Raw genomic sequence first — 121,896 nt, forward strand, 5'->3', positions numbered from 1 at the left:
AACATAATGCAGTGCCTTCTAGGTTGCCCTTACAGTGAAGAGAAAATACGATAAAGTGTCCTCAGTGGTGCTAAAAAAAGGTTGAGAACTCTTTCACCTTCAACATATAAGGACTTTCTGCACATTAGCACCCCTCTTTCCTTCACTTTTTAAAAGGTTTTTTGACCCTGCAAATCCTTTTAAATGTTTTTCTCGGTTTAGTCAGTCTCCTCTTTTCAATGTAACCCTCTATCCTTCAGCCCGTGCTCACTTTGCCATTTTTCTGGTCGCTCTTGTGGTGCCGGCTCCCATCACCATAGGTGGTCCGGTCATGTCATTCATAATAAATGACCCCAGGTTTACTTCCCCCTTAACCTGCGTGACTCCCACTCTATTTATATCTGAACTGTCATTTCACAATCATTAACACACGCACAGACACACACTATATAACCCCCACATCAATACGTCTACAGCTGCACTGGCTTTGAGTCAGGATCAATGACACACTGTGGATCCAAGTGACATTGCATCTCAAAGACTAATATGAGGCAGGTCTGGATTGTTCTGCAACTGTGTTCCAATGCTTTTACAGTAAAATCAGCACACCACATGTACATTGGATGATTACTCCAATGTCACACTGTTGATAAACGTATATGGGCTTGATGAATACAACAGTTACCTCTGTACTCAGATTCTCCACAGTCATTGAATGAATTGGACTTGAGAGAGTCTGAGAAAAAAAAAAAAGACACCTACTTGAACTGAACACAGATGGGTATCACAAGCCCTCGAATAATCAAAAACATTGCTTGCCTTTATCTTATTAACATGCTTTGCGTGTCAGTAAAATAGCCCCCCACCGAACGCCCTTTGTGGGGGGATTTGAAAAATTGTCAAAGCAGCAGAAGATTGGAATAAGAATAAAAGATGAGGAAAATGCTCGATATTTCTTTCACTGGCTAAGAAACAGCAAAAGTAGACCAAACAACAAACAAAGACATAATTATGTCAAACACCAGAGCCCATAGAAAAGATAAACTGATTAGTTGTTGTGTGTAGATTGTTATCTTAGACTAAACTAATCTTCTATTTCCATCCATCCTCCACAAAGTCTACCCTTCATTAGTGCAGTGGATAAAAACAAAACAAACTGTTCAAAGTAACAAACAAAGAACTGTGTGAAATCTCTCACTTAGCTGTTCCTGCATCTGACTCTTACTAACTCCATTTAGAAAATGGAATAAAATAAAATGGGAAAACCAATCAGGCCCGGTGTCTCAGAGCACTTGACGCAGGCTAAGACTAGATGCAGAAATTGGTTAAACACGGAACAATGGAAAACAACCATTACATTTTTCAGTGTTTAACCAATTTCTGCATCTGGCATAAAGAATGTATTAATTTTTCCAATATTTAACATGACTCTGCATGGCACTCATGTAGGTACACGTGTTCCTCTGTTGTTTCTTGTGTCCACATGCGCTAATGTCTTGAAACATTTATTTCCTTCTTCCTTTTGTTTCTTTGGAAAACACACACACTCATGACCTCATCACATACATTACATACATACACTCATGCATAGGTCCAACGTACACAACACTTCCAAGTACAGCACATTGTGTTTACAGCTGTAAGGAATGGCCCTTTAAATTATTCATGATGACTACAGTTTGTTATTTTGAATCATGTGTTTGTGTTTAGCACAACTGCTTAGCCTTGAAGACTTAAAAGGGCATTTAGAGGACAAGATGCCTTAAAGGGTGACTTGCTAACTAGTTGCGTATGTGTTGCAATGTGTTGTTTAGTTATATTTATACCACAAATGTATGTGTTGTCATATATTTAAAAGGTAAAAGCAAGACATGGAGGTCTGGATGTAGCTCCCAGTGGGAGCCAGTGGTTCTCAGCCTGGGTCAAAGCAGAAATTACAAGGAGGAGACCAACTGCTGGTATATCAGATGTAGATTAGCTGTACTGCCTCATTGGCAGTGGAGGTCAAAGGGAATGAATCACACCATTGTTGATAATTGTACTTGAATGTTGGCGACTTTTCCGAGTTGGAACCTAAAATTGTTTACGTCCAGTAAGAAAAGTTTGAATATTAAAAAAAAAAGGTTGTTTCACCCACATTACAAAAAAACAAAAACTATTCACTCACCTGCGTGTTTATAAGGTGCACATTGCTAAAGCTATGCCAGTCTAATACATCAGTCATATAAATCCTGGTCACAATGTTCTGTTTTTGTTGAAACTGTCTTAGAGAGGTGCAGAATCAACTTTATGGTCATGCAGTTCATTGTCATGTTGAATTTTACTGCATTATACTAAGAGGTGCTTTCAATACACCTATATATTCTAACTGAATATATAACAATAATAATAATAATAATAACAATAATAATAATAATAATAATATACGAATGGGACTGATAAAATATTGGAAAACTTTAACTGAGTTAAACAATAAGCTACATGCAAACCAGATAGTGTTTTATGTTGTAGATCAAACATATCTTAAGTCTATGGTAACCACAGACCTTATTTCAGGCATTTAACCAACAACTCATTCAAAAAAAACCATTGACTTTGAGAAGAGGGAGCCAGAAGTGAGAAACTGATTTCCATGTTTTAGGACTCATTACTATACCACTCTATAAAGTCTACCTGATTTAGGTCCACTTCCCACTCATCTGACTGGGTAATTACAAGCAATCTAGTTGCCACAAAACTGCCAAGAACCTGACTCTCTTCTTCCTTTAGCTTTTTCTCCAAGGCTGTCGTTTTGTTATCTTTTAATTTTCACTTTACCTGTCACATACAGGTTTACATCATCATGCAAACCCTAAATCTCCATGAAGAGTCTGGTTGTCAAATGTGTAATCATAAATACAGCGAGCCTGTCGTGAGAACCCCTGTCAAGTAGACCTAGACCTGTCCTGTCCTGCTATACATAGAGATTGTCATATGTTCTGCACATGCTCACGCTAATGCATTAACCATGTTCTCCGTATTTGAAGGTAATTCCTGCATATTTAATCCTAAAATAGCAGACAGATAAAAGCGCTTTCACTGAAACTATCTTTGGTGGCAAGCTCCTGAGCACATTTGTATGTCGGGGAATAAGTGTGTCTGAGTGTTAAAGAATAAAGAAATAAGTGTGTTGGTGTCTCAAATGGCCATAAAAACACTGAAAGTGCCCACAGATGTGGATGAAAGCAGGGAGTTATCATCTTACACAATTTTCTATATTCTTTTAAACCTTTTATGTCCAGATATTAATGAAGTCTCAGGATTGTTGTCAGACTACACTTCTGGAAAATTACTGTTTTCTCTAAGCAAGTCCGCTGGGTGCCACCAAGGTTATATGTGTTTATTTTTAGTTGGAAATGCATTTAATGGAAACTTTTCTGTGTGTGAAGAGTTCACCCTAGTTGGATTGTTATTCCCTTGAGAGCACAGAAAAAAACAAGATTTATGAAATTACGTAAAAACGGAGTTACTTGTTTTTTCAAATGTAACCCTTAACTTGTAGTATGAAGCAGTGGTCATCAAAAGTGGGTCTTGGGACACCCAGGGGTCCATGAGGGGATTACAGGAGGTCCACTATGATTCACTATAATTTCATCCGCATGTATGAGTATACTGATCATGAGTTTCATACAATTTCTGATGTCTTTCAATCAAATGATCACAAGTCAGACACCTTGTATGTTTTTTCATGTAATAAATTATTATATATCATTTCAAAAAAATATTCAGTATTACACACTACATATGGATAATAACTGTATATTTTTTAAGAAATACAACCATGAATATCCCCAAACACATACGTGTACACATGTTTATACAGACGACCACAAATAGCCCTGTCTGTTTGGGCATGTAGTTGGAACCAGTGTAATGAGACCTTACAGGCTGTAATGTAGAATTATACTCAAGTCAGGCACCGCCATATCAGACGAAATTAGCCTTTCCTCTCATGCATGCAGCCCTACTTTATCCATCCTCTGTCAAAACAAGGCTCAAAGGGCTGCTCCATGCTCCTTCATTAGACAACTGTGTACACACACACACACACACACACACACAACTTTTTACTGCTGCAGGGAGCTTGATTATAGCCATTACCAGTGTGACAGCAGTGCCACAGTTAATGATATCTGTGTTATATACGGAGGAGAGCTTTGTGGTGAGTTATTAATACTACGATGCCCCGTCTTTTATGGCCTTATCAATAAAGGCTGTTCTGCCAGTCGATACAAATGCTTCACGCCAATGACTATTCATCCACAACGCAAATCGACCCAGCATGATATGTGTGTGTGTGTGTGCGGCAGACTGTAAAAGCATGTAAGTATATATTGTCCTTTGCAACCCCTCACAACATGCACATTCTTCTTTTAAAGCTGACGAGGAGGCTCAGCGACTCTGTACTGTTGAGTGTTTCCTACTGCATCCAATTAACGTGTGGATCAAAGACTCAAAATTGGCAGATGCAGATGACCATTGAGTGACCGAATCACATCATCACAAGACATAATTTGTCCAAGATGAAATTCGTGTGCTTCATATGTTTTACCCAATCTGTCCCTCATAAGCACTGGATTTGCAGACTTCCCGTCTAAAGTCAGACATACTGTGATAATTATGATTAGGATAATAATAATTAAGGCTGAGAAGCATTTAAGAAATCTAGCTGCAAACAGGGAAAATTGGTGGAAGCAAGTGTCTACAGCAGGTTGCCAGAGGGAAGGTAAAAAAGGGGTGGGGGGGGGGGCAGGCAATCACAACAAGCAATGCACTGTACAAATGTGAGAGCAGATGTATGAAAGTCAAATAGGTTACAGGTGAATGGTACAGAGATGAGTGAATATGTCAGCAGGTGAAGAGATCAGAAAGGGCCAAAGTGGATACATTCCAAATTTAATGTTTCACAGGTGAAGGAGCGGACATTGTAACCTTTAAATCTCCAGCGTGTAGGATTTAGGAGGAAATGTAATAAACATAATTATGTCTTTGTGCATAATCACCTGAAACTAAGAATTGCTGTGTTTCATTACCTTACAATGAGCCCTTTATATCTACAGAGGGAGCAGGACCTCCTCCACTGGGTCCGACATGTTTCTACAGTAGCCCAGGAAGGACAAAGCAGAGATGCATCCACCTTGGCCCATTTTCAGTTGAGTACTAAGGTTCACACTTATTTCCTACTTTAGCACATATTATTGCCTTTATCTATCATCTGGCCAAATACCACAATTGCACTAATTTAGCCAAAAAAATAAATAAATTAATGCTGGTTCCCTGCTCTTTGCGCTGGACCTCAGTTCACGGCCATAACTCAGTGCTTTCTCTGAGTCCTTTTCTGGCCGTGAAAGTTTCCAGTAGTGACGCAGTCCATCAGAACAATTCACTGAATGGTTTATTGCTCAATGAGCGGAGCTTAACACGGCCAATGATCCTCTATTGAGGTCCTTACATAACATCCGAGTGAAACCATCTTTTGCTACTTTTTAATCATGCTGCAGGAGTGGTTTCAATAGATGTTTTGATTTATGTTTTTTATCAAATCTCAAGGTCACTGTGAGGATTCATGGTAAATGGTGAATGGACTTGCTTTTAGCACTTTTCTCATCTACCAACTACTCAAAGCGCTGTCACATTCACCTGTACACACAATTGCAAACTGATGGCAGCTGCTGCCATGCAAGGTGCCGACCTGTTCATCAGGGGTGACAGTGCATCTGTCCAAAGCACCCCATGATAACTATGCTCAGCCATTTACACGGACGGAACAGCCATTGGGAGCAATTTGGGGTTCGGTATCTTGCCCCAGCATCAACAAGGATCAATTGAACAGCTCTACCTCTTGAGCCACAGACTCCCTGCGATTTATTGTAACTGAGTGCAAGCTGACTACAGGAAGCTATAAAAATTTCTATACCTTTGAAGCCGAAAGGGGGGAAGTGTTTGTAACTCAGTAGAGTGGAATATTTCTTTAAAGCCCAGATCTCCAAGGACAAGATTTCAAACCCAAGCCACATATGGCCCCTATTCTTCCGATTTCCCTGCCCCGCCTTCACCGCCCTCGCATCCCACTTAATTTCCTTGGTTCAGTAGGTCTTGACTATTGTATCGTATAAGATAAGATTGTTTCCCTCATTTCCCCCCAGTGTACAGCATGTGCATGTGTTTGTGTATGCATTTCTATCTACATGCAGGATTGCTCATGTTATCCCTCCCCACAGCTTATGTCGATATAAATATCTCAGCTAATTAATAACTGCGAAGACCTTAGAAGTCTCTAATGGGGGTTCTATTGGGCTCATTCACTCTCATTCAATTTTCACCTCCCACCGCAGAGGGAGCGACAGAGGAGAAGAGGCACGGGAGGGGGGAGTGAGAGGAAGAGAGAAACCAAGAGGACTTGGTAGAGGACAGCGAGGCGAGAGAGGACAGTGACATAAGAAGAGAGGGAAGAGGAGATTAGTGAGGAAACAACTGAGGGAGAACTAGAAGAGAGATGGAGGAAGGAGACTCAGGAAGCAAAAAGTGAAAGGAAAGAAGGGGAGGTCCTCTGGTCATGCTGAGAAGGAGAGTAAAATAGAGAGAAAAGATCAAGTCGACGCCTTTTCAGTGAGGTTAGTGATGCATCTGGGAAAGATTGTAAAGAAAGGCCGGAAAATATTGACTTCATGGAGATACACCGATCGGCCAGAACGTTAAAACCACCGACAAGTGAAGTGAATTACAATAATCATCAACAATGCATTGTTCCGCTGGAAGACCTTGGGTGCTAGTATTCATGTGGATGCCACTTAACACAAACCATTCACCCAGTACTCCAGCATGGCAATGGCATTCCCTTATGGCAGTGGGACAACAATGCAAAAGCTGCTCAGGAATGGACCGAGGTATGTGATAAAGAGCTCAAGACATTGGCGTGACCTCCAAATTGCGCAGCTTCCAATCCAGTCAAGCATCAATGGGACGTGCTGGAACAAGTCAATCCATGGAGGCCCCACCCCGCAGCCTACAGAACTCACAGGATCTGCCACCAACGTGCCAGACACCACCGGACAACCTCAGTAGTCGAAGTCGGATCCAAGATGGGGCCTCCATGGATAGATTGGGATCTGGGAGCTTGGAGGCCAGGTTGACAACCCGTCATTACCTGTCAGTGGTTTTATTGTTATGGCTGATTGGTGTATATCAAGTAGGAGGTTTAACTGAGTACTAAAATTGTTGTGCACATCATTTTGCATTGATTTTTAGAAATGTAGCGTCCTACAAATGTTTGTTATTTTGTCAAAACATGACTGTACACACTGTGGAGACAGGACTGGGTTTAACTTCAAATAGCTACATTATAGAGTACAACCACTACTTGTAAAGAGCATTGTTTATCTCCCCGGACCAATGTAAACAGTTTGGAAATGTGCCGTCCAAGTACTGCTAGCTAATCAGAGTGATCACTGACCTAAGATGGAGATGAAGATAGAAAGAAGATAGAATCTGTTAGGCTGACATCAGCCAGGGCTTCAAACAGACTGCAGAACTATTCAGCATGTGGATAAACCAAGTCCAGCACACTGAATAGAGGAAGATTTCAATTACCATGGCATCCGGGAGAGGATCAATGCATGAAGAGAGACAGGAGAGGGAGTGTGTGCCTGTTTGTATGCACTGTGCATTAGTGTCTTTTTACTCGTGTGTTTAGATGTTCAAGTGTTTAGGTGGTCGGTACAGCATCTTTAAGTGTCACATCTGTGTGTCTGCCTGCGTGTGCAGGTTTTTCCTGTGTGTGCATGTGTGTGCTCTGTTTGTGAGTGATACTACTGGCTCTGTATCTATACAGTGGTTAGCAGTTAACATGAGATCTTCCATGCACAGAACAGACAGCCCTGCACGCAGATTCTTCCCAAGCAGCTTGGCACTGCGCACACACACGGGTGTGCACAGACACGGGTGTGCGTGGCACACACACACACACACATAAATGCAAACTCACTTTTATTCTGAAACATTAGCAAATGCCTATGATGAAGTCACACATTTGTGTCGCTTTCATCTACCTGTGAGGCGTTTGAGCACAACTTAATGTAATGCAACACTTCAAATTAGTTATGCGCTGTTAATCCAAATGAGATCTGATTCCAGATGCTGTCGTTTTCATGGCTAGTTACAGTATAATGTATAGACTACCTTAACTCTGAATAATTAACCTTTAATGTAAATGTGAAACCTTGAGAATAAAACCCCGAAACAGAGACAATGATGGTCCAGCTTTGTCCAGACTATCATCTCTGCATAAGGATTATTTTATCCAGTCTGACTTCTTGTCGGACTTTATTACTTTCTCTGTTGGTCACCACACAGTAACTCAGATGTTGCAGATTTGCACAGTGCAGTGGAGTAATGAACAATAATCCCATTTTGTTGACTTCATGTAAAGTGGGCGATTAGAGAAATCTAGCGTGGACGTAAGAGAGCGGATATCTGATTGGGCCAATCAAGTGGGCACCTTTCCTCACAGATGTTTAACTGAGTTGAAAAAACAAATGAATAGATACATTAGTACAGCAGATGCTCGAGCAGACTCCTGAGGACCCATTATTACCGACTCTGACTCTTCAGCTACACCAATAGTTTGGATGTTTTTTAGCAAAATGGCCTGTTAGGATCAGATTAATCACGCTCGTCACACCGCGGGCATGAAATGAAATTGAAATTGTATTTTTTGTGGTACAGTGGCTACTGGCAGAAAAATACCTTGCTGTTATTGTACCCAGCAGCCTCAGCCTGAATTGTGCTTTGTGGAGGAGAATCAGGTAGTTTACTATGCTACACTACAGATTGTTCCACAACTGCTGCAGTCAAATGTGTTGTCAGCCTCAAGGCGCATACACCCCAGACATTTTAATGTGCTACAACTGTAGAATTTAGATTACATCGAAGTGCCTTTGTTTTTATACACACCGCTTCTGCTGATGAGCTTATTTTGAACAATGGCTACAGCAGTAAATACATCTGTTACATCTGGTCGGTCATCAGAGTAGCATTCTGCTCACAGAGAGAGAGAGAGAGAGAGAATAATATGGCATTGTGTTTCTATCAGTCGACTTAAAGGTTCTATTCATGAGATCCTGAACATTTAAAATTCAGTGTGTAGGATTTAAGGTGATCTTTTGGCATAAACAAAATATAATATTCATAATTATGTTTTTATAATCTGCTGAAACTAAGGAACATTGTGTTCTTGTTACCTTAGAATGAGCCTTTTATATCTGCAGAGAGAGCTGGCCTCTTCCATGGAGTCCACCATGCTGCACCACCATGTTCCTACAGTAGCCTAACGAAAACAGTGTCCACCATCCCTTGTCCTGCTGGAGTCTTGCGCTCTGTTGGCTCGTTACAGAACCCAATGAGTGCAGCAGTGAGATCTGGGATGTTGTGTTGGGGACAGGCCTCTGATGTGGGCACGGCAGTCTGATTTCTCGTTGCCTGGCCAGCCTATAAGCCATTTTGTCCCTTTCACTTCCCTGCAGCTGGACATTAGCCAGGAGCAGCCTTAAATCCAAGACGGATTAGCATGACTCTTATCCCAAATCTCTTCTGCCTCCATGGAGTGATCCGGTTGGTCAGGTTGGATGGTCAAAAGATGCAGAGATCATCTCAAAATTCACTGTTCTTTATCCAAAACCTGTGCTTCCTTTCCCAATGCTAATGAATGTCTTTAGATTGCAAGTCTATTGAGTCTGAGTGAAGTGTGTTTGAGAGTGATCTGTAAAGTGAAATGACTGTCCTTGTCGATGGAGCCTGGTGGCTTTGAGGAGAGAGATACAGCTGTTTCTGGGGAGGATGGATGCGTGGTTGACTCACCCATTTGTTTTGGTCTGAGATGCTGCTGCTCTAGGGCAACATCTAATGGCAGTGAATGTGGTGTATAGAACCTTTAACGTGTCTACTTTTCTTTCCATTTGTAAGGTAATTCTTTACCTAACCGTGAATCATCTCAAAGGTAAGTCATTCCCTGCAGACTCTAAAAATTTAACTTTTCAAAAGATATGATTCGTTCCGTTTTACACTCCCAGGATGAGACATCTACCTTTTACTTTATTCTCCCACCACCTTGAACCTCAGCATTCTCTATTAACCTCCTCTCCACGTTCCACGGCTCATCTTTCATTCATCTCTCCCTTTCTTTAGCTCCCCATTACCTCTTTCACACCCTCCCCCTAGTTTGTAACTTTTCCCTTTGATCCCAGGAGTGTCATTTCCTCTTCTTTTTGGCCACAACGGCACGACTGCATGAATCGTTTAGTCTTATCTGCAACTTGTGATTTGAGCGAGGATAGTCGTGAGCTTTCGCTTGATGTCACAGCTCCCTGCTGCAGCTGTTTTAGGCGGTCATGCCTGCCGTGTAAGCACAGATTTTAATTAAACTAACATTACTGCACAGTGGAAATTAGCATACAAGCATCAGTGACATTATTTGCAGAATAGATTGAATTCCTTTTCATCTCTTCTCCTCTGGCCTATAGTCTTTGTAGCCTGATCCTCTGTTTAACATGGCACTACTCTGTGTGTCACCCTGTCATCATTTAAGCTTTAATCCTCATGCCTGTGCCATTGCTTCTTTCATGTTGAACACTAGCTGGTGACTATATGAGTGAAACAGCGGAATTTAACTCATTTTGTTATGAAAGCAGTCGATAGTGAGGCCAGAGAGGATAAAAACCATTCTTATTCCTGGAATATTCATTGATGATAATGAAACAGGGAGCGAAACCGAGAGCACAAGACTAATTAATCTTTTGACTTCACCTGCTGTGACAGTAAACACGTTTTTGGTACGACTTCATTTGAAACCCAAAATCGCTCAGTGAAAAAATTCCCAAAGCACGACCATTTCTGTGCAACTGTCAGCTGTTTACACACTCTGCTTCACCGGCCTCATGTCTTTTTCATGCACCTCTGACACAGTCGAGGAGCTGGGTGTTGGCATCGACATCAGGAAGCACAACCGGCAGCCTTCTCTCATCTCTCACATTTCTTTCTCTCTTGTTATTGTTTTGATCTTCACATTCAGTGGTTTTGTCACCCACTCTTTTTTCGCCATGGCCCATTCCATCTCTCCTCACTAAAAACGAACATTTTCAGCTGTTTTCTTTTCTGCCCCTGGCATTGTTGTCTCAATAGTGCGTCTCCCCCCACTCTCTGTTGTCTCCTGTTCATTTTTCTAATGTCTTTGTGCAAATAACATTTGCAGATATCAGAAAAACCTCCTTTGTTTGTCCATTGTTTTCTGTCTTGCTTTGACAATATTAATTGGCTCTAATTGATTTTGTGTTAAAACAGCGAAAGCACATATTCACAGAAACAAACATTGATGCTTCATGATGTCTCTTTTTACGTTTTATTTATTTATATGTGTGCATACAGGCCATCTCCCTCACTCTTCCTCCTTAAATGTCAGTCACTCTCTCATCTTTAGAATACTCCATCTGTCCTGTCCCTTCCTTAGCTCTTTCAATGGCAGCATCTCTTTTTAAAACCTCCTTTTATGTCGCTCTATCATTCTCTCCCCCCGTCTCTCTCTAAGACGTTAACCCCGAGGGGCTGAAGGATTGCAGCACGATGGCCATATAGCAGTGTGGATACACATACACACATTAACTCACACACGCATGCATGTACCGCATGTATGCATATTCAATTCTCCAAGCACATCCATACACACGCGTACTAAACCACACAACGACGCGTACATAAAAGCGGAATAAATAGGCCAGCTTGAAATATGAAACACACACACACACACACACACACACGCAGTGAAACACATTTCCACACACAAGAGCACAGTGGACACCCTTAGAGTAAATTAAATGGACACATGCAGTGTAATACTTAGTAATACTAGAATGCACTTAGTGGAGCACAAACCTTCATCATCACTGAACAATTCTTCAGCTCACAGAGCTGCAGCATTTATAACAGTACATACTGTGTTACCAGCTTATTGGGGGCACTTATAGCTCAATCTAATGTGGTCCAAAAGAACAGCCCTGCAATAAATCCGATTTCAGGCCAGCTTAATGTGAAACTGTCCTCCCAAGAAGAATGACGGCATCGGTCATTTCAGCAAGCGCCCCAGAACAACATATGTTTACGTTCAAGTGACAGAAGCCCTCGAGCAGCTGTGGTAATTATGAAAGCAGCAAAGGAGGAAGGTGACAGTACACATTGGAAATCAGTGGGCTAAGAATGGACTCAGGAGTGGGCATGGGTAGAAAACCACCGAAGACAAGTGGCCCACATTTGGTCTTTTTAACCCAGTGATTTTTAATGTGTATTGTATGTGTAATGCAACGTTTGTGGGAGAAAGTCGAGGTGGTGTAAGGGTCAACAAAACGAAAGAAAACACTTAACGTTTCTGACTGACACATTTTTTTTTTTCTTTAAAGCAACATTATGTAAGTTTTTTACCTTGAAATAACAGCTTCTGAATCATGTTGATGGTTCAGTGTCTTGTATTGGTTGAATGGTGTCTCTGTCTCAGCCACTCCGCCCTCCATCACTTGTTTCTGCACTATGTAGCTTCAGTGAGAGGGTCGGATCCCAGTGTTACATACATGTTTACTTCAACATACAAGTTATCAACACATAACATTGTTATGATGTCATGAGCTTTGTTTGTAGTCAGCACCTACATTATGTCTGACACATGTTTTTACAGACCGAGGATTTGTATTTACACTGTGGGGGGAAATGTTACAATATTAGTAATTTGATACAGGTTATGTTAAAAAACATTTTCCAAATGCCAAATTATTATTTGGACATGTGTACAATACATGTGGAATACAGTATGTCTTCATTGGGGTTTTTGCTGCAGCTTACAGGAATCACAAAACCTCATAGCTTCTTACCAATATTTGTCGTCCACGACTGCTTGCAGAACATATGATGGCCCCTTTGTGCTTGAAGAAGTCTCTTATCTGTCACATAAAACAAGAATACGAGTCAACACATCCAATGATTTGAGGGATGAGTGTTTTAAATCAATGTGCGATAGATACCATTTGACATAATGTTAGTATAAATGCTCGTAATTGGTTTCAAGATTACCTGTCTAATAAGCAGCAGTCCATAAACTTCGCTCAGTTTTTAACCAATATCCAAGGGTACCACTAGGTTCCATTTTAGGTGTAGTTCTTTTTACAGTTTATCTTGTCACATTACCATATCATTCCTCTTTTAAATAACTGTCATACACCTGAATGATACAATATTGTATTGCATTTTGTGTTGCAAGTTTTTCCAAGATGCAGGTACTGAAACTTGTATTGAATGCTCATAAAACTTTTTTTGTTCATGTTGTTGGGATAATGGTGGCATAAACGACTATTTTCACCGTGGAAGGATTCAATATGGATAGACTTACAGAATACTAATGCCTTGGTATCTGGATAGATGAAAAACTAACATTCAAAACATTATTTAGACAATCTGGTCAACAAATTAGGCCGAAAAAATAGTTTTGTATATGAAAAGGAACTAACTTTCCTGTGTTTTGTAGGAAGAGGATTATTGAAGTGTTTTATCTCTCTCATGGATTATAGTGATGTGATTTATATGCATGCAACTGCCTCTCCTCTTAAGCCCTTGGATGCTGTCTATCACTCTGCGCTCAGGTTTATTACCGCTGATGTTTATAGCGCTCATCATTGCATCCTGTATAAAAAAAAGTTGGGTGGCCTTCTCTGTCTGAGAGACGTGATAGGTGTTTGTTTGTGTTTATCTGCAAAGCCGTCATTGGAAAGTTTCCAGCTTATATCACATCTTTCCAAGTTTGAACCTCTTGACCATGTAAACTTGGTCCAATGAGTGTCTTTCTGTAAAAGTTCCTAAAGTTTGTTCTAAGCTTGGTAGGACTGTTTTTAGTTTTTTATGCCATGACCACTTAGAAGTCTTTAAAAAGCGCCTTAAAAGTAATATTTTGGTACCCTTAGTGCATTCAAATCCTTGATCAAAAATCATACTGTCACTGTTTGTACATGATTTAATTGATTTGTTTTATATCTTGTATCTTGATTCTATGAACAGTATTTAAATACTTGTTCTTTTTTAAAGTTTAAATAAATGAAGAAAAAAATGAAAGAGAAATATCACATTCTTCCTTCAGCTTGGGCGCTCTAATGAGATAATGTGCGACGACTCAAATCACACCTTTGCAAACGTTAACAGACTCCTTCACCCCACATTTCTGCACCGCAAACTGGTTAGCGATGATGCAACACTTGCCACAGCTACCCAAGCTATAAAGCGCTTTTGCAACTGCTGTATAGCCTCGGAGTCTGTTCTTGTGCAAAGAATAGCTTTGAAGAACACAGTTCAACTCCTGCAGAACATTTGTGCATGTGAACACACTCAGTGTTGCTCTAATCTTATAAAAACAAGACTGTGATCTGTCTCTAAACCTAACCAAGTATGTGCCTAACATAACCAACCCATAACCACAGCATGTCCACATCATAAAACACTTTTATTTGGTGAACTCTGACCTTGAGGACATGGACTAATGACATATTTTGTTGTTTATTTGGGCTTCATAATAATACTTTTTGTTGACACCATATAGGAGAAGCCTGTAGTTATTGGTGCTGGAGAATCTGTTGCACTTCACTTTTTACTTGTTTACTGTTTGTTGCATGACCTACCTACTTTCTTCACTACTTCTTCAAAAATCCTCCCCCCTCATTTACAGCCTGTCTCCTCTTCCCCAGCGTCACTTTCGATCTTTTCACTCTCTCATACCTCTTTTCTCTCTCGCACACTAATTGCCTCCCTCTGCGTCAGTCTCTCCCCTGCCTCTTAGCCACCTTTCTCTTTTCTCTCTCACTCAGATGTGGCTGACAGAGAGCCAACATATGTGTGCCATCCCATGTTGTATGTGTCATATCCTGCGTTTCTGAGTGCCTGCAACCATCGTCTCATGCTCATTTTCTCACATGCTCTTCTCTCTTGATGTCAGAGTTTGTGGCAGCTGGAGCCAGTTTGGGAATATCTTTGACATCTTTTCGTCTCCGCCAACTACAACTCTTCTATTTTTTCATTTCATGGATGCACACATTTCACTCCTTCCTCGTTTATCCCTCAGAGTGCTCTTTGCTGATTTGTTGAGTGCAGTTTGGTCACCTGCAGCGTGTTTCACCTACCGAATACGTCAGTGGCGGTGATTACATTCATCTCCTTAACGGCGAGGACCACATATTTCCTTTTATATGTCCAATACAGATCACACTCAACCAGCTGTATGCCAACTAGGTACACAAAATTCAATCGATAGCAGCGACATCCAGGCGGTCTCGAGGCCGAGAGTGTGTCAAGTTGGAACACACATCCTCAGGAGTTGGCAAGTTGAACTCACGAGTGTCACATTCAGTCATTTTCTGTGGTGGGTTTGTGCCGTGGTGTTTCTCTCTTCTGTGCTTGCTGTGCTTTCAGAGGTGCGCTGAGCGGCTGGGCGGGGTGTCCCCTCACCGGAGCCGCTGACTCACACACACCTGCAACAGATTAGCAATCAGCGCCTGCTGATAAGCCCTGGTCGTCACAGTACCTGCTGCCAGATGATTTTGTCAGTGCTGAGTGGTAAGTGGTGATGGCCCCTGCTAGTGCTAAGTCTCTTTAGTGTTTTCTGGTGTTTTTTCCTGTTGATTTTTACTAAGAGAACTTAATTTTTTGCTCTTTTTGGCTTCAGTGTTTTGACCTCGTTCTCATTCACCAAGCAGCTCTGCTTCCAGTTACCCAGCCTTCAGGTCCTCTGCAGCCAACAGCCTTGCCCTGAGTTCCCCTGAGCTCCACACAGCAAGCTATCCACCAGCACCACTGTGAGATACCCCTCCTCCTCCTGTCTGGTGGATTCTCCAGCCAGAGCCTGTGACTACTCATATCTGCATACCTCCTAGCAAAAATCAGCTTCTGACTCTGACACCTACATTTATCTGGGATGTAATGGAGTAATCAGAGCCAACTGCAAACACCAAATCAAGAAAAACAACAATATTTCAAAACACTTTTGCAGCTGGTTAATGCAAAATACACACTGGGATGCTGGTCTTTTCCAAGTCTACTCATGTTAGCCCTCAAAGTTTTACAGAGGCTTCATGGATAGATTGATTGGTGATGTTTCTTGATTGGAAACATCACTAACTGGTAGATTTCATGCACAGCCTAGGACCGCAAGGCTCTGGAGCGGGTGATTACAACTGCCCAGAGTATTGCTGCCCATCTACCGAGCATCAGTGATATCGGTAAGGTGTTTGTGCAGAGCCCAGCCACACCTTAGTCACCCTGCAGTCGTCTGACAAGTGATACAGAGGTATCCGCTGCCATGCCACCAGACTACAGAGCCGCTTCAACTTCAACTCGAATAAGTAGAAGGGGCGTAATTCACAAAAATGCAAGATCATTGGCTAATAGGCTGTTCTCTTGTATGACATCGCTGGCAGAAATGAGCACATGAATAGTAATACAAAGTGTGCACTACGATATTCCTTCTTTGGTTTTGATTGTGCCCTCTGCTCTATATTACTGGTTTTGTAGGTTTTCCATCAATGTGATCTTGTATGAGTGAAATGTGGTTTTCATGAATGGTATTATTTTGTCTTTATGCCTGCTTTTTATTATTTCATATCAGAGAAGGTATGGTATCTGTCTCTAATCTCATTTGTTTCACCTCTTTCCTCCACCACGGAGGAAGACCTCAGAGGGAATTCACATTTCAGCCACTTTCCTCTCCTCCTCTCTTCTCATTTCTCTTCTCTCTACCATTCCCTCCTCTCAGAGCTGAGGCACCACAATGCTTGTTATTAACTTTCTCATACCATTTATCTCCCTTTCTCCACCACCATTACCTCCCCTCTGCTTTATGTCATCTACTCCCGGCTCCCCGTCTCTCCCCTCGTCTCTCTCCTTCTCGTACACCATTTGTCTGTTTTCAGTCTCATCAGTATTCGCCCTCTCCTGCAGACAGCAGGTAAGTTTAGCACCCGGACTCACCTTCATGCTTCCCAATCCCAATACATCATTCTATCCTCTGTTCGTTACTGCAGCATGATTCCTGCTGCGCATCTCAGTGTGGTCATTTGATCTTCATGAGATCACAGCTCTGCCGGAAATTTTACAACAGCACATGAAGGCATTATCACTTAAATTAAGGTTGTGGTATTGGCTTTCTGTAGAGTCTAAGGCTGTTCGCTTGTGTCTTGCAATACCTGCAAACGAGAGATAGGGAGAGTTTATTGATTGTGATTTTACTAACATGCTTTCATCAGTCTGTTTCTTTTATTAGTGATTCCTTTATTAATTTATTGTTGGTAAATTGATTAAGGGATAACAAATTATGCCAACACGTACAATTTTTAGATTAAGAAATTAGTAAAAAAAAAAAAAAAAAAACTGACAGTAAACCACTAGGGTTCAAAAGCAACTAAGTACAGTTTAATTCCCAGCAGCAGTCCCTCCAGCTTGGAAAGTCATTACTACTCTCTAAACTGTCATTATTTGTAGGTGGGAAGCCAGTGAGGGATCGGGTCTAGACAGGTCTCTGTACAAATGTGGCCACAACAGTCTCAGTCCCACTTTCTTTTCCCAGGAAACTGTCATTAGCCAGGAGCAGCATTAAATCCAAGCTGGATTAGCATGGCTCTTATTCCGACTCTCTTCATCTCCTCCATGGGGCGGACCGGCTGGTCAGGTCGGATGGTAAAAAGATGCTGTGTTCAGCGTTCATCTCAAAGTCTCCAAAAGTTGGCTTTCTTCTCCTGGTGCTAGAGTTGAATCTTCTTCTGCTCTTGAAAATGTGACTGTGCAGTATACTCAATGTTAGATTTCTGTTAATTTAGGAAATGTTTCGTTGCACTTTAGAACATAATGTTTAAGTAAAAGTACAGTCTAAAAGAAACGTATGTTAAAACTGAAAACACTGCTCTACTCTGCCACACTTGAGGTCTGAATAAAGAAGTCTAAAAGTCTAGAATTGACAGAAAAATGTTGCATCTGGCTTAAAAGTTTCGATTGTTGCACTACTTAGCTTCATGATTAACTTTGCATTCAGGGTTTGATATTTCTACGATGTTAAACATTTGGGGTAAAAACTAGATTTCCCCCTCAGGATATAAAAGAGCAAAAATTATGAATGGCTCCTGCTGAAAACCCACCACCAGCGAATCTGCATAAGCACTTTAATTTGTGTTTGAATGTGCACGTGTGCGTGCATTCATGATCCTGAATGTATTTGTCTTGTTTGCACATTCCTGCAGCTGCTCTCTCCCATGCCCCGAAGAATTTCCTGGAGTTCCCCGTTTCCTGATCACCTGTTATTGTCCTCCATCACATGCCCTCACACATACCCAGAATGTGGCCCACTTCATGCAGACACACAGATGCACGCACACGGCCATGCAGCGTGATGATCTATTATGAAAAGGAGCCCATCCCTTTCCTGATTAAAGTGTGTGTTCATGCTACAGCCAGGAGATCAGCCTGTCCCCGATGACTCCAGGCGGACAAAAAAAAAAAAAAAAAACTGTGAAAGAAAGAGACAAGAGAGCAGTAAAGTGAGTGAAGACAGTTGAATGACCGACAGAAAAGCAGGTATTATAAAGAATGCTATTAAATGTAATTGAATTATATGGGAGAAAAGATTCTGAATAGTAATAAGGCTGAATAGTAGCAAAACCATTATTAGTCAGTCGACTAGCAGGCTCATTTTCCTCACATTTATTAAATATATATATATTTTTTAGTTTACAATTCAAATAGGCCTGAGTACATTTGGTTCTAGTTTTGATCCTGTCTTTCACATACAACACATCCAACATTGTCATTGTTCTTTTCTTTATTACACTTTTTTTGTAGAAAGGGATTAACCAGGAAACAAGTTAAAAATAATACCGATCCTTTTCGGAAACAGTAAAACGCACAGAAAGCATCTTGCAGGTCAACACTCCGGTCGTCACAACTCGGTTTCGAAAAGAGTTGAGGAAAGCAGAGGTGAACGTCAGGTGAAAGAGCCAAGAGGTGTGAAGAATGAAGAAGAAGAGCTGTGGACGAAGCACAAGATGGTCCGATGTGAAGCAGATGTGTTCATGTTGTACCCAAAGGTGATAAGAGAACTGTTTCCTTACAGCAAGCTCTGCTTAAATTTTAATGGTGCGGCGCTGATCCCCCACCAGCACTGAATAACAGTTTTAACAGCTGAGAAAAGCCCTGTGTGTGTGTGTGTGTGTGTGTGTGTGTGTGTGTGTGTGTGTGTGTTGTTTGTGGTGTTTGTGTCTTTTTCTACCTCAGCACGTTTGTTCTTTCTTAAACAAGCATGTACTGTATCTACCACTCTTTTTCCACAGTTTTGTAAGTGTGTGTGTGTGTGTGCGTGTGTGTGTGTGTGTGTGTTTCCTGCTATTGTATTTAACTCCAGCTTCCACCCAGCACTAATTTGTCTGTATGTGTGTGCCAGAGGAACCTGTGTACCTTAAGTGGCAACCGTTCCCATGACGGGGTCACAACTTTTGCACCGGGAAATGCAGGCTTTGTTGTAAATGACCAGGGGGGCTTGTTTTTAAAGAATGTTGTCCTTTGATTTCAGAAATGTATTAACATAATAATCATGGAAATATTTCTCAGTCTGTATGCCTGAACAAAGCAGATTGTGTATCGAAAGCATTATCTAACTTATAACAGAAGAAAACAAGCTTTGCCTGTTCTACCTCTAGGAGGTAAACGTTTCCACTTAAATAAAATAAATCAAACATCGGCTAATATTGCATCCTATTATTTCAAGTGACATATGATATTTTTTTCTTTACTATCACTTCAGCTGCACTGTAAGCAGATTTCTAACAGCCCTGGACTGGATTGTGAAAACAAAATTGTGTGCTGCTGAAGCTGGACTGGCCTTCCACTGTCATTTTGCCTTTTCCCTGCCATCACAAAAGCCTGACAGTGTACAGTAATGAAGAAAGAAAAAGTAGTCCCTGCCAAGCTATTGAGTCAAGGAACTCAAAACAAACTCTGCACTGGTGAGTGTTTGCCTCTTCTAGTTGAGTGCAATAGATCTATATTTGTTATACTGTATATGTTCATAAATATGGTGATGAAGCCACTGAACTGGATGGCATCCCTCCTCCAGTTGTCAGATATTGCCTTAAAATCAATTCCAGAGAAAATGTTAGCTACTAGTGACTATGATTATTGGCCCGTGGTATGATGCAACAGTCAGTGTTAAACTGAGGTGCAGACTTGTCAGACTGGATCAGAGACTTTAGAAGAAAGGAAAGTGGGGATACAGAAATGCGGTTTGGAAATCAGCCCGTCTTACCCCAGTGAGCTGTTTTCAGTTGAAAAGGCATTTAAAAGGACTTGGTGGTTCAATAGTGAAAGTTTTCGTACTGACTGGTTGAAGATGCAATTAAACGTTCAAATTTAGACCATATTTCACCAGAATTTGCAATATTGGCATCCAGTTGAGACATTTGGATGCGATTTCTTAATCTGGCTCCAAAATGACGATAGGCTCATATTTGCACATTAGAGATTTTAAAAATGTGCCCTTCAGGGATCAAACCGCCAACCTTCTATTTAATGAACTGTGTAGAGGAATCTCAATCATTTTGCACTCTTTTTAGGGGGCACCACCTCCGAAGAGCAAAAATGAAATGAAATCAGTAATTTCTTACGTCATTAGTCAAATATCTAAAAGTGTGACTCCTCAATTAAATTGATCTCCGTTCCCTTCTCCAAAGGAATACACCGAACAACGACTGGTACATATTGCATTTATTTTTTTCAGGTGAAGAACGTTTTCATTTCTTCAGCTTTTGCACCTTGGTCCACAAAATCCCTGTTCGTAGGAGTGAAAGCTTTAACACTTTAACACAAACAGTAATATGTATGTAGAAAACTGCTCCCACTATGATGTCCTGGGAGGTTCTTGTAGGCAGCTTACAGCCTAGTTCTATATTTATGACATTTTATATTAAACATTACACTTGTTTGAATTATGTCTTCATGTAGAGCATATTTTGTGTACCAGTGGAATATGACTTTGGAGGAAGATCCTCACACTAATCAATCTCTTTCAAACTACACATGTACAAATTGAAAGGAACACACAAATTTGTGTAACCACATTTTAGTTGCTTGAAAAGAGGGCAAAAAGACGTCCTAGACTTTCAGACCGAACATCAGCTTTCAGTTTTCAATGTTGAAATCAAACGTAGTCCTCAGGCACAAGGATGCTCTACTGTGATTGGTTCTGGATGATGTTCACCTGGGATGGGGCCCAGCAAGGTCATCTCATGTTTCTTTTTGCTGCCATTTTTTTTTCCCGTGTCCATCTGTTGTACAACATTAAAAAACATCCTCAGTGTCCCAGAGAACCTTTCCTCCACAAAAATGGTTGGAAAAAAAGCATGTAAAACAACACACAATGCACATTAATAGTTTGAATCACGCAATTTTGAATTTGTGAATGTTTAAAATGGCGAAACCTACTGCTGTGCGCATGTGTGAATGTGCAAAATATTTGTCAGTATACAAAAAAGCCTTTTATTTCAAGGGACATGTATAAGGACTAACACTGCCAAAAAAAATTCCCCCATGACTTTAGACAATACTTCTCTTTACATAAGCTGCAGCATTTAGAGTATACTGGAGTTCCCTGCACTAGATTGATGAATAATGTAATCGAGTCGGACCACCCCCAAAACGTCAAAAGGAGAGACTTTCAGACATCACCATGCACTCTGCTGCCCTTCTTTTTAGGGATAGTGTCTATTGGACATTTAAAATATGGATGTTGGTATAATCCACACACAAACACACCCACAAAATATGAGAGGAAACAGAGGTTCCTAATGGAAAAAACAGGTTGTTTTTTGGATACATGCCTATTTGGCCCCCGTTTCCTCTACTAATGCATCTAATATGTCATAATGAATCTCTTGGAAGGAGCGATAGACAGATAGAGAGAGTGGTACAAGGTAAGACACAAACCTAATGTGGCAGATGGGGAAAAATGTCCAAGGTGACAGGAGAAATGCTGTTCTGGGTAAAAAAGAAACATTTCTCCTATCCAGCAAAGCTAAATATAGGCTCATTAAAAATCTAAAGAGCCCATGGAGGGGGAGGGTGTAGATGGGAAAAGACTTTGTCAGAAACACAGAGAGAGTGAGATTAGAGGGAGAGATGGACAGGTAAAAGTGATTCAAGAGGGGGTAGCTGTGATGAGAGACAGAAAGTTGTGTTAGATATAATGAAAAATGGAGGGACGTGCAGAGAATGGGCAATAGGGCGTTTCTGTTTCGTAAGAGAGCGTGTCACTTCCATCTCATAGCAGCCACCAGCCTTCCTGCTTCTATGCTTTATTCTCGCTTCTCATCCAGTATTCAATAGTCTGCTCCTCTCCGGCCAGCAGAAATAGAAAAATGCCTCATTGTCATGTTTCACTTCCATTCCTTCTCTAATTGAAAAGTAAGGTGGAGAAGTAGAGGGGTGTCGGGCTAAAACTGACCGGGAGAGATGAAGGAGATAGAAAATGAACTATAGATTTAGAGTTCAAGATTAGACAAGACGCGTTATATTGAAATGAAACGGCAAATGTAAGATAACAAAAAAGTGAAATAAAGACGGAAGTTTTGTTCAGACAAAAAACCAAGTGAATTTTTGCGTTGCGTCTTTTGACCTTTGGGCTGATGTAGTAACTTCACATACATTAGCTGTAAGCCAGCTAGCAATGGATGCATGGGTATGTGCCTGTGTATGTTTTTGTTTGGCAACTCAGCCTCTGACTAAACTCAGAACTCGCCAGAAACTCCACTTCTTTATGTCATTTCTCCGTCTTTCTCCTTTTTGCTCTTGTCTTTAGCTCGTTCAGATGTGCTCTTTTTTCTCTTTGCTTTTTGTGAACACAGTAAAACCCCTTTAACAATGGACAAAAACCTACTAACACTTGCTATATTCTGGCTTTTGTCGTCATTCAGTCCTGGGTTAAATGACTCTGCAGTAGTCATGGGTATTTATTTTATTTTGGTTCCAGCTCCAATCGGCAGTGATGTAAACATGAATCCCAGGTGGACACGCTTATTTTCATCTCTTTTCCAGTGCAATGCTTTGATGCCAGTTAACATTAAAGACATTATTGCTTATGTAGTTTTATCATCTGTCTCCGCTCAAGCACTGCGCACACATTGGTTAGTTATTATATAGTCATTTCAAGTCCAATGGAAGTCACAAGACACTTATAGTTCAAGTTAGACTTTAAAATTTGCCCGGTCGTGTCCAAAGGCATCGGATTTGTGACTTGAGCCTAACTTGTATCTTTGTCATGTCACTTGAACCCACAGATCTCTGGTTTATATACTGGACCTGAAAGAGTTCTGCATACGTTAGGATAACACAAGAAAAATGTCCTCACACGGGAAAACAGAGTAAGTAACTGAAATCTGGAGGATGTCTAGTGTGTGAAGATGTTTACAGGGTAATGAGGTCTGAGAGGTGTAGCCAGGTGCAACTCTGTGTATATTCCCTCATGAAATAGAGGGAAGAACATAAGCATGAACCAAAGAATGACAGCAAATGAGATACGAAGAGAGAAAAGAGAAACAGACAGAAGCAGAAAGATTGGTCTTGAGAGGAATGGGAGCAGAAGATGAGAGCGAGCCTTTGAGGAGAGAGCAGCTGTTCGGTGGAACAGCCGCAGGGCAAATTTCAGAATGCATGACAAGGGGAACCTCCGAGGCCTGGGTTCATACTCTGACACAGAAACACACACAGACACACACACATCGGAGATGAGAGATCATTCATACCATGACGTATGCGTGCACATGCATGGAGACACATGTGCATCTAACTCTTTTGGGTGTGCGCTGTATGTGTACAATTGCACACACATAAACACGTGGACTTTTCTTGTAGATGTTGTGTGTCTGAATGTTTCAGTTTTGAGGGCTGCTGTCATTGTCTAACAGAGCTGGATACAGCCGGTCAAACTGCCTGTGCCCAGACTATTAATTAAGTCATTCAGCGATACATAAATAGGCAGAAGTGGAATTTTGATTGCTACTGCAGCCACACAAATAGATGGTATATCAAAGGAGGTTGAATTTGAACAGATCTTCTAAAGAAATGTTACTTAAGTAGTTTAAGTGAAAGCTGTAGACAATTCCTTTACAAATGCACAAGATAAAGTCTCTCAGGTCATGGATGCTTTAGTCCATATGTTCATATTACTCACCTTTATATCTCAAATTCATTAAGTGTATAAAAGAGTGAAATCGTGTTTATCAAAAGATGTTTCCAATGCTCAATTAAATGTATAATATGTAAGAATTCTTAGTTGAATTGTGTATATACATTATTCACATTTCTTTTTAACAGTGTTCAAACCTCAAGAAATCCACAAGTTGATTCAAGGTAATGATGTGTTTCATTTAATCGCCAGTCTCTATAACTTCCAGGATAGAGTGAGGAAGGAAGTCTGCAAGTGCAACTAAATGTAACGTTAGAACATTCCCTCGTAGTGTTTATTCCCCCCAAACAGCCAGATTACTTTACTACAGAGGGTGTGTGTATCTGATGACTAAACTCAGCACTCACCAGAGACTCTGGTTCTCCTTCTTTATTTCCCTCTCTCCTCTCTATAACATTGCGACCATGGAGTAAAGTCATATTTTCTTTCTCAGCAGTCAAAATTACAGAACATAAACACCTAATAATAGATACAATATGTATTACTACATATTGTGTGTTTAAAGCTTCTGCAAAAACATAACCCAGCCACGCAGGTGTTTTCAGCTAATAACACCGCGTCTCAGAGCTGTGTGTGAGTCTACATACTGTGATTGATATTATCTCTGCTCACTCCACTTCTGTTACATCTGTTAGGGTGGTAGTACACCTCTTACAGGCTTTTTTGCACAGGGAGTTTGGTGACCTTATCAATTCCCAGCGTAGATGCACCAAACATAAACCTAATTTAATCGGTCTAATTAGTCAGAATAAGTGAAAACACCTGTGAGGGTGTGCAGGATAATTAAGGTGAAATGTCTGATGTAAGCATCAATGTAAGTATGTTATGCAACTTGAGTAAACTCTCGCCTCGTGTCTTCCCATACTTTCTTTTCGTTGTTTTTAATTAATATTTTTAGAAGAGTAGTGAATCAGTCCGGCTCCATCCACTCTAAAACAAGCATCTCTATTACCTAATTGCCCTACTTTCATTCATTCTTTCTTCCATCCGTCTTTTCATTCACTCCATCCCCTCTTACCTTCTGTCCCTCTCTACCTCAAGAGGCTGCGAGGGCAATTAGGTTGTTTTACTGCTGTTCTAGTTTTACTAGCCGGGGAGCAACACCATAAACACTAATTAACCAGCACACACATATACAGATACACACTAGCAAAGGTAATTATGGTCCCTATCTGATTTCTTTTACTGTACTCAAACCACTGGAGAGTGCTGCTGCCAAACCAGCACATGCCTGCTCAAACACACAGGCATTCTCATTAATAAAAAGGATAGGGCATTTAATTGAATTGTTTCACTCTAAGCCTCATAAAATGAAGCGATGTATTTAAATGCTACACTTTGTGAATAATGTATAATTCTCTTTCAGTGTAGGCTGTCCCTTTTCACTTATTACTTTAAAGTATCCCTGCAATGTTTAAAAGGTACAGAGGTCAAGTGAAATAGGTGGTTTAAGTAATGAAATAAAACTCGACCAGAATTACTGTTTGCTTAAACACACACACACACACACACACACACACACTCACTATGTCTTCACTGAAATTGTATTTTACTGTATTTCTATACTCAATAAAAATATAAACACAACACGCAAAATCCATGATAGCGCTTCTCCTTTGCCAAGATAATCCATCTGCCTGACAGGTGTGGCATATCAAGATACTGATTAAACAACATGATTAGTGCTCAGGTGTGCTTTGGACTGGTCACAATAAAAGGCCACTCAAAAATGTGCATTTTTTAACACAATGCACGATGCTGCAAGTTTTGAGGAAATGTACACTTGGCATGCTGACTGCAGGAATGTTCACCAGAGCTTTTGCCTGTGAGTTGAAAATGTATTTGTCTGACCTAACTGCAGTTTGTTGTCGTGACCAACTTGAGCGGTCAAATACTCTTCAAAGGCATTTAGCACTTTGGAGAAGTGCTCTCTTCAAGGGTTTATCCTGGCTTACACTATACTAGGCAGGAAGGAGAGGACGTGTATGGCGTATGGTATGGTACAACCTCTTCCCCCATTCTTTGGAGTTCATAGTTCAGTGCCAAATAAAATGTTTTTCCCCAAGACATTTTTAACATGGACCTTTAGTCGTGATGATCCAAAGCACATCTGTGCACTAATCATGCTGTTTAATTGGCATCGTGATATGCCACACCTGTCAGGCAGACGGATTATCTTGTCAAAGAAGTGCTCACTAACACAGATTTGAACAAATTTGTGCTAAAAATCTTGGTGATATTATTAATTTGTGTGCATAAAAAAGTATTTCACTCCCACATCTTCCCTTCTTACATGTAAAATAAAATAGTGTACTGGTATTTTTATCGTGTGACCACTGAGGAGTTGCACTGAAGTTTCATTGTACTCTGTGCAAGACAATAAAGGCATTCAAGTCCTTATTAACATGCAAGCTTCATTCTCTTACACACAGGAGAGGTATTGTAGGCAATCAGGTTCCCTTCAGCTTAATGTGTCCTATCGGGCTTGAATAATGAGTGGCAGGGCTATCAGCATGGACTGTGTTATTTCTAATGCAGCAGCTAATTAGCATTAGCCATATCAGTAGTGTAGAGCTCTGCCACTAGCAATTCAACACAGGTGGTGAGGAAGCGGAGCAACAGAACACCTGTGTGTGTTTGATTGGCAGGTACAGTATGGATCCACTGGGCTGTCTCCTAACGACGACTGGTGCACAACACAGGCATGCAGTATAGATGAACATGTGCAGATGAGGGCAAGGCAGAGGCCTGTAGAGACATTCACAGCTAAAAGCGGAGCCTGCAGACACGCAACACCGGATCATTCCCTGTCTCTCACAAAGGCACACTGACACACACAGATTCGCGCTCTGCTCTTCTTTACAGTTGTCTATCTACATGAGAACGTGTGCTATGTGTGTTACATGTCGTCTTGTTTTCTTGTGTCGTTGTTTCCGTGTTGTTACACCTTTTCACCAATAAAAAAAAACGAGAGAATGTGTGTTATGACTAATATCTCGGTCTGATAAAGCAAACGCGAAAGCCTCGACCGTCTGCGTGTTCTAACACTAAGGCTGACCTTCCTGAGGAATTGAATGCAAATAGACTGACATTCACAGACAGCACGGCACATCAGAAACTCAAAGAGAAAAGATAGCATGTATGTGTGTGCATGTCAGTGAGCGCTAAGTGAATTTTCAGTATCATTAGTGGCATTTGTGTTTGAATATTATAACTCTTTGTGCATCTTTACAGACAACATGAGAGTATGACATTTTTACGATTGTGTGTGTTGAAGTGTGTGTGTTGAAGTTTGTGCGGGTGTGTAGAGACAGACTGACTGAGACTGAAGGTAAGTGGCTGATAAAGGCAGCGCTGTAGCCGATGAAGAGATAGAGATGAAGAGACAGCGATAGTGTTTGTCTCGGCTTTGGAGTGAACTATTGCTTAATGAGCTTCTTCAGCTCACCTTCTACTTCTCATAGTGCTGCTTCAAAACCTGCTCTTTTCTCAGACTCAACTACTGTATACACACACCAACAGTGAACATATGCAAGACAGACAACGTGGAGAAACAGACTGACCAGTTGCAACAAGGCAAAAACTTGATTGTTGTTCTCCTGTTGTCTGTCGAGGTCATGGATGATTTTAAGACAGATGTATTTTAAAGATTGTCTAATAGAAGCTTGACAGCGCTCTCCATCACTGAGACCTTAAATTGAAACCTCTCTACACCTGACTGGATGAACAAACCACTTGCTGGGTCTTTGATTTCTGAAAAATTAGAAAAACATGGCACCTCTTCTGGTTTTTTCAACACCCAGTGCTCCTGATAACCTGGATAATCCTTAATTGGAACTACTCTCTTTGGACGAAATAGATAAAGTCAATATGAATAGACAGTGCTCCTCCACTCCTTAAAGGTCCCATATAGTGGGAAGTAAGATATCCTGTCTTTTTTTATTACAAAGCAGGTCTAGGTGCAATATAAACACTGTCAGTATCAAAACGAAGCATGCAACCTGTATGCAGAAACTGTACCTTCCATTGAGCCTTCAGGAGTTGTGTAAGGCTGTGATGTTAACGGTGCCTGCTCAGGCCTGTGAGAGCTGACCAACCAGAGCAGAGTGGACTTTTTAGGAGGGACGGCTTAGAGACACTAAAACAGAGTGTTCAGACAGAGGGTGAATAGAGGTGCTGCAGTAAGGGAACATCTTTCTTTCTTTCTTTCTTTCTTTCTTTCTTTCTTTCTTTCTTTCTTTCCTTCTTTCGTTGCTTCGAATTGTGAAAAAGGGGAGCAGAAACGAGAGTCTCTTTCTTTGCATTAAGTCATCTATATATATATTCATTGTATGTGTGTGCACACGTGTCAAACATCTTGACATCTTGTAAATTGGACCCCAAACTATGGAAGCAGGGAGAGTGTAGCCATGTGGAGGAATCTGGATATATTTCCCTGTCTTCCACTCAAAAATGTTTGAATCTGTAGCACAGACCAGACTTCACTCAATAATTGGCAGTTTATTTTGACAGCGGGATTATATAATTATAATACCGAACAGCGCTCATTAAAGGGACACTGAATTTGAATGAGTACAGAAGTACACATGCACTCATAAATACACAGGGCAGCCTGCTCCTCAATGATACGCTGTGCCTGGCTTCAAGGCTGTAAGAAAGATGCCAGGGAGAAAAAAAAAACAGCCCTGGAGAGAATTACTTCAGTTTGGACAAAACCAGTGGAGCTGGAATTAATATCTGGGTCTGTGTGCATGTGAAAACAGGGCTGATACACCAATGCTTTATTAATAGCTAGCTTTTATTGGCTTCAGAGGGCATATCAGCAAGCAGATACCCAAAAACACATACAGAATGTGCAAACAGAAATACACAAATAACACTCTCGGAGTGCACTAACACCTCCAAGCCAGAAGCGAGACAGACGCTTTCTCTCCGACTCACATTAGCGCATCACTAACTTACTCCGTGGGACCACTTAATTAGCTGCAAATGAACAGAGAGAGAGTGAGGGAGAGGGGAAAGGTAAATTTAATATGCCGCTGCGGAGAGGGGTGGATATTATGTCCAGTCAACACTCACGAACAAGAAAATGGCAACGTTCTCGTAACAAATTACTACAATTCACTAAAAGAGTTAACTTGACATGAGAGATAATTACACCATTTTCTCCATCAAAGAGTAATGCAGTCGTGTTTCCTCACCACTGAGCGACCTTTAAGAATCGCCGTTAAGTATAAATCAAGTGGGAGGAAAATGATTCACGGCCAGCGCAGCGCTGAAAGATGAGACACATTGTGCGGTATTATCGGCACCACTAGGTCATCGTTTAATGAGCGAACTGTAAAACTGATGTTTCGTCTGTATTGTTAAAATGCCAGCCACTCACTCAGTGTGAATCACAGTCTCCGTTGTGATAAACAGTAGCACTGATTTAGCATTCGGAGGTGTGCGTGGGCGTCGTCAGGGAGCAGAAGGAAAGGTTGGTGCGAGACACCGAACCAAAGTGCAACTAAAGTAAACTTGTGTGTGAGAAACAACTGGTTTGTCAAGACAAGGAGGCGAGGTTTAACAACGATGAACTCCAACGGAGAGCGCGTTCACACATCCTGCTGGCACGCTGCCCTGCCCAGCACCGCAGCAGAACATTTTCTACTTCCAAGAAGAAGTTTGCAATTGTCTCACATAGTGGAAAATCACAACACGATGCGTGTCACGATCAAGTCTGGCTTTGTTGTCCTACTGCAGGAAGAACAGCTGTTGATGTTGCGTACTGCAGTAGCTGCCTGCTGGGCAGGAAACAAGAAAGGACAAATTCATGTTTATTCACTCCACCATTAGGAGGAATAAAACACAAATAACATGCATGAATTTAAGTTTGTATGTTTGCACAGAGAGCGTTTAATATGCTTAAGGCATTCTCATTTGGCCCATGCTAACAGTAAGACACATGCACTCTGCTGGATAACTCCACGTTAACAAGAGTTTGAGGACCAACACAGGCTCACGCACATACATATACACAGTCATACACAAACATTTCCTCCCTGGAGAGCTTTGTTTGTGTTTTGTCAGGTGCTGTTAAGAAGCAACGTGCATTTCATCTAATCTAAATAAGGTTTTACCGCTAATCTTCAGTGGCTGCAGCAGAAACGCAGAATTAGATTGGATAGAGAGTAAACTTACTTGTCAGCTATGATAATCTCTTTACGTACAAGTTGGATTATATGTGTTCTGAGTTAAGCAAACTGCATAGTGAGAATATGGAGACCAGCCATATCTGGATGAAATGAATGAAGCTACATATGTAAGAATGCACTGTTATTAATCTTTCCTTTTTGCTGTACGGCGCTTTGAACATCTGAGGGAGCGGAGAAAGATTTCTTATCTCCATTCCAAACTGTGAAACTGAGAACTGAGAATGTCACGAGCTGTACATTTATAGCACATGTCACAGTCTGTTCACACTTTAGCTATGTTTTAGAAATCAGTTTAGTTTGAAAGCGGGGGTTATAGCAGCTGTGATCGGCCTTACTCCTCCCACACACCAATTAAAGACCACTTTTCCATGAATCATAATTCCTTCTTTCACTCACTGTCTTTCCACCTGATCAAGTGGGATTACTTTAAGCCTCCCCTCGAAGACGTAATGGGAATAACTGTTGTTGTTATTCCTCTTGTCAATTTGCCATATCGCTGCTCTCTAAGCACTACTTAAACTAGATCATTTAGACTTTGTTATGAATCATCTAAAGCCCCGGAATGACTCAACAGCTGTGTCAGGAGAGCGCTGATGGGTCCGACCTGCCGTTATAGAAATAGCTATGAGTCTGAAACGGCTCGCTGTGATGGATCTGCATTTGCATAAATTATTCAAAGAGAAACTGATATTTATGCACCTAAAAATATATTTTTCAAAAATCTCACCGACACCCACGCTAACATGGCTGCTTACATCGACAACATCAACAACACCAGGGGGGTGAGGGCAGTTCAAATATTAATTACATAACATTACTCTAGCCAGCAATGTTTCCCAGAAGAATAGTCACAGCGCTTTCCCTTCAGCCTGCATTTGACAAAGTGTGTGTGTGTGCGGGTGTATTAATATTTCAAAGCAATACAATCACATTTGGAACGCACTGATTTACCTCTGTTAGGTGCCAGGTTATGTGCATAAATGTGTTTGTGCACATAAAACATCATGGAAACATGGACTGGCATTTCTAAATAAATACTGCCCTGCGTGTGTGCATAGGTGGCTCTGTGTGTGTGTGTGTGTGTGTGTGTGTGTGTGTGTGTGTGTGTGTGTGTGTGTGTGTGTGCGCATGTACACCATTAGCAGGGTAGAGAGTGGCCTTCCTAATCTGCTTTCTCCTAATTAAAAGCCTGTGACTAAATGGACCAGCACTGGAGCTGTCTGCCGGGGAAATTAAAAAACAAGAGATGATTAGAGGACAGAAGAAAGAGGGTGGGGGCAGAGCACAGAGGGATGGAGGGACAGAGGATGAAAGGCATTGAGGATGGTGCGTAACAATGGGAAAGGAGGGAGAAGGAGGAGAAGGATGGTGAGAGGAGCAAGGCGATAGAGAGAGAGAGAGAGAGAAAGAGGTGAGAGCAGATAGAAGGAGGCATAAGGGGACAAAAGGGTAAGAATACAGAGGAGGGAAGAAGGGATGGAGGGAAGGGGCAGAGATGAAAAGATGCTGTTGAAAAAGTTGTGGGCTTAGGTAATGGAGTAAAAGAAGAGAAAGATGGACGAAGTGGATCAAAGGAAAGGTGGAAGAGTCAGAAAGTGGCACACATAACAAGACTGAGCTCTGTGAGGTTCTGCGTTCAATTTGAACATCTGCATTAACATTCACCAAAATTACAATTTAGCCTGTTGGTGCTAATGGGAATGCCATTATACTTGGAAATCAATCCAAATATGGGAATGATTTAAACCTTGACCTGATGGTGATGAGAAGTCTGGGGATCATCAAAACTTCAGTACGGTGTTCAGCAAGTCTAGAAACACACAATCGCCATTGCTGACTATATTGAATTGAAAATGTTGACTTCTGGTGTCGCATTCCAGTCGCCAAGATATGATGTTAGTAGTTAAGGTTTTTGCACAACAGTAACGTTCAAGGTTGACATGACAAACATAGCATGTCACATTCGCCTCCCCATGCCACCTGTTGCAGCAGGCGACAGGTGGCTCTGTGAGCGTGGCAACCAAAACAGGTATTTTAAACCAAACCATGATGCTTTCCTAACCCTAACCAAGTGTTTTTTGTACCTTAAGAGAGCATAATCACAATGATGTGATTCATACAGAAAGTTCTATCCAGACGGGAAGTCCATTCTTTGTAAAGTTTATAGCTATAACACATCAAGGCAGCATAAATCGATGGAAGCGACATTGATGATGAATAGATGTAAACACAAAAGTTTAGTTTTAATCAAAGAAAAGACTGTTGGATCAAAAGAAAGGCACATGATGCCAATTGAAGGACTTTCTATCCACCATTTTAATATGTTTCAATGTTCAAAACAGTTGAAACAAGACAGAAAATGAGATAAAGCGCTTGAATTCTGATCAGATCAAAGACACAGAATATATGCATTAGGCCTCTTGAGTTTCTGCAGAGAACTTTTGCCCGGCAGCACGTGAATCTGAATTCTGAAGGATGCCGTCTCGTGTCTTACAATAAGCTTCGCATCTATAAAAGCAGGGATAAGAGAGGATAAAAAAGAGGGGAGACAGAAAGAGAACAGAGAAAGAGAAAGGGGTGATTGGAGAGACAGAAGAGATAAAGACAGAGAAATTGCGCATGCAGGGCAAGAGTGTTTGATCATCCCAGCTGAATCAGCAGTGTACTTTGGCTGAATGTAGATATGCTTATGCTCATACTCTCAATTCATTTATATGTATCAGTCCTTCCGTCTCTCTCTCTCGCTCAGACATTACTTGTCTTTTTCACCCCTCATTCTGTCTCCATACACCAGCCAGTCTCTCCGGTATTAACACATCCCCTCCCTCTTGCCTCCACACAAAGAAAACCACCAAGATATGATTACTTATTCCCCTCAGTGGGAAAATTTGCCAAAAAATTCTTTACCTTGAGGCCATGACTGTAAGAATAAGAAAAAATACTGTAAAATGTAATACACACTAAGTAAATGTAAGTGGGTGCTTTCATTCAAAGTGCCTGAAGGTGCAGTGAGGGAAATAGCAGTAACAGCCTGACACCAGCGTTTGGACTGGCACGCAATACATCTCTTTTAGCTGCTCGCAAGAAGGATTTCACCATCTTTATTTACAGTACGTATTTATTTTGTGCCAATCATTTCTGAGCTACAAGCCGGAGGGGAATGAATAATTAGCTGCTAAATAATTGGAGTATGAACGCAAGCAGTTGTTGCCCGGTTTGTTTGTCCCGGGGGTGGGACGCAACAAAACAATATCAATCTTATCTTTTACGCAGCAACAGTTTGGGCTTGGGCCAAGAGAAGAAGTCATTCATATTACTCTCAATCGCCAGTAAATCGCACTATTCTTCTGACAGTATATACCTCTGTCTTTAGTCTTTTACTGTCCCAGTAAGCCATGCAAGTGAGTGAGCATGCGCAATACCAGCGCCCTGAAATCAGCTCACCTAAATGGAATGCAGCCATCGTTTATGTTACAAATTCCTCCTGTGCTTTTCCTGCTTTGTCAAGTCGAAATGTCTGCCGTGAAAAGGGTCTTTCGTGTTATTCATGCTCCATGTTTTATTTTGAAATACTCACATTTTGTGTTTTTTAGTCCCGGTTACTTGTAGTTCGGCAGTCATAACTGTCTTTCGATGAAGAGTTTCTCCTTCTTTCGGCTCTCCTGTTTCCACAATCTGGAGACATGTATAACACATCCACAGGTCCAGTATAAGTATGTCATTTGCCGTGTTATCATCTTGATGGAGTCATCTGTCCAAGATCTGTCTGTGATGAGGGAAATATGTGTTGGTGCTCTATTTGCATTGTTGAATCAGAAAGATAAGGGAAGCATCCAAATACCCTCACAATGATGAAATGCACCCCTGCAATAATGGTGCAATATGTGCAGAATATAGTTCAAGGCTTATGGAGGGCAGGACACTATAAAATTAACTATCAACTTACTTTATTGTACTACACGGTTGCATTTTTGTCTTCAGTTTTAAGGGTGATGGCCAAGAGGATTGGGTGCTGCGAGCATTGACTGAAACTGTTATAATCAAGACAATTTCACACTCTGAGAGAAGCAGGACGACCATAATCACAGTCTGAAACATTTTCTTGTGATGGTGAACCCCAGAAAGTTCAGTGTTGATTCTCAGAGAGTTTAGTGTCAGTTATTGCTCCTGTTGCAGCATAAACGACTCAGCTAACAGATGCTAATCTTGAGGTGTTGAGCTGACAAGTGTCTTTAGAAGTCGGCACTCACCTGCAGTCTTATTTTATTTTGAATTGTTGATGTAAAACCTCCACTTTTGGAGCGCTGATGATTATGTTCAGTAAAAGTGAGGGTCTTTTTTATCAGTTTGGGTAGCTGTGACCTTAATTTGAGAGAAAAAGAGGCCCTCGAGAAGAGGATCATTGGTTTGATCCCTCGAATTGGCAAAAAAAACTAGCACAGACAAAAACGAGGCACTTAAACCGCAGATGCTTCAATGGAGCGGCTCAGTGGTCAACAGTAGCTTCCCTGCTGTGAATATACAAAAAGGAGGTTTATGAATGTGAAGTAGGGCAGTGTCAAAGAAGACGTTCCCTGGATAAATAAAGTTTTAAGAGTTGTCAAATGCAAAATAGGTCACTGACCTGTTTCCACTGAGCCCCTAAAGAAGAACGAAGGATTTAAGAATTATTTTTCTGAATAATTAGCATGCATGAAGGGATGGTGCAGAGCTGTCACTTTTCCTATGCATATTGTTTTTTAGCTCTTAGTTCAGCAGTGTAACCAGGCAAGCCTTAATTGTGCTGTTATAACTGTATCATACCTTGCTTTCATAACTTTCTTACATGCACTACAACAATCTGTTTATCAGATACATTTTTGATCACTCTAATTGTTCCTATATGGTTTGGAAATGTAGTCTTTAATGCCAGTAAAGGACAACAAACTGAAAAAGCTATTGTCAATCAAGCCAATGAAAGTCGGTACGTCATTTTGGGACATAAAGAGTTTGTGGCCACATAAACTATGATATTCAGCTGCTGCCTCTGAACTGATGTTGCAGAAATATTGCACTCGACTAAGGCGGCACTCCTTCCTGTAAAACTGATTTAAAAGGTGGAGAGAATACAGTGTAGCACTGCTGTCAGGCAGCTGATTAACATCTCATGCACATTCTCCCCTGTCATAAATTTGTTCTACACGCTATAAAGGAAATATAAGTCTATGCATAACTTATTGTGCCATTTTTCATTTGAGATTTTTTATTTTTATTTTTTAACTTTTTCATTTAGTGTACAATAGGAATGATTGTTCACTGGCGGTTTAACACTGCTTTTCCTCAGTTGCTCTGAAGCTCCATCACATATCTGCTGTAAGAATATACAATATAGCATTGTTTTGGATTATGAGGCTTTGGCAGAGCTTGATGACGAGCTGATCATTTGAATCAGGTGTGTTGAAGCAGGGAAACATCTAAAACATGCAGGACAGGGGATTAGAAAGCACTGATATAAAGGAAACACTTACAGTATTATGGCGGGGCTTTTCCTTGTCGTAGATGTGGACTGAAATGTAAGTTGTTCAGTAATGCAAAGAGCACTGAAAATCTGTACACAAGTACCACTACAATTACATTACTGAATTATTACTTAATTACAAGTAAAACTACTGGTATTAAAATAATAGTTAAGTATAGTACAAAGTATTCTTCTTAAATACTACTTCAAAGTATTAGTTACTTTTTCATAATGAATGTTAAAAGGGGTTTAGGGGTTGTCATTGGCCTGTTTGTGATTGGATAGTCTTATTGGCAACAAAAATGCAGATGAAGATTTAGATATTAATTTAGATTGTACTGTTATGATTTTAAAAGTAACTAAGTAGATAACATGGTGTAGTGCATATTTAATTATAAGTTAAATTACCTGAACTTACTTAAAATACTCAAAAGTACCCCAACAGATAACTAAAGTACAGCAATTTGAGTAGTTGTAATTAGTTACTTTCACCACTGGAGTAGATGGTGTGGAATGAGTGAAGAACAACTCAGAAATGACCTGATAATTAAAGAATCATTAATAAGTAGTTATTGAATTACTTTGGATTTGATGACTATCGAGTAGATAGTCACTTGTTACTAGACAACAGACTTGGAGACACTATGTGACTCATTCACAACTAATTACTTAATGATTTATTCATGTAGGATCTCCCAGCCTGTTCTCAACAACTTACCATTCTCTGCTGTGTCGTCCTTGAGTTGGTCAGAAACTTCTTGTTAATAGTCCTTAACTATCAGGTAATTCATGATTCATTCCTTATTAACCACTCACAACAACAGTAGTGTACGACTCCTTCTCCAAGCAGTTTATTCCCTCCCTAGAGAAAATTTGAAATTGTTTGAGAATAAAATAAAGGGGGTGGAAAAAAGGAGTTTTGTCAGCCAGTGGCACATTACCGTCAAACGCTACAGTGAGTGGGTGCCCTTCAGGCTTGGCTGGATTTTGAATGTTTTAACACCAGGGAATCACACACTCCATATAATCCGGAGTCCTCAGATGCATTTACAGTAAACAAAACTGTACACAGCTTTATAGAGACTGAGAGAGCAAGATAAAATAGAGATAAGTGGAGAGGGAGTCCTTGTCTGAATGCATGTCCTTGTCGGAGCAGCCTCAGCGTGTGTGTGAGCGCGCACATCAGGCTATCCTGTCACGTAACATGCTAAATATCTCTGCAGACCACCACCAGTGAAGCACGGGGATTAATGGGCCATTGGAGGCCACTTGACATTTCTGATGCCTTTTTCTTCTGCGGGGAATGAGAAACACAACCCCTGTTGCCACACACAAACACACACATAGGCAAACAATGCAGGAATCAAAAATCTACTTACATAATCTGCTGCAGGTGTGTAAACAGGAGAATACCTGAGAGATTTTAGCAAACCTGATCCATGCTCAACTGGGGCTTAGAACCCCCCCCCAACTTACACACAAACACACACATGCACACACACAAATTATACAAAAACACAGATACTTAGAGAGAGAACATGTGTAAATAAAGTTGGTTTGGCAGATTTAACAGCAGACTCACTATCTTAACAGTTTATTAGACACACACATACTGTCCCATTTATCAATATACTGTAAAGGCAGGCTAGACCATCAGTTTTAAAGTCAATATCAGTTAAACAATCTTTCTATTCAGCTAAATTATGCATGGTGCGAGCACTTTATAAATCATGATGATACACTGGCCGAGTAAAACAGACAAGCCCCAGGGTGGGGCAGTACGCACATACACCCTTCAGCTTACTTCTGGCCAACATGCAAAATTATTGGCCATTTGTCTTTGCCTTGACTCTCCAATATAACTAGAATCCAACCTTGAGCTCCTTAAGCAGTAAAATACATATCATTTAAATAAGTGTGTCCAGCAACTGAGGTATTTTGAACATCAGCACATCTATCAAAAGGAGGAAGAGGAGCCACTTAATCAATACTGCATCCAAGACAAGTGGAACCACTTTTATAATGAAGGTTGCATTGAATTTTCATCATTTTCGGCTCTAACTTTGAGTTTTCAGTGTGATTAAAGGACATTTTCAGTGCCGTAGCCTCTGGTGCTTCATGAATCACTGCAAATGGCTACATACACCTCCATAATGGGCAAAAAATGCAATGAAACTCAATATGGAGAGTAAACGCCAATTTCCACATGACAAAAAGTGTTATTGGTATTTGCTATTAAAACATCTTTTGTGTGTTTTGTTTGTGAGTATACCTTATTCACGGGGCTGCCAGTTTCCTCCAACGTCACGCTCAAAACTTCACCTCCTGGCTCATTATATCTTTTCATATTCTTTCCTGCTTTCCTTTATTTAAAATTAAAGAGGCCTGAATCTCCTGCCTCCCCTCTCGTTCCCACACTGAAACCATCCACTCATCAGCATGCTTTTAATGAACCCAATTACCTGCACCTGCGAGTGCTGCCTGCCACTCGCACTGCCAACATCCAACCCCCATCTCCTCCACCACCAACACCACCTGATCCCCACAGATTCTGAGTAATGATGACCACGCTGTAGGAGTATGTCGCTGAATAATTTCGAGCGTTTGTCACAATCCACTGGCAGTATGCCCAGACGAGCATGTATCAAGTTTTTTAGTTTTCTAAACTTCTAATGGCATATTCATTTCTTTGTACAACGGCTTGACCTTTGAAGAGTCTTTGATGTGACTCTTAGTGTAATGTTCTTGACTCATGATCGGCCGCTTTTATTTTCATTTAGTCCTGACATAGCCATGCTCCAGTGTCTTCCCTTGTGTCTTCTTGTCTTCTTTCCCCCTCCCCCATGTCTCCTGCGCTCCTGCTTGTGTCTCTCTTTGTGTCTGTGCTGTGGGTGTGGATCACTTGCCAAATATACAACCCATCATCTGTCCCAGTCTGCTCACCTGCATCTCATCAGCTCATCACCTCTTCCAGTATATTAACCCCGGCCTCACTTCCACTCATTGCCGGTTCATTGCTGCTACCATAGTGGTTGCCTCTCTGGCTCTACTTGTATGTTCAGATTACCAGCCTAAATCTGTTTTTTTCCGAGTCAGAGACGAACTACATTTGAAGGTGGTTTGAATGCGATTCAAATCAGATTTGAGTCCGGATTCTCTGGTCGCTAGTATCGGATTTCAAGCCATCTTTTGCGTCACTCGCAGCATGAAACGCAACGACCATGTCAAATCCACAGAGACAGAACAGTCCTCCGAGTCACACTGAGATAAACTGTCTGCTCCGCGACTTTGCAGCGTGATTGTTTGGACATCGAGATGATTGTTGCGCACTGAGTTACTGAGGCCTTTGTCGTAACCACAGCAACCGATGCAGATACTGTATGCCGGTGATGTCTGGACCCAAAAATCCAATCTGATTACTTGCAAATAACAGTGCGGACACGGCGTCTTTCAGATCTGATTTGAGAGACAAATCGGATTTGCCTGCCGTCTGAACATAGCTTTAGTTTATACTCAGTGGCATTATTCATGTTCGGATTACTGGTGTTTAATGAGTTTATTCAATGTGCCTCAGGATCGCCTCATCTGCCTGCCTGCCTGCAATCCCTGCATCTCAACAGCTCAGACTTTCCCATCTTTTCCTCACCTCCATCCCCGGTGCCTAAATAAACTTTCTTTTTGCATAATCCCCTGTGTGTGTGTGTCTGCATTTGGACTCAAGATGCTAAATTGTGACAGACAGTGAGTGTCCCAAAATAAAGCCACAAAATGTCATGCTAAAATATAAATGAAGTTTATCAAACACACGTCACATAATACTGAAATTGCATTTGCTCAAAGGACTTTTCTTTTGTGTTTTTCTGGTCACAAATGATAAAAAGTCTGCACTTGGATCATGAAGTATGGGAAGAGCACTGTGTTCTTGTGCAGGCAAATCATGTGAAAGTAATGATGAACAATCCTCTGATCAGCGTGATTTAGTAGATCTAAGCTCATAAAACAGAAAGAAACTCAAGACATCGTTTAAGCTAAAAGAAATAACTGAAAATATTACTTTTTAATGAAACCTCAGTTGTATCCACATCCTGGTGGGCTAAATGTGTCTGTGTTTTATTCTGGTATTTAATGCTCAGGCACTAAATAACGTGTTTTATATTCTTGTAATGACCGTAAAGGATTTAATTTCACATTTTATGACTCTACTGTGTGCTTGATAATAAGGAGCTAAGGCAATTAAGCCTTATCAGCTCTGTCGGGGGGACGTCGTGTATGCTCCGTATTTTGTTTGTTCATGGATGTGGTGTAGTAAACCCTGTTTTGTTTTTCTTCTATTTATGTGTAACATCTGTGTGCATGTTTCTATGTTTATTATGTGCGTCTATGAGTCATGCAATGAGTTATGTTATGTACATGTGCTCAATATGCAACTACAAGGCCTATAAAATGCTTATGTGCACTACGGCTGTGGTCTATATTCATGTTGATAGAGCTTGTATCTATTGGTCTGACTCATAAATGAGTTCTGTGTCTGAATGTATTTACTTTATGTATGCATGTGTGTGTGTGTGTGTGGCTTTAGTTGTGTCTGCCACTGTTTATACAGCATGTGCATGTGTGTGTTAGTGAGTTGTAGACAAGAGAACTGTGTCAGTGGAGCGCAGAGAATCAGAGAGCAGATAAGCTTTTTATAGTAATCCTTCCTTTGCCTTGTGTATCAAGCCAGCTTAATACACCTACTGTACCTACTGATAATGTGCCGCAAACACGTCAGACAACAGACAAGCACACACAAAACGCACAGGCACCAACACACACACAGAAACAGAAGTCTAACTCAACCAGCCAAAAATCAACCAGTCACACAAATAAGACTTTCGTAGCAAATTAATTCTGGCTAATAAAATAACATAATGTTGCTGCTGTAATGGTAACAGCTGATGAGGATCCAAATTAACAAAACAAAAAAAATGAATAAATGAGCAATAACAAGGCTGCTGTGATCGATGACCTTCACAGACAGAGTCTTTCATTGACAACTCTTGTAATCAGTTTTTTTAGCACCCTGAGGTCATTTTAAAAAGAGATTCAGTTGCATGACACAAAAAACTAATTTGACATTCTCTAATAACAAGCTCAACAGAGATGAACATTAGGATTGAGATGGAAGCGGTATATTAAACAGTTCTGACTTCCAATGTATCAAATACAGCAGCCTTGTAAGTTTCCCTACTCTTCTAAGATTGACCCTGTACCCTACCGTCATTTCTTGAAGAGCCCCTCTAGTGCAGTAGTATAAAGAGCAAGACTGTGTTTAGGTCGTGGTTGGACGGGTCTTTGACAGGACACGTAAGTTGCGAAGCGTGAGTTACGTAAGTGCCCGGAATATGATCTTTTCCTGAACCTAACCAAGTAGTTTTGGTGCCCAAAAATAACCAACCACAACTGTTTCACAATGTTAATAACATTTCAAAAATAAATGTGGAAAGTTTGTCAGCAAGTTCTATTTTGAAAGTCTGACCAGATATTGCATATTACCTATTACTGCTTACTTGACCACAGAGACATTCAAATGCAAAACTGAGGCTGGTGGGGAGGGTTGAGGGTTTTCTTGCTGTTTTTAGAAGGTGAAATACTGACAACTTTTCAGCTTGGACTCGCACCACTTTCCCATTAATGACATATAATGGCCGGTAGTGCATGTTTTTAAAGCAACCACATCTGTAGCAATGAGGCCCTGTGTGATCGGTGCCTCAGGCCACTGACCAAGCTGCCATATTTTACAAGTCGGGGGTGAGAACGTGTTAATTAAACCATACAATACTTACATACTCAGGATATTGATGTGACAGAATGATTGTGTGACAGTGAATGAGAGGTTTATGCTACCTTTCTGCACTCTAACCATCAGAGGCCATTGGATATCAAATCAAGCTCACCACAATCTCCCTTATCCATAAAGATAGATTGAGATTTTTTGTGGACTATCACTGTAACTCTGCTTCCTCTATTAAAGACATACTTCACAAGTAACTGTCTGGAAAACGTTTAAAGCCTAAATGTCATGATGCTTTTTATATTTGTTTAAAATTCCAACGCATTCTGTCACATTCTGTCTCGTCTTGATTACAAAGGTTAACTTTTATTTAGAAAATGCTTCATTTGCAAAAAGGTCATCAGTAAATACAGCGGCATACTTTTAGTTGCTAAAACGGGAGCTGATTTGCATGTGAATTTAATGTGTGACTATTGTGTGTGTTCATGCGTCACACAGACGGTCATAGGGTCACATCCCTCTGACTGCAGGATGCCATAACTCAGCCTGGAGATACAGAATCACTAATTACTGAAAACTGGGAGTGGAGCACAGCTGAGCGGAGCATGTCAGAACACACACACACATTCATGCACGGTCACACACTTACCTACAAACATAGACAACCACATCCTCCATAGACGTGCACTCACCTCTGTGACACCCACACACACACATACATGGGTAGGCACACACTTGCGTGTTCATGCACACACAGATGTTGAGCTCATTAAGAGATTCCCAGAGGGTAGCCAAGAAAGGCAGGCTACTGTGGGAACCTGGAGGAATCTGCCACTCTGACCTGAACAGACACATTGAAGATGTTCAGGAAATGAAACAATAGGCAAAGGTAACATGTTGCTTTCTTTTGATGACCTACATCTACACAGAATAAATTAATGATGGGTTAGATCATTTACAGACGGTGCCTACAGGGTCTGTTGGAACAGTTTTACCTTTCCAGCTCCAAAATCTCATCTATTGCTGTTACTTGGATCTACAACAGTGTCTAATGTAACATGAAAGCACACACAAAATCAAAAAGATTTTGGGAAATTTTGCAGAAAAAGACCAAACAATTTCAGGGAAATTACCTCTATCAGCAATGGGAGCAGACGTGGGAGTTTAAGGCAGATCTAGTCCCTAAAAGTATCCTTTCAGAATCAAACAGTAACCTCATCCTGCAGGCTTTGATGTGGCCGCTAAATGTTTCTTCCTTCGAAGAGAATATCTGCTGTGGTCAGCTTGAATTTGTGTCACTTATAAAGTTCTGCAACAACAACAAGTATGCTGAGAGGGCACATTGTCACATTTTGTCCACTGGAAGGACACCCTAGAGGGCACTTTATCACGTTGTGTCCACTGGAAGGGCACCCTAGAGGGAACTTTATCATGTTTTGTCCACTGGAAGGGCACCCTAGAGGACACTTTATCATGTTTTGTCCACTGGAAGGGCACCCTAGAGGACACTTTATCATGTTTTGTCCACTGGAAGAACCCTAGAGGACACTTTATCATGTTTTGTCCACTGGAAGAACCCTAGAGGACACTTCATCATTGTGTCCACTGGAATGGCACCCTACAGGGCACTTTCTCACATTTTATCTACCATAGTGGAATTTATTTTGTCTTAACTTCATGACTGAAGTCATTTTAGGACTCAGTTTAACATTTTATTGACTGCTGTTTTGACTTAAAGAGCAAAGACGACTGCTGGTTTGTGTCGTGACTCCGAGGCTTTTGGTCAGTACACGCATACATGCCAACACACACAGACACATCCACACTAAAACACCGGTCACGTCTCCCTCCACCAAAGCTAATCCCCCTTCATCTGACATTAAGCCGAAGGATGGAAGGATGAAGAGGTGAGCAGGGGATGAGACGGGGAGGACAAATAGGCAGAGAAAAGGAAAAGGGAAAAAAATAGAACAATGCTCTTTGCCCTGGTCACCTCTGACTGGTGATGTCTGGGCGATTAGTGGTTGAGCACGTCTGATGTAAGGTGTCTGCAGAGATGTTGGCATTTTGAGCCGCTGTGGTTCTACATTTTAAAGGCAGGGTAAGAATTTTAAGTAGATTTTTACATAGAGTTGTATTTAGGGGGAGAAAAAAATCGCATTTAAAGACAATGTTCTACACCAACATGTGTGGACATGTTGTGTCTCACCTTAATTTCAGTTCATCTCCTTCTCCGCCCTCTCTCTCTTTCTCCTGAAAGAACATTTTGTCCTCATTTTGATTCCTGTATCTGTATTTCATTCCCAAATGTAATAGTTCTCATCTTTTCCTTCCTTCCCTAGCTTCCCATCCTTCTTTTTGTCGACCTCTTTTCTGTCTCTTTTCCCTCTTTTTGCCAGACTCTTCATATCACGATGGCTCAGACGCTGGCCCCAGAAACACCACCTGAGGAGGTCTGTTGTTCATCTAATAAATATGGATTTCATCAGGCCACACACACACACACACACAGTTATGGATATCAGGACCACACCAATTCTGGGAAACCAGCCTGGTTGGACGAAAACCAGAAACTCTATTATAACAACGTGTTTGTGAGAGGGTGTGTGTGTTTGAAACAGAGAGAGAAGTGGATAGCACCTCTGTCTCTCAAATGACTCTAGTTTATATCAAGTCTTTGGTAACGCTTGACAGTAAGTAGGGTACTTTGTGCATAATATACAGTACTTACTGACTATACAAACAGTATCTTGATGCATTCGAATCGAAAATTGGTTTTATGTTTCCAGGTTTGGAGTTCAGTCTCTGTAATTACTAGCACAGAACAATAGAAACATTTCAAGAAACCAACATTAACATCTAATTTACAGAAGAAATGTTTCAGTTACTCTGAATAATCCAAACACCTTGCAGTTTTCACAGGACCTACAGTGCTTCCTACTGAAGAAATACACATGAAGGCTGTTGAAAGTGTGGAATAACAGGTGAGTAATACTGGGACGTTACTTTTGAATCTTTCAAATGTTGATATAATGTGACGAGCAAATCAAAATAAATTGTGTCACCGCTGTTGAATGGAGGTTGTGTGAGAAATCTGCTCAACACTAACAGGGCTGAGTGAGAAAATATGTGTTTGTGATTTTTGTGACCAGACAAATTATTCATTGCAGTAATTGAGGCATTGATATCATCATGATTACTGAGTAATTAAGCATGTTCATTTCTTGTCCACAGCAATCTGCACACAAACTGAGAAAAAATGGACAGTCGTAGCAAAGGGCAGATGAAAAATTATAAAATGGGGGGGGGGGGGGACTGCTGTTAAATGAGCATAAGGCAAGAGACCTGCCAACATTCTCTCATCTAATCAAGTCTGTGCTGGTGGGCTCTACAATCAGAGGAAAAATATTGATAATAATAAACTTTATTTGTATAGCACTGAAGGTTCCATGTGTCGGAAGAGTTTGTTTTTGAGTGTCATTCCCAACTCACTAAATACTGACGCTTTAGGATGCTGGCCAACCCGACTTACAATCCCAAAGAACAAAGTTAAAAAAGGGTTCAAATACATTAGCGAGCAATCTACATGCTGAAAATGGCAAGTTAACCTGGTCACCAACGGTACAAGCTTAAAGAAGCTAACAGTTATTAGCCACTTTATTCCCAGGGCTAACCTCCCCCACGTGCAAATGTTCCCCGAATACAAGTTCCCACTGACACTATTTTGCAGGAGCTGTGTCGCTGCGTCCATGACCCGGCTCAGCAGGTCACAACAAAAAGGGAGACAGCACCATAGTAACTGTTTGAAGAATGCTTTATTAAACCAAATTAGACCAAATTAGATCATCAAATCAAATATTCACAATGTTGGATGTGGAGAGAGACAAACTTAAGATAACATAACCAAACCAGAACGTGGTGTGCCTGTGCAGAGGTCCAGAGCAGAGACAGAATGAATGGCTGGCTACAAGAAGTAACTTCAGCACACTGGGCCCAGGTGCACTGAGTTACTGCACTCAGTGACCTGCAAGGCAGAGGCACAAATTAGAAAGAGACACAACCCTCTGAGATGACACCACAGGGGTCATCACATTAGGCACTGGGTTTATTGATCTGCCTGTGCTCATTTTGGTTAACGAACAGTGAAATGACAAACTCAGAAGACTGGAGTTTTTTTATAAATCCTATTCATCATGTTTTTTAAAGTAGCATTAATGAGGCAATATTGATCGCTTCATATAGAATCATTCAAGAGAGGTTTTATTTGTCACATACATACAAGAATGTACAAAAATAAGTAAAATATACAAAGAAGTACAGGTGAACAGTGTAAATAAAGCAACTACAGTATTTAAATGGCAGTAGCGCAAGTCATAATATATACACAGGTGAGTGACCATGTTAGCGTCCTCGCACCAGACACATTTCTGTGCAGAGCTTTGCTCAAGGGTGCTTCAGCAATTACAGCAAGTCTATCAGTGATGGGGATTAAACCAGCACCTTTTAATTTAGTGGTTGACTTGTCTGCCTTATCCTGATGTTTCTATGATTCCCTTGTTTTACAGCCGTGGCAGGTTACAGTTTCAACGGTGTAAAAGAATATTCAAATGTATCTGTGTGTGTGTGTGTGTGTGTGTGTGTGTGTGTGTGTGTGAGGGGCTGTCAGCGTGCATGCGTGTGTGCATCATGAGCACGCGTGGTGCATGATACATCTGTGCCCCGCTGGCGATCCTTACGTGTGCTTACAGATTCAGTCCCCGGGCGCACACGCCTTTGAAGCTCAGCAGGGTGGTCTAATAGCTTTTAAATTTAATTAATTCCCCCTCTCTATTAATAACCTATATCATTCCCTAAGTGGTTCTAAGTTTTAAAGGTGCTGCATTACTCATTAGCCAATTGCTGTGGTAATGGGAAGGGCTTTGCGCTGAGTCAGCAGAAACCTCAAGTTGGCGAGTTCGTCCCGTAAAAAATCTAAATAAGTCTTAAGACGAGAGGTGACGGTGGGACGCGGACACCGGCGACAAGAAATGAGAGAGAGTGGGACATGCTGACGGTAAGTGTGTGATGAGTGAGAAAACAGGAAGTGAGGGGGGGGGGGAGATGAATAAATCTATGAGTGCGCCTTAAGGGGAATTACAAAATCGCATTTATAAACTCAATGGACGTGTCGATGGCACCGCTTTGTTTTGCGGCAAAATAAAGCATGTGACACCCTGACATCTTACAACAGTGGGTAAATCACTCTGAAATGTACTTACAGAAATTACCTCAAACATAATGCCTGTCTGAAACGGTCTGCCATTGGCTTGCACAATGTTGCCTAATGAACGATTCCTGGCAGTCCACTGGCAGGATTTACTTAATAGAATCCTCAACAAGTGCAATCATGTCATCCGTGTTGTGTAAGATGGCTAGTGACGGCTAATTTTAAACAGCGAGTGATCTGAGGGAGGCCACACAAGAGAGGAAACATATTGTTTTTATCAATCAAAGGATAAGTTCTCCCAAAAGTGGAAATGTTCATTATCCACTCAGCCTCATGCCGATGGAAAGTCACATGAAGGTTTGTGGTCCACAAAATATTTCTGGAGCTTCACAGCAAAACAGCGTTGCAGCATTCTCCTAAACAGCTGATGCATACGGGTACGGGTAACCCTAACTCAACCCGGTCGACGTAATCCATGTCTCGGGAAGCACTGAGATCCCAAATTGATTTGAAAAGGCGTTATTTACACCCTCAACGCCTTTAGCTCAGCAGCTACAGTGAAGTCTTTCCAAGTCAGTTTGTAATCTCATTGCCTCCATGTATTTGGATTACGTCAGATGGGCTGTATGGAGCCATTTAATGCTTTTTTTCTGTAGCTTTTTTAAACGTTTTGAAACAAGTCCCCATCCACTTTTTAAGAGAATGCTGCAACACTGTTTTGCTGTGAAGCCCCAGAAATGTTTTGCGGACTTTGAAACTTCACCCGACATTCTGTCGGCATGGGGCTGTGTAGGTAATGACTGAATTGTTCCTTTTTAGGTAACTTTATCCTTTAAAGTGTTTGATTCCATGAAAAACCAAATGACAGAGCCTTCCTTAGTACACTTCCAGGATGATTATATATACTTTAACTGTGTCATTTCACATAGATTATGCCCACCTCCTGTTCTCCTCCAGCTAGCACTGAATTTAACACATGCAGTGTGTTATATATGATATTTAATGGCCATCCTTCTGTCCCCAGAATCCGAGTGGGCTCATGTCAGCTGTTTCCTTCGCTCTCTGCCTGCTGCTCTTGAACTCAAGAGACTTCCCCTCTCTTCGGTTAGCTCATGGCATGTTTCCTCTCCTGTGCCTGGCTGTGGTGACCCTCCCTGCGCTCTCCCCTCAAGGTTTCCTACAGACTGTACATGTTCCCTCTTTGTGCCTTTCCTAACTATAGATAGATAGATAGATAAATAGATAGATAGATAGATAAATAGATAGATAGATAGATAGATAGATAGATAGATTTTAAATGTTTATTCCCATTAAAGTACATTTTAAAGTGTGTTTCACTCTCTCCCTCCCTGACCTGCCGCCTCAGCATCTCGCTCAGTTACACACCCACATCACACAGACACACAGTCACACAAACACACGCACAGAACACCGTGAGCGCGCACCGCTCAGTTGGCAAAGTTTGACGCGCCGACTTCCAGAGGAGCGCACAGGCGTCAGATAGTAACTAGTAAAAGTATGCGGGATATTTCTCAGTGACTGAACAGAATTTATGATAAGAAGTTCGGCGCCTGTAAGCTCATGTCTGACCGTGAAGGGAGCTATATTACCCGCCACCTGCGCTTCATAGTTTCGGAGTGTTGCTCTCGGTGTCTGTGGGCGCGTAACTTCGGGAAGAGGACAGAGTGTTTGGCACAAGACGGGACATCGTGTGCGCCAGGCGTCGGGCATAAAAGAGGCCACAAGTGGCTCTCGAGAAAGTTTGGAGAGTTTATTTTCAGGCATTCGTCTTTCGTTTGAGCGTGTGTCGTAGAGTTTGTCGTCAACATGAGTGGAGCGGTGCCTTTCCAGATGTGGATGGTTTTATTGTTGGGGACTTGGATGGCCGGGGTCGGGAAGGCTCAGGTCTCCACCGCCAGAGTGATGAGGGGCAACATGAGGAGAGACGGTGAGGTGTCTTTATTGTTTCAGTCTGCTGCTGTGTTTGTTGCTTTTGTGTCCAGTGTTTATATCCGTGCTGATGAAACTGTCTCTGTGGGATAAAGTGACCATCTTGAAGAAAAGTATCCATGTTAATATATGAGTACTTGTACTTTACTTGAGTATTTCCATTTTCTGGTATTCATACTTCCACTCCACTACATTTTGGAGGGAAATATTGTACTTTTTAACTCATTAAATTCATACTTTTCAGATTACATGCTGCATCATATTTAATTTTATCTACAAAAAAAAAACAAAAATACTGATTCCAATAATCAGAACAATTCTGAATATCTGATCCGATCTTTGGCAAGGCCGAGAATCAATCCACCCATAGTATACAGTATAAACATGCTTATAATTATATGTATAATTTACTTTTACTTGTACTTTTGATACTTAAGTTTATTTTTTGCCAGAAAAATACTTATTCTCTATTTCAGAGTTAGACGAGTGCATAAGGTTTTTATTTTTTGTCCTTTTTATGCCCTTTCTCAGCTGTTATACTAATTTTAATAGATCTGTAACATATTGAGATATTTAAGTGCCAAATGAGGAAATATTGTTTTGATAGTCTTGTGGTGGCCTACAGGTCCTATCAGTTCTTTCTAAATGACCGACAGGGTTTGCTGTGTTGAACGACCTGTTGTGGCACAGTGATATAAAAAAAAGCAGGGAGGGCAACAGCAGGGTGGTGAAAGAAGGATAAAAGTCAGAGGATGAAAAGAAGTTGTCGACAGAGGAAGAGCAAAGTCTGTCAGATCACACGCTCTCCCACATATTTCAGATTTTTATGAACTGAAGGAGCGTGCGTGTGTCGGACAACACGCCAGTTAAGAGTGAGACTTTGCTTCAGTGCACCTCCTTCATCTCCTTCAGACTCCCCAAGCATAACTAACTAACTTCCTGCAGGTGCGCCATGCTTACTTTTCACTTGGCCCTGAGGATAAAGTCATGGTGCTACAGTACCTTTGATTAAACACACACACACACATAGGCATGCACTCAGCTGCAGGGTTGCTTTTGGCAGGGAAACATGAAAATACCACTGTATTAGGTTCGGACCTGGACGACTGCCCCCGAGGCCTGTTTCACCTCTCACTCCTCCCGCGTGTGTGTTTATAGGAGAAGAATAACACGGACACATTAGGTAGCCTACATTTCAGTGACCTTTGCTCCCCATCTAATGCCTCTGAAATGTCTGACGTTCAGATTATTTTCTTGTTACCCCAAGTTACTGTTCATGATAAATCCTGTCATGAGCTGAACCTGTCACGCATGTGCTGAGCATCATCAGAGTCTTAACACACTTTGAGAAGTCAGTATCAGAGTTTTGTTGTTTTAACCCGAGTGTATGTAGGGCTCAACAGTTCATCCAAATGATATCGAAATTGCAATATAGTGCAATATCCAAATCACAGGAGCTGCAACCTTTTGATTAAGGTAAATTGTGTCATAACACACCCTTGTAAATTAATTAAAGGAGATATATGCTCATTTTCAGGTTCATAATTTTATTTTGGATTACTACTAGAACAGTTTTACAAGTTTTTATGCGCAAAAAATGCATCAGTATTCTCGTACAGCGTACGTGTGAGACGTTCTGTTTTTTTTAGCTCCTGTCTCTTTAAGGCCCGCCTTCCTAATACCCCATCTGCTCTGATTGGTCAGCTCACACACGCCTGAGCCGGCAACACTCACTGTGTCTCCAGTCAACTCTGTGGTGTTTTCAGCTTCCCGTTAGCTTCACTTCTTCCATGAATACGGGAATAAATTATGCATATGTGTGACATGGTGACATCATATGATGTGAAGACATCACATCACAATCACAACATATCTCAAAATAACTGCAATTTGATATTTTTTGTGTATCACTCAGTGGAAACATAGCAGTTGCTGGGTCCTTTCCAGTCAGAAGTGTGTACTGTGGATGAATGTCAGAGAAAACAAAGAAACGGCTTGTTACAACATAAAAGTTGATACTGTAAGAAGGCAGCAGCTGCACTAACTCTATTTGGTCGAGAATCAAAACACCAGCAGCATAAAAAGTCGTTGTTCTCTCACGGGAGAAGAACAAGTATTAAGATCGGAACAAGGCAGCGATAAAGCTCAACATGCTTTTATGATTCTTGAGAAATGGCCATTTTTATTAGTTTTTTATCAGATCAGCATCTCAAGACTGCAGTCACTGTCAGAAAATGTTATGGTAGTGGTGTTTTTGCTTGCTTTCCTTCTACAATTAACAACATTTGGTAACAATACCAATGCAAAAATTCTTGTAAATGTTCTACATATTATCAGATTCTCATTAAAATACTTCTCATTTAAAAGACTTCTTTGTCCTGGAGCAGGGCTGCGTCTCAGTTCATGCGTTTCAAACCCACACTAGGCCTTGAATAAATACTTTGTACTATAAACACCTACTGGAGGTTTGTGTGGGCCTCAAATCGAAAGAAATAATCTATCCCAGAGCTGTCTACACTTGCCATCTGTCAAACTAATCCAAAATTTGGGAACTCCCTGTAATGATGTTGTCAGGAAATGATCGGTTTGGGGCTCTCAACGAAGGAAAGTATGGCCTAAACATTAAAGAGACAGTTGTTCTCTGAAAGCATGCATCATTTAAGTAACTTGAAGTGGGAGTTGACACCAACAGCAATGCTATAACAATAACTATAAATATAAAGTGGACAACCACACCACAACTATAATGACAACACCAGTGGCAAAAGATGTCTTTGAGATCACTTTCAGAGCGATTTGATGAAGATAGAAACAATGACAGCCAATCAAAAGCCTAAAACATTTAAAGGGTCAGAAATAAGCTTGATTTTAGAGTCATTCTGCTACAAAATAATGTTGCAGGAGTGCTTATAATATTGATCTCCAACTGTAGCATACCGTTTTTATGTAAGCTTATTGATGGTATTTAGGAGTCACTTTTTAGGTGGTCTACTCTAACAAATCTTAGCTATTCACACACCATACTAAACACTTATATAGGCTGCAGATTATACTTAAAAAACCTAATTTTACCTGAGACATACTGCCACATGGTCTGTGGGGCTGATGGGTATCCTTTAAAAAAAAATCGGATACCGATAACGGTTCCTGATCGATACTTTTTTTGATACAAATTTTTTGAAATCTGTTTTAACCAAAGATTACATTACACATACTCGTGGCGAGGCCCGTCTCTGTGCCTAACCTAGTTTTTATCCTGCATGCCCCGAGACAGCCAGTTACCAGCACTATTAGATCTTGGCACAACGAGCATGCTGCGTGCTTAGTGGCTCGCTGATGCTGATGCGAATAACTCCTTTGGTGTTGAAATTTGGCATCAAATGACAAGACATTTATTGGTACTCGATAGTAACGAGGCAATTCCATTGGTGATAAAAGTATCAAATGGGGTCACGGAAGTTTCTTTTTGATGTCCCTTTGGATGATCGCCAGGACAATTGATGTTGACCCATACAAACAAGTACTCTCGTAATGAGTGTTAGCTTGTCCAGCCATATTCTTTTGAGCTTTTTGTTTGTCTGATCGTTCAATGTACAGTAACAGGTCATCAGTTTCTTTTTTTTAAACTGCCGACAAAGCTGGAGCTGCTGTTACAGAACAATATGGTTCATCAGTGTCGATGCTCACATCATTATCCTTTTAGTTATCGTTATAGTCATCGGTATAGTTATCGTTCTTGGTGTGAACGGCCCTTTTAACAATGTTACACTGTTTCAGACGATCAGCATTTCAATCACAACTCTACCAGCAGCCCTTAAAACAGTGCAGTGTTTAATTGTTCCATCACAGGAGCTCTGGAGATGAGATTATGTAACTTTTTTGAACGCTGTCACGCTGGAGCAGCCACTCACTGAAGCCATCTTTATGTTCTGTTAACATCAAATCTGATCAACTCTGAGAGCAGATTCTTTGATCACTTGATGATCTTTTGCTGCACAAAGACGATGAGTCTCTGTGATAGCTGCTATTGAGACTGGCTGCTGCACAGCCTTTTAACATCTCTTTAATCCGCTGCATGCAGTCTTACAAAAATACCCGCTAGTTATCTTTACGAGTGTGTGTGCGTATGCGTGTGTGTTCCTGTGTTTATGCATATACAGGCGGCTTATGTGGAATACGAGCGCTTAGTTCCGTTATTTGATTGACTGCTGCTGATTAGCTGTGTTTCCATGTGCAGGAGCGAACCTGAAGCTGATAGGGGCTCCGCAGCTTTCACTCATCCATTGTGAATGTGCCCGTGCGCATGTGTGTGTATCTCTGTATATGCGAATGTGTGTGTGAGTGTTCTGACAGAACGTCTCAGCTCACTTCTAGGAATTCCCCCCAAGGTTTTTCCTCCTGTGTTTGTTCAGCGTTGTGCTCACTCTTTTTCGCCTGCCATTAAAGTGTGTGTGCATTACAGTAAAGAGGTTGCAGGGGGTGAGACGTGAGGACAGAGTGTATTTGTAAAAAAGGAAACACATAAATACACACAGAACCACAAAGTAAACACTGTTTGGCCTTTCTGCCTTGAACAACTTATTATCATTGCTGAACAGACCAGATGACCCAGATAGGGTGAAACCTATTACACAATACTGTGTTTTTGTGTGTGTGCGTGTGTGTGTGTGTGTGTGTGTGTGTGTGTGTGTGTGTGCGAGCAGCACTTGCAGGCAGGGGAATATGTACATGTAAAAGCAGGCACAGGCAGAATCAAGAATATAGTAATCAGTCACTGACACTGCCAGCCAGAAATAACCATCATGCAATTAATTCCAAAGACAACAAATTGATCATGTGTTTAACAGTTAACTGTAATAATGTGGCGGGCAAATACGGTCTCATTTATCGTTGATATAAAGCGTCTACTGCTTTCTGTTCTTTTCAACTGTGACTTTTAGTGAGTCTCTCCTGTGCATGGTGATTAGATAAAATGTCTGGCACTGGTTGGCAATTTGTGACACGCGTCTATCCTCAGATGTTCAGAGTCCAACAGAAATTCACACATCCTTAAAAGTCACCAGAAATCAACAACAAAGTGCTTAAATGATTCATCCTATTGTTTTTTTTAAAGTTATATAACTCTAAAACTGGCAAAAGGCAAGTTTTTTGCTTCAACTTATCATTATCAAGTCAAAGCGTTTTGTTGTCACAGTTAAAGAAAGGGTTTCCCTGTACCATGAAATTCTTCCTTTGCTTTCCGTTATGAATTCCGTTTTGCAATGAACTGTTGTTGCCTGACATCGTTTCTATACGCCTTCATGTCTCCATTAGAGACTAGATGGATGAGTGAAGTCATGTTTTGTGCTGTGACGCTCTGAGGAAAGTGAGCCACTCGACAGCGGCTACAATGATAATACCACTTGGAAATGCTAGGGGGTGGAAAAGTTGTCTGTTTCCACTTTAACAGTCCCAGCGTTTTTCATTAAATGGCCTATGTATTAATTCATTTCTTACAGGCATTGATGTCATCAGCCCTACGTGAATACCTAAAATACTCTATCCAGACTCTTTGTATCTGTGTGTCTTCACATTTTCACTTCTGATGTTTAATTCCATGGCACTGGGCTGCTACCAATGAGCAAACTCACTGCTGTACAACATTGTGAGTCTGAGGGTCTGTCCACTGTTATCTTCTTTAATCCTGTTGACTTTAAGATTACCTACAGTTATGCAACTATTACTTACACACTTTCATACTTGTAGAGGTCGACTCTGCAAATATACAGTTTTTTGCAAAAACACACAATGCTAAACAGAGAATATAACCTGTATTCAGTGACAGAACCACATCATCTCGTATGACAGTGTATCTTTCTGAATCCCCCTTTTCTGTCTTCCAATAGTTCTTCTCTTATCTGTCGCCTTCCTCTTTCAGTGCTGTCTTATCAGTCTGTCTCTTGCTACATATCACTCCATCTCTCCAGGTCCTCCTCTTTCAGTCTCTCCCTTTCTCATTTCTGTTTTTATCTTCCCATCTCTCCCCAATCCGTTTCAGCTCTTTTTAATCAAAAGCTATTTCAACCTGTGAGCAAATATAATGTGACACTGTCACACACACACACACACACACACACACACACACACACACACACACACACACACACACACACAAAACAAAGCTACCCGCACAGGGACGATATATTTATCCTACATTTGTAAATAAGCATTTCAACATCAGATGTGGATGCACAAACAACATCTACATTCACACTTTTAAAAAGGGGCACGGACGAAGAAATGAGCAAAAAGGGAATAAAAGTTAGACAGTAGTCCACGCATATGCACAAGCAACATGTGAGTGATCGTGCTCACAAAAGCATGCACGCTGTCATAGTCCTGAGCTGGGCGGTGGTGATATCAGAGAGTGTGATGTCATGGTCCTTGACTGTGTCTGAGAACTCAACGTGGCCTTGCCTCCGATAACACACACACACACACACACACACACACACACACACACACACACTCTCTCTCTCTCTCTCTCTCTCTCTGTCTCTCTCTTTCTCTCTCTCACAAAGATACACAGTCATTCAAAACATTCTTGAGCATCCAAACATGTGTAGCAGAAGGGACAGATGCCCTTGTACATACCACAGTAGAGACATGTGAGGCCTTTTGAAAAGTAGACACTATTTACTTCACCCAGTTGTAGATATTTCATTTTGCATTTTCTTCAGCACTTGAAGGACTTCGTCATGTCCACCGCTGACTTGATTCTCAGTCGTGGAAACAGCAGTCAGCAAAACAATCTCACTTAAAGGTCAATTTAATAACTGCTCTGGAGCTTTCAGTGACATCACACAACCTTTCTAAATAAAAAGTTATCTAAATATGAGGTAATTTGTAAAAAAAACAAAAAAAACAACAACTTTGAAACTTCATTTTTAGCGATGACATTCAAATTCTTAATCGACATTTAAATGGGGCACAGCTTCTTTTGTTTAGCATTTGTATTTCCTCTGTTTAAATACATTAGTTCTGCACAGTTGTGTATAAAGTTTAGTGTGCTCCAGTATTATTAGTATTTGTACTATTTGAAGAATAAGATTCCAGTGGTGGTTGTGTAGGATTGTTTCCACAGCTCCAGAACATCGTAAAGTCCAAATTAGAGCCCGACCAGTGCAATTATGTCAGCACATATATATATGCCAATACCGATATATCTGTAATCGGACAATACCGGCCGTTAATATCGGCCAACCAATTTATCGGTCGGACTAAAATGTATTATTAAAGATAGATATTATATCATTTCAAACATTCACAGCATGTTTTATTGTAACAAAACATTCCGCTTCAACCCATAATTGTTGGTGTTTAGCCTTTCAAAAGCACAGTTTTCACTGTGGTGAAAAACTGTTTGCTCTCCTGCTTGCAGCACACAAAGGAGGAATGTGCGATTGTATATAATATAAATAATTTATAATGTATTAACGAGGTGGTCTCGCAGCACAAGTTCTATTCAGTAAAGAAGATTGATTTAATTAAAAACTCAAACTCATATAGATGACTCAGATGAATCACTCTTCAAATTCATTTCTTTCAGAGTTATGATGTCATAAAGTATGATGACAAATCGTCAACGCTTAATTCGAAATTGAAGCTTCCAATATAAAAGGACATTCGGTAAAACCCTCATCTAAAGTCTCATCTCAATCATCTCATCTATTCTGAAAGATTAGATGTGCTTGTGACCGGCCATCAACCTGCTTGATCTCACAGGTTCAATGGGTTCTACGTGTCTTTTTGTCCCCGTATGAAACACAAGGGTGACAGCAGGGAGGAGTGTCACTGAGGTTATTGGAATTCATGAGTCACACTCAGGACACCCAAAATGGAAACTCTACCCACCCCCCCACCCAGGCCGGCACACACAAACACAATTACAGGATCTCCCCTTTCAAGGGAATCCCACATTAATCACTTGTCATCTCACACGCACACACACACACACACACGTTCTACACGAGAATCACATGAGCCAAAGGTACCCCACCCCTAAACATTTGGCAGACAGTGTTTTCCTCCCCTGCACAGAAATTAGGGTGGTGACCGCTTGGACTGTCTCGCTGAAGAGGAGTGTGTGTGTGTGTGTGTGTGTGTGCAAAGAGCGAGATGATGTATTGGAAAGTGAGTGGAGATTGGTGTAGGTTCATATGCTGTAGGAGGCTGTGCTCCGATTTAGGAGGAGAGAGCAGCAGGAGAGAAGTGAAAGTTTAGAAGGGAGCTTAGAAGAGTTAGAGGGCACAGGGGGAGGAGGAGGAGAGGGAAAAGGTGTGTAGAGCGAGATATGCCAAGTTAAAAAGACCTGTCCCTCCACTTTTCTGCCCTGTCAGCTTGCAAAGAGAGATAGTAAGACCGACGGCAAGCCAAATGGACAGAGTACAAAGGAGGAGATGGCAGGAAGCAGGACTGATAGAGGAGTGCAGGAGGGGGAAGATAAGGTATTTCTTGAGTTAAGTGCCAAACATCAGCAGATTATCTGATCTCGGTATCAGATCAAAACTTCAAGTATAAAGAAGAAAGAAAAAGAAGGCACGACTCTGTCAACACGATAAAGGCTAAGGACAAATCCGGCCTCCCAGACTGGGAGGGTCAGGCTACATTTGTGCACACTCAGTGAAGTGGAAACACGATTAAGCTTCTTCACCTTGTGCCCCACATGTGATTGTTAAAAAGAACAATGAATTCCTCAAGATTATCCAAACATAGAGAATATCTTCACACAGAAGAGGGTTGAATTCTTTGACGCTGATGATGTGAGTCCACGTAGCAGCCATCATCACTTGCTATCTCCTATTAAGATGAAGCCGACTATAACGAGGAGCTGAAGATAAAAAAGAAGCAGAGACGCATCCATGCGAAGAACTACCCCAATGTGACCGTAACATCTTACAGAATTTATAAATTGTTTGTGGATTTGATGTCAGATACAGTAAATCACTGATTCACAGCAACCAGGCTGGACACTGGTACCAGTCCATGCAGCACTGGCTACCAGGCCAAGATGTTGTCAGGCAGGAACACTGGTGTCCTACACCTTCTTTGCTTTCCTGCTGCTATACGCCTGCCAGTGTGAGCAATATGTGAAGATACTACTTTTCTTCCTGACCTCACACCTCTGCTCAGTCACCTCAGCAGCTCATAGAGGACAATGTTAGCAGGTGTTCGCAAACTAAAAGCAATAGTTTGATAGTTAATTGCCTTTTTGCTAAGAGCTATAATTGAGGATCAAGACCTCTTTTTAAACATCTCCCGATGTAATGCACTTAATATCTCATTTATTTTAACCTTAAGTGTTAAAAACGTAGAGTTCCAGGTTGATTTAGTATTTAAACGCTCTTCAGACATCCTGGCAGTCAGACAGAGCCAGGCTAGCTGTTTACTAGGGATGTAATTGATGACTAATTTCCCTTTCGTTTAAACTTAGACAAGTCAGCGGCCTTAAAGTGAGAAAACAGTGAGTTTGCTTAATTTGGGTTGTATATCTACGACACATTCTCACTCCCAGCGCGTCAAATCTGGCAGCCTGGTCAGTGGCCTTTAAGCTTCAAACTATGAAGTTCTACTTATCCCTCTAGCATCAGTTTTGTGAGTGAAGGGCTCTGCAGTTAAGTTTGCACTAATGCGTTATATGCAACGTCCAGTTATACTTTCAAAATAAAGGCCCCGCGTTCAAGTTAGTAACAATACGTAATATAGAACATCCGGTTTCACTTTCAAAATATAGCACGCTGACAAATAGCATGACACATTAAGTTATTAACATTGTCAAACGGTTGCACTTTGGTTAGGGTTGAGAAATGATCGTACTTTGGGTTAAAATGACTATGTTCAGTCTCATAACATAAGTAAAATTAAGTGACGAAACTGAAGGAATGTACAGGATGTTGTTCACATCATCCAACCAACCACCGCTTGACTTGACTTGACTTGACTTTAAGTTAGGCCAGCATCAAACTGAGAAGCATAGGGAAACAGACCAGGCTGCTGTATTTGCCCTGTTGAGAGTGAGAACGGCGTGATATCCACTTACAGTACATTATGTAGCTTTACAACGCTTGCATTTGCTTAGTAATGCAAACTTTTTGTGATTTATTCAGACTTATTTATATCCACTGATGCTGACTGTTCTCTTTTGGCTATATTAACTCAATTTATAAGCCAATAATGCTCTAATCTTGCTCTGAAATTGAGCCGAGTCGAGGACACAGTATACTGCAGAGGGGATTTAGAGAGCAAAAGAAAGAGAAAGGCAGGCTGATGTTGAGTCCTTGTCGAGTGGTAGTCAGTCTTGTAGCTGAGCCATCTGACTGGCACGGTGGATGCAGATAACAGAGGAGCAGGAAAATGAGACGGAGAGAGAGAAGGAGGTGGAGGCTACGTGCAGAGAGACGGGATGAGAGAGACGCAGGGAGCAACAAAGAAAGTGGATGAAAGACAAAAGGAGATGAAATGAGACACATGAAGAGAATAAAGATGGCAAAGGAGGAGATTTTCGGGGAGGGTGGCAGGGAGCTAGGGAAAGGGGAATTAACGAACAGAGCTGGAAAAAGCTGGAGAATAAACAAGTGAAAAGTTATAATTGAAGGGGAGATGAGAGGCTGAGCTGGGTAACAGAGAGGAGGAACTGAAGGGAGGGGGGGAGAGAGATGGTGTAGCCTGCCAATACGTGGCTTCACAAAATTAGCTGACAAGCTGGTGAAAGAAAGAGAGGAGAGAGGGATAAAATGAGGTGAGCTGAGTGAGGGAGTGACGGATATGAAAAGAGACAGAGCAGAGGTGTGAAAAGAGTGATAGAGAGGGAGGGCGTGTGCTGAATATGCAGTGAAAGTGGAAGAAAAAAAACAAGAGAGTGGGGGATAAGAAGAGCAAAGAAGGAGAGAAAAGTTTGGAAAGGAGAGAGGAAGTGTTTAAACACCTCCAACGGCGAGATAAACACTGATGAATAAGAGAGAAGGATGATAAAGGCATCAAAAGAGTGTGTGTGGCTTTAACAAGACGTGGATTAGATAGATGGTGAGCTTCTCCAACAGTCTGAGTCCTTGACAAACAAAGCTAATGTGACTCTACGGTAAATGCATAAGAAAACTGCTGATCCGATTGTGTGAGCGCGTTAGAGATATAGAGACGGACAGAGAGAAGGATGGTGTTTGTGTGTTTGGGGATGGATGGCGCTGTAAGTGTGTGTACTGGAGTGTGCAAAACTAAGTGCAGCAACACTCTCAGACCTACAGCAAAGATCTGTGCTAATACAAATACTCTCGAACTGCGCTGAACTAACAGTTTAAATAAAGTATACTGAGGAAAGTAATTTGATGTAAATCAACAGTGGTTTATAATGAATCCAACAGTTTAGTTTACATATGTTCAGTTTGTGAATCGACTCAAAGCGAGCCCTGAATCCAATCACATTCATATCTGGATAACAAATTAAAGGCGATAGCAACTGTCAGTGTCTTCTAGTGTTGGACCACCATGAGCTGCCACATCACACTTTATATTTACAGAAATAACTCCACTGTAACACCACGCCTCTGTACTGTAGTTGCAGCTGGTGTGTTAATTACATTGATATCCCTCTAGACAAGGTGTTGCATTGAAACAGGCTCTCTGAGGGGATTGTGAGAGAAATTAAAAGCATCTCTTGTGCAGCGGTTTGGAAGTTATGTGGGTTTAAGGTGGATAATAAGGGAAAGCCAGCTGATCTGTTTCAAGCTGCAGGCAAAGTATGCATAAAAAAGCAGATGATGGATGTAGCGAAAAGCCAGAGTGTTCATTTAGTGATTTGCAAACACAATTTAAAATCCTCACATCACAGAGAATGTGATATATCTGTTTCTACAACTGAATCGCCAGAATAAATGTTGGCACTGTGCGACTCTGCAAACCACTGAGGTTTCCAATTTTATGTCCTGACAACGCTGTGCTTATGATCTGGTTAGGTTTAGGCACAAAACCCACTTGGTTATGCTTAAGAAAAGGTCATCTTTGGGCTTAGCTGGTTCTGTCACAGACATCTCTTTAAAAATGTCCAGTGGCTTCATGCTTACAATTGTTGAACCGTCCTCTCCAACAGTGGTCTCTTGCCATCTCGCCTAGATGTTATGCCACCACCTTCCTGGTTACTCCTCACACACATATGCATGATTTGCATAAAAGTGCAATGCCAACATTTTATTCTGGCTTTTATTCCCTGGGCTGATTTTTCAAAACCATACAAACTAAAAACACGCTTGTCTGTTTGGGCAGATTGATAGTAGCTCTGCCCCACAATCATTCCGGTTTTTCGCACCAAAAGTAGCTTTTTAGCATTCAGCATGAGATACTATGTGTGTACAATTTATATGTATTCAGCATGAGCCTACTTAAACCTCTGAGAGCTGCTGCTTTAAAATTGCTCACGTCCACAGACTAAGTCTTCAGGGAGATTTCAAATAACAGAGTAAGTAGACTGTGCTTGCTGCATAGAAATGAAGTGAAGCAGTGCTGACTTCGTTGATTGTTTTATTAAATTTGTCAAAAATATGTCACTGTTCACATAATATCTTGCTTCAGTTTCTTAAGTCCCTTAAAAGAAGTTAATTGATAATACCTTCAACCTAATGGCACTGTATGCGTCTTCACACTACAGATATGTTGAAACAACAACCACTTGGTTAGGGTTAGGAAAACATTATGTTTTGCCTTAAAATAACTGTTGTGGTCGCCACAAACATGCCAGGAGATGTCCAGAGATCTGTCAACACATTTACGACTGGAGATGCCCTGACTCCCATTGAAAACACTTGATTTTCACTGCCATGCCACATGCCACAGCAGTCCTGAGGTCTCTCTAAAAATATTATAACATACAACATACAATGTTGAAATGTTGTGGTCCGTTATCAAAAATATCGAGTGGCTTCGCACTTACTGGGAAAAGATCATGTTTTGGCTTAAAAATACACACACATACCTACACAGGTCTGCCACCACAAGAACAGCTGCAAAATGTTCCAACGGTTGCTAAAATGACACAGTTTGTGTAGTGGTCAATAGGGTTTTTCAAATTTTCAAACTGGTTTGATATGAGGCTTAATACCAGAGCAAGACTACCAAATTTCACCACTAGCTGTTGCACATGACTCAGAAGAACATGATAACAGCAGCACTACAGTCCATCATGTCAACTGTGCCACGTGTTTTGATTTCTCACAGCAACAGTTCAACTTAACTTGTCCTCTTCTAAAGTGTAACATCAATATGATAAATAAAGTAAATTCAGCTGGGTGAAACGATAGTGGCATCAAAGAAGGCACTTTTGCAGCGTTTTTGTGAACGTGGGGGCACCCAGTCCAGCAGTGCTTGCGGATTTTTCACAATAAAAGCCTCACAATAAAAGATTTCTGTCCACAGAACCCACCCAACCTAACCCAAGCATAAAATGTACAGATTTAATGTATCTGTGGATTGCAGAAATGTACAGCGCAAACATTTTATGTGGGTGGCTGAGCTGACCTCTTTGGGCTCTGAGAACTTGAGAAGGTAGAATAGGTAGAAGAATTGTTGACAGATAAACAGATGGATGGAAATAACCATGAATTTTTGGCGGTAGTTGAAGCAGACAACACGAGTGCACTGTAACAACCACACATGATACACTCAACACTAACCCAATGCGCCCTTTGCAATAGGGGAGTGTTTTAAGGCTGAGTGTTATGTTCACTTTTCTGCTGCATCGCCCCTGAAATTTCCACTGTAACTGATGTGTTTACTAGGTGCAGCATAACACAACCAGTGCAGAATTTAGTAATCAAGTCATCCATTGCGTGTGAAGGAATTACACAGAGTCCAACATCTGTGAAATAGTACAGGAGGTGTAAATGACACCACTGAATGAAATGTTTCAAATGTTTTCAATACCTGCCGGGAAAAGTTTTGAGAGTCTGAGCGAATGGTGTCATGCAAGTGAGTTTCTTCTACCAGGGCTAAGCGAGGGTGACAACGTGACAAATGTCAGAAGTGACACTGCAGAAAGATGAGAGCAGGAGCTTCTTTCACCCCAGGAGATTCATCCCTGCTGAAGGAAAGAGATAAACACTTTGTGTATCTATGTTGTGTGTTTTATACGTGTGTGTGTGTCTGAGAGAGAAAGAGAGAGAAATCCTCTAGTGCACTGTGAGAGCTATTTCTTTGTTACTCTGACAATGGTGCTCTGACACAAATGAAAAAGAGTCTTTTTTTCCCCCTCCTCTGTCAAACACTTTTATCTTTCCCTCTCCGACTGTCAGCGTTTCTCCCCATATTTCCCTCACCCTCTCTGATTCTCCATTTGTGTACCTCAGCATTTCTCCCGCTGTCCCCCCCCCCCCCCCCCCTCTTTTTCTGTCTCCTCTTGTCTTCATTAGCTTCCCCTCTCCTGTTTTCATTTCATCATTTACTCTCTGAATTTTGTATCTGAGCAGCAGAGAGCGAGGAAGTGCGGAGAATACAAATACAGAGGACAGGGAGCGAGAGAGAAATGGGGATGGGGGACATGGATAGGAGCGCAGAGGAGAAAGGGAGACGGCATTGTTAGTGGGATATCAGAGGGAGAAAAGAGAGAGAGAGGCAGAAAGAAAAGTTAACAAAAAGGAGCAGAAGAGAGAGAGAGAGAGTATAAAAGCAGAAGGGGAGAGAAATGGCAGGAGGGTGGTGTTATGTGCTACTGCAGAGCCTGCAGCAGGATAAGTGATCCCAGTGGTAGATAGAAGGTCAGATACACACTGACAGGCAGACCACTGCTTAACCCTGCGCTCTGACCACACGCACACACACACTCGGGCACGCGCTTCCCGACACACACACATATGCACATTCGTGTATGCACGCTCGCACTCGGCTGATGTGAGGCAGACAGACCGGGAGCAGGATGGCTGTCAAAACATCAGCATCTGCTCAGCATCACACACAACGCTCAGAGCAAACACACTCACATACACACAAACTTACATCTAGCAAACAGCATCCAAGCAGCCCTTAGAGGGTTCAACGCTGATATTTGATAAACTTGTGCTACCGCAGCTGGGGCTTAGCTATAACACACACACTCACACACACACACACACAGCCCAGCAACAGAAACAAAATCACCCAGTTTTCCGTACAGTTAGATGTTGAAACATTGACAGGGATGGTGAATTTATTCATACCAATGCCATTATCAATTCTGCTTATTGGTCCAGGTCTTTGTCAATTCCCTCATTGATTTCGTCTTGATCCTTCTAGTCCTTCCTTTTATTCCTGATCAATTTTTCTCCAGCTGGCTTTAGCCTGAGAGCTACGTAACTGCAGAAGCAGTCTGTCATCTTAAATAGATGAAATGAGAAAATATTTGTGCAGGATTTACTTTCATTTACAGTAGGTTTTCTCAGTCTGGTTAGAGAAATCTGGTAACCCACGGGACACTAACGTTATTATAAAACAGGATATGAACCCTCAGTAACGGGTGTACTGCTCGATTCATAGAGTGTCAAGTACAAGGCATTTAAGGCTGTTTTGCGCTGACAGATAGCTAGTGTTCACCCTTGCGTGAAATTCTCATTCTCCAAACATTATAACTGGCACTGTTCTCATCTTTCTTTGTGAAATGAAGCCACACATTGGACCGTTTCTCCCTCTCCACCACATCTTCTTCTTGTTGAAAGTTTCCAGCAGCCTGGACACGAGTTTGACGTTTCAGCCCAGCTGCCGGGATAAAATGATGGCTGTTAAAGTTTCTCCAAACCACTGACAACTCACCATATTGACATTTCTACAAAACATATCAGGTACAGGCATTTTAAGGCAAAACAACATTTTTTCCTAACCCTAACCAAGTGTTTTTTGTGCCCAAACCTAACTTGACCAAAAGCACAGTGTTTCACAACAACATAAAGAAATGTAAAGCTTCAACGTGTCTGTGGTTTGCAGAAGCGTACGTTGCAAACATTTGTTTTGGCGACTGGATTGTTACATCATTGTTTTTGCGATGTGCAATTACGAGAAAAAACATGCAGGCATTGATAAAAGGGAATCGGTAAACTTGGAGGAATGTGATTCCAATGGATCAGACATTTCAGAACCTGTTCTCAGTGGTTCTGGTTCTTGATTTCCAACCATAAACATAAAGTAATGGAGATAAAAAAAAAGAAACCTAATTTGTGCACTGTTATGACTGTATATGTGTTTAATTCAGTGCATGTATTTATGTGAATATAATGTGTGTGTGTGTGTGTGTGTGTGTGTGTGTGTGTGAAGGGCTAATTGATTGTCCTCGTCAGCCCTGCTGTTCAGACTGCAGTAGCTGTCAGCAGGAGCCAACTGCTACTCTAACAAGCCTTACAAACACACACACACACACACACACACACACACACACACTTTGATACTCTCTCTCACAAACACATACACATTATCGCATTAGCCCTTAATGTCGAAACAGCTGCACACACGCACACACACAGAGGAGAGGAAGCACAAGAAATCCATCGAATGCATGTGGTGTGATCGTACCTAAGCCGGTATTCTTGACATTTGCCACGTTGAGCGACAGACGTCAGGAGTATCTGAAGAATCCCTTAGCATTTCTCAATACGTGACAAGTGTAACAAAGGCCAGGCCCTTTATCCAACCTTAAGCCAAACAGGCATTCACCCTCCTTGTGATTTACAGGAGCAGTGATCCGTGGTTTGGAGCACTCCAATTTTCACATTTTTATGAGGTACAGAAACGAAGCGATAACATGGAAGATAATGCAACACTCTGCATGAAGACACGCACATACGCACACACAAACACACACATAGAGGGAGGATATTGCTGATGAAGTGTTGGTAAATACACTCCATCACAGTGTAGGAGGTTACACAGGGACAAGCCCCTCTCATCCCTCATCCTTTGCTTCTCTCTATCCTGCCCCTCCCTCAAAACCTCCCTACAATCTGTCGCTACAACTTGAGCTGGCTTCGCACACCCACCTGCTTTCATGGATTTCTGTCTGATCTATCACTCCTTTCCCCCGCTTCTTTACCTTCTTCTCTCCACGTCCTCTCTGTCTCTCTTTTTCTCATCCCCTTCTATTCTCAGTTTTCTCTAGGAATTTGTTTTTCTGTCTCCACATTTAGCGAGTTGTAGCTCCCTGACAGATGTTGTCCTTTGACTCGTCCTCCGTCCTTCTGTTTTAGGCAACACTTTATCTGTGACTGTGTTAACTGTGAATGTGAATGACGCAGCATGTGTGCATGTGCAAGACTGCATGAATTCTGAATTAATGTTTACATGTCTGTGACTGAGAGTTTGTATATGTTGCTGTTCTGCTGCATTTTTGTTTGTTATCCTCGTGAATACATTTCATAAACCATATGTGAGCATCTGTGGCCAGAATAGGTGTTAACATATGGTTAACTTATGGTTTTGGATAAAAACATGCAACAAGACTTTATCTAAATGCAGGGCTCCAGATTAACATTTTCCACTAGGAGCTGGGAGGTGGAGGAGGTGCTCCGTGCTGTAAATTTTAGGAGCACCAGCTCAAAATGTAGGATCACCACTGAAGTCGACATTATTCCATCTTAATTGTATTACTGATCAATCCGTTGGCAATAAATAGAACAATTACAGTGTTGCTTTAAAGAGGTCATATTATGCTAATTTTCAGCTTCATACTTTTATTCTGGGATCCCAGTAGAATAGGTTTACACACTTAGATTTTCAAAAAACACATTATTTTTCTCATATGGTGCATTGCTGCAGCATCCCTTTTCACAGTGTGTCTTGAACGCTCTGTTTTAGCTACAGAGTGACACATCTCGCCTGTTCAATCTTTGGGGAGAGTTGCACTTGCGCATTACTTAGCAGGCAGGATGTAGCCAATCAGAGGCAGAATAGAGTGTTGTTATGAAAGCAAATGTGTCAACTATGAAACACATTGATTATGCATTTCACCCCCATCTCAGGGGGATGATAGGCCTGAGAGCCTAACGCCGTTTTGCACTGATGGGTTTCTCTCAAACTTTATGTCTCTCTCCCTTTATTTCTTTCCTCCTCCCTGCATCTATATACTGTATGTGCCCCTCAGTTTAAGCATCTCCTGTGCATGTGTGTGTCCATGAATATGTATATTTTGGCTGCCACGCACCCCTGCATCTGCATGTGTGTGTTTGCCGCCTCTGCATCTGTGCGTTACGGCTCTGGGAGCCGTTCAGCCACCTTGTCTCCACTGACCTGTCCTCAGTGCTGACTCAGCGAGTGTTGGTCCCCGCTGCATTATTCAGCAAGCTTAGCCAAGGTGTTAAACAGGAACACATCACCGCAGAGGATGGGAGCAATGCTAAGTGGACTGGCACAAGACAAGGAGAATGTAGAGATGTTAGCTCAGTGCAATACAGAGATTAGCTTGTAGAAACAAGACCAGAGTTCTGTCCCTTTTCCTTTCACACAAATTTCAACTTGTAAAACATGTCCATAATGTGAGGTTGAATTCATTTGTAACCCCTTGCATGGTCTTTAATGTCAGTTTAAAGCCAGTGTGTGACAATTGTTTGTGTGTGCAGGGTGAAAGGGGCATGTCATATCTGATGTCCAGCAAAAAAAAACTTTTTTATGCTGTTGATTACCACCACAAAGGATAATAGCGCATTTAAAGTAAAACACATAAAAATCCTTTCATTATATATATATATATATATATATTATACATGAGTAAGTATAAGGGGTTCAAATCTCAAAGCACTTCATGTTTCGATTCCAATTCAGAGGGCTACAATGTGATTATTTAAGTGAAGGGGTTAGCCGTGGAGATAGTGACGACATCGCTAATTGAGCTCACTTAAACCGGCAATAGACAAGTTTTCTGCTCCAACGAATCATTATGAAGTGAATATTGATTGCACAGTGTAATGGATATAGAATAATGAAGCCATGGGCGTTACATTGGTTCATAAACTTTGCTATCACTATACAATTTTGTCTGCCACCTGGCAGGCGGTCAGCCGGAAAAAGAAAGGAGATCCATTTCTATTATAGAGCAAATGATTGACTATTTGTCCTGTGTTGTTGTAATTTGTGTTTCTGAGGAAACAGTTTAGTTGTCGCTGCAACAGTGGTGCCAAAAATAATACCACTTGAAACACCATGGGGGAAAAAGTTGTTTATTGAGACTTTTAGTTAGCTAGATAGCTAGTTTAGCTATACCTGAACCTTAACCTTACAAATTAAAGGTGCTCTATGTAGTTTTGGGAAAGACATTTTTATCAAAAGATAGGTTGACTGATTTGTTTATGCTGAAACAAACTGAATAAACAAACTGACCTTAAAGGACAACAGCATTTCATAATGTTTTACTTTGTTTATATGTGGCGGACCCTGCCACCTTTCTAGCTTCAAACAGTGTTCTGGACCTTATTCTCCCCTGAGAACAGCTTGTTTAATCACTTATGGAAAAAATAAATACTTCTGAGTTTGTATTATCTCATTATTTACTGTAAATATTAAAATTCTGAGTTTGAAAACTACATAGTGCCCCTTTAAAGTGGACCACTTTTGTTATTCGAGTCACCAGGTGACATATGGAGCATTGAGGTTACAGGACTACTTGTTATTGTGAGTTTTGTTAGTCTGTGCTGTCAACACAAATGTGGATAATTCCGATTTAATAAAGACTTTTATCTCACTTTTTCTAATCATCTACCTTGTGTAAACATTGAAGCTTCAAACATCTGCTCAGAGATATCTTGGATGCCTGGCTTGTGGAAAATAGCAGCGCCTCAGTGTCTTCGGTGACAAGACTGTATAGATATTGATGACTCACACTCTGAACTGAAATCCTCCACATACAAACGCCTTTACACACACACATATTAGACTTTCCACAAGCAAATCAAACCCAGTGCACAGCATATAATGGGCAATATTCACACACACACACACACACATGTTCTCTTGCAGTTAACCTACAGAACATATTAGGTAGACATCCATCCACTCATTTCTCCCGTTGTCTCTCTTTTTCTTCCTTGTCTTGCTCTATTCCTCACTCATAGGAGGGGTTATACCTTTTGTGTGTGTGCGTATGTGTGTGTGGGGGGAAGTGGATGTTTTCAGTTTGAGACCGTCAGCAGTTCAGAGGGTGCATGAAAAAGCTTGTGTGTGTGTGCTATGTGGGTCTTTGGGTGAACACATACCTCTGTTTAAGGATTATGAAGAGTTTGCGTGTGAGTGTGTGTGTGTCAGTATGTGTGTGTGAGAGAGTGTGCATATTCCTTTGAAGCCGACACAAAGGCATGTCCTGTGACACGGGCAGAGGAGGTTAGACAAACAGCCACAGACTGAAACACAGTTTACTGAGCTCACTCAGTCCCTTCAAAAAGACTCAGAGTGGAGAAGTGAGAGTGGGAGCAGACAGACAACAAATACAGAGAAGGACAAAATGAAGGTGAAGAAAGGTTGAGATCCAAGAATGAGACAGAGCAGAGATGAAGGACAGTGGGATGGATGAGAGAGAAACGCGGGGAGACAGTGACTGAGCGAGGTGGAGAAGCAGAAAGAAGAACAGGGAAGCAAAATAAATGTAAAGAGAAAAAGATAAAGAAAGAGGGAAAGACAGAGAAGGAAACACTGCCACAGCTACTGTACTGTGAAAGTCCACAAAGCCCAGAGATGCCTCAACACATCAAACACTGTAACACTCATAAATAAGCAAAGATGATAACTGCTTTGTGTGCATCCAAATTTGTATGCATGTTTGTGCGAGAGTGTCACTCGCTTTATTGTGATGTGCGCTGTCGATTTGTGCAAATTCATCATTATTTCGCTTTTGTCATCTTTTTCAAAGGCAAAAAACAAAGAAGAGAGACATCACTGGAAAGCTGTGACTCACAATGCATTTCAAATTTTCTCTGGTGCTGGAGCTTTTTAGCCGGTCCTTACATCTTCACCGGGAAGTCTCGATGGTCCTTTCGGGGCTTTGATTAGCATTAGTATCCACTAGAGCCTCTCGGGCGTCTATGACTCAACACCTGTTGATGCCGACAAATTAGCTTAATGGGCTCAAAGAGGTGGGATGAGCTGCACTCAGCCAACCAGGATGGAAAAATCTCTGTTTGAAAAGTTGAAATGATAATGTTCAGTTTCTTTCAGAGCATTGATGTGCAACTGAAAGAGGTGGGGTAAGAAATTGATTCTTAGATGCATGTCTTCTCTCTTGAAAGATTATGCCTGGATGCAGAGAAGTCAAAGAAACGTTGGCTTTGGTTTTGAGTTGTGGCATTTATTCACCAACAAATAGTCTGGACTGTACACACACTGCTCTGACACATTAACAGCTTGTAGCACACTAGCAGAAACCATTGACTGTAAAAACTGTGGACCGAGCCACCGTGACGTCACCCATAGGTTTCTGAAGAGCAAAAGTTAAGCGTCGCTGATCCCAGCCTTCGCCATCTTGCAGTGCCTGACTACCAACTATTTGAGAACTTATTTCTGCTTGTGTTCAGCTTTGTCTTTGACACTCCCTAGATACTCTGTTTCTGTCTGTCAGTGTCTTTTCTTTCGCCCATCATCTCCCCTCCCTTCAGCAGTCGAATAAGAAAGAATTACAGTACATTACAGTGGATTGTAACACCTCCGCAGCTCGTTAAGACAGGCGAGAGTGAAGATAAATTCACTCTTTAATCCCAAAAGTTTAAAAAGTCAAAGTCTGTCTCCTCGACTACAGGTGTTCATTTCTCTAGAAGCTTTTGGCTCTGCCCACAGCTGTCTCCTCAGGCTCCACCAGCTGTCTGCCAGTCAACGCGAACAACATCGCTCGTTAATCCAAAACACCAGCATCTGTCCCTCCCGACAGTCTGTTAGTACTATTTACTGCCATTATTTGCCTGATATTTGCATTAAAAGATCTCCAAAAGACATAAAGACAAACATGGCCGAGGTCAAGATCAGTGACTGGAATTAACTGAGCAGAGCAGACAGGCTGCGGCTAGCTGTCACTCAAAGTGGCCGCGCCCCTAATTAGTCATATTTTAGCTTTAATAATCTTCTGCTTTCTTTTAGCAGAAGTAACTTTAGTTCTTTTTCTGTTGTTTGGCACTCAGCCACTATTTTTAAGAAAGGCCATAAATGAAATGTTTCTCCTTATATTTCTTATGCTTTATGCATTTTGAACACATTTTCAAAATGCCTCAGATGGAAATCCATGTTCATGTTATCTTACGCCATTTTTCTGACCGCAGCTCTGTGGCTACCGAGCTAAGGCAGCAGCTCTGTTGTGTCCAACTGAACGGACATGATGCATGTAGTGTGCTCCTGTCTATAATTATATATAGGCATGCTTGTCCTCTATAATTCATGGATATGCACACCCCAGCTGCCTTGCCATGTATGTTGCTCTCAGATGAATGCCTGTGTGGCCTGCCTAATGCACTGGACACTCCCACATACTTGAAACATGCATATTCCTTCCTGATCATCACTCTGTTAGTAAGGTCCCTCCTGCCTATCCTTTCTATATTCTGCCTTCCTCTCCATGCCATCGCTTCTCTCCAGCCTCCCAATTCCCCACACTTTTACACTGACTTAAAAAACATGTAGTCTCTTTGCATAGAAGAAAGTGATGGAAGTTAATTGGTTTTAGCAGCAAAGGTGGGGCTGCAGCAAGATGATAATCTGGAAGAAAAAGGGGACGATATAAGACAGTAGAAGAGAGATACAGTAGTGACGCACTGTGTTTTCTGACCGTTTTTCAACTAATATTTCACACCTCGGGGCGCAAGTTAAACCTTGGTCACACCTCAGGGACGCCACAGGCGTGAAATATGTCGAAATGTGAGAATGTAAATCAAGTGAAGAAAACTTAGAGCAGAGAAACAGAGGTGGAGAAGATGCTGCAGGATGGAGGGAGCAGAGGAAGTGAACGAGAGGGAGGAGGAGAAATGCGGGTCGAGAGCCGATGCTGACCAAAGCTGACACCCCTCGGCATGCAGTGTTCACCTCCAGGGTGTGTGTGTGTGTGTGTGTGTGTGTGTGTGTGTGTCTTTTTCATGCCTCTATGCTTGTGTGGGCGTGACTGAGAAACAAGGGAGAATATTTAAAGCTGATTTGTCATGAGAGAGTGGCAAAACAGTGGAGCCAGCACAGGCTTTGATAAGCAGCACACACACACACACACACACACACACACACACACACACACACACACACACACACACAGGCCTTGAGCTAACATTTAGCCAGATGGAGAAGGCTTTGGTTATTTCTCATGGGTGCAAATACTCTGAGGGCACAAGTACAGTTCCCGCATCAACAACCAATACACACATACTGTACATACACACACAAACACAGACCCATATATAGTGAGGAACAGATGTGCACACACTGTCCACACTTATAAACAATCAATGACATAAACACACACATTTATACACAAACACGATCACAAGAACACACACGATGTTTACCAGCAGTTTTTGCTGCTAATGGGCAATGTTTTACACTCTGCTGCTAAACAAAGATGAACAAACAATCCAGCAGATAACTGAGCCTGACAGCACATTAATGTGCAATAATAATATAATAATAATAATTATAATGAAGGAAAATCGATCGATTCCTTCATGCCGAGGCCAAATTTGCTCGTGACATCCTCATTAACATTCAGCTTTTAGACTCTGAGCCAATTACAGTCCAACAATAATGAATGAAGTTGGCCAAAGTAATCCGATGCTTAATACAAACTACAAGGTAGCATGACTGGTTTATTAGCCCTTTCCTTGGCATGTTTTTCAGATTGGTACTCCCTGGTGCTGTCATTGAAATGTCCATGCACTTTCTGTGTGCTTAAAACTTCCTTTTTCCCTAATATTTAAAAGCAATTCAAATATTTACTCCCAATCAAGTAAAAGTCTGCACCATACAGTATGTAGCCCTTGGTGAAAATCAGTTCTACTTTTTGGTTTTAGTACAGACATGGAAAACAAAGAGATGTCGGTAGGCTGATTTATTGTCTTTGGACAGAGCCAGGCTAGCTGTATCTCTCCAGTGTTTCCCACACATACAGTTTACTTGGGCGGGCGGCCCAGGTATATTAACGTCCACCCATGTATATTTGGCAGCCCGTTTAAGCATTTAATAGGCTGCTTTTATGTTTTTTTAATCCGTCTGCGAGAACGAGGCCATTCGGGATCAAATAACCAGGTGACAGTCTGCCCTCGCTCTTCCCCTCCTGTCTACTGTCGATCACACATGCTCTGCAGACAAGGAAACGCTCTCAGGTATTAGATCCCTCCTGTAAATGCACTGACTGGGATGCGACTTCTCCTACTGAATGCAGACCTACTTGTGCCGTCGTAGGTGCACCTGGTTGTTGCGATGCACGACAGTTTTGATCGGCTGCTTAATTAACAATAAGCTTCCTCCACACACGGCTCACCTGCTCAATCCAACCTTACATTGAACTGTCAAATATGAAAGTGGTATCAATCTTCCTATCTAACTCTCCACCAAAGAAGCATATAAGCGTACTTCCGAAATGTTGAACTATTCCTGCAAATAGGACGCTCTTTCATTTTTAATAATTTCATAATCTCAAAGCCCCTCAGATCACGATCCACAACAGTGTAAAACACCTATTTTTTAGACAGAAACTGGGAATGCCACCAAGAATTGAGAGCAGCGGCATCACATTTCTCTGGGGAGTTTTTCCACAGCTGAGAGTGAATGTATTATGTGTGTCCTGTTAGCTACTGTTGGGGCTTATGAGAATTCATTTTGAGAAGATGAAAGTCAGACAGGATATGTTCGACATGGGGGTGGCAGATGTAGGAAATGGGGTTGCCTTGTTATAGGTAATGTCCTGTGGGAGAGAGTGAGAATGTATCATATGCAAACTGTCACTCAAGAAAAATAGTTTGCACAGAATAGAGACTTGGATAATAAAAAAAAGAGGGTGTCAGTTGATATTAGGTGAGTATGTGCACACCTGTGTCTTAACCAAAATACACTTTTAATTAATCGTCTACATCATCAGTTCTTCTCTCGCCGCTTCAGTACTCGCCCCACAGAGCTATTCTTTGGTCTCTGATGCACGCCGGTTGCTGGGTGATCAGAGTGTGATTGGCACTTGGATCAGAAATAGATCTCAGAGGCACGAAGAACATCACACCCTGGCACTGGAGGTGGGAGAGCCAAGTTTGATTAGTGCGAATTTACCCACACACATCCACGCAAATGCACACATACAATCAGGAACTTTTTTCTCGGAACGTTGGCACATCCACAAACACACTCTTAATAGATCCCACACACACAAATCACACAGTCACGCAGCATAATTGTCACGGTTATTTAGGTGTCAGATCGGGAGACTGAGAGCTTAATTGCCAGTGTCAGACATTACGTGTGTCTGTGTGCGTGCATGTGTGTGTGTGTGTGTGTGTGTAGGTGTGTGTTTAAACTCAGGGGTGTGAGTCACTGAGAGACTGTCAGTGATATTATCAGCACTTCTGACATCATCTTATTTCCTGAGATTGCAGAACTTCAACTTTCTGTCAAGTTCAGTAGAGATGAGTGTTATGCGAATGGTTTAGAGCATGTGTTATATAAAAGACATGATTTAAAGAGACTGATTCTCTAGTTTTGTGGCTTTGATGCGTTAGCTAGCCTTATGAGCTACGATGTTATGTTGCACAACATCATAGGAAAGACTGATAAAACATGAAGACTAGAAGTAGTCGGAGTGCGTGTAGAGATATCTGGGACTGTTCAATCATTCGCTGTCTCGCTTCCCCAAGATTTCCAACCGCTCAAGCAGAGCCTGTAAAACTTTAATCTTTCCCACCTGTTTTCTGTTGAGTGGTACATGTGCAGCCCAGAAATGCATTATAGTTACAAGTTTTCAATAAAAAAACCTCCAAGAAATACACAATAAAACACCATTTAGCCTCAAAAATGCCTCAAAGGGGCTCTGTGGAATTTTTGTGTTGTGCTAGAAGCCGGCTAGTTTACAATAGTGGACTCTTTCTGATCTAACGTTAGCTACTGTTCTTCTCCCTTAGAAGAGTGTTCAAGTCACATCCTTCGGATTGTAGCACAAAGAAATCCACAGTCCAGCAGCATTCAACAACTTAAACAAATCATCCACAAGCTTGTATAGACGACTGATAGAGACGGGGAAGGTCTAATTTTTCACATGACGTCACACGCTTACAGAGCGCCTTTAAGTAAAACAAACACAAAAGAAAAGACATTGTCAGCTCGATGCACTGAAAAGTGAAAGTGGCATTTCCAATTGTTAGACCAAACCAGATGCTGGAACATCAGGCATCAGAGCAGCAGGGATAGATAATGCTTACAGATTACAGAACAGATTTGGATAAACAATGGTGGTTTCGTTGAATGTTAATTACATTTTGTGTGTAACTGACAGTGCGGGTGGTATTTAAGAGGGATGACTAGAGAGAGGAGAAGTGTCGTGTCGTTATATAGACGGTCTAGCCTGGTAATAGCAGCCTCTCATAATTTCATGGATGTCTCTCATCCTATGCTAATCCTGGAATGATTAGACAGTCACATATATATATATATTTTTATGTTGACCCTATTCTTTAACAAACTGGACTAAGAGACAGAGGCTAAGTGCTTTGCTTGATTATCAAAGCACTTTGTTAACTCTGCTTTCAAAGTTCTTATGTAAAAAAAAGTTTATTATTAAGAGCTTAACAAAAAACTAAAATGTGCCACTGCCCTATGGTGTCCATTTCATTCTTTCCCCCCGTGTCATACCCTCACACTCTCTGACTAAATCAGACAGATGAAATGTAGCTGCCAGTTTCCAGCACTGTCAATTCTCTGGACTGGATCTTTAACAGAAACCTCTTTTTTATCAGACTACCATTTGCATGAATTTGCAATAGTGTCACTGACATCACTGCATGATTTATGGTCAGGTCAGTTGTGGGACTGTGAAGCTGTATCCAAAAAAGCTGAAGTTCTGCTCGAGCGATTTACATATTTTTTCATTTTAGCGCATTCATTCTCCTTAATGCTTTCTATCTCTGGCACTCTTCGTCTCTCTCACACACACACACACACACTCACACCTGTGTGCACGGATGAACAGATGTTAGTTCATGTCACTGTATATGCACATTCATATACACGGCACACACATCCACAACCATGCACACAAAATGAACGGTCAGAGCCAAATTAGCGACTAAAGCCACAGAGAATTTGGAAAGATTCATCCACCGTATCCACTTAACTTCCTCTGGACAAACCAATGCTAGAGATGTTGGGTGTGTCTCTCTTCCATCAGGATGGATCAGTTTTCAGAGTCCTGGACCAAAAAATAAAACAGACAAAAATATGGACATCAAAAGATCAACCCAAATTAAACAGAGACATAAGAAGAGCCTGAATGATTGCAGTTTAGCAGCTAAGCCAGTGTTGGCTTTCTTAAGACTTAGTTCACATGAAGTTTTGAATCTCTCCAGCTTATCTGAGCACTGGGAAACACAATACAGGCGACAGATGTATGAAGAAGACATGAAGAATGTTAGAAAGATTAACAAAGTTATATATTGTCCTTCTGCAGGTCCTGTCAGGCTCAGCTACAGAACAAGAGTCCTGTCAGAAACTGTTGAGATGTTTTTGTCTCAGATTGATTAATATTCTTCATTAGATTGAATGGTGAAACACAGAGTGAATCCAGATTGTTTGAAAGGCCTCTTTATCCCCTTGGTACCATTCTTAATATCATGCAAACTTCACTGCCAAGATGATATCATATGACTTTTTAGTGAAACTCATTAGCTCACTTACAAACTTGTGGAGAAGGGCAACAGAGTTCACTTATCCTTTTTTCTCTCTTTTTCCTACAATTAAAAGTTAATTTACTTGTCTTGCTCTCACATCCTGTCACTGCTCATTTTCTGTCTTGGCCCAGAGAAAAAAAAATTGGAGTCTAGAGAAATGTAAACGGTGTCTTTACATCCGTTCAATAAGTAGGCTACACTGTAAAAGGACCAGTCCATATACAAAAAATATAGTTACATACAAACAAATGTACCCATGAAAATATGAGAATACTGACAGACACACACGCTCACACACACATACACACACACACACACACACAGATCTCTGGTCCCCAGTGACCTTAGTGGGTGAAAGTTCCTGACACATAACAGCACTTTTATGACTGAATGGACGAACACAGTCAGGCTTCTGATCAGCAGAGTGGAAGAATCCCATTACAAACATCGACACACACACACACACACACACACTCACACACATTGACAGAGTCACACAAGCAGAAATGACGGTGGTCCTGAGAGTTTGATGCACTGCAGCTTAAAGAAACACGTGCAAATAGACGGAAACACAAGCACATTATTAAAATATCTTCACTACTCCTCACAGCTGACTTCAATAACTTCATGAGTCACCAAATACACATCGACCACAAGCGCAAACCAGCCAATCCATTCGCACGCGCACGCTTAGCTACATCGTTAATTGCCGAAGCTAAAATTGGCAGAGGGTGCGACTCCTGCAGAACGCTGAGTGACCGATGAGACAGAAATACTGACTGAAGCAAAGAGGAGCGACTTACAGAGAAGAGAGAGAGCGGGAAAAGATCGAGAGGAGGAATTAAAAGAAGTTTGCAGAGAAGAGGTGGAGGAGAAGGCCAAAAGCTTCATCATCATCTCCCAGGGGTGCAGGCTGCGGCGCCTTGATTATGTATTCAGCTCTCTCTCTCTCAAAAACCACAAACCCCTCAGAAAATACAGCTCTGTCAGCCTACTTCAGCACACATCCTGACCTTACAGTGTGTGTGTGTGTGTGTGTGTGTGTGTGTGTGTGTGTGTGTGTGTGTTTGTGTGTGTGCAAGGAATTTCTTTCTAATTTCCAGCAAGTCAGCATTAAAATGACGGGGACAACTAATGAGTTTTGTTGCGCAATATGAAATTAGATTAATGATTGAGTTGATTGTTCAGGCTTAGACATTCAGTGGGCGTGATTACGATGTTCATCGGTACTGATGAGCAATTATTAGACTTTACACACGACTTTAGGAAGCATCATTATAGTTTATAGTAGTCAGTAAACCAATACAGCTAATACACAGATCACAGTTAGCATAGCATTCTTTATCATTCTCTTTTGTTTGCAGATGTCTTAGGTAGGTAGATGTTATCATATTGTGTCTTATTATAGGATGAAGTGTGTTTGTGGTGAGCTTGACAGAGCGTGGAGACAGTATAGACGCAGTCCTTTAGCTGTTTTGGTACATCAGTGCAATGACCTTTACTGTCAAGACAGATGCTGCATGATATTTACACACACCTCTAAGCAAGAAAATGTAACTTCCTGCAAAAAGATAGTTGATTGTTCAGTCTCATCTCCAGCTTGTCAGTGTTTGACGAGCTGGGGGTGAGACTCCACAATCAACTACCTTTCTCCAGGAAGTTACATTTTCTTTGTCTTTCTCCGGCAAAAAAGTAGTGATGTCAGTTGGTCCATCTGTTGTTCCGATATTTACGACCGTCAGAGAATGAATCTGAATATTTCTGTGGACCCCGTGACCTTTTCTCTCAAACCACCGTCAGGCTAAATTTTCCACTTGTACATAAGAAATATCAAAGTCTAATGGGTGTGAAAAGGTCAGACAATTCGAAACAAGAGCAGGTATTTAAAACTTCTATCCATAAATGTCCTCAATTACACAATGTTCACCTGATACACAACCAAGCATTCTTTCAAATTTGACTCTCACCTCCACAGAATCATAATAGAGGTGAGCTGTATTATTATTTCCTCAGTTTCTTTTCACACTGCTAGTACAAAATTCTCCACCACACTACAAAGGGCATGAGTTTTTAGCAAGAGCTAGATGAGAAGATTGATGCTGCTCTTTGTCTGTAAATATGAAGTTACCACAAGCAGCAGTTTAGCGTAGCTTACCATAAAGACTGGAAAGAGAAGGGAAACAGCTCGCCAGGCTCTGTCTGAAGGTGAAAAACAATCAGCCGACCGGCACCTCTGATCACCGGTGCTGAGGGTAATGCGTTACAGTGGAAGGCATAACTGTAATTGCATGATATTTGTCTGTGACTTAATGATTTAAGGTAAAAGGTAAAGGTAAAGCCACATTTACTTCTCATATTACAACACCGGGGTTGTAAAACTAAACCGAGTTTAGTCCCTTTATGCTACGTAACGGAGAAATAAAGAAAAATAAACTATATTATACATAAGGATTGAGTTCAGGAGCCTGAGGAAAAGAAGCTGCTCTGTAGTCTGGCAGCAGATACTTCTGTATCTTTTGTCAGATGGCAGCAGGGTGAATCTGGCTCCAGAAATTAGTTCCATTAAATGCAGTTCCCATGCCATTTAAAGAGCATAAAAGTAAGATCTTGTGTATGTCCTCCTTGCTAGGATAGGGCAGATATGTGAGGCAATTAGGTGACAGTGCCTCTCAGAAAGGAAAGAAAATCAGATGAGGCAATGTTGCACTACTCTGCAACATTGCCTCATCTGATTTTCGTTCCTTTTAGACAGAGTGGGGTTAGGTTAGGTTTCCAATCCCAAAGCTAATCTTACGTAAGTTAATACTGAAGAGGGAAAGATATGAGTTGTATCATCCTCTAATTTAATATTTGGGAAGGTGAGTAAGCATATTTGCAGAACTGTTCAACCACTCTGTTAAAATATGTCTGTACATATTAGGCTGAAAGCTTTAAAGTAAGTGCTGGATTAAAAGTGCCCGTCTTCACTGAGTTCATGTTACTGTCAGACTGAAATGGCACATTTGTATTTGTGTTGTTTCTGTATGTTTTCCTGCTCTCTGCTTTCTGTCTGTCTGTGCCAAAATCCATAAAAATCCTGTATATTTGTTGCTTTTGCATGTGGATTTGTGTGTCTGTGAACAAGCTGCTTCACTTGTGTTTATTCACAACTGGACTAACTAACTGATTAGTTGTAACCACTAACAGACAGCAATCGCCTCACCACAGACTTTTACCGCAAGGAGGAAAACGTCACAGTAACGCCGGCGGGTGGAGCCATCCACAGCCCACGCTACCCCAACGCTTACCCCCGCAATCTGCTGCTGTCCTGGAAACTGCTGTCACCACCAGGGAGCCGCATACACCTGGAGTTCGACGGGCACTTCGGCCTGGAGGAGGCTGAGAACGGAGTGTGCAGGTAAAACAATGAGATTCAGAGATACCCGAGTGTAGGGAAGAAGGATGGAGGCTCGGAGAACAAAAAGAAAGAGGAAGCGTTGATGAATTACAAGCGGCTGTAAAGGAGGAAAGTCAGATGAGAGTAAGAGTGAATGATGAGAAAGAAGTGACAAAGAGCAGAGGAAAAGTTTATGGAGTGAAAGTCTCAAGTTGAACGAACGTAAAACAGCGAGAGGGAAGTATGCGGGAATGATTTGTTAACATATTCACATTAGCGCACCAACAATAAACTGTGATTGAAGGGATGTGAGAGAAAAGAATATAAAAAGGTGTAGGGGGTGGAATCAGTGCGAGAGAGATGGATAGTTGAAGTTTACTTTCTTGGCAAGAAGTATAAGAAGTTTGTCCTTGAGGGTTGAGGGGAGAAAATAGACTTTTTAATCCCCATATGCAACTCAGCCGTCTTTGTAAGCACTTTGCTGAAAAGACAATAGGGAGCAGAGGGAGGAAGAGAGGGGGAGGAGGGATTTAGAAAAGGTGGGAAGAGGGAGGAAGTAGCTTTGCCAGTTTTTCCAATCTGTTTTGTCACATTGACTGTGTGTATTTGTGTGCGCTTGATTGATGGACTCACTAATTGACCGCAGCATCGATTGCTGGAATGTTATCAAAGTTACCGAGAAACTTTTCCTGCAAAATAGTTCTTGTCGAGTACCTTGGCAGGGTGGGGAATTGAGAGTGAATCATTTAATTGTCTCATCACAAAAGCTGACTAATCTCGGGATCTTACAATCAACTTAAACTGTGTTAAGGAAGCTAAAGAAGTAGCTACATGTAAAGAATGTCATTAAAGGACCATCAGACCGTCGTCTTATCAGTTATGATGACAATGTTCTCACCAAAGTATCTGCAAACACAGCGATAGCTTAATGCACAAGTCTGGCAGTGCAAAACTAAACTAAACTACCAGAAGGAAAGGTTCAACAATATAGAAGATGCTTTTTAAGCTTATTGGCTCTCTTGCCGAGAGTTAGATGAGAAGCTCAATATCTCTTCTATATAAAGCTGGAGCCAAAAGTTTGTTAGCTTGGCTTAGCACAAAAATACGAAACCACAAAACAACTATCCTGGCTATGTCCAAAAGTAACAAGCTCCTCTCTCCGGTAGGCTTCCTCTAAAGCTCGCTTATAGAACTGCAAAAATTAGCTGATTAATCGAGTAATCAATTGACTCACTTGTGTCTGCACTATGTAACTTCAGTGAGAGGGTAGGATCACAGCGTTACATACATGTTTACTTCAACATACAAGTTCTCAACACATAACATTGTTATGACGTGATGAGTTTAGTTTGTAGTTTGCACCTACATTACATCTGACCTATTGTTACAGACCTGAGACAGTGGCGTTGCACTCAGAAACTGAAGGGGTCACCAAATCGCAAAAAAGAGAATGTGAATTTATATATTAAACGTCAAGAAAACATACGAAAAAATGGTTTTAATAATCCCAAATCGCATGTGAAAACCCTGTGTGCGTACGATTATGATAAATACAGCAGGTCCAGGTAAACTGTGTATTATAGCAGTGAGTTTGGTCATAGTTTTCCCATTTGCTCTTGTTTTCTCATTTTTGAGCAATGTCACTGAATTCCCATATGTCAGCAAAAACAGTAAATTAGTGAGTGCAATGTTGCTGTCACCAAAATCCCCGCAGGATGAAAACTACAAAAATAAGACCCACGTTTTTCACCTTTTCCACCATGTCTATTTTCTTGACATCACTGTTATTTGACATCCTTCCATTTTCCCTCCCACTCATTCGTCCACCTCTCCATCTCTCTCGCTACAGGTATGACTTTGTCGAAATGGAGGACCGATCGGAGACCAGCACAATAACTTGGGGTCGCTGGTGTGGGCAGAAGGCACCGCCTAGTCTCAACTCCAAAACCAACAAGCTCAGAGTCACCTTCAAGTCTGATGACTACTTTGTTGCAAAGCCGGGATTCAAAGTCTACTACTCACTGCTGGTGAGCCGCGCTCTTTCGCTGAGACAAACACACACACACACACACAAACTGTAACACACACGCAGCTGACGATGAATCATGAGCTGTTATTTGGGACACAGCTTAAGGTTTGTAGTATTTCTTTTGTCACACTGGGTTTATCCCGGGAATCATTGCAATGCTCCAGGTGAAATGCCTCTTCCTCTCTTTTACCTCCACTTGGCAATAAAAGAGAGAGATGGGATGATGGGGTGAGATAAAAGCGAGGCAGAGAGGTGGGATCTGGTAGCAATGTCGGTAAAATGCCAAAATGTATTAGCCGACTGTTCTTTTCTGACACGTCCACTCGACAGCAGAGGAGAGATGGAGGGATTGGGGGAGGAGGGCAGGAGGGATGATGAGAGAGGGTTCTTTTAAAGGCTGTCAAAGGAACGGATAAGGAGATTAGCTTTGTCATTCTGTCAGGGGGAGGAAAGAAGAAAGAGAGGGATTCTGATTTTGAAGATGTTCTCCCACCCTATAATCAGAGGGGAAAGGGGAAGAGAAGGAGCAGCGGAGAGACAGAGAGGCATTTTAAAGATGTTCCCTGGCTTCGCCTTTTATGAGTGCAGAGGAGAGAGAGGGTGAGAGACACGGCATCACAGACGGGGTTGAACTGGTGGCATCGCTTATTATCAGAGGGGAAAAAAAGAGGTGTGAGCGCAGACGGAGTAAAGGGTACGACAGAGAGAGAGAGAGAGAGAGAGATACTGTATTTGCAGACGATCCTTCACTTTCTACAGTCACCACCAAACATCCTCATCACCTTAAAGAATTTGGCTTTCATTTCCTTTAATGTCAGCAAATCCCACGAAAAGACCAGGACCAACCGATGTGTTTGATACTTCCTCAGTCCAAAGCTCTTTGGTTCCTACTAAAGATGTGAACTCAAATGCAATATCTTTCTTTATTCAAAATGAGCTCAGCAGTTTCCTAAAACAGCTGGGCATTGTAGTTTTTAGCAAACGGCATTCAAACTGGAGCAAATAGTGCATTTGTTGGGGACTATTTTTAGCCGCGGAATGATACACACTTGGTATGCTAGCTAATATTCATGGCAGCAGGTTATCATCACCTAGTGCGAGGCCACAGATATACTTGCTTTCCACAAGAGAAATCCCACAACCATAAACTGCATGTTTGAGCCAGATGAGTCCTAGAAAGCAACTTTTGGGTTGAGCACCTCATTCAACCCAAAATAATAACAACAAAGTATAAGTACCTCAAATTATAACTCCCTTATCTCTCTCCCTCAGACTCTCACTGCTTCTCCCTGTCTCCCCTTCCTCTGCACCCTTTGTTATTCCTCCTCTGGTCAAACAATCACACCTCAGTACCATTTAAACAGAATCCAGCTCTTGGGGCTTATCTTATTTGATCCGTTTTACCCATTTTTCAAAGAGCTCCTGTGTTTGAGCGTGCGCTCTTGTCTTTCCATCTTTCACACCGAGACACATACACACAGCTTGCCTTCAGCTAGACGGGAGCTGTGTGTGTGGCTTAATTTAGCAGGTCTAATTTGTTCTCTCCAGACCTGTCGAACAGATAAGATGGAGGAGAGGCGGCGACGAGGGGAATGGAGGCCGAGGGAGAATGAGGAGAAGCTCCATTGGAAGGAGAGAACAGGTGTCTGAGATGGTATCGGCGTGTCAGCTAATGACTAAAACAACCTGAGCTGAGAGAGCAAGTCTGAGAGAGGGAGAGGGAGGCATTTTGAGATACAACTGAGGCTGACTAGACAAAAGAATAACCATGAGGGGAAGCGAAACAGCATTAGGTTGATGGAGAGAAAGGCAGAGTGGAAGCATACAGGGAAAACAGTGAATAAAGACCAAAACACAACACGTTGTCACCACTAAACCTCTGCCATGTTTAAAATCCATGTGTCACTGCCGTTCTGATTAGAGCTCTTCACAGGTCCTCTGGGTACTTAGTAACCAAATCCTGACCCAGGACCAAACTGGAGCTAGGTCTGGACAGGGTTGCATTCTTTGCCAGATGTTTTGGGTCTACAGTATAAGTCCTGATTGGATCCATGCGGGCTCACTGTCAGATCTGATCACATGTGTCTCGGAAATGGACAGCAGGGGACAATGTGTCCTTTGAGGCTAAACGGGGAGTGTTGACTTTTATATGCAGGAAAAATGATTTGTCGCTGCTCTTTATGACCTTTAATGGCTGCTTGTTAATTAGAGGAGCTTCGTGACACTGCAGTGCTGGCGGTCGCTCTCTTCAGACTTAAGCACTTCATAGGTCTCAGATGGATTGGATGCTATTTGATCTCAAAAATGGTAAGTATGAATTGGTTCATTAGGAGCTGATTGAAATCTAGACGTCATCACGGTGGGTGGTTTGCGACACATTCCACCCACATATTGAAAAGGTGTTAATGAATCTGTCTTTCCATTTTCTCTCCGCCTCATTAAGCTTGAGGGGAAAGAGTCTTTAACAATTTCAACACCTCCAATAATACACAGGGCATAACAAGATGTCGTAGCAGTTGTCTGACGTGTTGAGGGAGCGTTGTCGATAAGAGTCGTAAAGACGAGCCAAACACTTATCTTGCTTGTAGTCCGTCAGTGCGAGTTATCCGTGTTTGTGTTAGGCTCTGCACAATTGTTACAGTAGATAGCTGCTTAACTATTAAATGTTTAAGTGCCCATTTACTCTTACACTGGTGATACTTAGCCGATACACAACAGCTTCAGGAGCATCACCACTACTTGCTGTGCTAGAGTGAGGTTTATGCAGGTTTGCGTGAAGCCCGGGAAAATCAGCCCATACGCAAATGCAATGTATGTGCACATATGTACAAAGCAAATATAAAAACTGTTGTAAATTGGAAGAATTTCATATATCAACATGTCCAGCCCATGTTTATGTATGTAAATTACATATTTTGGCACACATGTCACATGTAATTTACATATATGTATTTGTATAAATGTGTAATATACAAACTATACAAATATGCATATGTACATATATATGAAAAGTTCATCATGTACATTATTTTAATGCTCATTTTCAGGTTCATAATTTTATTTTGGTTTACTGCGAGAATAGATTTTCATGCTTTGGTGCCCAAAAACAGCTCTGTATTCCCCCTCTGTCTGTTTTAGCTCCAGTCTCTTTAAGGCCCCTCCTCCCAAATACCCAGTCTCCTCTGACTGGTCAGCTCACACATGCCTGAGCCATGTGATGTTTCTAGCTTTCAGTTAGCTTCACGTCTACCATGAATAGAAGCATATATTGTGTAAAAGTGTGACATAGTGACATAGTGTGAAGTCAAGACAGAATTGTCACAGAATTGTCACAGAATTGTCACAGATATGACGAGGCGTTTCAGGACCAGTGATTTCTGTGGGAGAGATGAGCTGCCATTTAACTTTCAATACCTTTTACATGCCAAGCAAAGGAAAAAACAAAAAACATTAATAGATTTCCTTATATATACACATTTTACTATTGGTATTTCATATATGTTATAACACTATATATCCATATATCTAAGGATGTATGTATGTAATAATCATATATTGCCTTAAAGGTAACATATATGGTAGCAACAGCTCTTGATATAGGAGCAAACATGTCACATACTAAATTTTTTGTATTAGAAGGCAAATGGAGACACAGAATATATCATAAGTATAAACAAAATTGTATTTATAGCAATCTATATGAGACACTGACAGGGAACAAAACAAGGGGTCTAATCAGGTCAACCACATTTTAGATTGGGTCTCATCTTCAAGATCTTTTTTGGATTGCGTCTCTTTGAAAGAAAGTTTGTGTAGGCCTCGAAAGAAAGGGACCTGAATTGACCTTTATGTGGAAAATAAGAATACGACTGCTCCCCCTTCCAAAGAAACAAAAGCCCACCACCCGCAGGCAAAATAGCAGTCGAACGGCCTTCTCATTATTCATGTCACTTGTTTTTGCCCAAATCATTATTCTTTGATCCTTTTGAATTCTTGTTTTCAAAGGGTGTGATTCGTCATCTGCAGTGCAGTCTTACATGAAGTAATGAGAGCTTTTGATTGCATAAGATAAACATTTTAGGAGCTATTCGGTTATTAATGTTCAAAAAAACCCTCTACAAGTCCCAAATCAGCCTCATTATATTTACTGTGAACAGATGCAGCCCTTAGATTGTCTTTGTAAGACTTCAGAACCTTATAGATCTCTGCTTGTGTTTGTTTGTCTCCAGTATTGATTTCGCTTGTCTGGGATCATACAAGCAATTGTAACGTATTCTGGTTGGGTATTCCTGTGATGTGTTGCTAAGCCAGGTGCAGCGGGAACAGACTATTGATTGAGGAATATGATCCAAGTTAGTTCCCAGCATCCCACTTGAGTCATCCAACATGTGTGCTCTCCATACAGACTGAAGTAATGGATATTTCCATGGGATATGACGGAAAATTAAACCAGCGTTGTGTGTGTGAGAGAGATGATAAATTACTTATTATAAACTTATATATTTTAATATACTGCAGGTTAAGAACAGTATCACAGTAAACTTCAAGAACAACAAGATCAGTCACCGTTCTACATGAGGGGGAACATTTTACTGGCTTTAACTTGAAAAGTATCTTAGACTTAGGCACAGATGAGACAGCAAAAATGTGGCTGGTGAGATTTATCCACAAAGTAAAATGCCCTCTGGCGAGACACTAACTGGTCATGCGAAGTAAAAGTCGACAGGGAAATGCCCTAGCCTTCCTCGCCAACTACCACACACTCAATCCTCAGCTGCTTCACTGTCCAGTTGTACAAAATGGAGGTTGAAAAGGGCAGCTCCCTGATGTCCCCTCCACTAGACTGCTACTGTAAATAAGAATTTGCGCCCTCGCCGGCAGTGAATTCACTGTGACCACTGTCTGAAATACATTGTTTGCCTCTTTAGCAAACGTTGCCTCATAAAATGTGCACGAAATTATATTCAAAAACAATTCACCTACAGGATGAGCTTCTTTTCCGCAGCTGAAGAAGAAGCTGGAGTAGCAGATGTAGCCGCTATATTTAACATGCTATTTTGTTTGAAGGTGCAATATGTAAGAATGTGTCTTCTGCTGAATTCATACTCCCAAACAAACAGGGGCATCATATCACCAGAGTAACTGCTAACTGTATCTTGTTTATACATCCATGACTGAAGCTACAGTTAGCACAGTTAGCTGTGCAGCTAGCCGGACTACTGAGGTAGTGTTGTGTTAACACCGCTAGCACAAAAGTTTTGTACCGCTGGGAGAAAGAGGTTTTCAGGCCCGGGGCTAGCTGGTTAGCAGCTCAGGACATAGACGTCTCTGACATGCCACATTTCTTCACATTTTGTTCATATTTTAAGTTAATATTTGAATGTTTTGAACTAAAGTTCTTACATATTGCACCTTTAACATTGATACATGGAATCAACACATTCTTTTATTTCCTTACATAACAAAGAAAAACATGTTAACATGTTGGATTTCATGTGCATACTGCTTTGTATAACAAAAGATAATCAGTCAATCTGTTGATTGTTAGGTACTTCAGGCGCCCTCACACCTGTTTTTGTATGAGTCAAACAAACTCTGGCATAATTGCTAATTTGGTTCAGTTCATTTAGGCTTCAATAACAGCTGTCAATCAAACTCTAGTGCTAAACAACTACACCAGGACCACTTTAAACTATGTGTCGCAGTCCACTGTGGTGTGGTTGATTTGGAGTGTAACTGCAAAACAGACCAACCACCGTCTGGCGGGATAGAAGATGTGATATTAGCATGAATTAAAAAAATAACCTGCTATTAAATCCATGTGTTGACGATGTAAAGGAAGTGATCTATATATGCTACGTTTATAAATATGCAAGATGATTTGGTAATGACAGGACAGTAGCACGAATGCATGCTGCACATGAGTGTAGGCATTAAACTATGAAAGTGCAAAAGACTTCCAATAAAGTGGAAAGTGTCAGGGCACGTACCTTTGCAGTTCCTCAATAAAAAATGAGTGAAACATACCAGCGACACAGTAACTATCCCCGCTAATAATAAAGTAGAAGACGCTTCTTTTCTGTTAAATAAGTAAAGTGCAGCATGACTTGCTATCTTTCACCAGGATTTGATTTCCCCACAGAGCCAGCAGTCATAACATTCGACTTACTCCTCCTGACTCGATTATAATAAGTCAGTGTGAACATTAAAACCCAGTAGAACTTGGAGGCAACAATTTATCATTTTTGTCCAGAAGGAATAAACCAAACTGACCGTACAAACCTGCAATGAGTTTTAATCTGTTTCCTGTTTTCAATAAATGCAAACATTTGCATATCCAATTCTCACTCAACGAGAAGACATCTTATAAATACCAAAAATACAAAAAAAAAACATGTTGGGATATGAATGTGAGAGCGTAAGAGTTTGGTGCTGTAGCCGGCAGGTGACTTTCTGTATGTGCTCAGAAGGTTCCAGTCCTCCCTCCACATGTTCCCTGATCCCTGTCTCTTCGACTCTTTTACAACCCAATTAAGTGGCCCAGATGTGCTTGAAATCAAGATTTTAACCTTAAAAGGAAATGAGACTAGGAATCTGTAAACATGCATTTACTCACACACACACAGAGACACACACAGAGACACACACACACTTACAGGAAACCTTCTGACCTCATTCACAGCTGGTTTGGGCCTGCGTTTATGTGTATGAGTACATTTATCCAAAGGCCACAAGAATGCAAGAATCTGTTAAACAAAAACCTTTGCACACTGACAGGCTTTGATGTCAGCTCTATTACATTAGCAGACACACACTTGCTCGAACACACACACACACCGAAGCAAAGTGAGGGCACTGTGTCTTTGAAGTGCGGTTGAGACAGATTAACTGTTCCATATTGACCGGAGATGGTATTTAAGACTCTTCAAGGAGAGGGATTCGATAGCCAGGGAGATTTTATGTGTGTGTAGTCAAGAGGGTGATGCCCGGAGACAGTGTGTGTTTGTGTGTATGTGTGAAAGATGGAGGGAAAAAGACAAAGAATGTGTGCATGTGTGCCAAATATGTCAGTCTGATGAGTGTTTATCACCTAAACATGCTTTGACCAGAGTTTGATTTCTCTCTCTCACACACACACACACACACACACACACACACAGGCATGCTGTGACGGGCTTCGTTGGAAATTCTTTCAGGATTTTCCTGACATGCTAACAGTCCATCAGTTAGACAGGCAGACACCTGAATGTCTTGGATAACCTTAGATTATATGTGAAGCTTCACCTTGTCTCTACAAGCTGCGTTTAAAGGCATGTATTTGAAAAGTAAACAAAGGAAGGGAACACGTCTGATAGCTGTAAGCTTTAGGCTTTGTGATGATCATGATCTTTTCCTAACCCTTTTCATGTGGTTTTACTGTTGTTGTCTGGCCTCAGAAATATGTCTGAGAATTTATAGAAGAGAAGTAACGCAGGTAAAGTGCAGTCCACACCAGATAGATGTCTGTGGTGACACAAGTCACATTGATCATAAACAAGACCATGATTCCTTTCGACTATTTGCATCAGTTTTATTTTACTTGATAGCCTCAATCGTTTATTATCACGCTGCTTTTACCACTAACTGTAAAGCTTTTTGACTGCACCTTTTTGAAGTGCTAAACCAGCCTCATAAGAAACACAAAATATTTACTTAATTCACTAATTAATCATCCTTCCTTTTCTTCCCATCAGTGTGGTTTTTCATGCATTGTCTGCTCAATTGATCAACTGCTGATTGGTTATTTCTGCTGTCCATTCCTGCAGTATGAGACTCCTCTGCCTGCATCCAACACCAACTGGGAGGCGGTCACCATGCCCATGTCGGTGAGTCATGCATACTTAAACACATGTAAAATCCTAGAATTAAAGGATACCTTTATGATGCTCATTTTCAGGTTCAAAATTTTACTTTGGGTTACTATTAGAATATGTTTACACGCTTTACACGCTCAAAAAACAAATTGTTTTTTTCAAACTGTCCCGTGCTGCAACACTGCATTTCCCCTCTGTCTGAAACGCTCTGTTTTTAGCTCCATGATGTAGTGGCAAGTGTGGAAGAGCTTGCTGGTTAGCATGCTAACTCCAATAGATATCTCTGCAACACAACACATAGACATCTTTGACACAACGTCAAAACTGTTATTTATTCACAATGGGTTGATTAATTTGGTTCATTTTGAATATCTTATTTGCATTTTTTAAACGACAATGGCTGCACTAATGACTGTGACATATGGTCCATTTGCATAGGCGGACACACACCCACACACAGAATACACTCATGCATGTATGTATTGTGTTTATAGTGCATGAAGCTTGACATGTAAAATGACATGCTTACTTGGACTAATGCTTTCCTAAGAACATCAGTGTAATTTGTGTGTGTCTGTGTACGAGCAGTGGGGTTCAGTGACATACAGTACGTGACCACGATAATTAGTGTGCGTCGAACTGTGTTGCAGTTTTTCTGCATGGATTAATAATAATAGCGTGTGGGTGTATGTTTTAGCGCGTAGATGTATAGATGTGTCACTGGCAGTGCAGATGAGATGTACGCGACGTACAGTTTGATGGCCCCTTCGCTTTATATTCAAATGAGGCTCTGAACAACTATCTGCTTCGTGGGTTTTCCAAAGATTTGTAGTTGTTTCACATTGAATTCAGGAAGATAAATGTTACACACTAATGAGAAAAACAGTGTGACTCATTCAGTAGAAGGATGAATACCTCTGTGATATGTTGGTTTTCATTTCTAAATAGAAAAAAACAACAATTTATAGTGAAAGTAAATACAAATTTGATTTGAAAAGTAATCTAATAGTGCTTTGACTTCAACATTCAGTTGAACCGTTACATGAGTCAGAATCACGTTTTGCCACTTAAGTTATCACTATAATGTATACTCGTTAAGCCACCGTATTGAAGCTCTTACAATATATGCTGACAAATGTTAAGTCTCAGAGGTGCACTTCAGTTCTCAGTTCTGAGTCTCCCTCCATAAGCTCCTAACATCTTCCCATCACTTACCCTCATCCTTTGACCCATGTGGAAGTCGGTACTGATTATGGCAGCTGAAGTCACAGGCATAATAGCCCCATATGCTATAAGACTTTGATTGCAATCGCCTCCCAGCTAGATGAATAGCCTGCAGCAGGGAGATTGGGCCACCTTGGAATCATCTGTGATATGTTGCTGCTTTCCTCACCCCATCTTAGTGATGACCGAAAACTAACAACAAAGAAAATTATGTTAAAAATGTGAGAAAGTTTGACTTTTTAACACAGTCAAACTCAATCTCACACCCAGGTTTGCTTCAAGACTAGAGCTGCAACGATTAGTCAACTAATTGATTGATAATAAAAGCTGGCACCTATATTGCCCACAAGGCACCTTAGTCACTGAGTGACATCACTGGAGGCGGTCCATCAGTTGCACCAACTGCAGTAGTACTCCACAAACCAACTTTGATGTGTAAAGTTGGTGGTTACCCCTGAAAGTAATTTTGAAAATGCTGCTTTCAGGCTCTCAAATATGGAGATTTCCTGCTTTTCTTTGTTTTATATCATCTTAAACTGTCTGTGGGATTGAACTGACAAAACAAGAAATTTAAAGCATCACCTTGAACTTCTATGTCTGCCGTACTACGGCCTAAAGACTATGTTTTCTTAACTTACAGTAAACGTCAGACTACTGTATACATCTTGTATGAATTCACAGATGGAGAGTATTTATCATGCTCCACAATACATACATTTATATTACAACAGTATATTACTGTAATTGAAATGCATCACAGATTCTGAAAGAAAGCCAAGTAGATTAAAGAAGGGGATGCTGACTGACATCAGGTCAAGACATCTCCTTGAAAATGTTTCCAATTCACTAAAAGCTCTGTTTGAAATGTTTAGCAGGGATCTCTGAAATGACTGGTTGTGTTAGAGGAATCTGAGTCACCATGACTAACAGTCACTTTGGCCTTTATATTCATTGTTTCTTGTGTCTTTGTGGCAGCGTGAAGGTTGTTGATGTCTCTTGACTTCTGTAAATCTTCCAATAAGTCCTTGGATATCCTTTCAGTGCTTGCTGTGCTGACCTTCTAACCACAGCACACGCTGTAATCACAGCAGGAACACTTTGTAAGCCACCAAGAACATTGTGAAGGATTTCACCAAGTTCAGAAAACTTAATTTAAGTTTCCTCAGCTGTAGAAGCGCCTGTCGTATCTGTGAATATTGCTGTTACTCTTTGCAGGACAGTGGTGTAGGACAGATGCCAGCAGCCGTCACAGAGGTTCCTTTCTCATTGGAGGATTTGGACCGGACCATAGCCGCCTTTGACACTGTGGAACAGCTTCTCAGATCCCTGAGCCCAGACACCTGGAGACAGGACCTGGACAGCATCTATACTCAGACACACATACATTATAGATCCAGGGCCTATCATCTGGCGAGCAGACATAATAAAGGTAAGATCCCCAAGTTTTACAAGCCACACATGAACAAAAAAACAAATCTTCATCATCTCAAACACATGTATTATCGTCACACAGTCTCTCAGGATTGCAGAGCAAAAAAAAAAAAACATGTCGTTCAGTTTTGCGGCATTACATAATCAGAAATGTCTCTCCTTTCTATGATCCCTCCTCTGTTGCCTTGCTTAGGTTTCTTCCATTTTAGTTGGGGAAAAGATTTTTCTAACTATAATGAGAGGCCAGAGAGCTGACAGTGACATGTTGTGTAAGTAAAGTTGATGCGGGAAGATGAGAGCAGCGATGTTCTCAGCCCGTTTTATTGTGCTGCAGATGGCGATCATCAGCGACTCTGCTGCGTTCACAGTATTTCGTCGCAGACTGGTGCAGTCGTTGGTAGCTGGTGTGATAGAGGGGAGGGGAGAGCGTGCTGACCAAGACAGACCCACACAGCAGGAGGCCCATTCTCACTTTTTGAGCTATACAGAAAGCTCAATGGTACAGCATAGAGGTGGACAAAGTCTATGGCCCAGTAATTTGAAAGAAATTATGAGTCAGGGATGTAATGACTGTGATGGATTTTGAAAGTCTAACTGGACGTTGCATATGTATGATTTCTAACCGCACTGCAGTGCCCTTTATGTCAAAAACTGATGCTAATGAGGGAAAGCATCATAGTTTGAAGCTTACGTCCATCGACCGTGCTGCCATATTTGATGAGCGGGGAGTGACAAATGTGTTAGCTGAACAAACAAATGGGGAAAAAACTGAGCTGAGAAGAGCATTCCGATGAATTCATGGGGGGGATATACTTTTTCAACTTGAAAGACCTGTGTATGGAAACATAAAAGATCATGATGAAAAAGGAAAACAGCTCCTGATGCAACAACACACCGTAGCCTGAATAAATGGTTGCATCATCAAAATGAGCAATTTGCCTCAAGTGGGTCTCAAAGTGAGTCAGTGACAGATTTAAGGTGACACAGGACCAGAAGTTCAAGGCAATTCTTTACTGTGAAGTCAACAACCTTAAGTCACTGAGGCAATAGATTGTGCCTTCATTTTAGCTGATATGAAATTTTGGCACGCAAGCGCTCATTACACACACATGTTACACACGTGAGAGCGTGTGTTCAGGTGTGTGCGTGGGATTGCTTAGTGTATAGAAGCACTGAAGCTTGCAACAAACCCAAGCACTCCCCCCCCCCCCCATCTCTCTCACCTGTGCTTTGTATCCCTCTCTCTTTCTACCTGAGGGCTCTCCTGTTCCTTAGTAAATATTAGTGCTTGACAGCAAATCCATCTCTATTTATCAGTGCACGTGTGTGCTCGGTCGGCATGAAAAGACTCCACATGTTGGGGGAGTTTGTGCATGTTGCAGCACTACAGAGAGGTGCATAGGTGCTGCGGTACTTTGATATACTGTACCAGCGTAGCGCTCTCTAATTGGAAATTCAACCTGTGCAGCGGAGCAGAAATGTGCCGCAGTCAGCAGCTTAGCTTTGTTTTCATTAAGACGCGCACACACACTCAGAAGCTTACACCCACCTTTGTTCCCATGAAGGACACAGAGTCTGACCCTAATGTTAATTGGGACACTTTTAAGTTTGAGTCACTCACACATGAATAACATTAACACAAAAACATACTTACACAAACATCTAAACTCCTACTACAACTTTAGAGCAGAATAATACCCGCGCATTTCACATGCACAGATGCTACACTTTTTTTTCCACGTTGCTGGCTGTGTGAGCGACACAGTCATTCTCACAGCATTGCTTGCTCTCAGTCTTTCTGTCTTTTTCTCCCACACACTCCCTGACAGGGTTCCACACCACTGCTATTTCTGAGATTACACTTATTCCCCTTAAAACGACACAAACTCAGCCCTGCAAGCCCACACACACATGACCTGTGCTTTTATCTCTACTAATACAGCATAAACATGCAATTTACTCCCGCACGTAAGCATATGTACCTGTTGTCCCCTGCGTTTAGTGTTAAAAGGTGTCATTGAACTTACCAGCTCCTCCACATCAAGCCTTGCATCACCTCAAGAGATGTAAACAAACATTAAGAATGTCAGAGATACCTGTCATGACTCTTGTCATCCTCCATTCATGTCATCATCTGTGAGACCTTCACTTTGTGAAAATCTGCTATTTGGCTCTTCAGTTAAATCATGAAAAGAGAAATGATGGGTTCTCTGTCACCTGTACCTTTCACAACAAAAGGAGATGCAGAAAAAAAGGTTTCGTGATATGGCTGTGAGCTGTGTCAGAACGCTGGGTCTGTACTGTCGTCCTAGAGGATGAGATGAATGCGTAATGCTCAACACTCCCTCCATGTTACACCTTCGATTAGCAAGTTAGCTATGGTAGCTGTTACTGTGTCTGACCTGCAAAAATAAATAAATAAATCATGCATTTTCTCATGTAGATAGGGCTAATACATCATTAATAAACTGCTGCATATCCAGTATCATTCTGACGGCTTAGCAAGAGATTAATTTGCTTTATCCTGAAGGACGACATGGATTGGAGTTCTGTTCAGTATTTTGTATTCATACAACTTAAAGCCCAAGAGCTTGTTATTGAGACGCACATATGACAATTTAAATGCTATCTTTAAAGGTTCAATATGTAATATCTGTAAAATAATATTAGTATAAAAGGTTGAAAAGTTAACTTAAATCACAAGGTTCAAGGTCAATAACAGGGTTTCAAAAACAACTAGGTTTAAGTCCTTTTAAAATCAACAGAATATCAAGAAAGAGTTTTGATGTTGTGTCAAAGCTATGTATTGTGTTGCAGAAGATATCTACAGTACTGAAGTCAGCATGCTAATCAATTGGCGCTAGCTCATCCTGTCTCTCTCAGCTTGTTTAGTCTAATAAATAAACAAAATTAACTCATAAATGTCAAGAAAGTAAAAATGCTAACACCTGTTTTTCCTTATTTAACAGATAATTAAACCTTGCACTTTCTAAATTCAAGTCTTTCTCTGTAACCAAACTATTGCGTTGATAACTCTTTGTAAAACGATGTAACTTAGCTAGCTAGCCAGTGGCAGCTAATAGCTACAGCCAGTGATAGCTGCAGCAAAGAGTATAGTGAGCAGCACTCAGCGGTGCCTTTGGTGATGTGCTGTCACCTATTTGTTTGAAACACATTCGACAGGTGGCCAAATCATACATATTCACCTTTGATACACAGGGTTTCTTTCATTGACGGTGTCTTAGATGTTTTTATTTTAGAGCTACAGATGAGATGCACAAAGAGTACAGTATAGAATAGTACATTACATTATCTACCTGCAGCTATGATGATCAGGTTATAGCAATACTGCAACTGTTGCGTTTAAATACCATTTAAATAGTGGTTTGCATGATTCAGTGAATAGCCTTCTTTTAGAAGTCCATAGGACTTTAAACCAGGATGTACAGTACATTTATTTTTTATTAGAGATAAATTGAGTAGGTCAAGTCAATCTATAGCAAATTATATAATTTCAGTTTTCACAATTTGTATAGAAAATACCATTATTTGCTTCAAATTAGCACGAGTGCTAACTTATTTTCACCCAAATGTTATGTCTCCATCCGAAGTACACACCAATGAATTCTGTTTTTCTTTTGATATTTGAAACATGACAGTGGCTGACACTGCTGTCCTCATTTAGCCTGATAATACACAAATGCAGACATAATCCACTTTTCATTTAGCCTACTGTACAATAGCGGATGTGCACACAGCAACTCTCTAAGACGGCACGCGGGACGGGATTTTAGAGGAGCATGCAAACACGTACAGCCCCTCGCACACAACAGCAGGCATATGCAAATGCACATACAGTACAGTCGCTTTCATTTGCTGCATTTCTTTTCTACAGCCCTCTTGTATCTAATCTTATTAGGAAAACACTGTCTGTAAATATGTGCTGTTTTACCACTTTGATAAAAAGACAATCAGGGCCGTCAAGATGAATACTGCACCTTCCACCTTCATCTCTCTCTCTTTCTTTGTATTGCCAAAGCAAATAATCACATCCCCTGCTCTTTTCTCTGTCTCTTTATTGTTGTTCATTGGGCTTCCCACATGCTTTATGTCACGAGTGGAAACCCCCACCGCAAAGATTTCTTTTTGTGAACAATTGCTTATTGATTATCAATGCCATTAGGGCTTCCCTTGACCCCACTGCACTCCCCTTTGATTTCTCTCACTCACACACAATATTGCGCGTCAAGCAAATTTGTCATTGTTATACTAACGTGGACGATGTGACTTTAAGGTAGTTTCTCATGCAGGACTGATTTTCATTGTTGCATTGTTGAAGCAAGACTCAAAGACAAGCCAATGGAAGCCAATCTCAGCAAGCGACACTGTTGTAGTTCACTGCAAGTATCGATCTTGACAAGTCATTTATTCTTGTATTGGGTCGTAAAAGCCCATTGTGCTTCAGTGAAGAGAAAAAGCTAGTGATGGGCCAAGAAATGTCATTCATCTTCACCGCAAATGGACTTGTTTCAAGAATATTTTACTTGTTTCGAAAAGGGTTGCCCCATTTCAACCAGGCTTTGCTCTGTAATTGGCTCTTTGATCTTTGTCGGGTCTGCTTATTGGGACAGCAACCAACCCGACTGGTAATGGCCCTCAGAGCAAAACCCTGCTTCTACTTTCTTTCAGTTTCATAATGGTGAAAGATCTCCACACCTCTTGTGGCCTTTAATGTTGTATGGGAGCAAAGGTAGTCAGGACTTCGGAGCAACGATATTCCAAAGAAAACCCATTGGTGACCACTTTAACCCTGCTTTTTTGGGACCCTGTCTTGGATAAACAGTGTTAAGATGCCAATACTTGGGCAGCCATTGATGTGTTTGGCCCTGAATGGCTTCAGCCTGGAGAACATGCAATTGTTCCCCTCTTTCGGAGTCGACCATCCTCAGTCCACCGTCAGTAGGAACTACTCAGAACAGTTTAGTGATATTTTTCCCTCTTTCTGTTGGACAGAGGACAGTTTCATTCTACCATGAAGGTGAACGCATCAGCGATTTCTTCTTGTCGTGTTGCTTTTGCTGAGGGGATTGTTCAGTCATCCTCTCCTAAAGTGGTTTCTGCAAGTAGTGAAGCGCCTGAATTTAGTCCAGTGGGTGCCTCCCATGATCCTCAAGGCTGTCTCCTCTGAACCTCAGGAGACCATTAAGGGAGTGTCATTACAGCTTTTAGAGCAAGATTCAAGACTCCATGGTAACTGATGGATCAAACTGTGATGCTTTCTAAAATATCCAAACTATTCCAGTTTACTGTGGCACTCGCCTGCTTTGGTACTGTGTATTCACATCAATCAAGCTGTTTTGAACGAGGCCTTGCTTTCCCATTCCCTGTGCAGGGGGGTCCTAGAGGGCTCCTCCAAGGGCAAGTCTTTAGAGCCTGTTTACAGAATGAAAATGCTTCTGAAATACATATTTTACCTTCATGCTGTAAACATACACAACAGCTATGCAATGTGATCAACAAGTGACGTGAGTAATTATAGGCAGCTATTATGAGGGAAGAAACGAGGGTACAACATTGCAAAGGCTCCACTGGGCTTCATTTTGTACTCTTGGAACAGTTTAAATGCATAACCTCCTTTCTTTTCCAACAATAAAATAAACGGCACTGCACACAAGTGAAATTAACTCATTCACATGAGATTTTTTGTATTCTTAAAATTAAAAAAAGATTTTAAAACTACAGTGTATTCTTTGTAAATGTACACAGTCAGGGGGGGAGTTATGCTAAACTACAGTAGTATTATATTGTTATTGTCTCTTTGGTAGGTTGGGCTGGCCACCGACCCAAAGCATCAAGATCTGACAAGTTGGGAATGAGACTTAACAATCAACTATCTTACAAATTGGACATTTAAGTAAAAGCAATAGTTCAATGACCTGGTGTAATTGCCACTCATGGTGTGGACAGCAGGATGATGATTATCCTGCCGAGGACCTCAATGGAGAGAGCAGTCAATCTGCTGCTGATTGTTGCTCTTCTTTCTTCTCTTTCCTATTCTTCCTTTCATCTGTTTTTCTTATTTTGTGTCAAACCAATTGCTGTCACTCTGGATAGCCTGCAGAATATGAACAAGATAACATGTTGCCACTGTATTCCACATTCGTAGTCTCCTTCACTCTCGCATTCATCCCTCTGGCTTATAACTTAATCCGAGAAAATCCATACGCATGCTGGAGATGGTTCTTTCCATTACATATATACCTTTGCCATGCAAACATTCCAATAAATGCACACCTGCTACAGTTTGGCCTCAGTCTCTGATGCTAAAGTGAAACATAATATAGAAAAAACAATATTGATTAAGCTGGTTCTGACGCTCCCAGTTTTCCCTTTTGGACCAGGTGCGTTCATCCCATATTTCCCGTCAGCTTGTCCCATAGTCCCTTTAATTCTCCTGATATGAGTTTTGAACCATTGCAACAGGCCAATGAACAAAGCTCCTGTGTGCACAAACAAGATCATTTTCTCCAAAGTGATGACATGAAGAAAGACCGCAATCAATACATTCAATCTACAATCAATTAATGGGCCCCTGCTTCCTCTACTGGCGTGTGCTCGCTCTTTCTGCATCTTAATGTCTCTCTTTCTTCCACTCATCTCTCCATCTGTTCCTCTACAGTCAATTGTTGTTGTAATTGTACTCATATCTAATAGGCCTTCCCCATCTTCCAACCATTTTCATTCAATCAATACTGAGCATATTTTTTGTGTGAATTACAGCCACTTTGCCTTATTTGCCTCCCTCCCCCTGCTTCATTCTCCCTCCACTGCCACACATTTCTATTAATGGTTATATGAAGCAACAGACGAGCAATAATAAATAAAAAATGGCTTTTTGTCTCACTCACCCTCCCTTACTTTTTACATTAAAGAAAAACATTTGTTTTTTATTGATTGTTTCGTGCCATGTAACACAATAGTAACTTTGTCAATAACCAGTTGATGAGGAACTGATGTCTTTCTGTGTCTTGGAACAAATAAAATAAAGTTGCCATGACAATGAATGCAAATGAGGAAAGAAAAGGCCAAACAAAACAAACACTTATTTTCTCTTTTCCTATCTCTGCCACAGTTGATCTGAACCGTCTGTACGATGACGTCAAGCGGTACAGCTGTACGCCTCGCAACTACTCTGTAAACCTGCGCGAGGAGCTGAGGGCCACCAACGCCGTCTTCTTCCCTCGATGTCTGCTGGTCAAACGCTGTGGAGGAAACTGTGGCTGCGGAACAGATAACTGGAACAACGGCTGCACCTGTCAGGCCTCCAAGACCTCAGTCAAACTACACGAGGTAGGTCCTCTAACATGGAGACACACTGGTGGACTGGTCAAAGCATCACTCAAACTTTTTTCTTCGCTTTTTCATATACAGTACCTATCATAAGATGTTAGGTTGTGACCTTGATGTTAGGTTGTAACGGAAATCGCACATGCCATATTGTAGCTAACTTGACCACAGAGCCTTTCATATGCAAAACCAACACCAGAGGGGTAAGTAGAGGATCATAGTACTAAGCTTAACACCACTGACCAAGCTGGCGTATTTGACGAGTTGGGAGTGAGAACGTGTTGGCCACTAATATAATCAAGCATGCTGGATTGGCCTAACTGGGGTCATGGTGATGTTGTCTCAATGAATGTTAATGTAGTGTCTAGCAGCAACAGCTCCCACATGTCACAAATGCCAACAACTGCTGGGTTTAGGTTTGATGACCGTCAGCTATTGGCAATGAACCAACCTTGATTTGTTTAAGCATTAGCATGAAACTTTAGGGTGACTGATGCATGATGATTACTGTCGTTTTTTCCTCTTATTTTATATCTCTGCATATGGTGGCATGCTGTGGCCTTTCCATTAATGCGACAGTGTTCAATTTAGACCTGAGCCCTGGTGGCAGTGTTACAGAAAAGTGATGGGGGTGCTTATTCAAACATGTAAAATTTCCAGTGCATTTAAGGCAGCTACCTGCGAGGGGCTAAAAAGATGGTGAGCGAGCGAGGAGGGGAGAGACGTGGTGTGCAGAGGCAGGAGCTGCATCCACAATGAAGCAGCAATGCACCAGTAGCCTCACACTTTCTCCCTGCTGCTCTCCCCCGTTCTTTTCCATGTCGACACCGTCCTTCTCTTTCCAATCTTTCCATATCTCTCCCAGTGCATTGTTATTATTCTATCACTCTCTCTCTCTCCGTGGGCTTCCATCATCCTTTCATTCTTCCCAATTCCCATTTTCAATTTATCCCTTTGCAATGAACCATTCTTGTTCTTAAGCCTGTCATTCATTCTTTTCTCTCTCTTCCCTCCATCTCTTTGTGTCTTTGTTCTCATATAGCTTCATTATTGAAACTTGGTCTGCAGGGCTTACTCTCTCTCTCTCTCTCTCTCTCTCTCTCTCTGTTAAAAATCATACAATGGAAATTTAGACAAAAGTGGGATTTGGGTTGTAATTGTGCTTATGTGTGTGTATGAGCGTGTGTGTGTAAGTCACTGTGTACAACAGCATGATAAAGGTGTGTTTGTGTCTGTTCTCATGAGTGTCATGTTCTCATGAGTGTGTTGTTGTGTACTGTTGTGTGTTTTTATGTGTACGTGTGTTTCCATCTCCTCTCCTTGTAGGCAGTCTAAGACCTGTAACTGCTTCCTTCACTGACTGAACTTCTATAGACTCACACTATTGTTTCAGTGCTGGGAAGTCCTGACATAAATCATGGGCAGCGTTGCTTTCACTGAGCCCTGGAGAACAAATTCACTGCATCAACTGTGGAACAGTCTGTACTTCCACTCTGTTAGCAATGTATCCCCCCTCAACGCTATGTTTTTGCTCATGTCTCTTTAAGGCCCCCCTCCTGAATATACCCAGTCTCTTCTGATTAGTCAGCTCACATACGCCTGAGCCAGCAACGCTAACAATAACAGAGCAGCTGTGCTAAATCAATTCTTACGTGTCAAGCTAGCAGCTAGGCGTAAATTATGCAAATGTGTGACATGATGTTGTAGTGAGATGTCACAAAGTCACAGAATTAAAGGTGAGACTACTGTCGAGGCGTTTCAGGAGTAGTGTTTTCTGTGGGAGAGAGGAGCTTCTGTTCCTGAGGACTTTGACCTTTTTAACTTTCAAGATCATTTATATTCACAAGAACATATATAACATACTGAGGGAATAGAAAACAAACAAAAAAGCATAATAGGTCTCCTTTAAAAAAATGTCTTTTAGTGCCTGAGTTTTTGTATGTTTTGTCTTTGCACTGAATAAAACAGGAATTCCCGCTTGGTCAGTTATGATTAACACAAGGAAGGGTGGGCACATAATTGTTTCCTTACGGCCCCCAGAGCTTCACAGAGCACTACAGCGTTCTTAGAAACCTTGCCTTTACTTCATAATCTCTATTTTGACGTCCTTGACTGGCTTCAATGTCAAGTTTTTTGCAATACGTGCAGTTACTCTCAGAGAGCAGTGTTTCTCTTTTCTGTGTCGAACTCCTGCAGTGATTTGTCATGAACGATGCTCTTTAAAACAGGATTCAGCTGCTCATTATTTTCTCTGCATGTCTCTCTCTCTTTCAAATTCAATTGGATTTATTGGCATCAACAACAATGACTTGGCAAAGTATTTTTTGACACTTACCAACAATTCAGGTAATGGTGAATCTCTTCCCACTCTCCTCATTATTTCTGTCTTATTCTCTGACTCCTTTAGGTATTGAAGTACGCCCCAGAGGTCACTCTGTATCAGCGCCATCGGCGGCCGCGAGTGCGCTGGATCATAGATGAGATCTTCCTCACACACCATGAAAAGTGCGAGTGTGCTTGTCCCTCCCAGCCCCCTCGCTGAGACACTGAGACTGGCATGTGCATCTGGAACTGTTGGACGAGTTTTTTTTATCTATTTTGCAACAGACTTCATATAATATAAGCAACGCAGACACACATGCAGCAGAGAAGAGGGCGACAATTTGACTGACAAACTGCAGCTTGCATCCTACTCAATGACCACTTGCCTTCCAAACTTGCAAATGCATAAATGTTTCCAGCCGAACATGTTTGTTATGACTTGGAGACTAAATCCTCCCTGTTTAGACCACATTTAAACATCAGTTTTGCACAATAGAAAGTGTTAAAGGAGACATATTATGCTCATTTTCAGGTTAATGATTTTATTTTGGGTTACTACTAGAATAGGTTTCCATGCTTTAATGCTCAAAAAACACATCCATTTTCTCACATTGTTGAGTACAGCAGCTTTGAAATGCCTCTCTGCCTGAAACGCTTTGTTTTAGCTCCTGTCTCTTTAAGACCCCCCTCCCGAAATACCCAGTCTGCTCTGATTGGTCAGGTCACGCACGCCTTACCCAGCACCACTAACAGCAACAGAGCAGCTGTACTGAATTAATTCTTACATGGCAAACTAGCCTCTAGCCATAAATTGTTCAAATATGTGACATGGTGACGTAGTGTGATGTCACAAAGTCACAGAATTAAAGGCAGGACTACTGTCGAGACGTTTCAGGAGCAGTGTTTTCTGTGGGAGAGAAGAGCTTCTATTGGTGGGGACTTGGACCTTTTAAACTTTCAAGATCTTTTACATGCACTAGAACATCTACAAAACACTAAAGGAAAGGGAAAATGCAAAAAGCGTAATAGGTCTCCTTTAAGATAACAGTGGACCTCCAGAGGAATTCACTTCAATTCAATCAAAGATTCATTCTCCAAAAAACAAACATTTGCAGTACAAAAAAATAACATACCATATTATGAAGAAAAAACACCCACATTCAATTAAACTTACATTCAGCCTATATTTTGGTTAAAGAAGCTCAATAAATGCAACTTGATTGAATTGAAATCGACTCCAACTGCTGTGCAAACTGTTTTTTACTCCTCATTTCATGTGCATGTATTTGCATTTCTTCCCGTTATAATAAGACTGTTTCTAGAAACTTCAGGCGCTTCTTCCGCCAGGAGCATGCTGAGATGAGTGAGCGTGAGACAGACGGAGGGAGGGAGAGGTGTCGGAGGAAGTGTAAACCAAAATAACACTTTATCTTGATGTGAAATTAGGCTAACCACAACCCTGCAGATCTGAATTGCACACTAACACACACACACATTCAACTCTAGGCTTCCGTGGCTACCCAAAGATAAACACTGCAGTTATTTATACTGAATTCTTCGCTGCTCTGTTTTTCAGTGCAGCCCTCCTTTGTTTTGCACAGATTCCTGTCCGTGCATATCCACGCTTCCCTTTGTCTGTCCTTCCATCCATACGCTTCCCTTCACTCTCTCTCACTAATGCACACACACACACTCTTTCTCCCTCCATCACTCAATCTCTAACACATCAAAAGGCATGTCAGATGAGGCCGAAGCGCTCTACGCAGGTTTCCGAGCGTTCCAGGCATTCCTACTGCTAACAGGAATTCTGCTAAAGCGGATAAAACCTCGATCCTTAGACCCGGGGCACATGAAAGGAAAGACAGACAGACACTCAGGAAGGGACTTTTTCGGGGGAGTCGACTGACAGAAAAGGGACAATCAAGCAAGCCGCCTATTTGTAGATTACCAGCGCTCCTGGATGAGAGCCACTTTCGAGATACAGCACATGAAAGATTGCAGCTACTTCAACGGGTTCAATCAGCATGTTCATGTATTCAGCTCGCCTGATTTTGTATTTTTTTTATTATTATTTTTTTGTCACGCTGCTTTTTTTTTACTCATGAGGATGCTCACATGTATCACAATCCGACCCACTGCAACAGCACCACGGTAAAAAAGAGACTAACTCAGAGTAATGTTCTTTTTCTCTGCCAGTCTGCCTGTAACAGCTCAGGAAGGGGTCCTTTTGTTTTAAGGGGTGGAGGGTTACCAACAGTCTGTGAGAGCTGGCAGCAGATACAAGCATTGTGAATGGTCGGCACGTGACTGTGCGTGCAAACGTGTAGGTAGCTGGAGTATCAAAGCCGCAGGGCGAGAATTCAAACTAACTGCTTATCATTTCCATACACATGACCCAGCTGTGAGAAATAAAAAGACGCCGTCATCTGTCGTCCCTCCATCACCGCCTCCCATGTGTCCCACCATCGCCATCACACGCTGACACCCGCTTCACAGGCCGGATCTACAGCGAGAAAATGGGATTTTGCACGCTACTTTTGTTCTAAAGAGAGACAAAAAAGGAATAACCGGACACTGAGACGATTCCTCGGTCACAGTGAAACCCGATCAGCTGTGTGCCGACGCCGCTTTCATGTGCATGTGTGTACTCTAAGTGATGGGTGGTATTTGGCAGGCGTGGGATACCAAACACTCTTAAATATTCCAGAGATGTGTTGGGTTGTGCGATAGTGACATTCCAAGTAATTTATCCCGGACACCCTCCACACACACACACACACACACAGACACACACACACTGCTGTTTTTGGCTGTAGTTCATCTAAAGCAGCCTCACGTTGCTATAAAGCTTCTGTCGTCTCCTCTCTTGCGAAAGTTTTTTAATTCCTGCATGATGCATTTTTTGAGAGACAACGATAAACACAAAGCTCATGCAAAGCTGAAGATTTGTTCACATTTCTCAGAGGATGGTTAGCAGGTAAATGACTCCGTTAAATCTTCAGCAGCTAACGAGCCAGATGGTGATTAGGGAGCGTGTCATTTTTCAAGATGCTTTGCCGCAAATTTTTTAGTTACTGTACCAACAACCATGTTAGAGCTTTTAAGACATTGGCTGCCAGCAGGAGATGTATTGTAAATGTATGTGAGGCGTGTGTGTGTGTGTGTGTGTGTGTGTGTGTGTGTGTGTGCATCCTGTGTCTGCCAGCTTTCTGCCATTATCAGCACATTCCACTGTTGCATGCCTCAAAGTGACATTCCTCTTTTTGCCCATAAACGGTTTGTTTTCACTTCCACTTCTTTACAATGGAACCACACATATTTCACGGTCACACATTTAAACCTGCTCGTGTAATTGTTTGGATTTTTCATACTAAAAGCGTCGAAACACCGCATTAGACCTTTCAGATTGCCTTCAATAAGATTCGGTCCAGAGTTTCAGCCGCCCTTCGGAGGATTGTGGGGATTGTTGTCATATTTTCAACTGAGAGAAAAGTTGCTGATGTTAGTTTTAGCAATCAAAAAGTCAACCTGCTTTGCTGTTTTCTGAAAAATATTCATGACAAAACTGTATGCTTTACTTAAATAATTTATTGTGTTTCATTGTATTGTTTTATTCAAAACATCAGCTGGTTGTCTCGATAAATAAAGTGTTTCTAGCATTACTGCCTCCGGTGCTTTGATATTTCTCTCACCAAAAAGGCTTTTATCAAATATTTGAATGTGCAGTTTTTTTATATGATGCTGTATGGAACAGTTGCTTGTTTGATCAACTGTGGAGTGGAATAGGAAATGTGTTATATTTCAGTGGATACCTAACACTGGAAAAAGAGGCGTCAGGAGAAACTGGGAGAGAAGTAACAAGAAAAGTATGAACACAAGCACAAAAGGGGCAAGAAGAGAAAAAGGGTCACCACGGAAATCCACAAATGAGCTTTTAAGACTGATGTATCAGTGGTAAGTTCAGGAGAGGTCTTGATTGCGCCGGTCAAATTTCTACTGATTATAGTCTTCCACAATCACCTTTACAATGCTGTGATCCTGTCAGCACCAGTCCAGCCATATTACGTCAGAGTTAGCGTCCATGTAACTGATGTTCCGCTTGGGTTGGGAGCAGAGTTATATCGCCCAGACCAAGACGATCGATCACAATGCAATTCTTGGTAAACTGTTAAACTAACAGGGACGAGAAGTAAGAAGAAGAGGACGTTCAGTTGTTGTTTCCAAATTGACCAACGAAACAAGTTGAGTGGTTATTGTTGCTCACCTTTTAATATGTGACAACGGCTCTAACTGCCTTCCCGGTGCAGTAGGCAGATATTTCCACCAATCATGTGATGTGGGAGTTTCAATTGTCAGAGTTCATCTCAATCCCTGTTGATAGCTTTTGAGCCTGGTTGACGCAGTAGACAGCACTTCAGTCTCATAATCTGAAGGTTGTGATTTTGAACCTCACACTGGGCAGATGTTTTGAAGTCAGATGACAACAAACCACAATGGGGTAACACGAGGTCCAAAGGTAGAACTGAGGATGTTAGTAGATAAAGCATTAAAATGACAAACATTCAACCGATTACAAGAATCTGTAAGAAGCTTCATGTGGGCCAGTTTGCCTGAGAAAGTTTATCTCGTCCCAGCAATGTCTTGTGTTTCCTTCAACTTGCATTGTCAACTTTTGTCAACAGTCAACTCTAAAGCCAATGAGTTATAAAGGTGTAAAAAAAAAAAAAAAATCAAGTACACGTGTTCAAATTGTTTTGTCAATTGATGTTTCCAAGGTCAACAATGAACTGTCAAGTTGGATGGTCATTGCTCACTGTTCTTCAGAATGACAAGTTTTATGACTGTAAAAGAAAAAAAACAATCACATGGACTTTGTGTTGCAATTATGTCAACAAGTCTCAATCACAATTTGGCTCAACTAAAGCCTCGTTGGCACAGTAGGCATACATTTGGAAAAAAATGAAAACTATTCCCTGCTGCAACGATGACAATTTGACAATTGATCAAAAGGTGCTCCTTTTCAAGCCTCGTTGGCGCAGTAGGCAGCGCGTCAGTCTCATAATCTGAAGGTCATGAGTTCAATCCTCACACGGGGCAGGTGTTTTAAAGGCAGATGATGACAAAACACAATGGGGGACACAGGTTGAACTGAGCCTGTTAGTGGATTCTCATAAAAATGACAAATACACAACTGATTGCAAAAAATCTGACAGAAGTTCTAAGTTCTGTATCGTAGTAACTGCACTTGTTTCAGTTTCTTGAACACGTTTCACCTCTCATCCAAGAGGCTTCTTCAGTTCTAACTAACTGGAGGGGCCTGCAAACCCCTCCTAAATTTACCATGACCCAGCTGGCTGAGAACCTTCATCAACAATCTGACAGAAGCGACATGTGGGCCGGACTTCTACAGAAAACTGATCACGTCCCAGTGATGGAGAATATTGGAGACACAAACTGTCACGAGTGTTGTACAAGTTATGTTCTGTAAGTCTTAGTTTTTCAATTCTTGAACTTTTACTTGGAAACTTAACAAATACACATTCAGTCGGTATTGTTACATTGTTGGCTGTGCATCTGTGATAGTCCTAGAGCTGCTCTCAGTCCAGCATCTGTCCTGCTCGTCTCTGTTTGTTTTACGCTATGCAGCGTGAATCTCTGACACCATACCTTACACTCATTCATGCACACACATTCACCACTGATGAAACTGACTACCACATCACTGTATTACAGCTTGACAGTCTTGTGTTTCCTTCAACTTGCACTGGCCCTATTTTGTCAACAGTCAACTCTAAAGCCCATAGGGATCTTTAGTTTTCCAAATGTAAAAAGTTATAAAGTCGATGTGTTAAGATCGTTTTGTCAATTGAGTGAAAAGATCAACGATGAACTGTCAGTGTGAGTGGATTGGTTCACCTTTGAACATGTGACAAGGGCTCTAACTGCCTTGCTGGTACAAAAGGCAGACATTTAAAAAAAGCACGACTTGACAAATGCAGTTGTGACAACTCACTCAATAATGTCAACAAGTCCCAATCACAATCTGGCTCATCTCAAGCCTAGTTGGCACAGTAGGCATACATTTGGAAAATAAATTAAAACTATTCCCCAGCTGCAACAATGACAATTTAGCTTGAACAAAAAGTCTCTCTTTACAAGCCTCGTTGGCGCAGTAGGCAGCGCGTCAGTCTCATAATCTGAAGGTCGTCAGTTCAATCCTGACACGGGGCAGGTGTTTTAAAGGCAGATGATGACAAAACACAATGAGGGTCACAGATGTGCCAATAGATTGAATAAAAATGGAAAAACTCAGCCAATGCCAAAAATCTAATTCAGCTTAAATACCTTAACATCATACCTCAGACTCATCCATGAAGAAACAAAACTGACTACCAACCTGCACTTTGTTCTAGTTGGATCCTTAGTCCTGTGTTTCCACTGATTATGGCCGCGTTTCCCAGATTCGTTAAGAAGCTCTTAAGTGCTAAGATCTTCTTAGGAGCGCTCTTAAGAACGCTGTGAAAGAAGGATGCGTTTCCCAGAGTCGCTCTTAGCTTAAGAAGATCTTTCACTAAGAAGGAAATGTAAGATCGAGCTGACCCACTCTTAACAGCCTTCTTAGCGACCAAATGCTCAGTGATCAAGCGCGTCAGGGAAATTTATATCCTCCACTTTGCGAAATAATAAAACAATGCTCAGTGTTGAAATGCGCTCATAGCTGCGGACCACTGGCGCAAGAAAAAAAAATAAGAAAATGGTAGATGAAAAAAAACCTTTTTATTGAATTACACGTTTAACTTTTCCGCAACATCTGCATATATGAGTTTATAGTACTACGCATAAAAAAAACAACAACCCTGTGGCATTTCACAGATATCAAGGGAACAGGTGTATTAAACTCAGCTGAACCTCATCCAGAGAGGCTTCACCTGCTACTCTGCGTTGCCAAAGTCCGCGCGTGTGAGAAACCATGGCTGCAATACAGCACATTCTCGCTGCGAACCAACAGCGTCGCCGTGCGCGAAGCCAGACGGTTTACATAAATGCATACGTGCGTCAGCACTTCTCCCCTCTGGAAGTGCTGTCAGACCGGGCTGTCCAGGCAAAGTACCGGCTGCCCCGTGCGGAGATCCAACGGCCGTTGGATCTCTTTGCCTGGACAGCCCGGTCTGACAGCGCGCGCACACACACACGCACTTATGCGCTGATAAAGAGGTGGGTGATCGATCTGCCTGGCATCGATTGATTCAGCACAGCAGCAGCGCGGTGGACAGCTCCCACTAAGAGCTTCTTCAGAAGCTTCTTTGGCTTGATCTTAAGGTTCTCCTAAGAAGGCAGTTAAGAACGCATCTGGGAAACACCCGCATCTTAGCGCTCCTTCTTAGCCGAACCCTTCTTAAGAGCCTTCTTAAGTCCTTAAGAACGATCGAATCTGGGAAACGCGGCCTATGTCATTTGTGTCATGTCTCTCATTGTGCTGGGTCATGACCCCAAATCATCTCAGGTTGATTGTATCCTTTGTCGTGAGATTGAGCGACACACGGGACAGGTGTTTTAAAGTTAGATGACAAAATAAGACCATTAAGCTCGACACCACACCTATACGAAGGAAACATTCATATTCATCCGTCATGTTTACATCACACGGGACAGATGATGGAGACTGGACATTGGTTTCCCAGTTTTTCAACTTCCAAGCATTTGCAGTCAACTGAAGATGCAGCCTTTTAGTTTAGCATGTTAGCAAGATGGTGATATTTTCAAATGAAAATCAGGCAGACATTTGAAAAAAATCATGACTTGACAATTGCAATTGTAATGATTTGTTTCAATCAAAATACATAACATTGAAGCCTCGTTGGCGCAGTAGGCAGCGTGTCAGTCTCATAATCTGAAGGTCGTGAGTTCGATCCTCACACGAGGCATGTGTTTTAAAGGCAGATGATGACAAAACACAATGAGGGACACACAGATGTGCCAATAGAGTGAATAAAAATGGAAAAACTCAGCCAATGCCAAAAATCTAATTCAGCTTAAATACCTTAACATCATACCTCAGACTCCTCCATGAAGAAACTAAACAGACTACCAACCTGCATTGTGTTAATATTTCTTTGTTCTAGTTGTATCCTTAGTTTTGTGTTTCCTTTAACCTGTGTTTCTTCTGATTGTGTCATTTGTGTCATGTCTTTCATTGTGCTGGGTCATGACCACAAATCATCTCAGGTTGATTGTATCCTTTTTCGTGAGATCGAGTGACACACGGGGCAGGTGTTTTAAAGTCAGATGACAAAATAAGATCATTTAGCACGACACCACACCTATAAGAAGGAAACATTCAACTCTATTCATCTGTCATATTTACATCACACGGGACAGATGATGGAGACTGGACATTGGCTTCCCAGATTTTCAACTTCCAAGCATTTGCAGTCAACTGAAGATGCAGCCTTTTAGTTTAGCATGTTAGCAAGATGGTGATATTTTCAAATGAAAATCAGGCAGACATTTGAAAACATCATGTGACTTGACATTTGCAATTGTAATGATTTGTTTCAATCAAAATACACAACATTGAAGCCTCGTTGGCGCAGTAGGCAGCGTGTCAGTCTCATAATCTGAAGGTCGTGTGTTCGATCCTCACACGAGGCAGGTGTTTTAAAGGCAGATGACAAAAAAACACAATGGCAGAGACACATGGTGCATAGGTTTAACAGAAAAGATTCCCGTAAAAATGACAAACACACAACTGATTACAAGAATCTCACATAAGACTCTTGTCTGTCAGTTTACTTGAGAAAGTTTATCTCATCCCAGTAATGTAGAATGATGAAGACAAATTACTTACTGTAAAAAAGTAATGTACCAGTTATGTGCTGTAGGAATGAAAAGTGAGTCCTTCAATACCTGAATACCTTGTATTTGGAAACTTTACAAATACGCCACATTTGTTTACTATTGTTACACTTTGTGCAAAATGCAATTCAGCTTTTTTCTCTTACGTCAATGATCAACTCTTAAGAGTCAAGAATGTAAAAAGTGTTGTTGTCAATTGTTATTTCCAAGATCAACAAAAAACAGTCAAGTTGAAAGGTGACAGCTCATCTTCAACCCTGAGGCCAAAATGGACGTGAAGTTTAGAAAATGTAAAAACTAAGTTGAAGTGTTAAGATTGTTTCATCAACCACAAACTGTCAATTTGAATGGATTCGCTCACCATTGAACATGTGACAAGAGGTCTGACTGCCTTGTTAGCCCATCAGGCAGACATTGTGACAATTGATTTCAATCAGAAATATCAGCTTTTGAGCCTCGTTGGCGCAGCAGGCAGCGCGTCAGTCTCATAATCTGAAGGTCGTGAGTTCAATCCTCACACGGGGCAGGTGTTTTAAAGGTAGATGTCAACAAAACACAATGGGGCACAGGTGGTACACAGTTTGAACTGAGTGTGTCAGTTGATTTCCATAAAAATGACAAACAACAATTCTTTGGAAAAATCTGACAGAAGCTACATGTGGGCCAGATTTCGACAGATATGTGATCACGTCCCAGTGATGTAGAAAATTGGAGATACATAATACAGAAATGTTGCACCAGTTATGTGCTGTAAGTCTTAGTTACAGGAAACTTGACAACATTCGGTGGTTGTTGTTACATTGTTGGCTGTGCATCTCTGATAGTCCTAGAGCTGCTCTCAGTCCAGCATCTCTCCTGCTCGTCTCTGTTTGTTTTACACTATGCAGCTTATATCCCTGACACCATACCTTACAATCATTCATGCACACACATTCACCACTGACATACTACCACATCACTGTCTTACAACTTCTTGGTTGGAGTTATATTGGTAGTCTTGTGTTTCCTTCAACTTGCACTGGCCCTATTTTGTCAACAGTCAACTCTAAAACCAATAAGGAGGCAGAGTTTTACAAATGTAAAAAGTTGTAAAGTCGACGTGTTCAGATCGTTTTGTCAATTGTTGAGTGAAAAGATCAACGATGAACTGTCAATGTGAGTGGATTGGTTCACCTTTGAACATGTGACAAGGGCTCTGGTACAAAAGGCAGACGTTTGAAAAAATCACATGACTTGACAAATGCAATTGTGACAACTCACTCAGTTATGTCAACAAGTCCCAATCACAATCTGGCTCATCTCAAGCCTCGTTGGCGCAGTAGGCAGCGCGTCAGTCTCATAATCTGAAGGTCGTCAGTTCAATCCTGACACGGGGCAGGTGTTTTAAAGGCAGATGATGACAAAACACAATGAGGGACACACAGATGTGCCAATAGAGTGAATAAAAATGGAAAAACTCAGCCAATGCCAAAAATCTAATTCAGCCTAAATCCCTTAACATCATACCTCAGACTCATCCATGAAGAAACAAAACTGACTACCACATGCACTGTGTTAATATTTCTTTGTTCTAGTTGTATTCTTAGTCTTGTGTTTCCTTTAACCTGTGTTTACGTTGATTATGTCATTTGTGTCATGTGTTACACCCCATCCAGGGGTGACTGGGATGCAACATGATTCAGCCCCATTCTCCCCAAAACCAAAGCAGCCACCAGGATGCATACTTTAAGTAGTTGAAAAAGAATTTATCGTTTCAACATAACTGCGATTTAACTAATAACCTCAGGATGGATTCAGGCCAACATAACAAGCAAAAAGGAATCTAACTCCGGAAAACAGCTGACCTGCCAGGAAACAAACAGAACTCAAAGACAAAGGCTAACCTCCCTGACTGGCCAAACACAGGAGAAAACAGATCAACATAAATGGCAGTCCACCCCTACAACGAGAAAGTGCAAAGATGCTCTGGTGTGGCTGGTTGGATATTTGAGGAGCGTGTAGACTTCCATTTCTCTGCCTCTCTCTCTGCCACCCTCCGACGCCATCTCAGGTCTTTTATAGCCGCGGGCCGGGTCCGGCAACCAATCAGCTCTCAGTGGAGGAGGAGTCCGGTCAGCAGGCTGCGATCAGATAGGACAACAAGATCACACACACACACACACACACACACACACACACACCTGCACACGTCACAACAATACGACAACAGTCGTAACACGTCTCTCATTGTGCTGGGTCATGACCCCAAATCATCTCAGGTTGATTGTAGCCTTTGTCGTGAGATTGAGCGACACACGGGACAGGTGTTTTAAAGTCAGATGACAAAATAAGACCATTAAGCTCGACACCACACCTATACGAAGGAAACATTCATATTCATCCGTCATGTTTACATCACACGGGACAGATGATGGAGACTGGACATTGGTTTCCCAGTTTTTCAACTTCCAAGCATTTGCAGTCAACTGAAGATGCCGCCTTTTAGTTTAGCATGTTAGCAAGATGGTGATATTTTCAAATGAAAATCATTTGAAAACATCATGTGACTTGACATTTGCAATTGTAATAATTTGTTACAGTCAAAATACACACTTTTCAAGCCTCGTTGGCGCAGTAGGCAGCGTGTCAGTCTCATAATCTGAAGGTCGTGAGTTCGATCCTCACACGAGGCAGGTGTTTTAAAGGCAGATGACAACAAAACACGATGGCAGAGACACATGGTGCATAGGTTTAACAGAAAAAAATTTCTGCAAAAATGACAAACACAACTGATTACAAGAATCTGACATAAGACTCTTGTCTGTCAGTTTTCTTGAGAAAGTTCATCTCATCCCAGTAATGTACAATGTTGAAGACAAATTACTTACTGTAAAAAAGTAATGTACCAGTTATGTGCTGTAGGAATGAAAAGTGAGTCCTTCAATACCTGAATACCTTGTATTTGGAAACTTTACAAATACGCCACATTTGTTTACTATTGTTACACTTTGTGCAAAATGCAATTCAACTTTTTTCTCTTACGTCAATGATCAACTCTTAAGAGTCAAGAATGTAAAAAGTGTTGTTGTCAATTGTTATTTCCAAGATCAACAAAAAAAAGTCAACCTGAAAGGTGACAGCTCATCTTCAACCCTGAGGCCAAAATGGACGTGAAGTTTGGAAAATGTAAAAACTAAGATAAAAACTAAGAGATACAGATATTTGATCTCGTCCCAGTGATGTAGAAAATTGGAGATACAAACTACAGAAGTTTTGTATCAGTTATGTGCTGTAAGTCTTAGTTACAGGAAACTGGACAACATTCAGTGGTTATTGTTACATTGTTGGCTGTGCATCTGTGATAGTCCTAGAGCTGCTCTCAGTCCAGCATCTCTCCTGCTCGTCTCTGTTTGTTTTACACTATGCAGCTTAAATCCCTGACACCATACCTTACAATCATTCATGCACACATATTCACCACTGACATACGACCACATCACTGTCTTACAACTTCTTGATTGGAGTTATACTGACAGTCTTGTGTTTCATTCAACTTGCACTGGCCCTATTTTGTCAACAGTCAACTCTAAAACCAATAAGGATGCAGAGTTTTACAAATGTAAAAAGTTATATAGTCGACGTGTTAAGATCATTTTGTCAATTGTTGAATAAAAAGATCAACGATAAACTGTCAACAGTTGTGTTATGTCAACAAGTCCCAATCACAATCTGGCTCATCTCAAGCCTAGTTGGCACAGTAGGCATACATTTGGAAAATAAATTAAAACTATTCCCCAGCTGCAACAATGACAATTTAGCTTGAACAAAAAGTCTGTCTTTCCAAGCCTCGTTGGCGCAGTAGGCAGCGCGTCAGTCTCATAATCTGAAGGTCGTCAGTTCAATCCTGACACGGGGCAGGTGTTTTAAAGGCAGATGATGACAAAACACAATGAGGGACGCACAGATGTGCCGATAGATTGAATAAAAATGGAAAAACTCAGTCAATGCCAAAAATCTAATTCAGCTTAAATACCTTAACATCATACCTCAGACTCATCCATGAAGAAACAAAACTGACTACCAACCTGCATTGTGTTAGTATTTCTTTGTTCTACTGTAGTTGTATCCTTAGTCTTGTGTTTCCTTTAACTTGTGTTTCCTCTGATTATGTCATTTGTGTCATGTCTCTCATTGTGCTGTGTCATGACCCCAAATCATCTCAGGTTGATTGTATCCTTTGTCGTGAGATTGAGCGACACACGGGACAGGTGTTTCAAAGTTAGATGCAAAAATAAGACCATTAAACTCGACACCACACCTATACGAAGGAAACATTCATATTCATCTGTCATATTTACATCACACGGGACAGATGATGGAGACTGGACATTGGCTTCCCAGATTTTCAACTTCCAAGCATTTGCAGTCAACTGAAGATGCAGCCTTTTAGTTTAGCATGTTAGCAAGATGGTGATATTTTCAAATGAAAATCAGGCAGACGTTTGAAAACATCATGTGACTTGACATTTGCAATTGTAATAATTTGTTTCAATCAAAATATACAAGTTTCAAGCCTCGTTGGCGCAGTAGGCAGCGTGTCAGTCTCATAATCTGAAGGTCGTGAGTTCGATCCTCACACGAGGCAGGTGTTTTAAAGGCAGATGACAACAAAACACGATGGCAGAGACACATGGTGCATAGGTTTAACAGAAAAGATTCCCGTAAAAATGACAAACACGCAACTGATTGCAAGAAACTGACATAAGACTCTTGTCTGTCAGTTTTCTTGAGAAAGTTCATCTCATCCCAGTAATGTACAATGTTGAAGACAAATTACTTACTGTAAAAAAGTAATGTACCAGTTATGTGCTGTAGGAATGAAAAGTGAGTCCTTCAATACCTGAATACCTTGTATTTGGAAACTTTACAAATACGTCACATTTGTTTACTATTGTTACTAATTTGTTTCAATCAAAATATACAAGTTTCAAGCCTCGTTGGCGCAGCAGGCAGCGCGTCAGTCTCATAATCTGAAGGTCGTGACTTCAATCCTCACACGGGGCAGGTGTTTTAAAGGCAGATGACAACAAAAAACAATGGGAGAGACATATGGTACACAGTTTGAACTGACCGTGTCAGTAGATTTCCATGAAATGCAATTGTGACAACTCACTCAGTTATGTCAACAAGTCCCAATCACAATCTGGCTCATCTCAAGCCTAGTTGGCACAGTAGTCATACTTCTGGAAAATAAATTAAAACTATTCCCCAGCTGCAACAATGACAATTTAGCTTGAACAAAAAGCACCTCTTTTCAAGCCTCGTTGGCGCAGTAGGCAGCGCGTCAGTCTCATAATCTGAAGGTCGTCAGTTCAATCCTGACACGGGGCAGGTGTTTTAAAGGCAGATGACAACAAAACACAGTGGTGCACAGGTGGTACACAGTTTGAACTGAGCGTGTCAATAGATTTCCATGAAAATGACAAACACAGAACTCTTTGGAAAAATCTGACAGAAGCTACAACACATCCCAGTGATGTAGAAAATTGAAGACATAAACTACAAACTACAGAAGTGTTGTACCAGTTATGTGCTGTAAGTCTTAGTAACAGGAAACTTGACAACATTCAGTCGTTATTGTTACATTGTTGGCTGTGCATCTCTGATAGTCCTAGAGCTGCTCTCAGTCCAGCATCTCTCCTGCTTGTCTCTGTTTGCTTTACACTATGCAGCTTAAATCCCTGACACCATACCTTACAATCATTCATGCACACATATTCACCACTGACATACTACCACATCACTGTCTTACAACTTCTTGGTTGGAGTTATATTGACAGTCTTGTGTTTCCTTCAACTTGCACTGGCCCTATTTTGTCAACAGTCAACTCTAAAACCAATAAGGAGGCAGAGTTTTACAAATGTAAAAAGTTATAAAGTCGATGTGTCAAGATTGTTTTGTCAATTGTTGAGTAAAAAGATCAACGATGAACTGTCAATGTGAGTGGACTGGCTCACCTTTGAACATGTGACAAGGGCTCTAACTGCCTTGCTGGTACAAAAGGCAGACATTTAAAAAAAATCATGTGACTTGACAAATGCAGTCGTAACAACACATTCAATTATGTCAACAATTCCCAACCACAATTTGCCTCATCTAAAACCTAGTTGTCATACATTTGGAAAAAAAATTAAAACTATTCCCCAGCTGCAACAATGACAATTTAGCTTGAACAAAAAGTATCTCTTTCCAAGCCTCGTTGGCGCAGTAGGCAGCGCGTCAGTCTCATAATCTGAAGGTCGTCAGTTCAATCCTGACACGGGGCAGGTGTTTTGGCAGAGGATGACAAAACACAATGAGGGACACACAGATGTGCCAATACATTGAATAAAAAGCTCGATTTCCTATTTACATCACATGGGACAGATGATGGAGATTGGAAATAGGTTTCACAGATTTTCAACTTCAAAGCATTTGCAGTCAACTGAACATGCGGGCTGGCAAGATCGTGATATTTTCAAATGAAAATCAGATGGACATTTTCAAAAAATCATCGCTTGACAATTGCAATCATGACAATTGGTTTCAATCATGATATTCAAATTTTGAGCCTCGTTGGCGCAGTAGGCAGCGCGTCAGTCTCATAATCTGAAGGTCGTGAGTTCAATCCTCACACGGGGCAGGTGTTTTAAAGGCAGATGACAACAAAACACAATGGGAGAGACATATGGTACACAGTTTGAACTGACCATGTCAGTAGATTTCCATGAAATGCAATTGTGACAACTCACTCAGTTGTGTCAACAAGTCCCAATCACAATCTGGCTCATCTCAAGCCTAGTTGGCACAGTAGTCATACATTTGGAAAAAAAATTGAAACTATTCCCCAGCTGCAACAATGACAATTTAGCTTGAACAAAAAGTCTCTCTTTACAAGCCTCGTTGGCGCAGTAGGCAGCGCGTCAGTCTCATAATCTGAAGGTCGTCAGTTCAATCCTGACACGGGGCAGGTGTTTTAAAGGCAGATGATGACAAAACACAATGAGGGACACAGATGTGCCAATAGATTGAATTAAAATGGAAAAACTCAGTCAATGCCAAAAATCTAATTCAGCCTAAATCCCTTAAAGGTATAGTTGGTAATGTTGGAGAGCTAGCAAGATTTGAAAGTGGCACCTCGTCTAAGCTCCACCCCCTTCTCCCCCTCCCGTCAGTGATCCGTCCAAAGCCCCACCCCCACAAACTTGAACGCGCATCAGACAGTCTGTCAGCAGGGCAGAGGAGAGCCGTTAGCACTGGGCTAATACAAGCTACAAAAGTAGCTAAATTGGCTAACGTTTCATATTTCATGAAAATAACAAATCCCCCCGAAGCAAAACAAATAATTACCTGTCCAACAGAAAGACAGCAACCTCTGCATCACTTCTGGAAGTGCTACTTTAGCTGCATTTTCTCTGCCATTGTTGTCTCTTTCTAACTCTGCTTCTTCTTCTTCTTCTTCTTCTGTTGTTTTATGGCTGTTGGCAAACAACTTTTAGGTGTGCATTACCGCCACCTAGTGTGGATCTCCTGCTAACTCCATATGCAGTGTGCTGAATATATCCGGCAACACGTGACACGTGATGAGTGTGCGCAGGGAGGAGGGGGGGACAGAGGGGGGTGCAGGCAGGACGAGACATGAAGGCATCTGATTGGTTCTTTCAACTTGGACCGAGAGGCAGAGATTGGTCAGAGTTTTTACAGGCCTGCAGCTGCCACAGAGGTCTGATTTATTTTGTTCCTTTTTTCTGAACACATTATGTATGGACTACTCTCAGGATGGGAAGACCATTTCACCCTGTATAACAAAAAGTGTTTCTGAACAGGATTACCAACTATACCTTTAATGGTCTTATTATGTCATCTGACTTTAAAACACCTGTCCCGTGTGTCGCTCAATCTCACGACAAAGGCTACAATCAACCTGAGATGATTTGGGGTCATGACACAGCACAATGAGAGACATGATACAAATGACATAATCAGAGGAAACACAGGTTAAAGGAAACACAAGACTAAGAATACAACTAGAACAAAGAAATATTAACACAATGCAGGTTGGTAGTCAGTTTTTTTTGAAAGAAAAATTCAACTGTATTCAACTGTCCTGTTTGCATCACACTGGTCAGATGATGGACATTGGGTTCCCGGTTTTTCAACTTCGAGGCATTTGCAACCAGCCAGTCATATGTTTACTGATGCCTTTTCATCCAAGTCTTTTTCTATATCTCTCAAGGCTTCTTCCTGTTCCAGTGGTTGCTGTGGCAACCCTTCCTGTGCTGTTATCATTGAATAGCAGTCTCCCTCCTTCAGCCCAACGATCACATACTACAGGCCAACAACCAGCCAGTCATTTGTCCATCCATCCATCCATCCATCCATCCATCCCTGACTGGTTTCCGAGTTATTCTAAGAGAAAGAGATTCAACAAAACAAAGTAGCCTTCTCTCAGTCCCTAAGGAGATGGGCAAGATTGAAGAAGAAACATACAGGGAGATAAACAAGAGTGAGCAGAATTAAGATTAAGGTTAAAACAGCGAAGTAAATAGAAAGAGAGACTATAGGGAAAGGCGGATCAATCAGAAGAGAGAGAGAAGGTCAGAGAGGGGGGTTTGAACTCATCATTCCTACAAGGCTGTTTTTGTGTCTGTCAGCAGCTTCTTATCTTTTCCTTGAGGGCAAACACAAACACACACACACACACACACACACACTCACACACAGAAAAATGTCAACTCGCTTTGTCTTACAGATTAGGCAGTTCACAGGCCGTGTTTTTTTCTCTTAAACATACATCCAGATGACACTACAGCAAGGTACCACCAATGATGCATTCTCATTCGATACCTGGTGTTGTGTTTTTCCAACCGTAGTTTAACCACTCAGTCATGTTTCACATGCATTTCTCATTTCTACAATTTTTTTCTCATGTACTTCTTCGTTTTTCTCTCATCCCCTCTGTCTCATGATGCTTTCTTTGTATTTCTTATCAGGACAAATCACCACCCTGCTGTCACCGGGGAAACCAGGAAATCAAACCAATAAAAGACGGAGGGTAACATGTGAGGAGCTTAATTTAAAAGCTCTGTTTCCGTATCTGTCTCCGGTCTGCCCTTTATCTTGTTCGATTTTTTTATATCACATTTCCCACATTCCCCTTTCCCTGATGGTGTTACTTTAAGTGCATATCTGGAAGTAGTGTTAAAGGGACTGTCGATTTTCAATCTAACCATCATGTTTTAGTCATGGGGGTGGCCGCTAACATACATAATGCTTCCAAGCACTCACACAGCCACCCAAACCGTTTTCATAGCTCATTCTTTAGTTGATGGTTGTGGGCAAGGCTTGACAATTTACTCCAGGGAGATGAGCTGCACTTAAGAGGAGCTTGTACTACAGCGAAGGCCATTTTTGAGGAATCTGAAGACCAACTTGTAATGGCAAAGGGGCAAATACACATCCAGTGGCAAAGCAAATTCACCTCATGGCTTCACATGCTGCTTATCTTTGGTTAACATTGACTGGCAAAGTTGGCACTTCAACCAATAGCCAAGACGTGTGTGTGGTTGAGCCCTCAAATGGACTTCAAACCAGCAAACTGAGTTGTATGTGCCTCACATCCTGCACTGCCCACATTCAGCCCCTGCAGTTGATGGACTGTGTGTCATCTTTAGAGTTTAAAGCTGCACTAATCAATATGTTTACATAAACAACTGATCAAATGACTACATGTAATGAGTCACAGCCAGAGGAGTGAAGCTGATCCGTACTCCGGTGGTACGGCAGCGGATACTCTGCATCATTTGCCAGATGGCAGCAGGCTGAATGGACTGTGGCTGGGGTAGGTGTTGTCTTTAAGTATACCCAGAGCCCCGAGTGTTAACTTTTACAATCAGCTTCATGGATGAGATTGTACTGAATGCTGAGCCGAAGTTAACAAACAGCATTCTGATGTAGCTGTTGCAATTTTCAATGTGTGTGAAGAGTGGAGGGCAGTGGATTTGGCAATAATCACTAATAGGCTGCCCGATTCGCCATATCAACTTTATATGGCGATTAATATGTCAGTCTTGTCTGTAAAGCTTGTTGAGCTGCCCCTAAGTGTCCAATAACTCAGTGAATGTGGGTTTAAATAATTCAAAAGAAAAAATACCAAAAAAATCCATAAAGCTGGAGGAGACTTTTAAAAAAACAAGATTTTCAAGTTTTATAAAAGGTTGGAGATATCAAAGCAAATGCTAGATTTAATTGTTTCTATAATAACAGACCAAAGCGTCTTTCATTAGATGCCCCAGCCTCCTAAATGTCCACTTCTTTTAAACCCGGCACCTCCAGTTTGCAGTGCATCGTTTCCGGTAAAAATGTCACAAGCCAAAACATCATCATGGTTGTTTTTTAAAGCTTCCTCCAAAGCCAGAAATTATTAGCTTTCTTCACAGACTAGAGTAGACAGAAAGTTCAACATAAAGTGGAGGGCCTGTTTAAGGGTGCTAGATTGAACCCTTCATCTACTGTGTAGATTCAGAATGGATGGTGGGGAAGACAACACCTTTCAAGGAGATTGCAGTAAAACAGCAAGGGAATGGAGGAAAATAAATTGAATGGGAAAATGCTTTATGTGATTTGTGTGACCTGACCCAATAACCACAGCT

At 41.3% G+C, this 121,896-nt stretch overlaps 1 protein-coding gene across 2 annotated transcripts; it reads left to right on the forward strand.

Moving 5' to 3' along the window:
* Nucleotides 1-48,458: 48,458 nt before the first annotated feature.
* Nucleotides 48,459-106,028, forward strand: pdgfd (platelet derived growth factor d). Of its 2 annotated transcripts, none has more exons than XM_084351666.1 (7): nt 48,459-48,931; nt 79,974-80,184; nt 82,013-82,190; nt 89,998-90,057; nt 92,485-92,698; nt 99,833-100,050; nt 102,455-106,028. In XM_084351666.1, exons 1-7 carry the CDS (start codon nt 48,811-48,813, stop codon nt 102,587-102,589), a joined length of 1,137 nt encoding a protein of 378 aa, XP_084207792.1. In that variant the 5' UTR covers nt 48,459-48,810; the 3' UTR covers nt 102,590-106,028. The 2 variants fall into 2 exon arrangements, with proteins under 2 accessions (XP_084207792.1, XP_084207793.1); XM_084351667.1 differs by having other exon boundaries at nt 79,995-80,184.
* The last annotated feature ends 15,868 nt before the right edge of the window (nt 106,029-121,896 follow it).

Source organism: Pagrus pagrus (genome assembly GCF_965226575.1).
Source record: "Pagrus pagrus genome assembly, chromosome: 4".
NCBI lineage: Eukaryota > Metazoa > Chordata > Actinopteri > Spariformes > Sparidae > Pagrus > Pagrus pagrus.

Coding starts and splice junctions, on each gene's coding strand:
- pdgfd (XM_084351666.1), top strand. CDS start 48,811: ATGAGTGGAGCGGTGCCTTTCCAGATGTGGATGGTTTTATTGTTGGGG. Junction 90,058..92,484: donor CGGTCACCATGCCCATGTCG/GTGAGTCATGCA, acceptor TACTCTTTGCAG/GACAGTGGTGTAGGACAGAT. Junction 100,051..102,454: donor CCTCAGTCAAACTACACGAG/GTAGGTCCTCTA, acceptor TGACTCCTTTAG/GTATTGAAGTACGCCCCAGA.